Here is a 107,176-nt window from a genome sequence, read left to right as displayed (position 1 = left end):
CTTTAGAATAAATCTCTTGACATTCATTTATTTGGGTTGTCATGGCAGAAATATTAAACAATGCCTTTTATTAGAACATAAGCATTTAAATGCAGTAATTGTATTTGAATTAGTTAAATATGAGTGGGCAACTCTGACCATGATAAGACTGCATTTGCTCTAAAAAAATTAATAAAAAATTTTGACATATTGATGTCATTATTTTTACTCTTCAATTTTATGTGTTTTTTCTTTAAGATGGTATCAGAAGTTGCTCCTCCACCATGAAAAAAACCATCTGCATGTATTCTTTCACTACATCCACGATTCTCCTCTGTGGTCTTCCTCATTCATCCTGTTTGGAGCTTGATGTTCAACATCCTTTATCTATTAAAATTACAGAAGGAGAAGAAAATAATCATCAGAGCAGGAATCATGATAAATGATAAATAGATTACCAGTACATACAAACATAACACTTGCATAATTTCTCTGATAACGCTGCATTGGATGGGTTTATTAACGGTAGGCTGAAATTGTGCTACAGTCTGCTGGCGAGGAACTTTTTTGAGTGTTGAATAAAATGTCCTCCACAATCTGTATATGAATTGTCATTAAGACCATAGAGATTCTTACTTATAAAGGAAAGAAAAGTGGGACAATGCCCATCAACATATAGTGTATATTTTCTGAAACATTACAAAGATACAGGTAATTCTGGGTTCACCTGAATTACAGATTAGACTGGTGGACAAACAGAGATGTTGTGTACAACTGGTGACAGCATCAGTGACAACAAATTAATCATCAAGGCTGGCAGCAGAATTAGGAGGCGTCAGAGTCAGCGAGGGTCAGAGGTCAATGAACAAATTGACCACCTTCATGGATAATGCATCACCCTCAAAAGGATTCAAAAACTTGGCCATGAAGAACAGTTCAGGAAACCTATTTTATTGTTTCGTCTGTGAAACTGTATAAATGAAATGTAAATTATGTTAAAGGCAAACACATTTGTAAGCCATAAGAAACAAACATGCTTTGCATTATACCTTCAAACATCTGTATAGATTTGATACATTATTTATTAACTGAATTTGCTAACATGTCTTACATAGTGAGAGTATTTCTTTTACTGATGATATTTCAATGATATGTATTTTTTATGACTAAATAATGCTCTATTGAACCTACCTGGCAATAACAGCAGGTGTGGCAATTTTGTAATTTGTTGTTTAAATTTGATATTATTTTAGGCAGTATCTTTTCTTAGCCTTTGTCATACTCATGCTTAACCCTCTCAGGCTCAAATTAAGTTTTTGTTGCTAATGCACAAAAGAATACCTGCAGGTACTTCTGAGTAAAAAAACCTCATAAAATATGTATGTGGGGTAATCAGGTTGTTAGCTTTTAACTGTTGCAAATCTGCAACGCCTGCCTTGAGAGGGTTAACACAGCAGTCTCAGAAACTGTACAGTAATTTTGGGTGTGGATCACAGGGTGAAGAGTGGGGGTCACCCAGAGTCAGAATCCAGTGAGATATCAGTGTCACCTCGTACAGTTTTCCTGTAATCTGAGCTGAAAGATGAGGATATTAAAAGTACAGTACTGTATATTGGGTAAATTTTACTGTTAATTTTCTCTGAATTGTACAGTAATTTGGGCTGTGGATCACAGGGTGAAAAGTGGAGATGAACCAAAACTGGGAGTGGATTGTGAAGTAAAAGACTGCGTTTCTAAGCCAGTCGGCACCCGTACCGTAATATGCATAAGAATAGTGCAACAACATTTTAGGTGCAGCTGGCGGTGCGGCTAGCTTGACTGTCTTCGTAAGTGGTCAAATATGGTGCTGGAGAAACAAACTACAGAGAACTTCGTAAAGAGAGTATTGAGTGCTTTGGCGACGTAAATGGTAAATGGACTGGTTCTTATATTGTACTCATAGCACATTAAACAACTTGCCTCATTCAGGTGTACGCAAGCACTTTTCTCTGTAAGCACTTTCTGTGTAATGTTCACACACATTCGGAGAGCAACTCTGGGTTGGTATCTTGCCCAGGGATATTTGGCATGCAGACGGGGATTGAAGCACCTTCCTCTACTACCTGAGCAAAGCCACCCCATGTTCGTCTGTGCACAGATTTCTTTCAATACAGTATTATCACAATTGTGCAAAAATACAGGCATGAAAGCTTAAAGTGCGTGATCACAATAAAGGTGACGTTCAGAGACTGACTGAGTGATCTGAGAACATCACTGCCTTCATTTACTTGCTGCTATGGGTGCAGGAATAACACAGTTATGCAGTTACTTTCTCAGTCTGCTAGAGCCTCCACTTGAACGCAAGAACCTTCATTATCTTCTCAAACGGAATTCAAAATGTTTTTTACAAATTGAAGGATTAAGATATAAATCGTAGAAGCATCGATCCACACATTCAAAGAAGAACAACCCAACAAACTCTTCATAAAACTCCAAGAGATATGAAAATCTTTATTTCTGTCTATTCTGTGTTGTTAATAACATCACATCTTCACATAGTAGCAAAAACATATTAAAAAAACATTAATCTCAATATGCATACTGTACTTCAAGTTTCTCTCATGGAAAGGCCAGTGTTACTTTTATAGTATCCTTTCCATAAATATAAATATCTTTACCCATGTAGTGGAATCTTTATTTTATTTTTTCATTTTAGTTAAACGAGCACAAGTATAATGTGACCACATTCACTTTTTATCAGGACAAGCTGCACCACCCAGGTGGTTAGCATACAATAACACCGCCTTGTTCTCAAAGCTTCTTGCTAACTGTACTTTTTTCGCTTTAAGTAATGATACTGAAAGTGTAAGCAGTGGAATACGGTCACATCACGTGCTTAAGGTTGTGTTAGCACTGATAATTCCTTCACAGTTCTTTAAAGATGCTGAAGTCATCATATCAGCTGTAAATGCAGCGTTACACAGCACATGGAACACAGCTGCTGTCCTTACGCTATACTTTCAAGCATCACACTTTCTTACTGACCAGTTTATTTCCACTTTTTATGCTCTAGTATGGTGTGACTGAATGAAGTCAGCAAACCAAATTCTGGCCATCTGAGGATGAGAAAAAACTTGCATGAAATGGGAAGAATGAGATGAAGATGGCTCCTATGTTTTAGACGTGGCACTGTTTCTGCCGTTGTAAGTATGCTAAAGCTCGAAAGATTCATTAAAAGTCTGACACTTCACTCTTCAGCTGGAGCGTCCATCGAGTTTTACATTCCAGGTTTCCTCGTTGGGATTACGACTCTGACGATGATGTGAAAAATTAGTTATTACATTAAACCCATAAAATCAACACTGGCAAAAAAGCCGTGCACTTCACAGAACAGCTTTCTATGGCCGAGCAGCTCCTGCAGGTGTAAGGTGTAGGTGTCACAGCACTCCGGTCCAAATAGTTTATGTGCAGCATGCAGACAGAAAATGGCTTTACAGAATATGACTGAATGTTGAGGCACCAAAACACACTCAGTCATTTCTGTGCAGTGTCAGTCTGCCCCACTCAGTCTGATCAAGAAGAAAACCTGACTCAGCGCTTCATAACATCAGTACGATGATGTCCCGAGGCCATGTTCAGGTTATTCTCCCGTCCACACTGAGCGGGCAGATCAGTGGAGTCTGCATTAGCTTTAACAGAAAGGTCTGATTTAAGCAGGTAAGATGAATAGACAAGAAAAGCTAGAAAACTTTATCAACTATAACCCCAACGAGGACCTTGACAGGTGTCTTGTGTACAGGTGAAGGCTGGACAGTCAGCAGGATCCCTTCCTAACATTTGTCATTCCCAGCATTGAACCGTTTCCTGGCACAGCCTCGGTGAAACAGAGCATCGTTTCTACCCCACAGTTACAGACAGGCTGTGCTTTTCTTTGGTAACACCGTCCAAGGAGAAGCCCCGCCTCCTCTCTCAGTAGCTGCTTTCGTGTCCTGTCAGGATGTACAGGCTGCTCAGTGCTGACGGGTCATCAGTCGGTGTGCTCTGAAGGATGATGTCTCTGCACATTGTCAGCAAATGAGAAGGAGAGAAGTTGTAAAGCAGAACCAGAGAAAGGCAGTACTAACCTAAAGCCAGTGCCTCCACCTGCTGCTACTCCTCCCACCTCTAGTACTGACACTACTCTACTGATACTACAACCACTCTAGTTTGACTTTTAATGCTACGCACTGATACAGTACTGGTACACTTACTGGGTCTACTCTCGTGTTTTACTCCTTTTCCTGCTCATCACCACGCCTACTACTTTTTTAAACTTTATGATAAGTGTGAACATTTACACAACAGCATACAAACAAGTTTAAAGTAGAAAAAAGGAAGCAAAGAGCTGAGAAATACTTAAAACATAACACAGAAGCAAAAGAAACCTTTGCGAGGATTCCTTCTACACCCAGTTTGAGTAAAAATTAACTGAAACACAAGGAAAGAAGATAAGATCCACTAAATAAGGGTTGGCACAGTTGTACAATAATACTTAGTACTGGCAGCCACCAGCGCTAAGCCTCAGCCTCCCAGTAGACACACCTATGGTACCGATTTAAAATCCTACATGTCTTTGTTCTCAGGTTATCACGTTCACAAACGTTGGTGTCCACGCTATTTGCCTGCCAGGCTGACAATGATTTAGATCACAGAAATCCAACAACATGTTTAAGCTGTTATTCCTGGTTTCACAGTGGAAAACTCCGGGTAACTTCCATTATCTTTGCTCCTGTATAAGACTTTCCTGAATGCTAAGGTTTGGTCGTCCACGTGAAATTCAGTACTTTTGTTTCAGTTTCATTAATGATGCATTGATTTTGGACATCTATGTAACATATATGTGATGCACGACCGTCTTTGAGTCTGTCCTTCTCATATATAATCCCACCGTTTTTGCACTTCAGATGATTCCAGTAATGACTGATTTTAAAAAAAAAGGTGAAATATTTCTAATGAACTCACCACGATTCTTATTTCAAACTTCATTAAAAGCTACTGGATCAACAGGGCTGTCCTGGATTTTTTAGTAATATAATATAGTAATATATTATTATTAGTTTTAATTATTTAGTCAAAAATCAATTCCAGACTGCTCTGAAAGAAATCAAAAAGAAAAGGACATTTTCTGAAGACTGAGTTTTAATGCCAGATATCTATACAATCCAAATGTAAACACACACTTGTAGTTACTGGAATTATTCATTTTGGCAGGTTGTGTGTCAATTGTTTGAGAAAACCTGGTGTTAATGTCCCCTCCCCCCACAAAAATGATCAAAAGGAAGTGCTGAGGGTATTATCAGGATGTCCTAAAAGCTCTCAGTTAATCCAAAATGCTGCAGCGAGAGTCCTGACAGGGGCTAGAAACAGAACATTTATTGGCTCCCTGTTTTATCCAGAATGAAAGAGTCAAAATCCTCACACACAAGGTTTTTGAATAATCAGCCCCTGTCTTAACTTAATGACCTTATAGTACCATATCACCCCATTAGAGCACTTCGCTCTGAGTATTTAAAAGTAAAATGGGAGCCAGACCCTTCGGTTTCCAGGCCCCTCTTGGTAAATGGTAAACGGACCGGTTCTTATATAGTGCTTTTCTACTCTGAGCACTCAAAGCGCTTGCCTCATTCGCCCGTTCACACCCATTCATACTCTGACGGATGCACCGGAGAGCAACTTTCATGCAGGATATCTGGCATGCAGACGGGGAGTAGGTGACCTGCTCCCCCACCTGAGCTACAGCCACCACTTCTGTGGAACCAGCTTCCAGTTTGGGTTTGGGAGACAGACACCCTCTCTACTTTTAAGACTAGGATTAAAACTTTCCTTTCTTCCCTGAATCCTCCCTTAGTTAGCCTAAGTCTAGGCAGCTGGCGGGTTCCCGTGATGCACCAAGTGTTTATTCTTCAGTCACCCTTTTCACTCACTATCTGTTTATACACCTCTCTGCATTCAATCATTAGTTGAGAATATTCTCTGGCTCTCTTCCCCAATTGTCTTTGTCCCGTCTTCCTCCTCTCACCCCCCAACCGATCGCAGCAGATACCCGCCGCTCGCCGAGCCTGGTTCAAGTTTCCTCCTGCTAAAAGGGAGTTTTTCACCTTTGTGCACCATAATTACAGGGTCTTTACCTTACAATATACAGTGTGTTGAAGTGGCTATTGTTGTGATTTGGCACTAGCATAAAGAAAATTAGCACTAAGGAAAGTAGTTTTCTGTACAAAGTGTCAGGTAGACGGTAGTTGGTAACTTTAATGGCTGGGTTTTTTTTGGGAGGGCTGCATGCAAACACATAGGCTGCATTTCCTAAATCCTTGGATCTGAGTAACCAACAGAACAAACACTCTAGTGTGACTCCTGCTTTAATGCTACCATTAATGCTAGGAGTATTCATGCTTCTTCCACATGCTACTCTGAAAATCACTTCCAGGTCACTTAACAATAGTATCAAGAAAAATACTATCCTGATTACTTCTGCTGTACTAGGATTACTAGTTTCTCACAGTGATTGATAACTCTTGTCAGCATACTGTTAACATACCTGTTTGTTCCCAGAACTCTGAACACACGACTCTCATCTGTAATTTCTTGTGTTACCTGCACATAAAGTGAAAATTCACATGTGTAATGACTTAGAACAAATATGATAAGCACATGATACGAGCTCAGCCAACGTTGGGTGAATTTACTAGTTCATCACCTCATCTGAATGGAAACTCCTCCCTTTGAGGCCATGCTTCCAGAATGCCAGCACACTGTCCTGCAAGCAGACTGACAGAACAGGAGGTGTCACTCAGCTTTCAGGACAGACATCAGCTCTCATTCACTCTGTTTGTCACATCATTATTTCTACCTAGTGTTTCAATGGGGAAGTCAAAGACTATTTCTGCAGCCAGCTGCCTGGATGGAAGGCCTTGCAGGTTCACGATCTTTACAGTTCCTGTCCAAACGGTACACGGATTGAGAATGAGCACGAAAGACATTTGAAGGATTCACAATATGTGAGGGGACTTACTTTCCAAGGTGATGAGAACAGTGTCTCGGTCCAGCTGGGTTACCTGCACGGCTCTGAGTGCTCCACTATCTCCTGACGCACGGAAACAAGGAAGCTTGTTGAAACAAGTTGAAGGCTGAAGCTTCAGGAAGTTAGCAGAGAAACACAGAAACGGTCCTACCTGGCACTGGAACAGGAGCGCCGTTCAGCTCTATAATATCAAACCTGAGCTGTTGGCCGGTTGGTGGTTTATCATTACTACAGTCTCTCACTCCAACACACAGCTGAGGAAACTCATCTGTTGCCAACACCAGCAGTTCAAATATCGGAAGAGAATCTGGGAGCCTGATGGCGAGTTGCTGTGAAACAGTCATGAAGAAAAAACAAGAAACAAAACAAGAAAAACTAAATAAATTCTCATGGATGGTTAAGTGATGCTTGTTAAACCTGAACCTGTTCATACAACCTTCCAAAACAGCACAACAGAATTCTTGTATGATTAGTAAATCTTGAGATTAAAGATAAACCGATACCATCCATCCATCCATCCATCCATCCACCCATCCACCCCGTACGTCCATCCATTCATCCTTCTGTCCGTCCATTCATCCATCCATCCATCCATCCAACCATCCATCCATCCATCCACCCCGTACGTCCATCCACCCGTTCATCCATCCATCCATCCCGTCCATCCACCCATCCATCCACCCGTCCATCCATCCATCCACCCCGTTCGCCCATCCATCCATCCATCCATCTGTCTGTCATCCATCCGTCCGTCCGTCCATCCATCCATCCATGCATCTGTCCGTCCATCCACCCATCCATCCATCCACCCATCCACCCGTCCATCCATCCATCCATCCATCTGTCTGTCATCCATCCGTCCGTCCGTCCATCCATCCATCCATCCGTCCATCCACCCATCCATCCATCCACCCATCCACCCATCCATCCATCCATCATGCATCCATCCATACATCCGTCCGTCCGTCCGTCCGTCCATCCATGCATCCATGCATCCGTCCGTCCATCCATCCATCCATGCATCCGTCCGTCCATCCATCCATCCATGCATCCGTCCGTCCATCCATCCATCCATGCATCCGTCCGTCCATGCATCCGTCCATCCATGCATCCGTCCGTCCGTCCATCCATTTATCCATGCATCCGTCCGTCCGTCCATCCATTTATCCATGCATCCGTCCGTCCATCCATCCATCCATGCATCCATCCATCCATCCATCCATGCATCCGTCCGTCCATCCATCCATCCATGCATCCGTCCGTCCATCCATCCATGCATCCGTCCGTCCGTCCATCCATCCATCCATCCATCCGTCCGTCCATCCATCCATCCATGCATCCGTCCGTCCGTCCATCCATCCATCCATCCGTCCGACCATCCATCCATCCGTCCGTCCGTCCATCTACTTCCGCTTATCCTTTTTCAGGGTGGCAGGGGGCTGGAGCCTGTCCCTGCTGTCTTAGGGCGAGAGGCGGGGTGCACCCTGGACAGGTAGCCAGATTGTGGCAGGGCTAACACATAGACACAGACAACCATTCGCACACATTCACACCTATGGGCAATTTAGCGTTTCCAATAAACCTGTCCCCACTAACTGCACGTCTTTGGACTGATGCCACTTTGCCATAATGTTGTGACACAGGCGTGTTTCTCCTAGCAGCACTGTGTCAGGACTGCAGACAGGCTTACCACAGAGCTCTGTTCTCACAATACATACGTTGTCTTCATGAAATGTGCAAGACATGCACAAAAAACCTGTCAATTAGTCTGCTATGTGACCTAATGGTGCATGCTGGCATTGAACTGTGTGCTGATAACACTGTTCCTGTAGCCCAGAAAACACATGGTAACCATTCAGTTACACGAGCTTGGACCCAGAGAAGGTGCTGTTGGTGTTTTTGGACAGCGTTTATACAGCGTTTCTTTTATTTAGTCTCTAAAATCTTGTTGGGCTTGAATAAAAAGTATGCATATGTTATTAAAAAAAACAATGACATTCTTCAGCTTCAGATTCTGATATGCTGTCTGTCTGCTTTTATGTAATTCAGGTCTAATGACTGGTTTGCATTGTGGAAATAGGGTTAGAGTTAGAAAGGAAGACAGTTATTCAGGTGGCAAGTTCAACATATCTGTACAAACCTTTAGATGCATGAACTTCTGAAGAGGCTCGTACCACAAGAGTAAAACCAGGCCAGATGGGACGGCCCCGCACAGAAATGTGCTATCTGTGTATGGGTTTCTTGCTGAAACACAGAGAGCAGGACTAAGTGTCTGCAGTTGTTCTCCGTGAACAAACAGACTGACCAGAGTAACTCAGCATGCTTACCTACACTGCACCTCCTACAACCTTTAGTGTCAGGAATCTTTACAGATATGGCAAACTTTCTGTGGCCAACAGAGAATATCCAGGTCAGAACAAGCAGACAAATCCCACTATTTGGGTTTACAGTATCCTCCTTCCTCAAAATCAGGTGGTAGCATCATACATCACATAATTAATACTGCTGCACCTACAGCTCCTGTTTCCCTGCATCTGTGATGGCGTGTCGTACCTGAGACTCATCCGCTCCGTGAGGCGGTTGGTGCTGAGCGACAGGCTGCTGTGTTTCTTGTGCAGATGTCCTTTCTGTTCAAACAGAGCTGGCAGGCTGTGCGAGTAAAGCTGGGACGACTTCCCTGCAGGATGGAACCTTTTTAGAGCAGCATATTATCGAGTGGACACAATGTTCTCCGTTTGTGTCAAGCTGTTTGTTACCTGATACGGACATCAGCACGTTGTTCATAACATATAGCCATATACATCGCTGAGGGAGGAGCTGTGGGGAGAGGGAAAAGACAAGCAGTTCACTGACACTTCAAACATCCAGCTTCACTCATCAGACTGTTCCAGAAACACCATTTCCTGGTTTTCAGTGCTCCTCCTTTCATCAGGAGCTGCACTCCTTACTCAGATTTTTCAGGGTGATGCGATTAACGACTTGCACTTTTCTGTTATTACTTGCATTTTTATACAATGCTCTTCTACTCTGACTGACACTTTCAACTACCAGCTTAACCGCACATCACTCTATTCTACTTCACATTCACGTCCAGTTACACATGTCTGCATGAATTCTGCACGCACCTTTGCACTACAAACTGCACACAAACACGTGCACACACATGCGCACACTCTCGTGCACATATCCATGATTTACTCCAAACCTAACCTTCAGTGCTTTTTAACTTCCAACCCCTTCAGTGGAAGCATCGGGAGAACTTTGCCAGATTTAGGGTTTGCAGTGTTATTTGTTCACATGTTTGTGTTCTGGCTTGTTTCTAACATTACCACAGTTACTACTGTCACAAGTCAGCGAAGCATAGACTGGTTTTAAGGAGGGTCGCTCCTTACTGGGGGTATATTGTCATAGTAACTTATGCTGCAGACCTAACCTGCTCTGGACCGAGTTATTCCTCCTGCATGTCTGTGCACGGATAGTCGAGCATCTTATGAATCTAGCCACTTGACCTTTGACCCATTTCAGTATAAGATATTGTGACAGTATTAGTCTTAGCTGACTTTCCTTCGTGTTTCTAATGTTTGTGTGTTACTAGTAGCCCCGATGTTTCCCCTGTCTGACCTTCGTCTCGTCTATGTGTTGCTCAGTTTTCTGGTGTGTCGTGTTTTTGTCCGTCTTCCCTCCTTTTCCTCTCATCACCGTCATCTGTGTCCAATCATTTTAGCCCGTACCTTGATCCCCATCTGTTCATCTTTGTTCTAATCCCTGTTTTGTAGCATGTAGCGTGTCTTCCACACACAGCTCCTGCCTCTGTGCTCATTTTGGGATTCTGTTTTGTTGTTGGCTAATTTTGTGGACAGCTAAAGTTAAAGCCTTGGTTTTGCTTTGCTGCCTTTCCTTTGGTGCTTTGCAAATAAGTCGTCTTTCCAATAACTTGACCAGAATGGAGAACAATGAAACGTATTAAAATGTTACCAGTTATACTCATTAAACACAGGACATGTAATAAAGGATTAAGGCAGGTTAAGTGGAGTGGATGGCTGTAAAAGCATTAAACACATGTGAGAGAATTACGAACTTACCTTCTCTAATGTATCTTCATGAAGTTCATTAAGGTTCAGCGTGTAGATGCCTTCTTCTGCCCCAAGAATAAGATACTGATCTAAGTAGGAAAAGTGTTTATATAAAGAAATTTCCATCAGCACCAAACACAGACACCATTACCATCACACCAGGTTCAGAAACAGACACCAGACCTGCTTTCACTTTGGCTGATATCCCCATTAAGAGTGCCTCTTTGTGCTACAATGTCAGACAACAGCACGCACATGACCCATGGTGTGTGCCAGCACCTGGCCACAGTGTCACATCACATTTATTGTGACATATTGAAGGAGTTCAGTGCATGTGTCAAACGTGCACACGTAACTGGTAAGAAAGTGACTTTATTAAAGAGCATCTCTGCACAACAAGACCATCTTTAAAGAGAACACAGCCACATTTAAATCACTTACACTTTTCCTTTCAATAAGAAGTCTCTGTTTCATCGTACCTTGCATAAATGAACTGTCTCCTCACATTAATGTAAACCTGCAATAAACCTGCTGCTGTAAGATTTCTGAGAAAAAGCTCCCATTACTCCATTATGAAGTAAAAATAGAACCATAGACCAAACCACTGACCTCTTGTTTTGGGAAAAATCCAGGTGACGGCGCAGTTGATTTTTAGAGGGCAGCCATTGAAGACTTTAGAGAAGCAGGCTCCCATCTACAGAAGCAGCAGAGCAACTGAATCACGTACGGTCTGGCATGTTTAGACTGACTGAGTTCAGGTATGTTATCTTTCCAACAAAACCAAACTGTATTATGCTTTTATTCAAAGTTGCACAGGTTATTTTGTCTGTGAAGGTTCACAGTCATCCAGGTCATGGTAATCTAAGGAGCTTTGTCTCCCAATAGGGCTTAAAAATCTGGGACTCTCCATCAACTGCTCTTAGAACTGAAGAAGCTTCTCAGATAAGAGATGCAACATCACAACTCTTTGTTTTTCAAGCTCCTTAGATCACAAACCAGTTTGCACATGAGTTACTCTAAAAGTGAGGAAGTAGTGAGAAGGTGCAGAGGTTTGTGGAATCTGCTGGCAGGGCGCAGCCATTAAAACACACTGTTATATGTGAGGAAGCACATCACGTTAGTCATGAGAGCTTTGTTGAAGGGCATAAAATGTTAAACTTCACACTTACATGGACTTGAGGGGTGGGAGGAAGGCCATGACAATCAGCGCTCTAAAATGTCAAAGGTTACAAATAAAAAATGTTATTATTTTTTGTAAATGTCACAAATCAGCATTTTGACTGTTACACGGTGTGTAGTCTGACACCTTTAAAGGATCCGACCATTAGGAAGTTATAAGGTTAGCAAATCACACGGGCTGATATGCCGAGGGAGACGTTTGGCTTCCACTTACATCGTCCTTCGTCTTCCTCCTCAGTGTGCTCCACTCTGGTGATAGTGGAGTCTCTCGTTTGGGTGAGGAAGCAGTAGTCACCAACTCTGCTGTGACAGCGCCCTCCGCTGGCCGACACGTTTCACTGCAGCCCTTTGTGATGTCCTGAGTGGCCGAGCACCTGGCCAAGGCTAAAAAGAGAAAGAGATTTTTGTGGGACTCATTCTGAGCTCGGTCAGCTTAAAGTGGAACTATTACGGACGTTTCCAGTTCTATCTTATTTTACGGCGCCTTGATGTAGACCACTAAAAAAAAAACACCTGTTAGCTCTCGTCTCTTTGAGGTCCTCCTGTCTCCCCTACAGGAGAACAACAGTGCGTTTACTCATCTTATATTTGCGAACGTATTTAATAGTTGGATTCAACGTTTACTTGCATATTGAGGTCAGCATGTTCAGGACGTAGCGCACGCCATTCACTAATTGGAGGATTGATGGTTTGATCCCTGGCTGCTCCACTCTGATTGGGCAAGATACTAAACCCAAAGTTGCTCTCTGATGTGTTCATCAGAGTGTGAATGTTACACAGACAGCACAGGGTAGAGAAAACTGCTTGGATGAATGAGATGAAAGGGGTCCATTTACCATAGCTGAACTTAATTGTACATTTTGGAGGGTTTTAAATGTGAACAGTGTGATGACGTTTCCAGTGTTGGTGTGTAGCAACTACTGACTCTGTGCCCTATCAAACTGTCTGCAATAATAGCAATATTAAAGTTCCACATCACGACATCAGTGATATAGCAAAACCATGCATTTACATTCATTAGTGTACAAAACAACAAGAAAGCACAGTGTGCCAACCTGAAAAAGCAGATACTCTGACAAAGTACAGAGTTTACTAAAATACGTAAGAAAACTGCTCCTGCTAAAGGTGGAAACACCTTTAGCACCTTTAGCTCGAGTACAACCAGATTACGATGGCCCACAAGGAGCAGACACCAGCGGTTTGGAATCTGAGACGTAAACCAAACAAATGACTCAACCAAGCATCACTAGCTGCGCACCATGTGACGGAAAGGCAAACGATGGTGATACGATTACTTTGTGGTAAAGCAGGACTTTAAGATACAACATCCCAGGTAGAAAAAAACCTTTTTATTATGTGATGATATTGTGGAGTTAGAAGGTTGATTTACTTTTTTGTTAAAGTGTTATATGTTATGTTTTGAGTTTTCTTAGGATACTTTCGTCCTTAGATTTGTCTAATTCTGTGTTACTGCTTTGCAGTCTAACTCTGCTGATGCAGCCACATTGTAACAATTCAATTTAATTTGTATATCAACAAATCATCCCAACATTTGCCTCAAGGTGCTTAATAGTGTAAGGTAAAAAACCCTACAATAATACAGATAAAACAGAAAACCCCAACAATCAGATGACCCCCTATGAGCAAGCACTTTGGCAACAGTGGGAAGGAAAAACTCTCTTTTAACAGGAAGAAACCTCCGACAGAACCAGGCTCAGGGAGGGGCGGGGCCATCTGCTGCCACCGGTTGGGGAGAGAGAAGCCAACTTAAAAGGATAAATGTGGCGGCAAATAGTCTATATCCGGCAAAGCTGAGAATAAAACTGGATACCGGAGAGAAAACCTTTGCAACATTAACAGAGGCCGCACCGCCGCTGAAAGAGCTCGGAGTCAGAACAGGGCGTGGAGAAAGAGAGTGCATCGAAGAGGAGCTGAAGGAAGGCTGGAGAAGCAACAGGGAGGCAGCGTTGTCAGCATCAGATCCTCAGGGCCTTATGCAGGAAGAACTCTAAATTAACTAAATTCCAGAGTGACTTGAATATATGTTGATTGATATGTAGAAAGGGACAAAAGAAAGAAGAAATCGAGACAAAGAAGTAAGACGCACACAACATACAATGGATGTTTTGTTTCTGCCAAAACATCGATGTAGATACGTCTCAGATACTAAAATGTCCCATATTAACAAACGATATATTTCATAAAGTCCAGACGGAGGAGACGTTTAGGTTTAATATGAGTGGATTACACTCAACGAGACCTCTTTAACACAGCAGTGTGATACTGGTTACACAGGTCTGTACCCAAAAAACTGCATAGGATTTTTTGACTGTTTCTTATAGATTTTTACTCACTGAAACCGGAAAAATATTTTAAAATTCCATCATGTCAGGTTTTCTTGTACAATTTCCCTTTTTAAACTGAAATCTGGTCTCCTATACTTGAGTCAAAAACCATATCCAATAATGATTTTGTACATTTATTTAATATTTCTAAGCGTGAGACTCAAGAGAAATACAAACAGAAAATGCGAGAAATTGAGGGGTGTCAGTCGGGGGGTTTGGCGGTGGGAGGAGCTCAGATGGTCACGTGCCAACAGGTTTATTTTGTTCATAGTAAAAGGTAAGGACTCACTGGCTGCTATAAGCATGTTTTGACGTGTTTGCTGTGGCATTAGGAGTGAGTATAAACACTCTGCTATCAGATTTGTTCATGCATCTGTATCAGCCACACTCCTGTTTTAGTTCTGTTTTATGGCTCCAAGAGGTTGTGTCATTTCTCCAGACAACTTTGCTTTTATTTGTGCTGAATACACTGTTAAAAGTCAACAAAGGAACATAAGGGATTTTGTGAAGAAAGTTTATTTTGCTTACTTCAAGATAAAACTTTGGGAATGAGACAAACCACAGGCTCCTCACAAGGTGTGCAGAAGATGTGAGGAAGATCCTCGTTTGTGGTTTAAGGGTAAGAAAAACTATGATGTGTTGAGAACAGCAGAACCACACTACTGATTGGTAGATGTAAGAGGCTTTAACACTAAAAATAAATAGAACATATCTTACCCAAACCTTAGTTCAGCTATCCGTCCAGTGCCTCATACCTCAGAAATACCTGTTCCGCACCCAACTTCAAGTTTGGACGAATCTAGCTCAGATTTTTCTGTTGATGAGGGACCGCAAACATTTTCTCAGAGCGAGCTTAATGATCTAGTTTAGGTTTAGGCCTTTCTAAAGATGGAGCCGAATTGACAAGACTCCTGATGCTTTGCAAAAAAACTCTACGTGATGGAGGGAAATGGAGACCATTTTTGGATTCAGCACCCTAAAAAACAGAAAAATTTACCAAAAATATCCCACGCAGCTGAAATTATTATTTATTTTTGCAGACCTGTGTTATTTGTGGAATAAGTATTATCTGAAACAGAACATCATGTACCGCAAAAAGGGACCCCAGACCTGATTAAAGACATCTTCTCTCCCCTTAACTCTGTACGTGTCCTGTTCATATGAAGCCATTTTAGTAGTTTGTTCAGTCCATTCCTTAAAACAACACGAGTTAGATGATGCAGTATTATCCTGCAACCTGTCATAACAGCCAGACGCACCCAGAGCCTTCGTCTTCCAGAAAGATTAATGCTGTCAGGTAACAGACCCCGGACACACAAAGCTGGAGACTTAGAGAGATTAGGATGAAAAAGATCATTCAAAAGGTTAACATGCGTTTTCCACATGCATACAGCATATGAACTAAAGTCCTGGCTTCTTTCTGACATTTCCAGCAGCTGCTGGAATAACTCCTGGATACTCGATGGAGGGTCTGGGTTAGTGTTCAGATTAGATCAAGGTCCAGCTGATGAATTCCTGCCCTAGCCCACGCATCCCACTTGAACGCTTTCTTGCCAATTAATCATTTCTTGTTATACCAGATAGAGGCTCGAGAGGTAAGACAGGGATTAGTGTTGATGTACTGGTGAGCTCTAAACTAAGCCTCTTGTACAAAAGCCTAAACTGGATCTTTAAACGTTGCTGGTCTTCCCCTCTGAGTGAAAAAGGCCTCTAAAGGTCACTAGGCACTAAGCTTTCCTCAATCACCACCTATGATGACTTCCCCTCAGGAGAGTTATTCATCTTAACTAACAGAGAGAGAAAATTGATAATGGTACCAGTCCACCTTGAATAATGGTAACCCGCCACTATCTCTGACAGCATATACGTTGGACTGATTGAAGGACGGCCTTTTGCCTGCCCACATATAACCCTCCACACATGTATTATAAAGCTTTAGCAGGTTATGTGGGACCAATGAGCCTGTTATGTATGGACTACAAAGTTTTAACATCCATCTAAGCCAGAACTCAAAACTATATAAAGAAACTATTGAAACGTGACTAAATGGGATTCATTAACAGCCGTCAAGTTGCCAACAATATAAGGAAAGCTCTAATTTACAAATCACCTTTAATGTTTCTTAGCTTGGATGCTGAGAAAGGATTCGAGCGAGTGGGCTGGGTATTCCTGGAACAAACACTGATAACAATGGGATTTGGAGAAACATTTGCTACATGGATCAACACTCTCTATATAAAGATCCTAGGAGGTCAAAGGTCACAGTTAACGAATGCTACTCTGATTTCTTCAAAATAGAAAGGAGCATGAGGCAGGGGGATTCTTTATCACTCATCCTCTTTGCGATAAGTATAGAAGCCCTGGCCGAAGCCATACGCTGTAATAAACAAATCCAAAGAACAGAGGAGGAAGGAGGAATAACCAACTTCTTTCTATTCCAACACTTATGAAATCTACATATGTATGGTTCAGTCTCAGGATACAATGAATCAGAGGCAATGATGATATCTGGGGACTGGCCTATGCAAATGAATGAACGGGTTTCCTTCTGCTGGCCCAGACAAGGATTTAGGTATCTGGGAATTACACTCACAGCAAAATCCAAGCAATTATTTGAAGCCAATTACAATAAGCTCATTAGACAAATAAACAAAGATATAACACGATGGGATATTCTGCCCCTCTCTTTATTTAGAAGACTTGAAAGCTTGGAAACGATGGAGTCTCCAGCACAGTCTCCAGATTTAAACCCCATGTAACTGGTTTGGGATGAGCTGGTTTGGGAAAGCAAAGCAACCTACAAGGTCCACATTTATGGGACCTTCTGCAGCAGACATGGGAGAATATTTGATTTCTATTGTAGAAAGAATGCCACGGCTGTGTTCAGCTGTTATATCTGCCAAAGGGGGCGACTGATGAGTCAAAGTTTAGAACACATTTTGGTCTATTACTTTATTCCATGATTTCTTTTTTTAAGTCCAGTTGCTTATTTGTACTATGCTTTCATTTCAGAGTGTAATCAGACATTAAACTGCATAATTTTCAATGACAAACTGGAAGAACTGGGGTGTTCTCAAACTTTTGACTGGTAGTTTATGTCATTGATTGTGACCGTTCTGGAATCATTGACTGGATACTTTAACTACAGAGAGCTCTTTTACTTCGACATGTTGTATGACGTTCAACAACTGCACGGTGAAAAGTTAATATAGCAGTTAGTATAACTTTCCCCTCTGAAGGAGCTTTATTTAAAGCTGCGGACGTTTACAGAAGCCTAACAAGACGCACTACCCAGTATATAAAGACATCACCGGGATCACATATGTTTACCTCACTGTCTGAAATAGTCTGATACAAACATCTGAAACTGCAACATTATATGGGACAGAACAGAAGTTAGAAGAAAAAGTGTCTGTTTAAAGGCATAGCTGAGGTCTAATGTTGTGATGAGTACCTGTGGTGGAGTCAGCCGTGACAGCGCTGTCTGGGCCCAGTGTACAGGTCGGTCTCGGTGTAAGATCTTTGTCCTCTGTGTTGGGAGTCAATGAGCTGAAGGCTGGCAGTGAGGCTGTAGACGGACTGAACACACTGCTCTTTCTGCCTCCCTGAGAAACACCATCAAACATGTTACTAACTACAAATACACATTACTGTATGTGACAAGGCTGATGTGCTTGGGAATGTTGCTCCCAGGGTTTTATACTGAACACATTTCTGCATGTTCATCAGATGGAATAATGCCTCTGTTGCCAATAATTACAACCAAAACAAAAAGGTCTGTAATGAGTAATGGTGTTTCCCCCCTTCTCAATTGGCATTAGAGGTTGTTCCCAGGACCTTAGCTGTCAAGGGCATTTTACCGCTGCTAAAACTGGACCAGACGATAAGTGATTAAAAACCCTATGAGAGGTGCAGCCAATGCTAGGGAGGAGGGGGTAGTCAAGCCAAAGGGTTCAGTGGCAAGTGGATTGGGCAGTTGTCAACTCCTGGGGGGTGGGGAGGGGGTGGATATTTGGAGCCATCCTAGTTGATACAGCTGAGAAGGTGCCTCTGGATTGGGAGATTAGGGCACCCTAGGGTATGTTCAAAATTCAGGGGCCTCTGAGTCCCTAGCCTCCCTGTGAAGGTCTGTGCTAGGGTACTGGACTGGATCCTGCTGGACTGGAACTGAATTGAACCGTTGCTAGACAAGCAACAATACATTTGGACTCACACGTGGTTTGATCACTGAGAGACATTCCCAAGCATTTACAGATTCAGTACATGGGAGTAGGTTTAGTTGGTTGAGGGGGTAAGTAGCTGGCTAAGTAAGCCTTCTTTACTCTTTATCTCCTTTACATCTACGGCCAATTTAGAACTGCCAGTTAATCTAACGTGCATGTCTTTATGTTGGGAGGAAGCCAGTTACCCCAAGAGGCAGGAGGAGAGCGCACCAGTGCCACACAGAAAGACCCCAGGTGGGGTCTGAACAAGCATTACCCACTGTAAAACTACGCCACCTAGAGGCTGGTTGGAACAAATAACCTGCTTCTGTATGACTGTACTGAGGCAAACGTAGAATTTGAGGAAGGCTAATTTAATTTTAAAGTTAGTAGAACACACAGGCAGAAACTGATGGAAAGTCATATTTAAAGTTTACACTGTTTAGTTTAAATCGCACAATTTTCACCTTCCATTAAAACATTTATGCTACTTTGCATTTAGAGCATTTTTTGTAATCTTTAGGTGAACACATAGATAATCTAGTATAGAAGAGTAGAACCTGCATATACTATATTGCCAAAAGTATTTGCTCATCTGCCTTCACACACATATCGACTTCAGTGACATCCCATTTTTCATTCATTGAGTTTAATGTGATGTCAGCAGCTGAAACAGCTTCAATTATTCTGGGAAGTCTTTCCTCAGAGTTTAGGAGTGTTTGGGGGAAATTTTGACCGTTCTTCCATAAACACATCTGTGAGATCAGACCTGATGTTTGACGAGAAGGCCTGGCTTCTCTGCTCTCTGGGGTTGAGGCCAGGACGAGTTCATCCATGTCTTTTTGGACGTTGCTTTGTGCACTGGGGCTCAGTCATGTTCAGAGGTGGGAAGTAACGAAGTAGGAATACTTTGTTTAGGTAGAATTTTCAGGTATTTGTACTTGAGTAGTTTTTTTCCTGGTTTTTTAGTTTTACTCCCGACATTTTTACAGCGACAACTGATTTTAGGGTTCCCCCACCTGCTGAATCCTACTTTAACCCCTGACTGTGCTCGTTTTCCTGTTCACAGACAGTCACACTCTCTAATGTAGGCATAAGAAAATCAAGATTTTTTTATGGTCCTTCTTTTTCCTTCTAATCAGGAGCACTATTTGAATTAAAAATTAGACTAAAGTTAGTATTCCCATCTTAGAATATCATTGTATTATTAAATTAATATAGCACAAGGCTCTTAGCTTTGCACAAGAATAGCTGTTAGAAACAGAAACATCCTCCAAACAGGTACTTTTTACTTGTACTTGAGTAAATAAGCTGCACCAGTACTTGAACTTTTACTGAAGTATTTTTAACACTATCTGTACTTCTACTCAAGCACAGAATGTCTGTACTTTTGCCACGTCTGCTCATGCTGGAACAGGACGCCGTCATGCTCAAACCTCCCACAATGGTGGCAGCATGAAATGTCTCGGTATGCCAAAGCATTAAGAGTTCCTTTCACTGGAATCTCAGGGCCAAGCCCGGCTACGGGGCTGAAAAACAACCCCACACCACAATGCCGTCCTCCATCCAACGTTACACTCGTCACAGTCAGTCAGTTGAGTACCGTTCTCCTGTTAACCGCCAAAACAGCACTGCTCCATTGGATTGCCATCAGAGAATCATGATTTGTCACTCCAGAGGAAACTTCACGACTGGCAGTGTTGCACAGGTGTAAATATTAAATGGACTGGTTCTTATATAGCACTTTTCTACCTGAGTACTCAAAGCGCTGTATATAACACGCCACATTTACCCATTCACAAGCACTTGTGCTTTCTATCTAACATTGAGGCGGCTTAAGGCAATCGTTGTTGTGATTTGGTGCTTTATAAATAGAACTGAATTGAATTCACACTCCAATGGATGGGAGAGTAACTTGTCTTGCCCAAGGAGATTTGGCATGAAGACCAGACCCTCATCTTATTACGGCACCACACTGGCATTCACTGAGATCCTGAGAGTGATCCATCCTTTCACAGATGTTGGTAGAAGCACAACTAGGTGCTTGATTCTATACAAGTGATTGGAACAGCTGAATTTAATGATCTGGACAGGTGAGTGAATACCTTTGGCAATATATAAACTAGTATATAAAAGTTGAAGATACACACAGACAGTATATATGAACTACTAACTGCGACAGAGATTTTGTTTATGGTAGAATGATTCACACTCACATCAGCACATGGCGCTCTTTTGATGGTTAAACTCCTGAAAGACAAAGGAGCAATAATGGTCATGCTCTAAAAGGCTAAGACGTCTTATAATGAAATCCATATCAAGCATAACGGAAACAAGCCGGACATAAAGGCAGGTGCTGGAGATGCTGAGGGTTGGCTAAGAGCAGGACATGAACAAAAATCTGAAGGAAACATTACAACAAAGCAAGCAAACACCAGACTTTCACTGACGCGGTGCTGGTGTGGAAACATTTTAGAACCAAACATTATGTAGGTAACGTGCGGTTCCCTGTTAAACCCAATGACATCATGGTTCTGGAAGAAAAGAAGAAAGGAAAAACCCGCACTGTCTGAAATCTAGCACTAGTCAGTTTTCCACATAATGTGAGGGAATCAGCACAAGCACCACATCAGTGACAAGTAACACAAACCCAAAGAAGTTAACAAAACAAAACAAAACATGTACATTTGTGCTAAATCAAAAGTTGTCCCAAACTCCAGTTCATGGAGGTTGGGATTAGATAAGATTGAACACAAACCTGTTGATTAAACCCAACATACAGGCAATGGTTGATTTTCACATCAAGAATAATTCCATGGCAAGCAGCTTATTTCAGGTGAATTCAGGTGGGATGGGGAGACATTGGTGTTAGGAAAGGCTAGAGTTAATGGACGTGGCCTACCTCAGCTCGAGAGCTTGCTCCACACATTCCAACAGGCTCCTGCAACAGGAAGACCTGGTGTTTATCTGACTACAGGCCTGAATGGCCCAAGAAGGAATTAACCCAAGGTCCACTTACATCACCTTTTATGGCTTAGAGCACTCGTTTTTGTGCCAAGGGTTATTTCCAGTTTATCTACCATCAAACACAACTCACCCAGTTATATGCTTGAAGAGTTGCAGCAGGGATTATATACAGTTGTGGTCAAACGTTTACACGCGCCCATCTCTGCATGAATGCCTTTTAATGGACTTTTAATGATTTCTTTTCTTTAATGACTTAAAAAAACAAAAAACAAGATTTGGGCGTACAAGTTTGAATCTTTGGATTTTCGCAGATCCACACAGAGTCTGAGTTTATACACTACCAGGCAAAAGTTTGGACACATCTTCTCATCTGATGTTTTTCCTTTATTTTTACGACTTTCTACATTAAAGCAAGATATATGAAATTATGTTGCAAAGAAAAAATTGATAAAAAATTCTAAATACGTCTTATATTTTAGATTTCTGAAAGTAGCCACCCTGCTTTGTTGACAGTGCTGCAAACACTTGGCTTTCTCTCAATGAGCTTCATGATGTGGCCGCCTGAAACAAAGTGGTCTTGATGCATGCTCAATCATCCGGGTAAGGAAATCCCCAAAGTTTGATTCTGTTCATCTGGATGTTTTCAGTGGGAGAAACGTTTCGTCATCATCTTCAGTCTCAGCTGACTGCAGATTTCCCCAAACGTATAAACAGGACATTTGCACAATGACTGAAACCAGCAGCACTGAAGGAACAATGGGCTGGGAGGTCAGTTCCTTGATCAACAACCACTGATCAAAGACCATGAGTACCATTCACAGAGAGCCTGTGACCTGTGGTATGAGGTCTGGTCAGTAGCATTGTGTTGTTCTAACTGCTTCAAACAGTCTATCACCCTCTTCCTGTAGCCACTTCCTGGGTCTCGCTTCAGGGGCTTGTAAGTATTTTCGTCACTGAGCAGTGACAAAAATTTTCTCATGGTAGTCTTTCTGGTTTAGCAGAGCTATGCACCTACCCTTGTCTGCCAGAAGGATGACAATGTTGTTGTCATTACTAAGTGATGTGAGTGCCTTCCTCTCCTCCACGCTGATGTTGGATGCTGGTGGCTGAAACCAGTTCCTCTCCACGTCTGCAATGTTGTTGTTTCGAATTGCTGTTTCTGTGGCTGTGATCAGTTCCACTAGCGGGATTTGTTTCAGCATCACAGCAAAATTCAACCCTTCAAGGAATCTTCAAGCAAGAAGCTTCAAAATCAACACAAGCTTGAGGGAATTTGCAGCTGCACACATGAACAAGCCAAACGCCTTCTAGAGAAAGGTAGTTTGGTATGTTTGGAGGAGTAAAGTTGAGTCTTTCAAACCCGAGAATACTGTCAAGCGTAGTGGTGGTACCATCATGCTTTGGGGCTGTTTTGCTGCCAGTGCTAATGGTCTGCTACACAAAGCGGATGGAATAATGAACGAGGTAGACTATCCCCAAATTCTTCTACTTCACATCAAATCAACAGCAAGATGGTTGAAAATTAAAGACAGCAGGACAATGATCCCAAACACACATCAAAACTGGTTTTAGAATTAAAACAAACACAAGTTTATGAAATCACCTTTCCAAAGCTCTGACCTCAACCGAGGTCGGGTCCGCAACAGGAAACCAATCAATTTATCAATTTTTCCAAGAACAGTGGTTAGATAGAATTACACCAGAAGCTTGTTGATGGCGACCAAACGTGTCCAGTCACAACTTGTTAAGGAATATTTAAACAAAACTGTGTATGCAGCCAGCATATATACTTTGACTCTATGTGGATTAGTGAAAATCAAAAATTAATCCAAGTTTGTTTGTTTTTTAAGTCATTAAAGATGTTGTTGTGTTGTGTTGTACAATCTTTCAAAAGAACAAAGAAATCATTAAAAGCCCAAAGTGGACGTAAACGTCTGATCACAACTGTAAATGACTCCTATGTGCACATGTCAGCATTTTAAAAACCAATAAATTATGAAAAAGAAATTAAATAGATTATGCAACCATCTTTTTTTCATAAATATACATTTATTGGCCACTTTATTAGGTACACTCGTGGGTACACTCAATTTTCACCGGTCGTTGCTCATTAATTCAAACATCTGTTGGACTTGAAGTTCAAACTGAGCATCAGGAAGAGAAGTGACGTGTGAAACGAGTGCACCCATTTTTAGCTGCTTCAGCAGGATAACTGTCTTATAAATGACAGCGAGTTCACTGTGCTCCACTATCAAAGGTCTCAGTGCAATCATGGATGTGCAGCAGCAGTCCATGTAATGCTATCATGTCAGTATGAACCAAAGTCTCCGAGGAATGTTTTCAGCACCTTGTTGAATCTTTGGCATGAAGTCCAACACAGTACTACCAACGTGTACGTGATAAAGGGCCAATAGTATATTCTCCATTATTTTAACTGGCACCTGGAAGTATCCAGACATACGTAGCATTACTTCATTCCCACAATCTGTGAATAAACGCACAGTTAGATTGGATCAGCTGGAGGGCAGAGGCACAAACTAACTAAACAGAGTCTGCAGCTGATTTGTGTTTTGTTTGTTTGTTGGTGTAAATCGATTCATCCACTCTTACTGCAAAGAGTTAAATTTTTTAAAGTTATGCAGTTAGAATAAATCATACTAAATTTCTTTTTGTTTATTTGTTTTTACTACAGGTTACTCCTCATTACTCTGGGAGGATACTCCCAGATGTTCTCTTGGTAATTTTGGCCGTGGCTGAACCTGCAGGGATACTGTTTTCATACTGTATGGATACGCTGGCATTCTGACCACATAGGAACCACATGTATACTTTTATGAGTTTCCATTTATGGTGCTGCATCCTGGAAAAAATACCGACATGATTCCAGCTTTTACTTCTGTGAATTTGCTCCTTTTCTTTTTATGTAGAAAAATGTAGAGGTTTGGGCTGAACAAAGCAAACACCTGCTAAACAATTCATGCTTCATATCAAAGTTTTTTAAAAATTGCAATTCTGAAGTTTTGAAAGTTATACATGCTGCCCATCAGCTGCAAAAGATTTTGTAAAAAACCAAAAACAACCAAACAAAAACATAAAAATCCAGTCAAGTTAGCCTAGCTCAGTCTACAAATGACTGATTTGGCTACCACATGATCTTTTCCCATTCTTAATAGGATCATCAGCACCTGACAGAGTAACAATCAACCACAGCAGAACACAACTTCCACCCAGCTGATCCAATCTAGCAACTTTTTAAATGCATCTTGTTGTATTACAGTGTGCAGTGTGCCAATGTGACACCTCAACAGCAAAAAACAACGATATTTCATAAGAAACTGAAGAAAGATGATACAAAGGTCTTACGGTGAGGTTCCTTCATCTCCAGACAGACTCCAGTCATCATAACAGGCCTGCAGAAAGAAAAACCCAAACACAACCTTTGGTCAAATCCATGTGCTGTCATGGACTGTATGCCATCAGTATACCTGCAGGAAACATGCATTACCAAGTCAGGATAAGGCTCTGTCACTTTCCTCAGTGGAGGCCCAAACTTCACCTGGTCAACTGCAAAAAGAACACAACACTGGGCTTAGCACGCTAACAACAGCAGACCAACACATTTACACACAATCCTGGTACTTTCACAGTGTTTACACTGCACCGATCCCCATCAGTGTGCACTCTGGAGACCATCTGTGACATCAGCAGTGAACAAGGGCTGAGTGCAGTCTGCAGCCCTGACCCCACATCAGCTGAGCACAGATATCAGAGAATAACTACATTTTTACTCGATGACAAAGTGTCAATGAGAAGAGACGTCTGAGAACAACACCATAAACAAAGTACCATCAAAAACATCTGGAAGAGTCATAAGGTTTATAAGCTGATAAATCGTAGTTACTGGTTTTAAATGGGAGACAAGATAACAGCTAGTTTAGAAGCTCCCACAGTAAAGCTTTTAAAAATGACATTAGATGGCTTATTCTTCCTGTAGTATATCAGAGTATGACATTTGACATTAATGTTAAAGCCTGGAACACGCCTGTGTGTGGGGAGTGAAAGCTGACATGCATCACAGTACCGCTGGAAGAAGACACGCCTCCTTCAATTCAATAGAAGTATTTGTATTACCAAGTATGTGTGAGTCTTTATGCTCAGTCAAAGTGACATTTTTGATTGCAGGTCAGGTAAAGTAAAATATCGAATGAACATACATATGCTTGCTCTGTGATTACAGAATGTATCAAATGTACACTGATATTGAGTCAGGGCCCAAACAGGGATGGAGCCGGGTGCAAAAAACATTATCACCAGCCAAAGAAATTCAAAAATTAAACATCAAATTCAAAAATAGTAAAAATCACACTGAAATTATGATAAGAAATAGAAATGCGAGGTACAAAGAAAAGGGCAGTGGACTGAAGACAGAATGTTTTCACTGATGGTATTCAGTCAGTTTTAGGGTGTTTGCAATTTAAACTAAAAGTCCAAGATGATAGGAATACCAACAGCCAAGCCAACAGGTCAAAACATCAAGTAATGGCACGATATGCATAAAATCTCACCACTAGGTGTCATTAGATTGCAGTTAACTGAAATCTGTCTTTTTACATCTCCCAATTCAAGTGGAGAATCTCAGCTACTACTGCTGTACATGTGGTACGCAGTACTGTGATGACACCGATGTCTCATTACTGTACAGGATGGAACAAGTTGAAAACACTGGTTTCCATAGTAATCAGATAGTTAGTTAGCAGCGCTTTCTTTTAATATCCTTTTAAGCTAGTCATTAGTTTGTTTGTAAAGAAATTATAAATTGCACACATTTGGCAGTGTGCAAGGTCTGCGACTAGGATCTGCAGAACAGCTTTTATTAGCATCTTGCCTCAGTTTCTCTAATGACTTCACTGTGATGTGAAAGGAGGAAGCACAGCGATCACGTGATCATTTCGCTTTGAAGCAGAAGATGAGGAAATGACTCAACCAGAAAGCAGAAGCTGCTGATACGTTTCGGCTCAGTTACTTCATAAGGTGTTGCTGAACGCCTGCAAGTGAATTAGAATAAGAAGTCCAAAGTTTTTTCTGTTTAAAATAAGATCAAAGGAGAGGTCTAGAAAAATGCTCTCAACATTTCAAAAGTTCATCTTCTGACTCAAAGTGAATACTTTGGAAACAATTTTTCCACATACCTAACGGTCATGGTTAGTCATGTTACTGCATGAAGATCATCGTGCAGAAACATGCAGCAGAACACCAACACCTTACTGTTGCAGAGCAGGGCTTGGTGAAGGCTAATTACTGCATTACTGTATTTTCAACTCATTATTTGTATTGAGTTATGTAGCAGATTTCTCCAAGCTCAGCAAAGGACGGCAGCAACAAGAAGAGGATGAACAAAGTCGAGAAAATTGGTTTTCAGTTGTTACACTTTCTCTTAAAGTCCTTTCAGGCTCGTCAGTTGTAAATACATTAGAAACTGCACGCTTATCGACACAACTTACATTCAAATATGCAAAAGCCGGAGGGACACAGTGTAGCAGTAAGACTGAATGACCTTCCTATACTTCCCCAGACTCATGTACATGAACTAGCTGTACTAAATAAAACAGTAATCTTGTTTCTGATACTATTTAATCAATACTAAAAGCACAGAGGTGTAATACACAGACCATTCCACTAACAATATACATTGTATCAGTGTTGACAATGGCATATACAGTATATGATACATTGTAGCAGCAGTGTAAGCCTCTAAAACCATACTGGTCAAAGGGCAGTGCAGGTGTCTGTGGCTTACGGGGCTGCATCTAGCACACTAGACTACACTAGTAAGGGAAGTTGAGGTCAACACCAGACTGATTTATGATTTGGTGTGTGAACACAGTCTGTCACACCAGGAACACAAGCAGCCCTTTGGCATCTGAGCAGTATGAAGTCAGACAACAGGCATGTTCCCAGCGCCATCCTCTGACGAGGCCTCCGTCCCACACATGTGGATGGTTACAGAGCGAGAGCGGCCGTCAGCACGCTCACTGAGGGGCTTTTGTTTCTATTCATATTCTACAAGCTGCTTCGCTGAATACAATGAGACAATGAAACCACTCTCCCAGTACAACCAACATAGGCTATATGTACACACATGTACACACAGGCACACATTCAGCCATCGAGTGCACTGCACACTGTAGTACATCACAGACAAGCTGCACAGTTTTTATTTCCTTTGCTTCCATTCTAGCACAAAGCCGGTGACCTCACTGTAATGACGAGACGCCAGGAATCTCATCCTGCTATATGTAAGGAACCACCCACTGTGTGCCGTGTGTGTGGAAGGGGTGGGACTCACATTGTTGTTCAGACAGGGTCCTTTCCACAGACAGGTGTTTCCCTGCTGACTGGATCTTGTCAGGACCCATTACCCCAACCTGTCAAGACAGCAGAAACCGTACAGACACAAATCACTGTGGAAACAAGTCAATCCCAGCATTTTTGTAAGTTCACCTCTGTACATCATCACAGTGGAATCAAACAATCAAGATGTGATTAAAGTGCAGATTTTCGTGCACTGTCCAATTGGCCTCCCTGCTGCTGCGGAGCCTGGGGCGGTCTGCTTGCCTCCACCCCGGGGGAAAGGGTCACATCTCTTGGGTCTGGGTGCCGTTTCCCCCTCTGGGGGCGAGGGTACCTGGACCCGGGGCATAGAGTATGTTTGGGGAGTATGATTGTGTGTACATGTCTATGTATGTCTGTCCCTACGTTGGGTGAGTGCTGAGTGTTTGTATATGTGTGCATGAGGGTGGGAAAGCATGTTTATGTCTGTGTGTGCCTGTTTGTCTGTGTCTATATGTCAGGTCGGGTCTTAGACTCCACCTCCCTGGGTACTCCCAGGCCCTCCAAGTGTGGAGGCCTATCTCCCCTCACCACACTCCCTGCTGGTAGCTGATGCCCTCAGGGGTTGGTGCATTGGTGGTTCTTGGTGTCCGGGGCTGGGCGCTCAGGTATGCACCGGCTCACTCCCGGTGGCTACTTGGCGGGGCCTGGTGCCTGTCGCTCGGTCAGGCCTCTTCCGGGGCAAAGGGGGCCCTCGGGCCTCCGGCCTCGGGGCCTGCAACTCGGTTCACTCTGGCACAGCTGGCTGCCGGCAGAGCCGGCGGGCACGCCGGTGCAGCCCCTCTGGCTTCTGCTCTGTGGCTACTGGGTGACCCCCTCGTCTGGGGATCTCCTCAGCCCTTCCCAGGAGGGTGGCACGGATGCCCCTCCGGTGGTCCTCCTTGGGCTCTCACACTCTGGGGCCTCTGGATGTCTGGAGCCTGGATCTCCTCCATGCCTGCTTCATGCCCTGGGGGACGGGGCTATGGGCCTCCACACCCTCTAGCAGACCGTTACATGGGGAAACCTTTTGTATACAAGTGCGTTGATCCACACAGGTGTGCACACGGGTGTTCACTGTTCGTAGACAAACTACACCTTTCTTAGCTGCTACTTCAAAGCACATTGTGCGCTGTCTGTCCTGCGTGCTGCACAACAACTTTCAATATTTAGTATTTACTGCTGTTCACACTTAGCTAGATTAACGTGATGGTGTTGTGTTTAGTATGTTGCTTTGTTTTTGTTTGGGTTTTTTTGCTTGTCTTCTCTTCTTTTTCTCTCAACAGGTGATCCAGGAGATTTTTTTTTTCTCTTTCTCTTTGTAAGTGCCCTTTCTCACTGTCCCTTTTCCCTTCTGTTTTTCTTTTCCTTCCTCTTTCTTTCTCCCTTTCCTATCCCCCCGTCATGTCTGTCCCATCTGTAACAACTGAAAATAAAATAAATAATAACAACAAAGTTTGATCAAATGGACCAATACGGCAATGCCATGATGATCCATTTGGCAAAATAAATCCATTTGGTATCCTTGTTGGTCTTCAGACAACAATTCTGACGGCTTAAGAACCAAATGGGACAGACAAAAAAAAAAAAAAAAAAAAAAAAGTGCAGATTTTCAGTCCCCATCTTCAGAGGCCCACAGTGACTGTTTGGAATTCTTGGATGAAGTTGAAACTAAATGCAGGTTTCCTCCCTCCAATGCTCTGTCAGCCCTTTACTGCAGCCACATTCTGCTGCTGCTTTGCTGCTCACTCTCTACGTGTAGTTTTGTTTTCAGTCACTGACAAGCACGCTCTGTGGGGCTGATATCAGGTGACTGACTTGACCATTAGAAATCTTTCCTGTTTTTTTTTTTACTTCGAGAATTCTTGGGTTTAGCAGTTTGCTCGGTGTTATTATGTGCACTGTGAAGCTCTGTCTGGTTAGTTTTGCAGCGTGTGCACTTCTGAATTCATCCAGCAGTCACATCATCAATAAACTCAACTGCAACCGATCTCCTTCCCTATACTTTCATCTTCTCATTATTCTGGTACAAGTTCACCTTGGTTTCCAGACTGGACATGCTCCAAAGGTGTTTTCAGACAAAGTCTAATCTGGCCTTCATGTTCCTGAGTGTAACCAGTGGATTGCATCTTGTTGTAAACTCTGTATTTCCATTCGTGAAGGCTTCTCTTGAAAACAATGTTAAGACGACCTCTTCGATAGTGTTCTTGCAGAGGGTAGGTTTCCTTTTACCAAAGTACCAGATTGTTGATTTCCAGTGAAGGGAACCCAAATGCTCCATGTTGAAAACTCCAGATATTTAATCTGTTTAACTCATTGTGAAATAGTGTGGAAACACGTGTTCAATCACTTTTAAGCATCTGAACTGGAACACTATGTTTAAAAATGACACTAACCCTAAACAGGTAACATCTTGATAACATCTTGATTGTTTGGTTTCAAATCCACAGTGTACAAAATCAAATGTACTTATCCAGTGAGTTTAGCTACGCTGTGAGAACTGACCTCCAGCTCAATGTCATCCATGGTGTTTGTGTGGGGAGCGTGGAGCTCGGGGTTGTTGGCCATGTCCAGCAGCTCAATGATCAAGTTACGGGTCAACAGCTGTGTCACAAACGAATGCTAAAGAAAGAAGACACACACCTTAAACGGGAAATGATGGCGCTAATCCCAGGTCTCTCCTTCGCTTTGTTTTTGTCTTACAGTACAAAGAAAATAAAGTTTCGTATGTCTGATGTGCAGCAACAAGTGAAAGAGAGCAGCATTTTACAGAACACTGGCTCTGCCCTTTGACCACTGCAAACCTGCGGGCGACTTTTGATACATTTCAGAAATCTCTTGGCACACGTACACTTATTTGAAATTCTAATAAAGCCTGAAGCCCTAGAGTCCATATTCAAACTCTTCATGGCCGTAACATTGACACTGTTAATTGTTACAAATAGTTAAGATTGCTAGACTCACTGAGAAACACGTGGAAAATCAAAGACTAAGATTAAAGCCTAAGACATTATGTTTCTGTGTGCAAGTAATGTAACAATGTAACAAATGCAAACATGCAAATAATTGGGAAAATGGGAAATGGGAACATTTAAAAAATGAAATTTTCATAAATCTGTCCACATCTGTATTATTTCTAAACCTATGATGCAGTCCAATTAAAAAAGCAGGACGTATGCGACTGTGTATGAAAGAAATTAAAGACATAACACAAATGGTATGAGCATGTTTGCAGGTGAATGTTGTAAAAAGTACTTTGGTAACAGGTGACAGCAGCCAGTCTCATTGCAAAACATGCTACATAGAAAAACCTCAATTAGCTATAAATGTCATTTTGGGGTACTGTGGCCATACAGCAAGAAGGTCCTGGGCTCAGATCAGCTGGGCAGCTGTGGCCTTTCTGGCTCTGGGTACTCCAGCTTCCTTCCTGTAAGGGTGCAGCCCACCTCCCATTCCCCACAGCCCTTAACTGGATGGAGATGGACAGAACTATAACTGCACCAGCAGAGCAAGCAACCCACGTACTGAGGACTCGGATGTTTTTGATGGTACATTATTTGATATCTGTTTACGCTGATTTGAGAGCTCTGTAATATTTGTAGCAAAATGTGACATTTAGGTTTTGTGTAATATCGCATGTTCATCAGCATGTGAAATTTTACTGAATAGCTCCCAGTATAAACTGTACAAATGCAATGCAATCATTTCCAGTCGTTCTAACTTTTTTAGTGACAAACTAACCTGCAGCAGTGTCTCAGCTGAGGGCCGCTTACGAGTGCTTTTAATGAGAGCCATCTTCACAAAGCTATGGAAGCTAGCAGACCTGCAGACAGAGGAAGACAAAGATACACGTATCAGCAATGAAAAAGACACTGATCAGATCACAGGTGCTTATGCACTTTAATTTCAGACCATCAGCAGCACATTTACCACTTGGATTTATCCTTAAGTTTTGGAGGCTGGAAGCTGCTCTTGGACATCAGCATCAGTGCTCTGAAAAACATTATTAGAGACGTCACTGGACTGGAAAATGTCCAAGCAGCAACCACCCAGAGTCTGCCAAGTCTGTCTGTGTCCAACTGTTTGTCCAGTCCCCTTTGTTTGTGCTGACTCACCTCATTGGGTGCAGGTCAAACATGGGCGGCTGCAGCTCTGCCAGCTCGATGGCAGTGATGCCGACGGCCCAGATATCACACAGGTGATTATAGCCACCCTTCTTCTCCACCGCAGCAACCTCTGGAGCCATCCTGCTCAGAAAGGAAGAGATAGTTGGCCGTATTCACAAACAGGTCTATTCTGTTTTACATCCAATGATAAATCTGTGAAACATCAATATTTGAAGATGGCAGCTGACTGCGAGCGGTCTGTGGCTTTGTTAGAAACCTGATCTTTGAAGTGATCGGGTATCGTTGCAATAATTGTAGTCTCTTTAGTTTAGCAGTGCAGTTCTTCACCTAAAGATAAATATGTTTACCCATATAGAGAAAGACAGGTCGTGTGTTTTTTAATCACTTTATTGTAAATCGAACTAGAACAAATTTGTCCTTTGCACATTTTTTTTCATGGACTCTGGTTTAGTAGACTGACAGACATAGACATGCCATAAAAGTACGAGCTCATCCCAGCAGACACAGACGGGACTGATGCTCCGCCTCCATCCTGTGGCTGCTGATGCAAGCCCGCTCTTATGAGGATCGATTTGTCTGGTTAATTCTGATAACGTATGAGGTTAAAAACACTAACCTTAAATAGGCTGATATATTGAACTGAGGCTATAAAACAGACCTGAATTCAGCTGAAGTGAAAGCAGAACACTTGACTGATATTGTTACACAAAAGCACAACAGATGAACCTACAGCTGAGCATAAAGACAAAGAGCGCTGGCAGCATACAAGCTCACAGTGATAGCAGCACTGTAGAAAAACAGAGAGGTCTGTGTCACCATCGACAGACAGACACTGTTTGCTCAGGGTTTGGTAAGGTTTGGGTTAGTGGTGATGTATTCATCTTACCAGTAAGGAGTTCCAATAAAGGACTTCCTCTTGGCCACAGAGGCACTGATCTCTGCTGCGATCCCAAAATCAGCTGGACACAGAGGAGAGACGCAGGGTCACAGTGCAGCTAAAATCCAACATCGTGCTTACCTAAGCCTACATGAGTACTGCAAATCACCACTGACCCAGTTTCACATCTCCACGCTCGGTCAAAAGGATATTGGCTCCCTGCAAAGACAATACACACAGATCCAAGCTTGTTCACAAGATCCACAGTCTGAGCGTCACTATTAAACAGTAACAACTAAACAGCTGTACCTTTATGTCCCTGTGCATTTTGCCAGTTTCGTGCAAGTGATACAGGCCCTGGAAAAGATGGAAATCAGCTGATTACTGTGAGAATGTATTTAATTACTGCTTAAGTCATGGTTTACAACACTGAGCTGGGAAGAGGTGTAGCCAGGAAGATCTGTTAGAGAGAGAAAACATACAGCTGAACTGACTGACTAACATTAGTAATTTGTAACATAGGATCAGACTGACATTGAGGTATTGAACATTAATAAACTATGACACTGTGTAATTCTCTTCATCTAGTCTTGTATGAATCAGAAACAATATCTCTATGTTTCCTTAGTTTGATTTTTGTAACCTTTATGTGCTTTGAATGCAGACTAGTACACTGATCGTGAACAACACTGGTGAAAGTTTTGGCAGCACTTTTTCTGGTGTTTTTTGCTGTCAGTCTGCAAAGCTGATCATCCAACAAAAGCTTTGAGTGGGCAGAAGGTCACAGTCTACGAAAACACAGTGTGCCGTATGGCTGCTGTGGCTCAAGAGGTCAGATGGGTTTTCCAGCACCACCAGAATGTTGGCAGCTCCTCCCACCTGCGTATCCACTCGTCCCTGGTAAAGACACTGAACTGCATCCTATGCATTCATTGCGGTGTGCGTGTGTGTGTGTGATTGTTTAAAAGGAATTAAAGGGATAAAATGAATTGCACTGTGAGTACAACTGTATATAGGTGAAAGTGGCTTGTAGCAGAAAGCACTCAGTTAGTTAGAAAAGAGCTATATCAGGACCAGACCATTTATCATGTTCTACTGCAGAGGCAGCTTCAGAACATCTACAGTGCACTTAGTGGTCTGGCACGACTGAAGCTGCTCTGAAGCTGGGAAAAAACACATGACTCATTGTGTCAGCAGGGTGTCTGTAAAGACTTTGCAGTGCAACAGTAACAAGCTTCCTGGACTGAAAAGCCTTACCTGGAGAGTTTCCCTGCACACAAATGCTATCTGCTTCTCCTTCAGTGGGCCCGTCACTGTGGAAAAGAGTCTGATTAACAGCTGTGAGACATGAGAGTAAGAGTGGAACTGGCTGTCAGGGATCATTGTGCCTACTTCCACATCTGCTTTGCACCAACTATTCAAATGACTGAGCGTCAAAGTGGTAGTTACAGTTGGACATGCAGGGAAATACTTCAGCTGTCTCACTCAGACTCATCGGGTGGAAACAGTACTCATACAGTTATGTTTACACAGCTCCGCTATGGTCTTATTCATCCTTATTGGCTCATTTGGAAAGTGCAAAGACAGAAAGAAATGGAACATATAGCTTTAGTTTTTGATTTTAGATTTTTAGTTGTTTCTTGCTTTGCAGTGCCTAAAAATAATTCCTGGTCCTGGAAAGGAAACATTTCCTCTTATTCCTCTCTTTGAGTAGTTCACCACTTATATGTTAGGCTAGCAGTCTTTGTTTTTTTAATACATATTTCTTGGTTCACAGAAGGACAAACTAAAATCTAATTAAATAATTAGCAGTCATAAAGTTCCCTTAATGACAATCCTTTTTCGTATCCAGTCCAGGTGAGGTGCATACTGGAAAGTCACCCAGTCAATCACAGGCCCTCATTACTAACAATGGACGACACTAATTTAATCACATGCTTATTGTCATTACCAGTGTCATACACGTGAATTCGGCTGATCGAGGACAAACTGCTGACTTTACTTGTTAAGTGCAATAAAAACATGCACAAAAATGCTCGTTTGCACTGTGACTGCTCCCAGTCAAAGTTTTATGAGGACAGTAGATGCGTCGTGTTCTGACATGAATTTTAGATGTGTGTGATTTTACCATGGTAGATATCCTGCAGGGAGCCTCCACCGCAGTACTCCATGCAGATCCACAGCTTGGTGTTTCTAAAGAGAGACACTCAGCTTTTATTTGACATGTGTGACATGTGTGCTGCTCTTCTGTGGCTGAACAGCTTTGCAGGCATTGGTTAAGAACAAGTACTGCATTTAAGAAGGAAGCAGACAGGCCTTAATATAGTGAAGTCAATGCATTTACTCCCACAAGCACACAGTATCATGAACTGGTGGGCCAACAATGTAACTAAGCAGTAGAAGGAGTGGGAGAGGAATTCAGCAGCAGCGCGTGCAGGATAAAAGTCAAATTCCACATATTTCAGTCCACCAACAATCCGAGGAATTCCACACATCAGAAAACACCCAGCACCTGTGGTAGCTCCCAAAGTAGGCCACGATGTTTTTGTGCTTGCACTCCTTCATCATGGTAATCTCCTGCTGGATGGGGGTGATGTCATCACCTGAGCACACAGACAGCACAGCGAGGGTTTACTGACTCATGACAGCTAACTTCACACAGTTACAGAACAGCAAAGCTAGACAACTGGGAGAACTGGGAGCTTCTCCATGGAGCAAGGGATATAGCGAATCTGGGAAATTCTTTTAGTGGAAAAAAGAAAATACTGCACACCCACGTGGTGCTCAGTGTTATCAGCTGTGTTAGATACAATGAAATCAGTTCTGGTTTTTCCAACAACTCAAATGGCTGTATTAGTTACTTATTCAAGGATACACTTTTTCTATTTCTAAGCTAGAAAAGGACTCAGTCCGTTCCTTATATCATTCCAGTATAACCCGTATACTGGACAATATATACGGGACAAATCCAAAAGAAACTCTTTGTAGTGCAAAACATGTTCCTTTAAAAAGATTTCAATGAAAGCAAAGCGAGGACATAGATTCAGAAAACAGCTGAATATCTATAGGCTGTCAATATGAACAATGGCACTAACAAACACTTACACATCGCTCCATACAGCATTATCACTTTGACTCTTTCTATATATTAACAGTACACAGCAGGCTTCTAATAATCGTAGTTATCGGGCTTTGGGTCACGTTTTCACCCATAAATTCTGAAGTTGACCTTTGACTTTGGTGGATGTAAAAGAATTTGAATGGACTGTAAACATGACCCCACTCTCACTCACACTTCATCTATAATAAAGAAATAAATATTACTGATATTAGCATAGCGGTGATAGGAGGGCCCAGCCACGCCTCTGTGATCACGAGCAATAACATCACAGTTAGCAACAAGTTAGCAACATGTGTGACAAAGCAATTTATTAAGCTATTGCTTGGTTGCTTAATCCTATTGCTGCTGTGCTGTAAACTGTAAAACAGCTGATGTGACCTTGAGTAATATTATTTGCAAGTTTCACTGAAACTGACCAATACTGTGAGCTGTGGACAGCTAATGGACACCTTAGTGTGCACTTCCTGTGAGCACATGCTGTGTTTGGGCTTTTAACACACCTGAGTCGAGCTTGACAATCTTGATAGCTGCCAGTTCAGACGTCCGGATGTTGCGAGCCTGAAAGGAAAGCAAAATCGTCTTTATAATAAATAACATATAAGATAAAAGTACACGCAGGTAACTGTACCCAAAAGAAGCACGGTGGCCCATTTGGCCAAAAAGCTGGGCTGTAACACAAACTTGGAGTAATCTGGACGCTGCAGTAACAGACAGCACACTCATACACAGAGTCAAACACATCCTTCAGTGGGCTTCAGCAGAGATGGAACAATATCCAGAGTACATCTTTAAGTGGTTAACTGCTTCATTCTGCAGTGAAAAGACTGTTTCACATTCCTAAATGTGGGCAGTGATGAAGGCATATGGGATGCCTGATAGTTTTATTAGAATGGTTCAGTTTCTATATAAAATGTTCATGTTGCAAATAAAAGTAAACTGAGCGAATCTTTTAATATGTCCTGTGAAGGGAAGCAGAGATTTAAAAGCTGCCCTGTGTGTCCTCGCTATTAGTCCTTTGTGAAAAAAAAATCATTAATATCATAACTTAAAGGATATGATCTAAATGACTCATATAGAGTGACAGCCATGGCTTATGCCGATGACATCACAGTCATAATCAAGAATCAAAAAGAGGAAGAACTCAAACAATATGAGTTAGCATCAGGAGCTAAACTACAGACAAAACAGACAGTGTGTGGATCGGCCATGTCTGCAGTAAATATGCAGGTAAAGGACAAGAAGTCAAAGTCTTGGGAATTGGGATTAGTGGGAAGGCTGTTGGCTTCTGAACTGGTTCAAGAAGGAATGTGAAAACAAAGCAGTAGTTCTGAAATGGGAAAATGTAAAATCCAAATGACAAAGCATTTTTAAAATAGTTAAAATCCATATCAAGATGATTGTTTCCACTACAGCAGAAAGTCATGATGGTTCTTAATAAATTATGTGTAAAACTGATATGGGGGACAAACCGTGAGGTAACAAAAAGGTACTTAGTGTCCAAAAGCAAAGCGAATGGCAGCTTGGATGTGGCTGATCTTAGTATCACTTAAAATCCTTTTTATTCTCTTCAAATATTTTTATTGTGAAGCACAAATAACAATCACAAATTGCCCCATAGGATGACATTGCTTCCTTTTTATAGTTTTGTCATCAAGAAAAGGGGAAAAACAAACCAGAACAACAAAAACAAGAAAAAACAAAACAAAACCGAGACAGTGGAAAGTACCAAAAAGGGCGGTCAAAACAACAACAAAACAAACAAACAAACAAACAGAAACAACAACAACAACAACAAAAACCCCTCCTCCCTACACCCTTCCCTTATCCCAGAGTGCTGTCAGCTTATTTTAACCAATGGTGAAGTCCACATAGTAGCTCTTATTTGTTCATCGTTTCCAGGTGCTCAATGAGTGGCCTCCAAATCTGATCGAAGTCCTCCAGTTTGTCGTTTATAAAGTAGCGGATCCTTTCCAGATGAAGAGTATCTGTCAGTACTGAAATCCAGGCTTTCAAGGAGGGCACTTCTTTTCCCTTCCATAGCAGGAGAATCAGTGTCTTTGCACACATAAGGCCAGAGGACAGGAGGGAAATCTGTGTGCACTTAGGTTTTTTAGATTGTTCCGATAGTCCAATAAGAATCAAAATGGAGTCAGGGTCTAACTGCACATCAAAAAGTTTGGAAAAAAAAGAAAAAACTGAAGCCCAAAAACTTTGTAATTTAGTACACATTACAAAACTGAAGCAGATCAGCTTCTGCACATTGACATTTATCACAGATGGGTGACGTTTCAGGAAATATCGATGTAATCTTGTCTTCGAGTAGTGCAATCTGTGCAAAATTTTAAACTGAATTAACCTATGTCGGGCGTCGATAGAGCAGGAATTAACATAACGTAGCCCTTTAGTCTAGATATCATTAGGAATTTCTGACTCCAATTCCTTTTCCCAAGCTGATTTTATTTTACCTGTATCCTTCTGCAGAGTGACTGTAAAATCCTTTTTATTAAATGTGTTGGGAAACACTTTGGGTTAGGGGCAATGAGGCCGTTTGGTCCACATTGAAAGGAGAGGTCGGTCTGGTGTCCCCGATTATACACTCCATTTTAGAGATGTTACTGAGCTACTGGAAACACCTAACATAAACTGGAATCATGTATGCACAAAGCAAATTTATAGTATAATTAATGAAAACAATAATGGGGGTTGTAATGTCACGCTCACTCATCCAGGTAAGGAAATCCCCAAAGGCTGATTCTGGTCATCTGGAAGTTTTCAGTGGGAGAAACATTTCATCACTCATCCATCCAGACACAGAAGAGCCACCTCGTCAGGCCAGGACTCTGCAGTCTATTTACACCTACAGGCCAGTGGACCCGCTTTCAATGATGAGGATGTACACATCCTGGACAGGGAGGAACGCTGGTTTGAGGGCGGAGTCAAGGAGGCCATTTACGTGAAAAGGGAAAGACCATCTCTGAATCGAGGAGGGGGCCTAAGGGTACATCTGTCACCATCTTACAATGCTGTGATTGCAGCCATTCCCCAAACTCTCTGTGAATGGTACGGCTTTTGGTGTACAGCTCAGCCACCACCATTGATCAGTGGTTGTTGATCAATGGTTGATTGATTGATTGATTGATTGAATCTTTATTTTGAACATGTTAAAAAAGTACAACAACATAGAATTCAAAGAGACAAATAAACAAAGCAAAACAAAAGGAAAACGAGCAACCACAACTACAAATAACTTTCATGTTCAAAAAGGAGCAGGAAGAAGCATAAGCTTATTTAATCCCACCCCTTTTCCACTATGTAGTAATGAATAGACTACAGAAATACCTCCTTGCAATTACATTATATGTTATGTGTATTTTTTTTTTTATTAATTTATATATATATATATATATATATATATATATATATATATATATATATATATATATACATATATATCTATGTTTCTATCTATCCATACCTACGTATATACACATACACACATATACACATTTTCAATAACCCCAGTAACACCTCAAAGGATACACAACCTACAGATATATATACCCATACCAACATACCCGTGCACCCGCGCACACATGAAAATATTGGACAAGAACACCCTATCAACTCTCTACCTCCTCCCTGTACCCTGTAAAAACCATATCCTTAAACCGCTTTTTAAACTGCACCATGCTCGGACATTGCTTCATATCTTTACTTAGTCTGTTCCACAGCTTCACTCCACACACAGAGATGCAAAAACTTTTTAATGTTGTGCGGATATAAGGATGTTTTAAAATTAATTCCCCCCTCAAATTGTATCCCCGTTCCCTTTTAGAAAACAGTTTTAGAATATTGTCAGGAAGCAGGTTATTTATTGCTCTATACATAATTTGTGCAGTGAGAAAATGAACCAGATCTGTGAATTTTAGACTTTTTGATTTTAAGAATAGTGGATTTGTATGATCTCTGTAACCAGTTTTATGGATTATCCTTATGGCCCTTTTTTGTAATATAAAGATTGATGATAGCGAACATTTGTAAGTATTGCCCCAAACCTCTGCACAGTAATGCAAATACGGTGCAATCAGGGAACAATAGAGAATGTGGAGTGATTTGTGGTCCAGAATGTGTTTTACTTTACTCAAGATTGAAACACTTCTTGAAATTTTGTTATGTATATGATTTATATGAGACTTCCAGTTTAATTTATCATCTATAATCACACCAAGAAACTTATGTTCAAGTACTCTTTCAATTTCCACACCATCTATATGAATCTGCGCTTGTGCATTTCTAAGGGAATTCCCAAATAAGATTATTTTAGTTTTACTTAGATTTAGAGATAGTTTGTTCCTGTTAAACCATTTTTTAATTTTGCACATTTCTGAAGTAACTGTATCCAGCAGTTCCTTTAGATTCCCCCCAGAACAAAAAATATTTGTGTCATCTGCAAATAATACTAATTTTAATATATCAGATACCTTACAAATATCATTTATATAAATAATAAATAATTTTGGACCCAGTACAGAGCCTTGTGGAACACCACAAGCAATGTCCAAGCATGATGAGGAATGGACACCCAGCTTCACAAATTGTTTCCTATCACTTAAATAATTTTTCACCCAGTGCAGTACAACCCCCCTGATCCCGTACCGTTCTAGTTTATTAATTAATATGTCATGATTGATTGTGTCGAATGCTTTCTTGAGATCCAGAAATAGTCCAGCTGCATACTGTTTCTGATCTATAGCATTTGTAATCTCCTCAATTGATTCGATTAATGCCAGAGATGTTGATCTTTTTGATCTGAATCCATATTGACTGTCAGAGAGTAATTTATATTTATCTAAGAATTTGTCTAATCGTTTATTAAACAGGTTTTCTAGGATTTTGGAGAATTGTGGTAGTATAGAAACTGGCCTGTAATTTGTGAAGTGGTGTCTATCCCCAGTTTTATACAGCGGCACAACTTTAGCTATTTTCATTTTGTTTGGAACTTTTCCAGTCTGAAATGTTAAGTTGCAAATATATGTTAGAGGTCCTACAATTCCTTCAATGACCTTCTTGATGATTATCATGTCAATATCATTACAATCAGTAGATGTTTTATATTTACACATGTATACAGTGTCAATTATTTCTTTTTCCTCCACTGCTGTGAGGAACATTGAGTTAGGGTTCCTATCAATCAGGCTTTCACTACAGTCTACTGATGGCAGTGACTCAGGAATTTGTTCTGCCAGATTTGGTCCAATATTTACAAAATAATGATTAAAGCTGTTGACCACATCAGCACTGTTTTCCATAATATTGCCGTTGTCAATAAAATATTGAGGATAACTTTGTTGTCCAGAATTATTTTTAATGATACCGTTTAAAACATCCCATATTCCCTTCATATTATGTTTATTGTTGTTCAATGTTTTACTATAATACTCCTTTCTACATACACGAATAATATTGGTCAACTTATTTTTGTATTTTTTATATTTATTTTCAGCATCTTTTGTTCTTTGTTTTAGGAATTCCCTATAGAGTGTATTTTTCTTTTTACATGCATTTTGTAAACCCTTAGTGATCCATGGTCTATCTGAATATTTGTGCTTTCTGTTGTATTTTATTGTTGGACAGTTTTTATCGTACAATTCCATGAATATTTTTAAGAATATGCCATATGCAATATCAATATCAGTTTCTTTGTACACATTGTCCCAGTCCTGATTTAATAGATCGTTCTTAAGTGCATTCATAGTTTCTTCTGTCCTTACACGTCTGTATCTCAGTTGTTCCTCATGCTGATTTCTCTTATAATTAGTGTTATAAACTGCAAAAACTGGTAGGTGATCACTGATGTCATTAATTAATAATCCGCTCACAATGTTGTTTTCCATATTGTTAGTGAAAATATTGTCAAGTAAGGTGGCACAATGTGGTGTAATTCTGCTAGGCCTGGTTATTTTAGGATGTAAACTCAAACTGTACATAGTGTTTAGAAATTCGTTGGTCATTTTATGCTTTTTCGGATTCAACAGGTCAATATTAAAATCACCACAGATGAACATAACTTTTTGATTAGTTTTAGAGAATATTTCTTCTATGAAGTCATTAAATACTTGAATACTAGAGCCAGGTGTTCTATATATACAGCTAATTATTACATTTTTCTCTTTTTCCTTATAAATTTCAATTGTTATACATTCTAATAAATTATCAATCGCAGTTGTCATACTTTCCACCACCTTGTAATTTAGGTTTTTATCCACATACACAGCCACCCCCCCTCCACTTTTGTTCCTTCTATTTACAAAATTCACATCATATCCCTCCAGTCCAAAGTCCATTCCTTTCTCAGCATTGATCCATGTTTCAGAAATGGCAATGATTCCAAATGGATTTGTCAACTCATTTAGATATTCCTTTATATTGTTGAAGTTGGCATACAGACTTCTGCTATTAAAATGGATTATTGATAATTTATTTTCCGTGTTGATGGTGTGTTTAAACTGTTCATCAGTGAAGTAGCAGCAGTTATTGCTGATATTGTAGAAGAAATTATTTTCCAGGTCTATATCCTTTTCTAAGTCTAGAACATTATGGTCTGTGTATCAAAATGTTCTCAGTTCCAGATTATCATAAACAGAATTCCAATGAGTTATATTGATATTGTTGCCGGATGCAGATGAAGTTCTTTTAGACTGTGCCATGTGTTGTGTTGTGTGTCACGTCACGTGTGTATTCATACCTCCAGTGTAAGTTGAACCTCAGTATTTGTCCAGCTCCTCCATATTTCTGATGACCAACACTTTGGCTTGTTCCGGTGTTCCATTGAGTTTAATGAATACTTTACAGTTGGTGGTCCATGTATTTTGAATTTTTCCCTGTTTCTTCAAGTAACGTGCTTTCCTGGCAATGTCCGCATTTCTTTTTGTCAGATGTTCATTCATGAAGACATCGGATCCTTTCAGTTTCTTCCCTTGTTTTAACAGTGCTGTTTTGTGTTTTCTGTTAGCAAATCTCACAATGATGGCTGGTTTGTCACTGTCATTTTTTCGGGGTAGAGGATGGCAAGCCTCAATGTTGTTATAATCCACTTCCACACCTTTGGACCGTAGAAAGGTAACCACTTGAAGCTCCGTGGAGTTGACATCTTCCTCTCCTGGCCCTCCTACATTGTCAGCGGCGACCGCCCGGGCGTATGACCGGGGTTTGATGCGAAGCCCCGTGATGATGACATCGTTTATCCGGGTGTACTGCTCCAAATCCGCCACTCTGTTCTCCAGGTACGCCAGCCGCCGATCCTTCTCGGCGTTCTGGATGCGGAGAGCCTTAACTTCCTCGACCAGGTCCAGGATGGCTTTCATCTGCAGTTTGACAGCAGAAATCTCCTCTGTCATAAACTCCAGCGACTTCTTAATATCGTCGCCTTCCTCGGCTGACAGAACTTTTTTCGGGCCCATGCTGAGAGACGCTCTTGTAGCGTTGCCGTGACGACCCGCTAGCTAGTTTGACACTAGCGTCCTTCGTCTAAAATATTCCAGGAGCGATGATTTTAAATTAAGCAATGTTCACCGAGGTTTGTACTCATGTGCTACTCACTGGTTCTGGTCAATAACAATTTGTATATTAATGATGAAGGAACTGACCTCCCAGCCCATTGTTCCTTCAGTGGTGCTGGCTTCAGTCATTGTGCAAATGTGCTGTTTATAATGTTTGAAACCTGCAGTCAGCTGAGACTGAAGGAGTCACCTGGATGATGACGAAACGTTTCTCCCACTGAGATGAACAGAATCAACGTTTTGGGAATAACGGAGGTTTAATACAGTATAAATATAAATGTTTTAAATATATGAATGTTTTTCGATGGACTTTAATAAATGTTCTGTATGTGTTTTTATGTAAACTGACATCATTTTCTTCAATAAATGCTTTTTTTTAAAAGAAAGAAAAAGACGTGATGAAAATACGAGGTCTGTAACAGCTGTCAGACACACTCCTAGAGAAATACTTTGTTTTTGCTCTAAGTACATCGAAAGACAGCTAGAGTCAATCCTTTTTCCATTTTCATTAAGCTTTTTTAATACACCTGTCTGAGTTCTCTGGTGGCATTGTTCAACCTAGGCTGAGCATCAGGTTTGACAGACAGACATGAAAAGGGAATCTCAAATAACACAGACACGTGTCAGAGAGATTAACATCACAGATTTCAGTGTCACAGAGCGTCAGGACAGCAGACAGCACAAGATCCAGAGTGTGTCCACAGTTGTGTTTTGGGTCTATAAGATTTAAAAACTCATTAGTCAGCAGTGTATTAAAGGAGCAAATGTGAATATTAAATTCCCCTAGGATTAAAACACTGTCATATCTCGGCACAATTCCTGACAAGAATTGAGTCTCAAATAAAATCCTTATTGTATTTAAGTGGTCAATAAACCAGTCCATACAGCACAGGATGGACAGTTTGACAGATGCCATGAGAGCTGGATGCTGAGATGCTGAGCCACAGGTGTGGGCCACAGGTGAGTCGGTTCCAGGGGTCACCAAGAGATGAACACTTTAAGGTCCGTGGAAAGTTTGTTCAGAAGAATGTGGGGATCAGTCATCGGAGACGCAGCCATGCAGTTTGAACCCAGTCGGCACTGCTCTACAACAGTGGCTCTGATGCTTAGGACAGACTGGAAGTCTTAAACCAGGAGAGTGGAAACAATTTTTAAGAAAACAGATGTCAATAAAGCAATCACAAACAGAACTGGTAAGCCACACACACCGGCTCTCACCATCTCTCACCATCTCTCACCATCCAGCAGATATCAAGAAATCCTCACATTAGCTGGAATAAGCTGACTGATGATGGCTGTAGTGATAGATGTAGCTTTACTGAGTGATGAAGAAAGAACACGAGAACCTCGAGAAATACCAAGAGCTGAGAGAGAAATTCAAGAAGATGTGGAGGGTGAAGGCAACAATGGTCCCTGTGGTAATCAGAGCACTCGGGGCAAAGACCCCCAAGCTGAGCGAGTGCCTCCAGCAGATCCCAGAAACATCCCAGATCTCTGTCCACGCAGTCCTCAGACCAGCAAAGATACTGCGCAGGACACTCAAGCTCTCGGGCCTCTAGTAGAGGAAGTGCAGCCAATACTGATACTCCTACTATGTTATAATTACACTTAACCAACATAAAAATTTCCTTTTAACAGACCTTCAGCACAACCAAGCAAGAGATTAATAATAACTAATGATTAAATGCACAGTGGGGTATAAACACATAATTAGTAAAAAGGTGTGTGAGGAAAAAACAGAAGCCTAGATCTATTACAGTGAATTTAAGGGAGGATTCAGGGTTACCTGATCCAGCTCTCACTATATGCTTTATAAAAAACAAACATTTTAAGCCCAATATTGAACGTTTTGTGGTTTTGAAAGCCTGAGGTGGATTCTCACAGCCGGTGTCAAGCTGCTCCGAACACCAGACGAGGTGTCTGTTTGGCAAATCCAAACTAGGAGCTTATTCCACAGAAGAGGGACCTGAAAGCAACTCTCTGCCTTCCATTCTACTTTTAAATAAGAGGTCTATTGGAGTGATATGGTACTACGAGATATATATTGTAAGGTAGATCCTACAATAATACATACAGAGAAAAACCCAACAATCATATGACCCCCTATGAGCAAGCACTTTGGCGACAGTGGGAAGGACAAACTCCCTTTTAACAGGAAGAAACCTCCGGCAGAACCAGGCTCAGGGAGGGGCGGGGCCATCTGCTGTGATTGGTTGGGGTGAGAGAAGGAAGACAGGATAAAGACATGCTGTGGAAGAGAGACAGAGATTAATAACAGGTGTGATTCAGTGCAGATAGGTCTATTAACACATAGTGAGTGAAGAAGAAACACCCAATGCATCATGGGAATCCCCCAGCAGCCTACACCTATTGCAGCATAACTAAGGGAGGATTCAGGGTCACCTGGTCCAGCCCTAACTATATGCTTTAGCAAAAGGAAAGTTTTAAGCCTAATCTTGAAAGTAGAGATAGTGTCTGTCTCCTGAATCCAAACTGGAAGCTGGTTCCACAGAAGAGGGGCCTGAAAACTGAAGGCTCTGCCTCCCATTCTACTTTTAAATACTTTAAGAACAACAAGTAAGCCTGCAGTGCGAGAGCGAAGTGCTCTAATAGGGTGATATGGTACTACAAGGTCATTAAGATAAGATGGGGCCTGATTATTTAAGACCTTGTATGTGAGGAGCAGGATTTTGAATTCTGGATTTAACAGGAAGCCAATGAAGGGAAGCCAATACAGGAGAAATCTGCTCTCTCTTTCTAGTCCCTGTCAGGACTCTTGCTGCAGCATTTTGGATTAACTGAAGGCTTTTCAGGGAGTTTTTAGGACATCCTGATAATAATGAATTACAGTAGTCCAGCCTGGAAGTAATAAATGCATGAACTAGAATAGGTGAGAATAAGGAAGGGAACTTGTATGTTATAACTTTGTTTTTCTAAAACCAACAACGACACAAGCACGAGTGGCCCACAGACAAGCTGTGCCACATACTTTTGCACTGCCTCCGTTTGACCACATAGCTCTCTGCACCAGATGGGCAGTCCCTCGTCTGCCTGCAGACTACAAATATGCCATCTCTGCAGGACCACAAGTCAACTTTTCTCCTCTCTCTGCCCATTTGTCAAAGTCGGGCAGTATTTCACAAAAGACTCACACCTCTGCTCTTGTGACCCTCACTGTCCTACATGATGTGCCAGATAATGGGCACTCTTCAACAGATGCACCTCGTTCTCAAATGAAAAAAGTGTCAATGAGAGATTAACTTGAGAAGGAGATGTACATCTAGTGTCAACCCACAGAGCAGGCAGAAATATAGTAGCGTCGTATGCGTCATATGCGTACCAGCGCTGTGGCAGAAAGCGCTTTTGTGGTTTTGACAGCCTGGGTGAGATGCATTCAGCTGGCATAAAGCTGCTCTGTACACCAAACCAGACATACTGTGTTGTGCACAACAAAGATAAATGATCCCACGTTATTTAACACAGAACCAACAGAAGCCAAACTATTAAAAGTGGTTCACGGTTACGAAACTACTGAGGTCCCAGGTGGTGGTAGTCACAGCTTTATCACAATGATATATATTAACATTTTTATTTTATTTTATTATACATCTATTGCAACAAAATATGTCAATGTTATTATTTATGTGATGCATTCTGTATTTTGGATTCCTGGGTGCAAAACACTCAATACTCTTCTTTTTCTGCTCCATGACTATGCAAAGGTCCCACTTTGTGATGCTTGGAGGCACCAAGTATCACAACCTTAGTGAAGACACAGTGTATACACACACACACACACACACACACACACACACACACACACGGAAAAAATTCACCTTCTTAAAGTGTACTTTGAACGTAAACGGTCTCCATTTCTGGTTTGTGTCGGACTTTTTGATTCCATGAGCAGCACACATGCTAACTGCTGTTACTCATCCTGACTGGTTAAATCCTGATTCCCCACAAGCTCCTCAGGTTTTGGCGCAACCAAGCTGAGTATGCACATGAGTCAACACATAAGCACAGCTCAGAAAGGCATTAAAAATAACACCAGAGCACCAAAGCATCCACTCCGGGTTGAGAGAGCAGTACACCAAGAGCAGACTGACTAACCTGAGCAGCACCTGGACGACAACAAAGCCTCAAGTTTCAATTTATTTATACATCGACAAATCACAACAGCAGTTGTCAGTTAATGCAGCTCAATGCCCCACACATGGATGTGCTTGGCACTGTACAACGCTAATAACATACATTAGGAACTCAGTGAGACTGTTGAAGGGAGCACTGGAGGCGTGAACTGCAAGGCAATTCCACGTGTCACCATCAAGTGCAGAGTACACCAAGATGATGCACTGCCCCCACTGGATCTGACATATTCAGACTGTATAAGTGTGGCCAAATGGTGGGAAAGTGAGGTGGAGTGGCTAGAAGGCATGTTAGCATACATCCAGGACAGCTACACGTACCAGGGTATTCCACAGACCAACGGAAACCATGAGGATTCAAGAAGGTCAGCCACAGCCAAAACCTCCAGAAGGTGCTGAAAACCCATCTCAACTGTAGGAATAGAATCCAGGCTATCATTACCAGTAATGAGACACTCAGCTGGAATAACAAGCTGGCCACAGGAGTGCACAGATGCCACTGATGTCAAGACATGAAAACTCCTCACAGTCCACCCACAGTCCCGACGCTGTTCAAGCAACAGAAAGAGGGAAGGTGGGATTGGAGAGCGTCAGAGCTACAATCTAGAAGGAAACACAGTCTATCCACAAATATACACTAGAACCCAGAAACGTGACCTTTATTTATGACCAAAACTGCACCCACACTCTACAGAGAGGTGAAGGCTAAAGCTGAGGATAGTTTGATTACATCAGAAAGGGTTACATTAAACTGCAACGTGTGGACATCACAGGCTGTGGATTCATAAATCACAGTAAGAGCTCATTATCTCACAGAGGACTGGTCACCACTGTCTCACACCCAAAATGCCAGTAATAACAAAGTAGTCAACATACATTTGTTTTCAGTTAGATTGGAGTGAAAACAGTTCGGTTTGTCAGGTGCATGTTGCATTTATGACGCGTTTTAACGCCAGCTGGTCAGCATGTGTCGGTCTGCTTGACACCCTCATGTTGCAGCAATAAAAATGGTGCCAGTGAAAGGAATCGACTGAGACCTTCAGTTCAGTTACTGACCAAACAGATATACCTTTGGGGACATCATCTACTAGACTGTAATGACTGGGGGCGCTGTGGTTCAGGAGATGTTTACTAATCAGAACTTGGCTGGTTTGATCCCTGCACACCAAATGATACTTGGAAAGATACTGACCCCAGCCTGCCCCTGATTTATCTGTGCGAATGCTGAAAAACATTAAACGTCACACAGGGTTGTGTAATAATTAAATACAATATCAACAGAGAACCATGTTAAAGCAGAATAAACTAAAATACATAAAAATAAAATAAAAAAACATCAATAACAAAATGTCTGTGAAGGTTAGTGATAGTTCGTAGGTCACACGAGCCACACCTGCTTACACACCTTGGCTCATGTGATTAGGTAGAGGATCAATAGGGGGTCCACGACCCTTTTGGGGACACTCCCAAAGGGCTTAAATCTGGGACTCTCCACCCGTCGCTCTTAGAACTGAAGAAGCTTCTCGGATGAGACGTGAAACATCTTCAGGAAGTTCAGACGCTTTTCTTTCCAAGCTCATCAATAACACATGAATGTCAGCAGATCTGATTAAACAGAAAAGTGTCTTTTAAAAGACTCCACAGACTCGGTTAAACTTAGCAGGAGTGGTAAGCTGTTCCAGACCCTTGGTGTCTGGGAATTTTCCATCGGGATTCTGCGTTTTCCTGTATCCGCCCTCGTAGGTGGAGTTTCTGGTGTCTCACCTGAAATCCGTCGGTGGATAATAAGCAGAGGGATTCTTCAAACTACTCTCCTCCAGTTTGTCAGCTACATTCTGGTGGTAACCAGGCCTTCATGTTCCTCATGCCTCTAGTTCTCCACCACTTTTTCAAATCTACTGGATGCTGGTCACGCCTGCAAATATTGTGTTTGCAGGTATACATAGTGAACTGTTTTAAGAACCAGTTGGACCCTCAAACACGTACTGGCCCTTGGTCCATTTTAGTATGAACTGGCCGGAAAATGGACCCAACAGATCCAATGCAGACTGCAACTGCTAAACAAGGATCTGGACTCTTTCACTGCCTCATTGTAAGAATGGAGAAGTTCTTTAAGATATTGTATATGGACAATCAAACTCGCAGTCGACTGATAGGCTTTAATAAACATCAGCTCTCGATAAATGAAATATTCAAGTGCGTTGGCTGTCTCTCATAGTCCAAAGACATCCACACATTTTAGGTTATTCTAACTCACTCATAGTTGTGAAATAGATAAATTACTTAAAGGGTACAGAATTCTGCACTGTATAAACGTACATAAACATGTACAAAATAAATAAATGTATTTAAATTGTAGTCTAAAGTGCATTGAGTGGTCAGTAAGACAAGAAAACTGTTACATAAATGCTCATTCAGTCCATTTTCACTGATTTCCTTAATAAACTCCTGGTTGGAGCTCTGCCTCCTGCCTGCTCCACTGACCGACATACATACCTGGGCAAATATCCAACAGCTCAATATGTTATCTTGAAGTTGAATGGTTTCTAATGATTGCAAACTACACTCTACACTGAGTTTACTCACTTCTTTAACACTGTCCACAGGATAGACAAATATTCTCACAGACAGCTGCTAGTTAAAGTAGATTAGATATATATATATATATATATATATATATATATATATATATATATATATTCAGCTTCCTCATGTCTGCCTGAGTACATCAGTCATCACTAGCCACTCACTCCGATGATGTCACATGGACACAATTTCATTCTGGCCATCCACAACAAACAAGGTAGCGTTAATGGGATAAGCACTTTGGCTCAACACAACCTGTGGCCCGCCTCTATTCACTTCCTGTTTTCTTTCCTGTTCCACCGCAGAGCTTCCTGTGACTGCACTGATAGTAACATCTCTGGCAGGCTTTTCATGCAGCCAGGCATGAAATAACACCCAGTCTGGGTTACGTACAAACGGTGGTGGAAGAGGAAGCGTCACGGCACTTTGATCAGGCACCCACATGACCTGTGACGATGCTGTGTTTTGCTAAACTCTAGTATGTAGTGTGCCATTTCCCACTGAATGCAAATGTTAAAGTGGAGCATGTGTGGCCTGTCACACTAACATGTTTCACCAAACAATGAAACTGGAAACCTTTGAGTCAAGAAACCAGGTGAATTTGAGCTTAAATTTACTAAAAAGTGAGATATTAAAGTCAGATTTTTAGCTTTGCATTCTAACACGTTTGAACCGGGACTTAAAAGGCTCTGAAACTCACTTTGTGGAAATAGTTTCTCACAGTTTCAGCTTACAATTTGCAGATTGACGCGCTACCTCAGCTTTGCATTTTCACATTTCTGATCCTGGTGTAGCACGAACGAGCAGAAAGTGGAAAAAAGCAGCAGTTAAAACCCACACGCACTGATCTGATCACATGGCTGCTAACAGCGAGACAGCCAATCGGGTTTAAGACATTTAACTTGAACCTTGTATTTGTCACGTACAGAATTAGAGAGAAATGCTAAAAGCTAACTGACAGCTACTGACGGCACGCTGTATCAGTGATGGGTTCAGACCAACCTGTGATACTGTAACAACAGCTCAACACAAAACTGTAAGACAAGCACTTTAATAAAAATGAGATCATTTTGGTTCATGTAAATGATACAAGACTTTTCAGCAGTCTGACAGAAAAATGCTAAATTTAAACTTTGCGATCAAATTAATCTGAAACAAAAATTTTAAATGTATAAAAAAAGCATTTATGCTACAAATTCAGAAGCATTCTCCATCTGATTGGCTGTGCTCTGTTAGAGATGTACACTTTGAATAACAGTAATGTTCTGACACAGTCACATGTGCAGAGCCCTCGCCCTTGACTCACAGCTCCACCAATCCTGTAATAGTTGTGGGAGATGAAAACGGGCTATTGTCCAGTGTGTTGCTCACACAGGCTGCAAAATGTCCAAATGTTACTGTCAAATATGCTGCAGAATGTCAGCTTTGGTTTCAGATGAGATCAGCTGTCACTGACAGTGTTAGGCCCCTTTTGTTTTTACTGCTGCATTAAAAGAAAGTGGGAATAGCAAATATAAGAAATATGAAAGTATTGCATCCACGTAAACTTCTGCTCCACTAAAGAGGTACTGAGAATAAAATATCTTGTTCCGTCCTTTAATTCTGCTGTGATCTGAAAGTGCTGTAACTCAATTTAAGGACATATTTCCTCCACTGTTATCTTTTTTTAATGCCTGAGCAGCTACCTGAAGTCTGCTCCCACAGAAGTCGATGGTCTGTTAATAAATTTACATCGTCACTGCACACGACTCTGGATACTGTAACTCCTCTGAAAACTCAAGTCTTAAATCAGAAGTACTTGACACCCTGTTATAACTCTCACACGTGCACCTTAAAGCAGATAACCCGTAAGCTGACATCATCATCAGTGAGCACGGGAGAATAGTTTGCTGCTTTAAGAAAAAGCCCTACGTCTTACCACTCATCACTGAGCCAACCATCCCTTTAACGTTAACTAGTAATGACTTCATGAACTTTTTCACAAATAAAATTTTAATCATTAGAGAAAAAATTATTCAAAGCCATCCCATAGATGAAACATTCAGTATAACAACTTTAACACCTGGTGACATTTCCTATCAATCTTCTGTTTACTTCAATTATTTATTCCCCTAAACCATCAACGGGTCCTTTAGACCCTACTCCTACAAGACTGCTGAAAGACGTTACACCAAAAATTCTTGAAAGAGTAGCTGTCAAAAAGTTAACTGATCATTTGCAGAGGTTTATTTAAATGTCAGTTTCAGTCAGGATTCAGAATAGTGAAGGTTACAAATGATTTTCTTATGGCCTCTGACAGTGGACTCATCTCTGTTAGACCTCAGTGCAGTGTTCCATACTGCTGACCATAATATTTAACTTACTGCATGCTGTAGCTGGTTTGTATCATATCTATCTAAATGTTTATGTAAATGGAGAGTCCATAAACAATTAGAGGTTAATGATGGAGTTCCACAGGGTTTAGTGCTAGGACCAATTCTGTTTACATCATACATGCTTCCCTTAGGCAGTATCATCAGAAGGCATAGCATACATTTTCATTGCTATTCAGATGATATCTACTCCTATCAATCTATCAAGCCAGATAACAAACACCAATTAGTTAAACTGCATGAATGTCTTATAAACACAAAGATCTGGATCAGCTCTAATTTCCTGCTACTAAATTCAGATAAAGCTGAAGTTATTGGACTTGGCCCTAAAAGGCCCTAACAGTAACACAACGTGTCTTTCAGTGTGCATATAAAACAAATATGTAGGACTGCTTTCTGCCATTTGCACAGTGTCTCTAAAATTAGAAATATCCTGTCTCAGATTGATGCTGAAAAACTAGCTGATGCATCCGTTACTTCCAGGCTGGACTACTGTAATTCATTGTTATCAGGATGTCCTAAAAACTCCCTGAAAAGCCTTCAGTTGATCCAAAAACACCCAATCACCCATTTTTCCTTTGTTTAGTAATAATAGCAGAAAAACACCACAACAGTTACTTCAAGGCACTTAAGAAACTCCAACAATCAGATGACCCTCTATGAGCAAGCACTTCCCACAGCTGCTTGCTCATAGAGGGGCCCCGGTCGTAGTTACACTCCCATGGGGCTAGGCTGCTGGGGGCTTCCCATGATCCACTGCATAGTGTTGCTATTATATTCATCACTTTTCACTCACAGTGTGTTTATACACACCTCTGCATTTAATTTACAGTTATTGTCATATGTGGCTGACAAAATGCCACACGCTCAGACACGTGAGCTTGTTGTGCACACTAGGGAATGTAAACATCGCTGTATCACTAACACTGAGGCTGTGCTATCTCGCAATCAGCACCTACGCATATCCCAATAAGGAAGACACACACACACTTGGGGATGGCAATTTCAAGCAAACAATACTTCTAAATACGAATGGGGAACTATTCAACCACTCTTCATAACAAACAGAAACATCAGGGTGATTAATGCTGCTGTAGTGTCATAGTCGGGCTCTGGTTTGTTTGGAGTTCCTCTCATTCCTCCAATTGATTATCCCGAAGACTCTCTCCTTTCCTTTGGGTGGAGTTTGGGTTTCCCGCTCTTCAGCTGCACACACCTGACTGTCATCCGTTTCCTCAACTTCAGTATAAAAGGACCAGCTGGGCCATCCATACTCTGCCAGATAGTCTGCCTCCAACAAATGGTAAACACCTTGTTCCTTAGCAGTTTCCTATAATTCCTATTCTCACGTGCTTCTGTCTGTTCCCAGTGTTCCTCCCACCAGCTGAATAGCTTTCTGTCTCCGTCATCTGCCATCAGATGAGCAAGTTGGGTCATTCACCATACCCACCTGGATCACTCTGCACTACTCTTCCATCTGCCTGGTCACCCACCTACGGCAACACTTACCTGAACTCAAACCAGCGCCCTGTCCCTTACTTTTTGGAAAGCCTCCTTCTTCCCCCAGACCCGGAGGAAGCCCCTGTGCTATTCCCATGGCCCCTCAGTACTTACCTCAATGTTTTCATATGTACAGTAAATAAAGACTGTAAGACTTTAATAGTTGTGTCTGTTGGCTCTGCTTTGGGGTCTACATGGTTGTTACAAGAGTAGGAAGCAAAGTTCTTCACTACAAGCTGATTCATCTCTGCTGTTAGTATCTGTAGAAATTAGGCTTTGGTTGTTTTACTCAACATCCCTAGTTGAATCTTTTCTCTTTAAAGTTAATTATGATTCTCTAAAATAAATGGCAAACAGAAAGGCGGCCTCTTCAGTAACCAGGGCCCTATACTACAAAGCTTGTTTAACGTGTCAAGGGTATCGTTCCATTATCTGGGTTCACTTATCCCAGCATTATCAAACACAAAGCTGGTCATCAACTCTAGTTAACCCAGGATTTCCTCTACGCGTTCACATTAAAGTCAGCATCTGACAGTCACAGAGGGGGTGGATTCAGAGATCGTATGACTCTTCTTCCATGGAAAACTATCCCTATGAGAGCCACCTACTCCAAAGAACGTATTAAATTGTCATGAACCACAAGTGGTTCCCCTCAGCCTCCTAGCAGACACACCTATGGCATCAATTTCAAAATCTGACGTCACCTTGTTCTTGAGTTATCACATTCACAAACTTGGGTGTCTAAGCTGTCCGCCTACCAGCTGGGTGACAACAATAACCATCAGCCTTTTAAATCTGAGGGGTAAAAAAGGATGAGATCAATTCTGGAGAAAATTCTTCTGTTAAGTTGCTGGTTTAGCACACAAACATTTAATCCATCACTGTATGAACTCTCTCTGATTATTTCTAAGGTGATGGCTGCACATTAGAGCTCTGAAACTTTAAAGTGGATCCACTTAAACATGAATGCTTACTGTCCCACAGCCTGATGAGGGAGACATGGAAACTGCTTCAACTTGATGCCGATCAAAGGGAAAAATAACAGTGATTGAACAGGTATCCCTGGTCTGTGTACATTTTTAAATCATCATATTAATACACGGACATTCCCGTGACAAGGTGACGCACAGTTTGCGCTTCCTTCAGTGGTGTTAGTAAAGGTACAGCTTAACAAACTGCACATATAAAACACATTCCCCCAGTTTTAATGCTTACAGAACAATGAAACTGCTGTAACACTGTTTTTATAAATGCTCATTAGGGAAAAACAAAGACATTACACAGAATTAAACTTCAGAACTTCCTCAGCTGTACCTGAAGATAACATAACAGTCCCAGTGTGAACATCTCAGCCATGCTGGGGCTGTTGACACTTACACTCAGACAGGCAGGACAAAACACTGCAGCTGTACTCGTTCAACATTCAGCCCACAGTGTCATGTACACAGATTGTCAGGCCTGCCGTGTGTTAACCGCTGAAAACAAACCAAAAACACAGCACTCCTGTTGCCATATTTCTGATGTCGTGGGAAAAACTGCTGTAAACGATAAAATGTGGATTGAGAGAGTGTTCAGCAAACTGTGCATTTTCTCTTTTTTGAGGACGGTTTCACAAAGAGCTACAGTGATTTAGTCTTTGATGAGATTTCTGAGGTTTCACTGTGGAAAGTTATTCACTGTGACCCATTTTTAAAGAACAAAAAGAGAGTCAACGTCCTGTTTCTGTCAGTTAATGTCCTTTTCTATTGATTTTTTTTTTTTGGGGGGGGGGTTACTAGGACATCAGTGTTAGTACTGAAACTCTGCTCTGTCATTGCTGTTTAGTCCTCTTTGTCCTGCTCATGCATTCTGACCAAGCAGACTAGCTAGTTTGTGAAATGTATTGCTGAAAGTTATTAAAAAATATATATAAATTATATAAAAACATTATTGGGTATCAATCCCAATTTTTCTATCTAAAATTTAAATCTAACCTAAAAACCGAGATATTTTTTTTGTTTCATACAGTTTACCACAACATTGTCATAGAAGTAAAAGGTTAATTATTGCTTATTTTATTGCTTATATTTATTGTGATCCCTAAAAGTTTAACATGGAAGAACAAGAAAGTGCTACATATCCAGTATGACACACAACTGCTATATGTCAGAGCTCCATCTGTTACAGATAACCTGACTTAGAGCTGAGGGTGGATGCCTGGCAGTTTAAGACTTTAGTCTTTTTATTCCTTGAACATTAGACTCACGTGGTACTTTGGCTGCACGCTGCTAAAATAAACGTGTTTGTTTTCCATAAAGGCAACACGGTTGCTGTCCATGCTGTCAAATACAAACTTTGATGATGCACAAGCCACCAGGGTGTGTTAACTGCACGGGATGTTTGCACCCCGATGTTCCAGTCAGGGGTTAATATTTCGATTAGATGACACGGTTTATTTCAAAATCCTGCCACCTATGTGAAACGACAGATATGACACCATGAGGAATGTATTTGTTGCACGTCCGACAACATCAGTCTTTCTTACTCGCTTGTTTCGTCTACATGCTGTTGATTCTGTCACTTCTTTAGTGCCAACAGTGAAAACGGGAGATTTCTCCGCACACCTCCATGAAATCATTACGAACCTGTGGCCCCGCGCACGCAGCACGCTAGTACCGCAGCGCTCCGCAGGAAACCTGTTCACTTCAGGAGCTTTGTTGGAGGCACACAGTCTAACATACTAATCATGTGTCAGTAAACAAAATGCAACTCGGACTTTTTCTGATACTGTGGCTCGGTAGGGACTGCTGTGTCACATCAGGCTCTGTACTTGTCCAAAAAGACGAAGTTTCACCTTGATGACAGGAAGTGACATCCCCAGCGCTCTTCGAACCGCCGCGTCCTGATGGAGGCTTTCTTTCTGTCAGCGCGGTGCAAACAGGTTCTCACTCACCTTGAAAACATCTCCGTAGGTGCCGCACCCAATCCTGTGGATTAGCTCGTAGTCATCCAGCGGGTCCAGGAATGACACTCCTATCCGGTCCATGTCTGGAGACACCTCTTGCTGCTGCGGGGAGCCTGGCTGGCTTTTTACTCACACATACCCGCTGCTGATATCGGCGGAGAGAACGGAAGCACGGGCAGATGAACTCTGTGAAATGGCCCGAGGACGACCGATCGGAACCGGCTAATTATACAGTTTAGGCAGGCAGAGAGGCAGCGCGGTGACACAACCGAGAGCCGCTCGAGTCAGAGCACGCGTGAGCGAGCACGGTCCCCTCAGTAAGCCTCCCACCTCTGCGCGCTCCTGTGCCCTCAGATGAACATCCTTTTCAAACGTGGCAAAATCACGTCTGAAATAAACCCTTGGCATGAACACGCTTAAAGGCATGATTTGCCAGCTCTACGAGAAAAGCCCGACAGGCTTGTTTTAAAGTTTGACTTGGATTAGTTTCAGTTTAGAGTTCTTCATAAGTGTGACTTTCTCTCACTGACGATGTAACTGTTCAGATGCTAAGTTCAAAAGTAGCGCATGCTCAATAATGAGTGAACATTTTTGGCTCCTCAGTGTTTTCTGTTTAACTGTAACACTGACTTCATGCATGTGTGGCTTTCTTACATGAATATCCTCCATCACATGGTGAAGTAGGAGGCTTTCAGCAGACTTTCAAACATGAAGAATAATTTTATTCCTTCTGATGTATGAAAACACATAACTGTAAATCATTACTTAACTCAGCATTTTACAAGGTCTGACTGGCCTGTTGCAGATATTAGCTTAGCATTTTATGAACTTGAGTTTTTTGAAAAATATTTAGTATACGCATTTTATAGTGACACTACTACTTCCTAGTAGTGAGGCCATGCATTCCTTGCCTTTTCTGTTTCGATTGGACATGACTGGATATTAGTCCACGCTTGTCAGCTGACATCACTGCCGTCACTCTGCCTGGTCTCCAACTGAGTCAAAAAGTTGGACTTTTGCTCAAGCAGACCTTGTGTCGTCTCTGGAAGATCATCGTGAGGAAGGCGAGCCACTAACGTCCTGCATGATGTACCAGAAGATGGCAGAGCCTGTTTAAAGTTGATATTACTTTGTGAGGGAGCACTGACAGCCACTTACAGCCTTCATATATCTGTAATAAACATCATTGGACCACATGTCATTCCTTTTTCATCAGAGCTTTATTATTGCAGATAGAAAAACAAGAACACAAACCACAAGTCAATCAAATTAGATGGAGCAGTGCCATCTAATGTGGCTCTGTCTCAACAGTGCATGGTCTTACTGCTCTCTTCTCATTGTTAGAAATCAGTCTAACTCAGCTATTCTCAAAACTAAAGGCCACCTACTTTAAAAAAGAAGAAAGGCAAAGTAAGGCAACATAGAGCTGATAAGAAAGAAGCTGTCAGTAGAGCAGAGTGGACAATGTTACACAGTAACTATCCTAAATTTAATCACTTCTGAGGCTTCAGTCATGAACAGGTTAGTTCATGTTGGTATTTTACACATCTGAAAATCATGTTCTGGTCCTCATCACTTTGGCTTTAAACATCCAGACAGCATGTAATGGATACCTAACAGGCAGCGTGTCCCACTGGCTGCCAATCAAAACGCAAACTGACGATCAAACCAGGCACGTCTCCAGAAACCATTTCTTAAATAAAAACTCAATTAAATGTTCCAACCTGATAAGTGACGCTTAACTCAAGATCATCTGTGCATGTCAGACATATTGCTCGAACTAGGAGGATATTGACTGAGAGGGCTTTCTGGGTGAAAACACTGGTAAAAATGTTGACAAGCAGGATCGAGGTTAATCGGTGTCCCCGTCTCTGTTCACAGTATGTCCTACAGTCTCTTCCTGCAACAATCAGGATGTCTACAGTGACTTGCGCTGGCGCTTCAGGAATGACATGGAGTAATCCCCCGCCGGAGTGCTCTTCTGCCTCTTCATCTGGACCTGTGACTGTGCGGTGAGCTGCAGCTTGATGGCGCTGGAGTTCACCTTGGCAGCGCACAGGAGCTCCTTCATCCCCTTCATCTTCTCACTCTGAAAGGTGATTACAGTGCCAGCTGGCGAGGGGGGCGCCTGCTCCGGGGAGAAAGGAGAAGATGCGGAGTCTGGGAGACTGGGGGACTTGGGTTTTCCTTCAATGTCTCCAGCACGTAGTCCCTGGGAGGAGCGCCGGCGGAGCCCTCCTTCTCCCACCTTCTTGGGCTGAGCTGCCACTGCGGCCGGCTGGCTGCACGGGGAGGTAGGAGCAGCAGAAAGAGGAGAGCTCTGGTCCTCCAGCTTGGACTCCCTCCTGGGGCCACGCCTGCGTCCTTCCCTGAAGTCCTCGCTCGACTGGTCATCGTCGTCCTGGGGATCTGGCTCTTTGGTGATGATTGTCACTTTCTGACGCACCTTTGGAATCGGAGCACAAATGTGTGTTTAGCTAGAAAGCACCAACGTGCCTGTGCCTCCCCTCCAGTCACGGGCTACTCACCTGAGCATCAAAGCGACTCAGAGACTGGACAAGGTATGTGGCCCAGCCCACATGAAGGACCGGCGTGGGACTCCCCTCCTCCCACTTGCAGATGCCGTCATAAAAACGCAGCAGATGGGCAAAGCACTCGGGGTCCTGCAGTGCAGAGACAGCTGCTGCCTGCTTGGGCTGATCCTGCAAGAGAGCAGAGGTGCAAGGCCGAGGCCACATCTGTCAGTGATTAATATTCATGATCTAAATTCAGGTGGAGGTGCGCTCTGTTGGTGTCTGTTAATGTTATTGAGTTTCTACATGTTCTGCATCCTTTATCAGAGAGAAGCTGACTTTGGAAGTCATCTGATAAGGAGCAAAAGAAAGAACATCTTCTGTCGGGTTTGGGTTGAGGTGGAAGTGTGATTGTTACTGAGGAGAGGTGAGAATTAGAGCTTTGCATTATTACAGAACAGCTGCTAGTGGAGCCATTCTCCATAAACGGCCTGTGTCTGTGGGTGTATGTGCTCTGGAGAAACCTTCACCTTGTCCCCTCCTTCTGTCCCCTCTCCTCCCTCCCCAGGACTCTCTGCTGCTGTAGCTGTTTCCTTCAGCAAGGTAGGGATAACATCATTTGCAATGTCAAAGAACTCCTTGTAGATCTCCTCATCCTCGCGGAAATAGTTATAGCTGCAGGAAAGTAGAGAAGGAGCTTTAATACAGACACATGTATGAGAGGATCTAACGTGCTTTTCTCCTGTCACAGCATGAAGTCCAGCTCAAAAAAAGTATAAGAGTAAAAACAGGATGCTGTGACATGTGGGAGACATGACAACAAGTGAGGAACAAGTGGACAGGTTCAAAAAACAAAACAAAGCACAGGCACATATTTCTCTGTGAGGCAGCAGAGGGTGGGCTGAAGCTGAAGAACAATGGGGAGCAGGAAACGGAAGCTGATGGATGTGGAGAGAATGTGTGTGGCGGGTCAGAGCTGCTATTTATAACTGCAGATCGTGAACAGTGTTTAGAGGGAGGAGAGCGCATGAGGATGCAGAGCTGGATACTTCCTGGACTGAGCACCACACCTTTCCAGGCCAAGTGTGACTGAGCCCTTAGTGGTGGCTGGGTTTTTGACAACGAAGCAACAAAGCACCACAAGGGCAGGAAACACAGCTGTTGGTTTAGTGTCATCTTGTGTTCATCTGGTGAAATAGCATTCACATACAAACATCATCTGGGACAAGCTAAAAGAAGAAAAAGGTGTCTAGTGCCTAAATAACACTAGTTAAAAGAATTCTTGACAAAGTGAGATCAATATAATTTTGTTTTGTTCTATTTGTCACTTTATCCAAACACTTTATTCAGAATCATCAGCACGCCGGGGGAGGAGCTGTGAGGATGCAGAGATACTGGACGTTTCCTGGATCAGGAGTCTAATTAGTGTGAACTTACTCCTGCATGACCTGGGCGGCCTCTGCCCAGGACCTCAGGGCCTCCCGCACACTCCTGTGCCTGTAGTGGAAACCAGCCAGGTACATGTAGGGGTAGATGTGCTCGTTGTTATAGTGCTTCTGCGCAGAACTGACGGCCTGAGAGACAAAGACAGATCAAAGACTTAGGAAGTTTAAAAAAATGATACTGAACTCAGAATGAAGAGGGTTCAGTATCAGCAACAGGTCATGGTGGAGATATTTATTCAGTTTGAGTTTGATGATGAGCAGCAAACCAAAAGCCAGAACTCCAGTGATCTCAACAAGCACTTGGACCCAAGCATCAAACAAAACGGAGCCCAGGAGAAGAGAGGAGGTGTTAACCAGAGAGATCCAGCAGGTGTGCAACTTCCTGCATGCTTTCACCACCAGTACCGTCACAGTACTGCTTTTCTGTGGAATCGGCTTCCAGTTTGGATTCGGGAGACTGACTCTAGGCTGCTGGGGGATTCCCATGATGCACTCAGTGTTTCTTCTTCAGTCACCTTTTTCACTCTCTTTGTATTTATATCTTGGTCCTCTTGGCTCCAGCTGAGCATCAGGTACCTCTGTGTTATTTTTGATTCTGCCATGTCCCTAGAGCAACACTCTGGACAGTTAATTAGGAACAGCCTTCTTCAGCTGAGAAACATCTCCAAACTATGAACCTTGTTGTCTAAATCTGAGTCAGAAATGCTTTTATTTCATCTCTCTTAGATTATTGTTAAAGTCTTTTTCTTTGTTTGAGCAAAAAGAATCTTAACTGTCTCCAATCAGTCCAGAAGGCTGCTGCAAGCCTCTTAACAAAGGCACAAACACAGCACTGGTTTTACTCTCAGTACACTGGCTCCCAGTACATTTTAGAATTCATTTCAAAATCTTAGTACTGACTTTAAAGCTCTGAGTGGTGATGCTCCTGCCTACATCTCTGATCTTTTACAACCCCACGCTCCCTCTCACAGCCTGAGATCCAATGAAAGGTTGTTGGTGGCCCCACCAACACGTTTTAAGACCAGAGGAGATGGATCTGTTAGAGCGGAGGCCCCCAGGATATGGAACACTTTGCCTCCATCGTAATGTTGCCTTGATTGTATTTATGTATTTAAGACTCATTTATTTAGACTGGCACAAACAGAGTTGTGCTGTATGATCCATTCTGTTGTTTCATGTTATTGTAAGAGACTCTGTGGTTCTTATCCTGTGAAGAGTGCTACAGAAGTAAAGTTATTATTATTATTTTTTATACACCACTCTGCATTTAAATACTAAAGTCCTTAGTAGAACCAAAAGTCCAAGAGGAATTTGAGCTGTTACCACCAGTGTATGTGCTCTGCACAGTCTGTCCACTAGAGGGTGCTGGAACATTACAGTATATTCTAAGTACACATGACTTCATAAAAAGCATCATAGCTTAGCCAGCCTGGGCCAGCAGAGCACTCAGCATCTAAGTGTGAGTTCTCTCACACAGCCAATGGCAGAGTGAGGCTGTTATTTATCTATGCAACAGTCAGCTGGACACTTGTAAACAAACAGCCTGTCACTTTCAGTGTTGTTAGCATCCCTTCCTTGATTTTGGACCCGTCTGAACAGTAATGCTTACTCCAGGTCTTTTTCCACACTCCTTTTTGATAGTGACCAGCAGCTGATTCCCAGTAGCTTGTATTGTATAGACAAAGATAAAATACTGCTGTCTCATCTTCAGCCCCACTGTGCCCTGTAACCACATTTCTGGTGAAAACTCGTCACTAACTAATGTAGAAGATCTATATGAAAAGTTTAACATGTTCTGTAAATATTAAAGCCTGTAAAAGTCTTCCCTGCTCACCGCTCTGTGACCTGGGAAACTGGTTGATGTCTTACCTTCAGGTGAATTTTCAGGGGGTTCTCTTTTCCTGGAATTGGTTCCTGGTCTTCAAGGTCTGCCAGAGTGCCCATGGCCATGGGATATCTGGTGTGTAACCCGAGACAGAAGCACAATGTCAACTTCAAGGAGTTACGTAAGCCTTTTTTAAATACAGCATATGTAACATTTCTGTTTTCTCCAATTATGGATGCCTTAATGACCCTGCATAATATAGAACACCGTGACACACAATATTCACGAAGTCGGGTTCTAGATGTGATCGTCGAGCTGGACCTTCTAAATGACAGCTCACAGCTATGTGAGCAAATCTGACCTGTCGCCGACCCAGGCTTCATCACAGGAAAGAGTTCACTGTAAAACCGTATTTTATTAACTGTGTAATAAGATATGTAAATATTACAGCAAAGTGAATGAGGGAGCACTCACACACACACAGTATTCTAGTGTTCACCTTAGCCAACTAAAATTACATAAACTGTCTTTTTAACTCTGTGGGTTTATGAAATATGTTCAGGCTTTAAGGCTTTGGTCTCTGCCCCCTCCTATTACTGTGGTTTCAGTCACTCTCTAAAAGCACTGTGTCTGTCAGTGGGTGGAAACTAAAGATGGAAGTAAGAGAAGCAACATTATTATGACACACTGTCCTAATCTCAGGTCAGCCTACGTTGTGTCATGCTGACAGACGTACATCAATGTACCATTAAATGTTACGGCAAAGTGAGCAAGCTTGCTGCTCAGATGGTGTCAGGACAAATCTGAAAGAGTCTTTAATGAACTCTCAGCAGTGCACTGATACACACTCACCTGTCCAGGTCGCCTCGTTCATACAATAGCCAGAGGAGTTTCTGGTAAAGCAACGGGAAAAAGAAAGGTGAGGAAATGATGTGCAAGACAGATTGTAACGCATTTCCTTCATGTCTGCCTGGATGGACTTTCACAATCAGTACAATGTTTTTCCAGTTTCCAACTGCAGGTTTTTGTCCTGCTGAAAACGAGACCTGATGATGGTGTGGACGTTAATCAATATCAACAATAATTCACTGCCCAACCTAAAATCCCTCAGGTCAGAGTTTTACTGGTCCATGTCTAGAAAAGCTTTTATTTTTGTGTTTTTAAATATTAACACAAATTAATTGAGCCACTATTTTCTATTATTTCACTTTTAATCAGAAAAATGTTATGAAAACCTTTAAATAAAGATAGTCTAGTACACACCGCGCCCCCCTTTAGACTCAACCCTGTTTGCTTCATGTAAAATAGGACGGCTGCCGTCAGCCCTCAGTGAGCTGTATATATTAAACGTGGCAGCGGACTAAGTCAACAGTTCATCTGCATATTTTAAAACAACCTCTGGAGACTTAATGCAGATTTTTTGCTGTGTAAAACAAACATTCATCTTTACCCTGTAGGTGCAGGCCTCACCTGTTGCAGCAGGAGAAGCTCGGAGCTGTCTGTGTGGAGGTCCAGTGATGGGTTGATGGCACAAACCATGAAGGCCACCTCCATGTTTCTGTCACACTTCATGTAGGAACCCTTCAGATACAGCCAGCTCTGAGGGACAGACAAAGAATCACAGCTACACTCAAAGTGCTTTATACAACATGCCTAATTCACCCATTCATACAAGCGCTTATCTATGCCTGAGTGCTTTCTATCCAACATTCACAGTCCGATGGATGCATCAGAAAGAAACTTGGAGTCAGTATCTTGCCCAAAGATATCTTGATGCATGCTCACTCATCCAGGTAAGGAAATCCCCAAAGGTTGATTCTGTTCATCTGAATGTTTTCAGTGGGAGAAACGTTTCGTCATCATCTTCAGTCTCAGCTGACTGCAGGTTTCCAATCTTATAAACAGCACATTTGCACAATGACTGAAACTAGCACCACTGAATGCTGGGAGGTCAGTTCCTTGATCATTAATATGCAAATTCTCATGACCACTGATCAACAACCACTGATCAATGGCCATGAGTATCATTCACAGAGAGTTGGGGAATGGCTGCAATCACAGCATTGTAAGATGGTGACAGATGTACCCTTAGGCCCCCTCCTCGATTCAGAGATGGTCTTTCCCTTTTCACGTAAATGGCCTCCTTGACTCCGCGCTCAAACCAGCGTTCCTCCCTGTCCAGGATGTGTACATCCTCATCATTGAAAGAGTGTCCACTGGCCTGTAGGTGTAAATAGACTGCAGAGTCCTGGCCTGACGAGGTAGCTCTTCTGTGTTGTGCCATCCACTTTGCCAGAGGTTGTTTGGTTTCCCCGACGTATAAATCCTGGGAATCCTCCTGGCACTGAACAGCGTACACTATGTTACTCTGTTTGTGCCTGGAAGCCCGATTCAAAGCTGCCTACCAACGACGATCGACGATCAAAGCCAGAAACTTTGAAATGTTAAAGGTGACTGAATCGATCATAAGGACAGTTGGTCTTAAAGGTGCACCCTGTTTCTGAATCTTCGGTAAACCCTACAGACTTGGTGTAAATTCCCCTCGGTAATCCCTGTGGTATGAGGTCCGGCCAATAGCATTGTCTCATTCTAATTGCTTCAGAGAATCTATCACCCTACAGTAACCACTTCCTGGGTCTCGTTTTATGATAGCCTTTCTGGTTTAGCAGAACCATCCAACTGCCCTTGTCTGCTGCAAGGATGATAATGTTGTTGTCATTACTAAGTGATGTGAGTGCATTCCCCTCCTCCATGCTGATGTTAGATCCTCGGGCCTTTGCATTGCTGAGACAGGCTGAAACCAGTTGCTCTGCTTCCACGTCTGCAATGTTGTTGTTTCGAATTGCTGTTTCTGTGGCTGTGATCAGTTCCACTAGTGGGATTTGTCTCAGCGTCACAGCCCATTGTTCACTCAGTGGGCTAGTTTCAGCCACTGTGCAAAGATAATGTTTATAAGGCTGGGGAAACATGCAGTCAGCTGAAACTGAAGAATGAGTGGTGAAACGTTTCTTCCATTGAAAACGCTACGTCCAGACAGACAGAATCAACTTTATGGGATTGCCCACTGGACCAGCCAGCCAGGGATCAATCAGTAGATCACCTGCTCTGGCTCCGGAGCTACAGCCACCCCGAGTTCCAAGATCTGACTAAAGCTGTGTACACCATGGAAGCACTTCACGCCAAAATGATGATCAGGAACTATAGAAAGTAAATGCTGGTGATGCTGATGCAATAAAGCTGAAGTACAGAAAGTAACTTTTGAGGTTTAATAGTAAAAAAACCTCATAAATATACACTGATTGGTATGTAAGTGCATTTTCCAACAAACTAAAGCATTTTCAGAAAGCTAATATTGTACCAGCTAATGTTGGTCTGCCCTAAAAATCACACTTTCCTTCTGATAAACAGTTTGATTACATTCTCAAATCTTACGAGAGTTTATTATCAGTGTCAAACAATGTTAGGATCCACTTCAAAGACCACTTCACTAAAGCTGGCTACCAGCTGCTAACAGCGACAAAACCAGCAGCGCTTACCAACAGAAAAGGTTGGAACATCCACAACTCGCCTCAGTATCACTCTCAGCACACAGAAGTGAGCTTCACTGACCTGTAAACTCATATTTGACCTTACACAAAGTTTTGAATGAACAGAGATGACACGACTGACTTCCTCAAGAGCTTTGATGTGTATTAGATATATGTGAGGTCTGAAATGTGCAAAAGGAACCAGCTGGCAGCCTCAAAGCGATGTGTGACGACCAAATCACTCCCAGTGTGTACACAGCTTAAGATTATTTTTTTAGCACTACATACAGCTTGACTTCATCTTCTAAATCTCTGCAAATGTAACCAATTCAACATTTATTGATCATTTTCTGAGCAAAAATATCTTCCACAATAGAAACCCCATTCGTACTCTCTTTGTACAAAACACCTTTAGATCGGGGTCATGATTCATGTGTGTATAGAAGTTTGAAATTTCTTTCTGTCTGCATGAACAACACATTTGTTTTCCCACTTGAGGTAAAAGCAAAGACATGGAGTACAACCAGGCTACAAAGGAGGAGATACCATCAGCTGCTGATATGTAACCCAAATGTAAATAAATGTCACTGGCTGAATGCTATAGGACAGGAAGAGCAAACGGAGGATGGAAATTACTGACGTACATAATGGAAAAACAGCGCTGCTTAAAAAAAACACAACCCAAGATACAACACGCCAGCTAGAAAATGATTTTCAGGTTTATGATGAGGCGATGCTGTCCAGCTCCTGCACTGTTACAAGTTAAGTTACTTTAGTTAAACTGAAACTGAAGAGAGAAGCAGTCATGTTGTTTTCCAGGGAAAACACCATGTAGGCTTATTTGGTGCTAACATATGACCCATGCAGTCTCACTCCTATTACAGCACACTGCTGCTGTCGCTGGGATGGAAAATGTCCTTCTTTTACTTACATTGCTCACTATATTGTCAGAATATCAACCTAACCTAACATAATGTCGCTCTAACTCTAATTCCAACCACATGATTGGTTTAGCTCCACACTCATGGAATTAGTATTATCGACTGTATATTGACCATCTCTCACATTTCTATGCAGGAAAGACTTTTCATGATGATTTTCTTTTTTTAAATCACGATATCACCCAGCGGTACTCTGGACTTTTAAAGAGCTTAATGATTTCTAAAAGTTAAAATACATGAAGGAAATAGGGTTGACTGTGGTGTCTAAAATGTGTCAGACATTTATTGGCTACACTGAGCATAGTGATAGAACTTAGAAGCAGCTGGTTCATTCTGTTGACAGATGGGCCTCACCTTCTCATTGACTCCTGCTGTGACTGTTTGTCCTCGCCGGTCCTCGTTACCCTTCCCATGCCAGGTGACTTCTGCTGTCTCCTCACCATTTTTACCAAATATCACCCAGGCATGGTCCTCAGATAGTGCCAGGTGTACATCATTTAGACCCAAGACCTGACAGGCAGCCACTACTGCAAAGGCCACTCCTGAACTATCCAGTTTGGTACCTGGTTCAAATTCAACAATTAATCAATAAATGTTGGACTCACGTAACAAGCATCATGAGAAAAACCATGTTACCTGTGATGAGGCTGAATAGGGACTGGATGTGGGCTCGATCCTTGAAGTAAGAACGACTGAGACTGTTCCAGATCACATCCGATACCTTCTTCACCAGCTCTCGGCTGGATCCCGCAGCAGTTCTCCGATACTGCGACAGATCCACAGCCCCACGGATCTGTGCTGTGAACCGCTCGTACAAAGCAGAAATCATGCCCAGCTCCACTGTGGGGAAGCAAGACGTGGGACAATCCGGCTCCAGCGGCTCAAAACGGACCCCTGGAACATTTATGGGGATGACTCGGTTCACAGCCAGGAAGTGCTCAACAAAACCCAAGACCAGTGAAAGAAGAGCCAAGTCCGGCTCGGGTTTCCGGAGCTCTGCATCAAACAACTGAACGACTCCATCGATTCCCCGCAGAGGAAAGTGCTTCTTCTGGGCTGAGTGCAAACCCATGATGCCTGCTGTCAGTCACAACTTTGATGTATGCGTACCTCCTCACCTGCAGTACTGAACGGGGAGAGCAGTCAGTTCATCTCTAACTCCAAATCACACACTAAACTGCGGAAAGCAGGCAAATTCAAAAGCTGGCCCATTAAAAATAATTACTTCCAGAAAACATTTCTTTACTACTTACTGGCTCATCGCCAAGAACTCTGGTTTCCCAATGAAGATGAAAACATTAAAAACAAAAAGGTTCACAACTATAAAAGCAGACTTATTTCTTTCATCTTTAAATAAAAGTCAGTAAGTTCATAAATTATAGTTACTGTAAGTTTTAAATTACCTAATTCATACACAAGGAAACATTTGTTGCGGTCGCTTTTCTCTGGTCTGGTGAATGCGTGTGACAAACCACTTCAGCACAGACGAATACGACACTTATTAAAACTGGTTTATTTTTAACATTTCATATACGAACGTAAGATAGCAATTCTGTAACACTGAATTGCTAACAGAAGTTACACCGCACACAACACAGCATAACATGTGTCACGTTTGGTTTACAGTCTCGGGTATGAATCATTTATTGGTTATTAATGAAGGTTAATAATGCCAGCAGTAAGTATTAAGTGCTGAACAGACTAAGACATAAACACTGACATAACACTGGACCGTAGCCGAGTGGCTTGACTTGTTGCGTAATGCCGGTTACATATATGCTGCTAACACCGGCTATATGGCGCTTCGGTGGGCGGGGCAGATTCACTGCTACCTGCGTACATTCAATGCAGGGCTGCAAACAGCCGCTCTTTTAGAGTTTCATGACAACGACCACTGTGCTGAAACGTATCCGGAACACCACTAGGGCGAACACTCTGTCATTCTAAAACGAAATACTCCGTTAGGTCCATTTATATGGTAGAATAATATGTGACGTAAGCTAACTAGCTAACTTTACTAAATTAAGTTAGCTACTCATTTCGCCTTTCAAGCCGTGCTAATTTGCTGAATTAGTCCTGCTTTGTTTAAATAAGTCGGACGACATGCAGACACAAACCAAACCCGAAAATGAGTCACACGCTGAGGGGAATACGTTATCTGCCTGAATGAGCAGCTATTAAGCTAACAAGCTAACAAGCGGCTATCAGCTAAAGTCACCACTATTGGAGCTTTTGGGAAATATATCGCACCAGCTATACAACAACACCAACTCACCCTCAGCTCTAAATCAGCCAACAATCTGACCAATGTTTAAGTGATCTCATACCCGTTTTCTCACAGCTCGCGCCACATGTTTTTGTTTGTGTCCCCTTTCTTTTGCCGCGCAGCTCAATCTGCCCGAAAGTCAGTAGGCATATCTCGACGTTTGCGTCTCGAAGCAGATCTCACAACAACAAGCACGCTTCTCTCGAGCGCAAATGTGCACGCTTAGGCCCATCCCTATGCTTCGAGATCGTAAGTCCTGCGCAGTGGGGTTTTCCTCGTGTATGCTGGGAAATGCAGTTCATTTTAGGGTATTCCCCTACACCCCCAGTAGAGGTCACCACGATGCCTTTATGAGATACGTGCTTTAAAATGGAACAACAGTAAATGTTACATAACGGAAAACGGGGCACGTATGGAGCATAAAACATTTAGGATAACATAAGAATGTTGTAGGAGCCATATGAGTTGCTCTTTTTGTCTAAGTGGGTTGGTTTAAATGGACTCACTGTATTGGTGCACGGGTGTGGGGCGTGTCTCATGGGTGTGGTAGAGGATAAATGTGGTTGCACTCACCTGTTCACGGCACCTGATGTTGATGAGCAGAAGGTAGGGTGAGCATGAGGCAAAACTTTCTGTTGACCGCAGCTTGAGCGCAGCTTGAATGAATTTGAAATAGTTTGACTGTTACTTGATGGTTTTGTGTATATTCATGAACTAATTGATGCCATAGAAAAGTTGTAGTTTGGCATAGTAGTTAGCTAGAGCCATTTTAGTTAGTGCAGTCATTTGTTTGTGCAGTCTGTGCGCTTGCATTGGTGTAATTGTTAATCCCATGTGCTGATTTGTATATTAGACGGTGCATGTGGAATAAAGGAGCAAATGTTACAGAAGTGTATTTTATGCGTTTATTGTTGCGCGTCATCTGTGTCCTCATGTTTAGCCTGCCGCGGCCGTAGGTTGGAGGAGCCGCAATAATTTGTCAACAGAAAACGTTTTGTAGGTTTTATTGGATTATTTATATATAGATGAGTTTTATTGGTGAGAGTTTTGTAGTTTGCTGTTGCCTTTGTCCATGCGCTTTTAGATCAAGCCTTTGGCTACACAAAACAGATTTCTTTCAGGAGTCTTATTCCCCTGTTAGGTTTCAGCGGTACAGCTGCACTAGGCGTTGTACTGATTTACTTTCTAGTTATTGTGCATCAGGCGGCTGAAGCCATTGGCTTGGGAGTACCGCCGCAGTTTGTGTTTAAGACAGTTTGTCTTCCTCACAGCTGACGGTATGGAGGTACATAAATACCCACCGCTAGTATGTACCGAAGACTAGGTTGAGTTAGTTAGCTTTAATAGGCAGATAGTGGGGGATATTGCTCCTGTTAATTGTGTGTCCAAGGTTTTATGAAGTGAATGTCATCAAGTTGATGTGTTGGAACAAAGCTGTGTGGCATAGGTGCAGTACAGTATTTGGATTTTGTAATGCTTTGAAGAAAAATGGAGACACACCAATTAATACCATGTGTTGATGAGGTTGGAAAGAAAAGACAGCCGAAACCAACTGCTAAGGCTTTGGAGAATCAGATTGAAAGGCTTCAAACAGAACGTCACACTAAAGTTAATAAAATTAAAAAGGTCATAAAGGTGATTAAGGAATTAAAGCAATCTGAAGATAATGTTTCCACTGTTCATGCTCAGTTAGAGAATTTGTCTGTGTTGCTTAGTGAGGCAACTTGTGTGCATGAAACCTTGCTTCCTTTGCTTCCTCAAGAAGAGCAAGAAAAACAAACTGCTTGGTTTATAAGTGTGCGAGCACATAATACTGAGTTTATGGAAGGGATAAAGAAATGGCTTCATGATACAAAGGGAAACTCTCAGAGTAAAAATCAGGTGTCTGAGCTTGATTTGCCTCAGTTGAATCCAGCTGATGTTAAATCTTCTGATGTATTACCTGCTGGAAATGGTTCTGGTGCTTCTAGGCACGCCGGGAATGTTGGTGAAGGTGCTGTGATAGATGTTAATCCAAGTGATAGCATCTCTAATGCTGGAAACAGAAGTTGTAGAAAAAGCAAATCATCACTCAGTGGCTCTACGGTTTCATCTGCCTTGTCAGCACGCATAACAGCAGAGGCTGACATGGCTGCCCTTCTTGTTCGACAGAGGTTGTTGAAAGAAAAGCATGCTTTGGAGGAACAAGAAATACAGCTTAAGAAAAGAAAGGAGCTGCTTGACTTAGAAACTGAAATAGCAGCCTCAGCAGCAAAGGTGAATGTTTTAAAAGCTTCTGAAATGTCCCGAGTCTCAAGTGCCGTTAATGGTAAATCTGATGGAATGAATTCGTATTTAGAACGAGAGCAGGGGCGTTTAGGTGTTTTAAATCCTAATGCTCCGATGTTCAAACCTGTGTTACCAGAGCGACCCTATCAGGGTGTTGATGCAAGTGATCATCAAGCGCAGGTATTGGATGTAAGGCCCAAGGTTAAAAATACTTTTCAGCCCAAGGTCATTTCATTGGAACAGTCAGAGATGAAGCCACAAGTATTTCCAGGTGCAGTTTCGACTAATCAGATGATGTCGCAGTCTCACGTACAATCAAAACATTTTACACATACAGAGCAAGGTAGTGAGGGTCATGATCATCTAGTCACCGTTTTGCAAAAACAAAATGAAATTACAACTTTGTTGGCTGAGCAGCAGTCTCTGTTTTTGCTACCACGGCGTGACATTCAGTTCTTTGATGGCGATCCTTTGCAATATCAAACATTTATGAGAGCTTTTGAGCACATGGTAGAGAGTCAAGCTCACAGTGCTAAGGATTGTTTATATTTTCTCGAGCAATACACTAGAGGCCATCCAAGAGAAATGGTCAGAAGCTGTCAGTATATGCCTGCTGAGTATGGATATGCTAAAGCTAAATCTTTGCTCCAGGAGAACTTTGGCAATTCGCTGAAAATTGCTGCTGCCTACATTGAAAGGGTCAGTAAATGGCCACTTATAAAATCTGATGATGTGAAGGCTTTGCAGGAATATGGGTTCTTATTAAGGCAATGTTGCAATGCAATGGGAGACGTTGAGTCCTTGCATGAGTTGGATGTCTCTGCTAACATGCAAGCAGTTATAAAAAAATTGCCTTATAAGCTCAGGGATAAATGGAGGAATGTTGCCTGCGATCTGCAGGAGAGGTTCCAACGTAAAGTGGGTTTTAGCGATGTTGTTGAGTTTGTTGAAAAGCAAGTTAAGATCGCAAGTGACCCATTGTTTGGAGACATAAAGGATCCTCCACCAGCCATCAGAAAAGAGGCGAGGAATGTTAAGTCTCAGTTTTACCCTAAGGCTAAGAAGAGTAGTTTTGCTACTACAGTGGCCAAGGTGGAAGGGAAGATTGAGCCGGCGTTGAGGCGAGAGAGTGGTTCAGTTGTGACCAAGGTTTGCTTGTTTTGTGGAGCAAGGCATATGTTGGATTTGTGTCCTTCATTTGAAAGAAAGTTGCACTGTGAAAGATTATCTTTTTTGAAAGAGAATGGTGTGTGTTTTGGTTGTCTGCGCATTGGGCACAGAAGCAAGGACTGCAAGAAACGTCTCTTGTGTAAAGTCTGTAATCAGAAACACCCCACACTCTTACATATCCACTCCAAGCAGAGGGAAAGTGTTTCAGTGCAAACTATAGGAGGGGGAGAACCACCAGATGAAGGTCCTTCATGTGCTGTGCAAAGCAGTGGTGTTACTGGGGCCGGTGAGCAAAATAGTGCTCTAGCCATAATACCAGTTAGAGTGAAGTCCAAGAAAGGTAATCAGTCACTGATAACATATGCTTTCCTAGATCCTGGGAGCTCAGCTTCATTTTGTACTGAAGGGCTCATGAATAGGCTGAATCTTTCAGGAAGGAAAACTGGCATTCTGTTGCGGACAATGGGTCAGGAGAAAATGGTCAGTAGCTATGTAGTTTCAGATTTGGAAGTAGCTGGTTTAGATTTAGATCACTACTGTGAGTTGCCTGACTTATTTACTCAGAAAAGCATGCCTGTTCATCAATGCAATATTCCCCGACAGGAAGATCTGGACAGATGGCCACATTTGCGCCATATTAACATACTGGAGATAAATTCCGGGGTAGACCTGTTGATCGGGACCAATGTGCCCAAGGCTTTAGAGCCATGGGAGGTTGTTAGAAGTCAGTATGGAGGTCCCTATGCAGTGAAAACTGTGCTGGGTTGGACAGTGAATGGTCCTCTCAGAGAGGATCGTAAGACTGACATTTTTGATGTGAGCGTCAATAGGATTTCCGTGGCAAGATTGGATGAGCTGTGGGAACGTCAAATGAAGGCTGATTTTCCAGAATGTAGTCAGGATGAGCAGTTTGCATTGTCTAGAGAAGATCAGCAGTTTATGAAGTCAGTGATGGACTCGGCTAAGTTGGTTGATGGTCATTATACCATTGGTTTACCTTTTAGGTGCAATCAGGTAAAAATGCCAAACAATAAGAAGGCTGTGGAACAGCGAACCATGAGCCTTAAACGGAAGTTTATTAGGGATGGTTCATTTCATGTCGATTACACCAGTTTTATGACTGAAATCATTTCCAAAGGGTATGCAGAGAAGGTGCCTGCTGAAGAATTAGATCGCTGTGATGGAGGATTGTGGTACATTCCACATCATGGGGTGCATCACCCACAGAAAAAGAAGTTGCGAGTTGTCTTTGATTGTGGTGCTTCGTTTCAGGGAGTGTCTCTGAATGGACAACTTCTGCAAGGTCCAGTTCTCACTAGTTCGCTAGTTGGGGTCATAACTAGGTTCCGAAAGGAACCTGTGGTGCTCATGGCAGACATTGAGTCCATGTTTTATCAGGTCAGAGTACAAAGAGATGACTCAGATCTGTTAAGGTTTCTGTGGTGGCCAGACGGAGATCCTAGTCAGGAGCTGGTGGAATATAGAATGAAAGTACATCTCTTCGGAGCCACCTCATCCCCAAGTTGTGCAAATTTTGCCTTGAGGAAGTGTGCAGAAGATAACGGAGATCAGTTCAGACCAGACGTTGTCAACAATGTTTTACATAATTTTTATGTGGATGATTGCCTTATCTCTGTTGGGTCTGAAGAGGAGGCAGTGCTGATCTATCAAGAACTTGTTGCTCTTTGTGCTAAAGGAGGCTTTAAGCTCACCAAATGGGTTAGCAACAGAAGAGCAGTACTTGCTGTCATACCTCAGCAGGAACGATCCAAGGAGGTTAAGGATTTGGATTTGGATAGTGATGTTTTGCCAGTAGAGAGAGCACTGGGTGTACAGTGGTGTATCCAATCAGATACATTCAAGTTTAAGATCACACTTAAAAACAAACCTCCCACAAGGAGAGGGATACTGTCCCTTATGAGCTCGATCTATGACCCATTGGGGTTTTTAGCACCTGTGGTACTGTCTGCTAAGTTGATCCTTCAGAAACTGTGCAGAAATCATTGGGGTTGGGATGATGTGTTGCCAGTTACTGTTGAACAAGAATGGACAGTTTGGCTAAATGATCTTTGCCTTCTTGCAGATTTTAAGGTTGACCGGTGCCTTAAACCTTCTAATTTTGGAGGTGTTGCTTCTGCTCAGTTACATCACTTCGCAGATGCAAGCGAGGAGGGTTATGGCACAGTCACTTACCTGTTGTTGCGCAGCACCCAGAATCAAGTGCATTGTGCGTTTATAATGGGTAAAGCAAGAGTGGCTCCATTAAAACAGACTTCCATTCCTCGCATGGAGTTGACAGCTGCCTTAGTTGCGAGTAGAATGGATAAGATGTGGAGAAAAGAGCTGCAAATGCATTTGCAGGAGTCAGTATTTTGGACTGATAGTACCTCGGTGTTAAAGTATATCAGAAATGAAACCTCAAGGTTTAAAGTATTTGTAGCAAACCGTGTGACCGAGATACTTAAAGTGTCCAAACCTTCTCAGTGGAGATATGTTAATACATCATGCAATCCTGCTGATCTGGCTTCTAGGGGAGTTAAGGTGCAATCCTTTTTGAAGGATGATTCCTGGTTTACCGGGCCAAAGTTTCTTGTTGAACCAGAAATTAATTGGCCAGTGAAACTTGATTTTGGAAAGATCTCTTCAATTGATCCAGAGATTAAAACGGTCGTTTTGGTTAATGCTGTTGATGCAAATGAAGACAACAATGGTGCGATGAAGTTCATTACTTATTTTTCTTCCTGGACTCGTCTGAAAAGGATGGTTGCATGGATTCTTAGATTCAGAAGTTTGCTGCAGGAACTTAGTAAAAGGAGGAAACAGTTGAAAGAGAGCTTTGCATCTAGCGCGACTAAAGAAAATCTTGAGGGAAAGCTTGAAAGAGAGTTACAAACTGTCAAGGACCATGCTGCTAAAGGATTTCTCTCGGTAGAAGAACTCGACAAGGCAGAGGATGCAGTTCTTTGCTTTTGTCAAAGAAGGAGATATTCAGATGAGATCAGTAGGTTGCAGAGGGGTGAAAAGGTGAAGAAGAGTAGCGAGCTCTATCGGCTTAATCCTAAGCTTGAGAATGGTGTGTTGAGAGTGGGAGGTAGGCTTAGTAGAGCAGCTATGCCTGAAGATGCAAGGCATCCCGCTATTATAGCTAGGGATCTTCATATTTCTGACCTTGTGCTTCAACATGTACATCAGAAAATAGGGCATGGTGGACGTAACCACATGCTGTCCGAATTGCAGCAAAGGTATTGGATTCCAGGTGCAAGCATTGCCATAAGAAAGATTTTGGCTAAATGCATTGTGTGTCGTAGACTACATGCAGCACCGGGATATCAGATGATGGCAGACCTTCCACAAGATCGCATCTCACCAGATGAACCTCCATTCTCTCGGGTTGGAGTAGATTGTTTCGGACCTTTTCATGTTAAGCGTGGAAGATGCGAAATAAAGAGATATGGAATTATCTTTACATGCCTGGCAGTGAGAGCTGTGCATTTAGAGGTGTTGTCATCTTTGAGCACAGACTCTTTTATTAATGCGCTCCGTCGATTTATATCAAGGCGAGGTCAGGTATTGGAGATACGATCAGATAATGGTACAAACTTTGTGGGTGGTGAACGTGAGTTGAAAGAGGCAGTGAAAGGATGGAATCAGGCACAGATTCATGAGATGCTGCTGCAAAAGGGCATAAAGTGGGTTTTTAATCCTCCTGCTGGTTCCCATCAGGGCGGTGTTTGGGAACGTCTCATAAGGTCTGTCAGGAAGGTGTTAAATTCTGTTTTGAGAATGCAGAACTTGGATGATGAAGGCCTTTGTACAGTTCTTTGTGAGGCAGAGGCTATTGTAAACAGTAGGCCAATAACCAAAGCCTCCACTGATCCTAATGATTTGGAGGCCTTGACTCCTAACCATCTGTTACTGCTTAAGACCAAGCCATTGATGCCACCAGGAGTGTTCCAGAAGGGGGACGTGTATGGACGACGTCGATGGAGGCAAGTACAGTACATGTCTGACCTGTTCTGGAAGCGCTGGGTTAAGGAGTACCTGCCCCAGCTTCAAGAGCGTCATAAGTGGCAGAGAATCGGACGGAACTTCATTCCTGGGGATGTGGTTATCGTTGTCGATGATTCTGCGCCTCGTAACTCTTGGGTGACTGGTAGAGTTGTGGAAGCAATTTCTGACGGTAAAGGACTTGTACGTCGGATTCGTGTTAAAACAAAGACTGGTTGTTTGGACAGGCCAATCACTAAAGTGCGTCTTCTACAGGAAGCAGAAGAGTGATGAAGATTGACTTTTTCAAGTGTCTATTTGTATTAATGTGTGTTTGCTTATTTTGAATTGAAGTTGTATTTTTTGAACGTTTGATAAAGGATTGATCATGTTTATCAATATGTCTCCTACATGGTAAGTATGATGTAATTATTGCTCTAAAATAATTAGGGGCCGGTATGTAGGAGCCATATGAGTTGCTCTTTTTGTCTAAGTGGGTTGGTTTAAATGGACTCACTGTATTGGTGCACGGGTGTGGGGCGTGTCTCATGGGTGTGGTAGAGGATAAATGTGGTTGCACTCACCTGTTCACGGCACCTGATGTTGATGAGCAGAAGGTAGGGTGAGCATGAGGCAAAACTTTCTGTTGACCGCAGCTTGAGCGCAGCTTGAATGAATTTGAAATAGTTTGACTGTTACTTGATGGTTTTGTGTATATTCATGAACTAATTGATGCCATAGAAAAGTTGTAGTTTGGCATAGTAGTTAGCTAGAGCCATTTTAGTTAGTGCAGTCATTTGTTTGTGCAGTCTGTGCGCTTGCATTGGTGTAATTGTTAATCCCATGTGCTGATTTGTATATTAGACGGTGCATGTGGAATAAAGGAGCAAATGTTACAGAAGTGTATTTTATGCGTTTATTGTTGCGCGTCATCTGTGTCCTCATGTTTAGCCTGCCGCGGCCGTAGGTTGGAGGAGCCGCAATAAATGTACCGCAGAGTTGAACTCACGGCATTTTCATCTTTAATTAAAACAGTATGTCTTTGGCTATGACACAAGCTCAGACATATTTCTGTCTACAGAACAGAACAGAATAACCTGTTATTGTCATTGTACATGTTGATCGAAATTGTGGATTTGCATTCATCACCTAATATTTCGATTAAACGTATTTCAGATTCAGTCTCCCAGTAAATTAATAGCTAATTTCCGAAGTACAGAAGGTATGTTGTCCATGGTGTCCTGTGCTAAGGAATAGTTGTTTTAATGCTGTTGTCTGTTTTTTATGTGCTGCTCGGGAATTCAGTGACACTGCACTGTTGTAGTTTATAGAATTTTTTTAAATGGTAGAAGCGAGATGGACAGATCAGCCAATGGTGATAAATGATAATGTAAGGCTTTTTTTTTGCTGGTGTTGTTGAACGCTGACACGTCCTACTGGAAGCGTAAGCCGTGAACGTCTCATACGCAGACACATTTTTGCCCCTCCTCCACATTCTGCCTCGTTTCCCTCCGTCTCCGCTCCGCTCTCAGTGCTCGGACATAGGCTGAAGGCGCAGAGCCGAGTCCCGCTTTTGAGGGAAATTCGAGGAAAGTCAGACGTCATAGACACCCTGATAGACCATTAAAAGAGAACCCCATCCGAGACGACAGACGTTTCGCCGCTTCTGTGCAGTTGTGTTGTAATTTATATAAAATGGATCCAGTGACTCAGTCCGCCCAGATATCGTCGTCGCAAGGCTTTGCCGATGGACAAAATTCTGCTCCCAAAGAATCAAAGCTGTCTGGTAAGAAGTAACCAAAGGTAGCTAGCTAAATGTAGAGCTTGGTGCGGTGTTTTATTCGTACCTTACGTTAAGCTGTATGTGTTGAGCTTTTATTTACACGCATGAATATCGGTTAACGGGCAGTTTATAACGCAGTAACGTTATGACTACAGCCATTGTAATGCAGAACGCCCTCACCGTGTCTCCTGCTGCCTGGATGAGGAGCTGATTTCAGCTGTGATGGGAGACACCTGTGGTCGTGGATATTTCCTGACACACGGCTGCCAGTCACGCTCGGTGCAGCTGTGGCCTGCCTGCTGTCTGGGCTCGTTTTAGGCGAAACAACACGCAAACACAGTTTTTGAATCCCTCTTTTTATTTGGCCTTACTGACAAACAGGAGCACAGCAAGTAGGCGGCCTGCAGAACCAGGGATTATTGATAGACTGTAACCAGCCTGCTGCTGAACGGCGTAATACTGTTGAAAAGGCCTCGTTTAAAACAAAGGGAACACCTCTGATTAAAGTACGTGTGCGTGGGACGTTTGATGTCAGCTAGATGGAAATGTAAATCCTGCTGTCCGATTAGACCTACTTTATGTTTCGTATTCTTATAAGTGCAGAAACATTACATGACGGGTTTTTCTTCTGAACGTTGTCGAAATGTTGCGTTTCCCTGCACTGCAGAGGCGTTGTCACTGTGCAGTTACCACAGAGAGGCACCTCTTAAAGGCATATTGGCCTTTTGCTGGCACAGCCTGGATTATGGGAGCCAGAAGAACATCAGCACGCCCGACGAGCTGCGGCACGCTCATTTACTACTTCGTTTATAGCTGTCGTCAGCTCCACTTCCACATGGAGCCCGTTTTCAAACAAAAACTCACAACCTGGATCTACAGGTTCACCATCACGCCCTCTCTATATCCGCGTATGAGGCTGACATGGTTTGAACTCCCTAGTTGTGCCACTTGGATCCTACAAAGCTGAAGCCGTGACTCATAAGATTGCAGACTTTCAAGAAATGCAGCAGGTGTGGTGATGCCAGCAGCTGGATCCTACAGGGTGTGGCACATTCTTCCTGCTGAAGTAGATAACTGTAGTTTGGCACGTCTGCAGAAATTTCCATGCATCACATGATAAATAATTAAGGATAATATATTTAACAATAAATGTTAAAATTCAGCATTCGTATAATCGGATTATTCAACAGTTACAGATGGTGCCAGTAAGTTGAGTTGTCTGTGCTTATATGAATCCTGGAAAAACATTGTCAAGTTAGTGTGAGGTGCAACTGGTTTGTTTTTTGTGAATGAAGCATTGAACTAACTTGCCTGGTGTTTGGCCTCTTATCACATCAGCAGCCTGTCTGCAGAGGTGCCCCCCTACAAGGAATTAACTTTGTCATCCTTTACAACTTTTTTCATCGTATGCTGTTAGTGTGTAATATGTGTTTAGGGATATCACAGTACTATAATAATTTCTTAATTGATATTAATATCAATAAGTTTGCAACAGTATGTCTGTGAAGGTTCTCAGTCATCCAGGTCATCGTAGTCAAAGGAGTTTGCAAAGAAAAGTGTCTGGACTTCTTTAAGTTGCTTGAAGACATTTCACCTCTCATCCGAGAAGCTTCTTCAGTTCTAAGGTCAAATGGCCGAGAGTCCCAGATTTAAACCCAGTGGGAGTGTCCCTCCTTGGGGGGACTGTCGGCCATTTGACCTTAGAGCTGAAGAAGCTTCTCGGATGAGAGGTGAAACGTCTTCAAGCAACTTAAAGAAGTCCAGACGCTTTTCTTTGCAAACTCCTTTGACTTTGCAACAGTATCAACACTAGCAGAATAAAAAAAAAAAATTAGCAAAGAACACTTAAGTCTCTTTTGCACTAGTACCTACTCGGCTTGACTCGACTCAGTTTTTATGGTTTTCCATTAGCTGGTAGTCCCTTTTCTTTTAGTACCTACTCGGGTTCCAACCAAGCAGAGTTGAGCTAAAAATGTGACAGACAACAGACTTCTTGCCACTGATTGGCCAGGAAATGACTTCACTAGATGAGTCATTGGAGTGACTCCTTCACTAGATTTTAAACCCGACAACAAGGTCTAACTCTCTCGTGTTTGAGTCTGTGGAGGAAAAAAAACCCACAGACCGAGCAGCAGGTGTACCATCGCCTCAACACTTTGTGTTATGTTTGTGTCGGTGATAAGCTATGATGACCCCACCCACACTGAGGTGGTACTCGCTTGTAATGGAAGACTGAAACTGAGTAGAGTTGAGCTGGATCGAGCCGAGTAGGTGTTATTGAAAACAGAAAGGTTTTAATCTCTTAATTTAAACATGTTTGACTGCTCTTTGTGTCATTTAAACCGATTGTCTTATCTAATGAAACTACGTGTGTCGTTTGTCATCACTAACGGATTAATTTCTGGGCACTATCCCACAAATGCTGCAGAATCTTTTAGTTATTTATTTATTTTTGTATTGCATGTCTAATATGCAAGGTGGTAAGAACAGGGTAAATTTGTGTGCACAGAACTTAAGACCAATATTGGCCTCATTTCCACATTAGTAAATGAGGCCAATATTTTTAGGTTGTCAGAGATTGTGCTGTGCTTTTGCTGTCAAATAGAGCTGGTGAGGAAGACTACCACTGTTGCTCGTAGACTTTTCTTAGCTTTAATCTCGAAACCTAACAATACCATAATTGTGTCATTGTCTTAAATTAACACCACTTTGACATTACAGACAGGCAGAACTTATGTTTGCTCCCTAGTTCCTACATTAATGTTATTTTTTTTATTATTGACCTTAGCCACTACCTTAATGTTAACTAGGGATGGGAGTCCCAGTAGTCTAATTCCTTAGATCGATCCCGCTTATCCATTCTTGCACTCCTGCTACGATCAGCTGATTTCAGGTCGTGTGTCGGAGGAGAATAATAGTGGGGCAGTCTACAGCATGGATATGGACATTACTTTTATTTTTATTGCACAAAAGGATGAGAGCTCGACGGTGAAGTGAAACTGCAAACAACTGCATTGTACTGTTAACACAACTTTGGCTCTTTGCAAACACCTACACAGACAGCAGGCTAATGCTAAGCTAGCCAAGAACCCAGAGTGATGTTAAAGCTGAGTGAATGCTGACCCCAGACCAGCACTGTGATAAAGTGAGCCATCATTTGCAGTGAAGCCAGCCGCTGCTGAACTTCAACAGGTAACAAACTGATGAGCAGTCAGGCTGCAGCCTCAGTTTCTACCTGCTCATGTTTCTACAATCACTTTAAACTCTCTGCGCTGATTCTCATCTTGGCTTTGTGTTCATACCTAAATACTCAGAGTAAGATATGTGTGTCCTCATTAGGATAGGGATTTATGTTGGTGTATGCTGTTAATAGGTAATTATGAGACAGTGTGTTTCAGATAATTTTACAGAGTAACATGAAAGTAACTTAACAAGTAGTATAACGAATGTCTTTCTCCTGGGAGTCATTACGTAACGGACTGCATTACATTTGAGAAAAGTGTTCTGTGTAATATGTGGAATCATTTCTTTGGAGTAATGACCTCAGCAGTGATCACAACAAAGAGGGGAAATACCCACAGCATGCAAGAATGACCACTCAGCGTGTAATTAATTTGCATGAATGTCATGTCTTTGATATGTTGCTTAGAGATGGTGGTGACTTTCAAAGTGGAGCCAATGAGAATCAATAATGGAATTGCTAACTTCTTATCAGTTCCCATCGCTGTGTGGGGGATTTCGCCCAACCAAATGTGTTTTAAAACTTGGAGGAGACATTCAACAGCATTCCTTTAGGGGATCCTGTGGGAGGTGCTACTTGAGTATTGGGTATCTGGCCCGTTGCTATGAGCCATTCAGTCCCTGTATAACCACAGCAAGAGCTCGGTCCACGTTGTCAGCAATGAGTCAAACTCGTCATTGATTCTGTTCATAATTCACAGAATTTCTAAGTGTAGGTAAGTGTCTGAGGCCTCTACTTTAGTGGCCTCAGGGTCCTGTGCCTGCTTTTTGCTGATGATGTGGTGCTTTTGGTGTCAAAGATTAGATTTTGAGACGAGGATTAGTCCATGAACTTGACTTATTCCTGAATAATGTTGGAAAATTTTCCCATGATTCTGCGCTACTTCAAAACAGCATCAGCACACTGCATCTTTTCCCTGTGCTTAAAGCCCAGTTATTACATGCGTTATGCTAGAGTTGTATTGACAAGAGAAAATTATTATTGTAGTTTGGGGTTTTTTCTTTTCTTTTCAGGATCTCATTTCTTTGCTTCTTAGAGAATTGTTGGGCCTAACTTGGCAGCATTTTTCCTGGTAATTGTCTCAGGATTTTGAGTCTGTGGATGTCAGAGCTAGCAGATGGCCTGGCCTGCCCAGCTTCTATCTGTTGCTCAGCCATTTACACTTGAGTTGCACAATGGTGATTGGCAGTAGTCACAAAGGAAGTTGCACACTTTGAAATGTGGACCTCATTTCTCAAACTATATTGCATCATATTTACAGGGCGAGTTGGCTTTGGAATTAAATCAGAGTATCTCTGCAGCTTGTGGTGACTTTATGCAGCACTCATCGTAATCATCAGCTCATAATTTGATGGTTAAAATCCTCTACTGTGTGCATTCTTCATATTGCCTCATGTGAGCAAACAAACATTCGTTACTAGTGAATGTTTAACCCCCATTAGTCTGTTTTCCCTTCTCTGCTTTGCTCTAATGCAGACTGCAGCTACTGCAGTTGACAGTATCCAGAAGTTAGTGATGCACTACCTACAGCCAGAACCTTTTATATGACTTTGTTTATGATTTCTTGTGAGAACAGTTCACCACCGAGCAGTTAAAAGTGAAGCACACAATCGAAGCTTGAAAGAACAGTGAGCTCTTTCAGCCCCCATCCCCCTCGCTGGCTCTCTTCTTGCTTTGCCAAGCTGACCCTCCTCTCTCAGTCCCTGCTCAGGGTCACAGAGGCGATCAGATAGCCCTCAGGGGTGGACGGTACAAGATAGCTCGAGCAGGAATTGCAGGCATGGCAGTAGAGCCTCCCTTCACTTCCATTCAGGCACTAAACTAAGAAGCTTGAGTCCATTTTTTCCCATGCCGGTCTGTGGTATCTGGATGCTTATTGTGATTGCATGGAGCCTCGTCTTATAGGCACTCTGTTCCAGATCCATGATTTCTGCAATAAGACATTGGTTAAAGCTGCACTAATGACTACTTTCTATTTTAAGGAGTCATTTGTGGCTACAGATCCACAGAGAATTATCTCTAACTCTGGAGTTCACCTTAGCTCTGTTGAGCTGTATGGCCTCCTTTAGCTCGTAGTTTGTTTTTCACCTTTTAACTGGATTTCCCAGCTAAGGTTTATGCAGGGGGATAAAAGCAGTAAACAAGCAGCTGTTTTAGCTAAAAGGCTACACTGTGTCTCTTGTTTCTGCCATCCTCTTTCATATGTAAAGTATTGTTTCTTGTTGTATTTCCACACTTAAAAAAAAAATACTCATTTTTACGCATCTCACAATTTGTGACCTGATGTATGTGCAGATTTGTAGGTGTTGATTTGTTGTACGCAAGCGGATATGAATGAAGCTATTGAAAAACATAAACTTGCATCAGTGGTTCATATGGATTTAGCTTGACTTGGAGTGCCTGCAGCACTTAAGGTTGGTGGTTCGATCTCTGGCTGTTCCCAGTCTGCATGCAAATATCCTTGGGCAACATACTAACCCCAGGATCCTCTCCTGTCAATGCGGCCATTGGTATCAATGCTTGAGTATTAGAAAAGGCCTGTTGCTTTGAGTGCTCAGGTAGAGTAGAAAAGCACTATGTAAGAGCCAGTCCACTTACCATTTAGTTCTTGGAGTCTCGTTAAAGACCAAAGGTGTGGTGTTTTGAGCGGTTAACAGCAGTATGAATCTGAGAGAAGGAATGTTGCACCACTAGACCACACCAACCCTAACCTGCCCCACCTGTCAACCTTCAGTTGAGCTGAAACAAAAGCAAACGCCACACCTCATCTTTACGCAGCGAAAGTTCTTTTCCCGTCGTCGTCCCAATTTTGACTGATGACAAGGAAGAGTGAAGCATGAGCTCCTATTGGCTCCCACTTTACCCTGAAAGGCAGCATTCACAGTGGAAGATATGAAGTTGGGGTTGACTAAGAGCGTGTGGACCCCAGCATTTTTACTTTAGGTAGATTCTGTAAGCTGGTTGGTGGCATTTAGTCACATGCAAAGCTTAGTGCAGGCCTGCTTTACATTCTGGTCTTGTTGGAGGGTGGTGCAGACGGAGCGCTGTCCAAGCCAGTCTAGTTTTTGCACACTTGATTGGAAATCTTTGTGAGATATGTGGAGCTCCCTTTGTGTACCAGGGGTACGAATAATCCAATTGTTCTATCGTACCGTGCAGCGTCACCAATGACTGATAGCATCGTCCATCCACAGTACAGTATGTGGCCTAAATGCAACAAAAAGTGAATTCACACCATAAAGACCAGTTTCTGTTTTAGCTGATGTGACCGATGGACCATCTACAGCTCAGAAGATGAGCTCCCACAGCATTGGTCATGTTACCTTTGTTTGTATCGGTGATATAGAAATAGAACGTGTGCTGTTTAAGTTTTCGCCCAAACCAAGCTGCAGTCCAACGTGTGTGGAGATGGGTACTGGACAGAGCTGTGGAGCAATGACTGTGTAAATTAAATGTTTGTGTGTGAAGCTTCTGTCTCTTCGAGTGCTTTTGTCTGCTTGTTAAGTACATCATCTTGATTTTTGCCTGCGTAGCAAATATAAGTGCATGTGTTAAAGGTTTTGTAAGTTTGTTGAATGAAACGATGGACACCTGTAAGCACTGGTTTGTTCTGGTCTTTGTGTGAAGTAGTACATGTGTAGAGTTGTTAAGGCTGGATAAGTTAACATTGGTTTCTTTTTCTTTTGAATGAGGACAGTGGATGGAGTTGTTTGTCTTCTTCTACGATGATTATTCTTCTGTCCTCTTTATTTTTTCAGATTCCTTTCTTTCCTCTTCGCCTGTATCTCTCATTCAGTCTCCTCAAGGCAAGTGTATGGTTCTCTTCGATTGCTCGCCTGCTCTCTCTCCCTCTGCCCTGTACCTTCTTGCTGCCCTGCTGCTGTGCAGTTCTGCCTCATGCCTCTTTCTAGTGCCCCTCTCCTGCCAAATAAGAGCCCAGTAAAAACAGCTCGCCTGCAAAGGAACAGCATAGGTGACTGTGGCCCTAACCTGCTCTTAACCTGCCCCTCCTCCTGCAGACCTCAGTCTGTTTTCAGCATTCCTTTAGACTGCTGCAGTAATTCTAAGCTGACAGTCAGCAGAGCTCCCCTTGTTTTTAAGGACTTTTGACTGATTGATTGCTTTTCTTTTCAGGCTCCTTAGACGTACCTATCCATTGCAATAATCTGAGCGGCAACAGCTCTTGTTCACATAGTCATACTGTAGAGTTAAAATAACGTCTCTTACCACGAGTCACCATCTCTCTCAAAGCCTTTCTTGGGCCATGTGAGAACTCACTGCTGCTGCTTCTTGCCCAGAATTGTACAGTAAGAGTGTTGCTCATAAAACCCTCTGTCTGCAGCTGCTAGCAGTGTGATCCATTTCAGTCTTTGCTGCCTGCTAGCAGGCATTATTTAGGTCAGCATCGCTCACCGTAGGTTCAAGATAATCCCGAGATTGCCACCTTATTTTAGGAAGGCAGAGAAGTTCAAGTTCACATTGTGCATAAAGGACCAGAAATCTAAAAATGGATGAGGTTGGTGTCTCAGGGGAATGATTCTACCTTCCTGCTGCCCTAGTATCTGAATTCCCCTTCCCAGTTTCAGTCCTAGAAGCTATTGTGTACTGGAGGATGAGTGGCACTGGAGATATCATCGACCGCCCAGTGGCCTGGGTCTGCCATTGCCTGTAGCTCATTCACCCTCCATCCCACTACCTACTTATGGCTCTATAGGCTTTGTGCATGTCTCACATCATTGCTTATGCAAAAAAAAGTAGGTACATTTTTCCTTAACCCCCCCCCAATTTAGCTTCTTCGCTTCTGATTCTTTTTGAACTGTTGTTTCTATCACCGCTAGCATTCTTCACTTGTTTGTTAAACAAGCCTAGATAAGGGGTAGAGTAGATGATAACATGAGCTGCACCAATGCAACACACAAGCAGCCGCCCTGAGGTTTGACCGAATATGACCACACCCTGTGGAATTTGCACTCGGACTCACTGGCTTCTCAGCAAAGATGCCTGACCCGACTTTATGTCCAACGTGAATTATCCATAAATCGATGTTTGGCATTAACGTGCAAAATGCTGTCGTTGTTGAGACCTGCTGTGTTCGTAACAAACAACTTTACAAAATTGAGAAATGATTAACCAATTGTTTTTAGATTGTATATCCATTGGTATTCACAACTTTTATGCAAACTGCTACAAACTTTACACTACTTGGTTGTTTTTGCAGAATTTTAATCAATTTTGATTAAAATTTAATCAAGTAAAAGTTCAGTAAGTGTAAACAGGAGTTAAACTCAGTCTTGGGTCTTTTTGCTGTTTCATCAGCTGCCACAAATAACAGCTGAGTCCTGGAAGACTATTTATGTGGCACCTCTGTTGTTGTAAATGGCAACATGTATTTGAGGGATCAGTGAGAATGTGGTTGAATAAGAGCGTGTCAAGTAGGTGAAAGACATTTAGAAAACCAGGTTTTTCATATCGTCTCTAATAAGGCAAATCTAATGAAAAATGAGGAGGAACAAATGTAAATCATTTATACTGTAGTGAGCTCATACACAGAATATAATGATGCTAACACAGACCATCAGACTGCTGTGATGCATTTTTATGGGTCAGCCAACTTAAAGAAACACCTGTGAGTGAAAGCACAGGTGCACTAGCACACAGGTGTGGGGTCACCCACTGGAGCTCACAGATATTCAGACACATCGCTGCAACCAAATGAAAATATGGAGTTACTATTGGCCAGTTTATGGTCTCCATGGTTTTCCATTGTGTGGCTACACAACAGCTCCACTCAACTCTCCATTAGTGTAACAGCAGAGTGCATGAATCGGTCACGGAAGGCTACTAATTCCCCATTTGTAAGATGCCACACGATGGCACATGGGGATTATTGATATGCAAATATGGTGGCAGTTGCAACTAAACAAGTTCTTAAAGCTACCTGTGAATCGAAGCCTGAAGGTCCTAACAAGGGAACTCCAGCGCTAATATGTGTTTTGGAATTTGTTTACAAGTCCAAAAGCTTCCATAACGTTGTTGGAAAGATGGAAAGTGCATTCATGTGGCCTCGTTTGAACAAGGCATTGTATTGTGGTGCAGGGGAGGTGGCGGCTCTATCAAAGACAAAGTGGAGCAGTCAGCTGAGCTGGAAAACTCAGTCTTACACAGAGAGCAGGGAGGGGTAGGTGCTGACAGCCCCCCAAAAAGTAGAAAAAAATGTAAGTTTGTAGTAAATTGAAAAGACTGATCAATATCAAATTACAAAGTAAAGCCTTGGTCATGAGAATTTGGATGTTGCTGTGCACTGGTTATACTGGGCAGCTGATGTTCATTTCTTAAAATATGTGCCAGGTACTTGTCACCATGGGGACTGAAAGTGAGTCATGTTTGGAAGTCTGTAGCCTCGAGGATTGCCGAGGGCACAGGGTTACTGCAGCCAGAGTGAGAAAGCCTTCAACACTCTGAGGCAAAGAGAAAGTGCTTCAGTGCTCAAGGGCAACATTATTATCTAACTCTTCACATATTTGTATAAGCACGTTACATAATTGTGAGCTAACGATGAGCCAGTGGTAATTATGTAGAAAGTAACTCTACAACTAAAATGCAATTATGACTCAGGTTGGGTTTTTTTGTGGGTTTTTTTTAAATGAAAATTTTTTTATGTTGGTAAAAGTTGTGATAAAGGGTTGAATTTATTATGTCTGTTTTGAACTTTAGTGACGAGTATTAGTAATTGGGCTACCAGTTTAAAGTTTTTCTGTTGCTGGCCTGCACTTTATGTCCCAGCCATAGGAGTCACACATACAGGACGTCTTTCATGGTTCACAGTTGGTTCTGTACTCAGAGCCTGGGTTAGGGGATGTAACCAGTGTTTACTGGTAGTGTTTGTTTGTTTGGGGTTCCTCTTCTTCTTCTCTTGACTTGAGCCACCTGTACCTCTGTCAGAGAATTAATTTTTAATATTTAGCCAATTGTTTAACAGTGTTCATCCCCAGCTGAACAAATCAGAATGAATTTTAAACCAGCTGTGCCTCATTTAAAAGTTTGGGGGTTTTTTGCCTCCAATTACTATGCAAATATTGGTGCTGCCACGTTCCTGAGCTTCCATAGTGGGCAAAAAATGGCTTTTGAGTATTGGTAGGATTGCTTAAGCACTTCCAGTACTTGAATGTTTAAGGTGAACTCACTTGTTGTTTTTGAAAGGTAAGTGCTATATAACTTGTTAGGGAGGCGTACTGTTGTACTGGGTTTGGAAGTGCAAAGAAAAGGTGATCTGTTGAAGTCAAACACTGCGCCGTCAGGTTGTGCTCATCTCAGGATTTAGCTTTTTAATTCTGTTCTCTAAGTAAAGCTAAAGTTGGTCACCGTTGTGTCGTATGAAGTCGCTATTATTGTGTGTGTGTGTGTGTGTGTGTGTGTGTGTAATCAGAGTGGGGGTTTAGTTGTAAATGGCGGGACAGTGTAGAAGTCTCTTGTATACACTTGGACACAACCACAGATTAATTGAGATGAAATCAGGGGTCGAGTTTGGAAATAGCAGCAATGAATATCTTTAGCAGAGGACACACAAGCAAATGTATATTGTTCAAAAAGAAATTGTGCTAAAGTCTGCAAGTGTGAAACAAGTCACATTTGTTACACACACTGCAATGAACATGCATCATCACCATGTCCACACATGGTGATTTATACGATGTACTGGTAACATTTTTATTTTCTTCTGGGACTTTATTTGATCATGCTGATAATTCCATTTCCATACTAAGTGCTAGTTAAACGTATGAGCAGCATGGAAAAGCTTGGATATCATCCATAGTATCAATATGCCATACATTTCCATGATGCAGTGCATGAATGCTTGGGCTGTCACATTAAGGCCTTGCTGAACGATATTAAAGTGCACGTGTGTTTAGTGTGTGACTTTTATGACCTCACCTCCTTTTTCCCTCTTGGCTGTCATTCCCCATACATGACATTCCAGACAAAAGAGTGGTTTTGGGATCTGACAAGTCCTGCGAAGGTGTAGCGACATCTCTTCGCTTTCCTTCCAAACCTGGTTCATTTTCCCTCGGTAATTATGGAAGTGAAGCAGGACCACCGGATTCACCACCGGATTCACCAATAAAGACATCCCCTGTTTCTGAGCGAATCAAGGCCCTGGAGGCTCTCGCTGCCAAGAAGCAGCAATCTGATTTTAGAAGCGATGGAGGTTTCTCTCTTTTCAGGGACCGCCACCATGAGAAGCCTCCTACTGACAGCTCAAAATCCCCTATTGAGAATCAGATGTCTCCAAATGAAAAAATTACACCAACTATTCAGAAAATGGGAGGTTCTTCTGAGCAGGAATCACCAGGATCCCCCTTTGAAGTTCTTGGAGATTTGAGACAAGTAAATGAGTTTGAAGAAACAGAAGAGTGGATGAAGGCTCATCTGCCACCTGTACCAGACTTAACTTCTGTAGATTTAACTGAAGGCACCAACAGTGTTGAATCAAAGGACAAGGGGACTCGGGTTGTTATACCTACTTCCTTTACCAGTGTCCCTGATGCTTTTATGGATTCTCCTGTGGAAGCTCCCTCAGTGAAAGATGACTTTAGTAATGCAAGGAAGCAACCAAACGTTGAGGAAGAGTTTGATTTTAACTTTTTGCCAACAGCATACATGTGGGATCAGCAGGACAAATCGGATGACCAGCCTCCTTCAAATCTTGATTCAGTGATTGCATCACCTCCTGCAGGCTTTGGCCCTTCATGTCCAGAGGCAAAGCAGAATGCTTCAGATGAAGAGAAGGCCTCCCTGACACGAGATCCAGAGCCAAGTGAAGCAGACAGCTCAGGAGAGTCTGATGACACTGTTATTGAAGACGAGGCGGGTGCTCCTACTTCTGCCCCCCATCCATCTTTTGAGCCACAACTTTCGAAAGATCCCACCGCTACACCTGCACCTTCGAATGTTCCTCCTGCAGAAAAGGAGACGCCTCCACCAAAGTCTGAGAGGAAATTAATGCAGGTTCCAACAATCAATGTTATTGAGACGGATGAACCAAATTACAGTGAGGAGGAGATGGAAATGGAACCTGAAGCAGAAGATGTGGATTATGAAATTGAAAATCCCCCAGCCAGCCAGAGCCCAGAAACCTCACAATCACCTGAAGACACTAAAACCGAACTACCCAAAACGCGTCCCCTGGAAACTGAGTTCATGGAAGGCTACTCGCCTCCATCCTCACCTGTGGATTCTGATGCCGAGTACTCTCCCAAACGCAACGTCGTTGCATCTTTTCCAGAAATAGACAATCAGGAATCTGCAGCACAGTCGGAGACCCTACCCACACCTGCTCCAAAGGACACTGCATCGGGCGTCTCCCAAGCACAAGCTGATAAATCACAGACTACTCCCAAAAAAATGAATGAAGAACCTTCCCAATTCACACTCACAAATGCAGAAGTGGACTTTCCAGACAATGATGATGAGTGGTCAGACGAAGCTCAGGAGCACACACAGCCCAAATTGTATGACAAGAGTAATATGCCCACAAAAGAAACTTTCATGCAGACTGTTCCTCTTTCTAAAACCACCTTTATGCAGGATGATATATATGACAGACAGTCATTTGATTATGATTATGATGCATCTTCTCCCATGGACGACATTGACCATAAAGAGCTGAGCAATGCTAAGGAGCGGTTTCTTTCTGATCCTTCCCCAACTGACCCTGAAACGCTGAATGCATGCTCTGCACAAACTGACGTTACAGAGAACAGGCAAAGTTTGGGTGATATCGCTTCACTGAAAGATGAATCTTCCCCAGAGCAAGCTGATCAGCCATCTCTACGAGAATATCCCCCAAATCCTTACTCCTCTTTCCAAAGCGAGGCACAAAGCAGCTTCAATGAGCAAGAATCCGATCAGAAAATGAGCAATGACGTTGTTGCAGATGGTGCACAGAATGAGAGCTCCATTTCCGAACCTACAGACAGTTTTGTGGAATTCATGCGGGAATGCCTCAAATCGAGGCAAGATGAAGAAGATCCCGACAGCGTGCATCAAGATGTTCATGGAAAGAGCGAGCTCAACAAAACCAGTTTGCATCCTTCCCAGTTACCTCCAACCGTGGTGATGGACCTTGAACAAGAACAACTTACTATCAGTGCTCTCAAAGAGCTTTGCAGCAGTCAGGAGGAGGCGGCTTCAGACCGAGACCAAACTGACCTCAGCGCTGCATCTCTACAGCAGTCTTCCTTAGCATCAGTAACTAATCCTCCCTGTTCCCAGCACAACCGTGCTTATGACAGCAAATATTCCAAAGAGGTAGAAGCTATCGATGAATTGGTGGCCGAGGCCTATCATCTTGCTGAGCATGTCTTGACAGCAATACTAACCCACTTATCAGGTAACATCTCTTTCTTCTGGGCAGCAAGCCTGCTAACCTCACGCACCCTCCATAGCTGGAGCATCTTATAACTGCCTGTGTCTTTAGCAAAAGGATTCCTGTTGTTGCTTTTTTGGTTTTAAAACATGTCGTCAGCTTTTTGGCTCTCTCAGCCTTTTTGTCTTAGACTGTGCAATGTGTCATGTCCTGTGACACGTAGCTGAAACTTATCACCCAGAAGCAAAGATTTATATTAAGAGAACATAAATGACTCTGAATGCATCAAATGGCGAAAACAGATCAGACTCTTACTTCTCACTAACAGCGAGGAGAAAAAGAATAACTATGATCTAAGTTATTTATGCTCTCTTGATTCTGGGTGATAAGTGTCAGCTACATGTCACAGGAAATGACACGTTGCACAGTCTAAGATAAAAAGGCTGAGATTATTATTTTTATTTTTTTAAGTGAAAAACCTCAAAAGCAATACAGACAGCGTTGGGAGGTTTTAAACTTAGCAAGCCACTGATATCATCTTCAACATAACAGTGGATTTTGCAGCTGCCTGAAGTTTGTGTCTATGATTGTGCTTGGAGTAAAAAGGAGTAGTTGGTGTTTAAAACCAAGCCATCCTTTACTTGAGCTGAGTTGGTTGTCAGAGATTAGTGGCATCTAAGAATTATTGAGAAGTAAGAGATGTTCAGTTCAATTCAAATTAGTTTTATTTATACAGCCTCAAATCACAACAACAGTCGCCTCAAGGCGCTTTGTATTGTAAGGTAGACCCTACATTAGTACTTACACAGAAAAACCAAACAATCACATGACCCCCTATGAGCAAGGAAAAACTCCCTTTTAACAGGAAGAAACCTCTGGCAGAACCAGGCTCAGGGAGGGGCGGGGCCATCTGCTGCGACTGGTTGGGGAGTGTTAGTTGTGTGCTAACGCTGCTAAAAACTGCAGACATGTGTTGCCTCAACTTGAAGTAAAATAGTAGATGCATATCTGATTGTTAGCACAGATTGTCCAGGCACTCGTTAATACTCGACACCCATCAATAGTCGGACGATACAAATGTAATACTCTGCCAATCCATACTGAGTACAAGCATGTTCGTCTATTATCTTCTTTTTGTACTAACAAACCTTCATCAGAAAAAAATCATTTTTTAAGTATTTAGCTGTATTTTTGTTTTTGTGGGGTTTTTTTGGGGGGGGGTGTTGTTTTGTTTTGTTGTTGTTGTTCCAAACCACTTACAGGCTTGAGCTCTGTTGTAGAATTCAGTTTGTTTACAGAGCCACTTGAGTTTGAGCTACTTAAAATATGGTGGCCATGCTTTGGCTTCAGTCTTGCAGTACAGTCAGTCCCTAGTGTCACATCGATAAAGACTGTGGTGTGATGGGGATGCATGGTGTACATAGTCAGTGTAATGTAAAGGTTACCTTATGGTTTTGGTGTTTCCTGATTGGGTTTCTACAGTATCCCATTGAAGGAATCTGGGTAACTGTCTGCGCTCCTCAAAACAGAGAGCTGTTTTAAAACGGCCTTACTCTAAATTCTGATAGTCTCTGTACTGTTCACGTTGGGAAGATATTATATGTCCAGAGTTGTACAAGCTTGCTGTGCAGTCCTCTACACCCCACCCCCCCCCCCCACCCCCACCCACCCACACACACACACACACACACACACACACACACACACACATATTCACTGCTGTGTCTGCATGTGATGCATACTTGAAGCTGAAGCTGGCTCTACACGGTGCCGTGTGCTGGTGTCCTTGAAACTAGAAACCAAGTGTGCAGCAAGACACGTAAAGAAACTTGAGTTTGACTTTAAAGCTACTATGAGCCTCGTTCTCTGAGCCGTGCTTTCAGGGGACATTTTTGTAAAATGTTTGCTAACTGTATTATTAATGAGCTTTGAAAATGAAGCTCTGTTTCGCCGCCCCCTCCCCCCACCAGCTTGTGCTATTTTAGTGCTGCTCTGCAAGGTTATTAAGTGGGATATTCTTGGCTGCGTGAGTTTGTGTCAGTGTGTGTATCTGATGTCATGCTGATGGGAATTTTGGAAACTAATTAGCAGACCTCTATTTTTTCTCTTTTAAATATTTATTATTGCTCATTAATAAGACGAGTATTTCTTATCAGATTACTTGATTAATCGATTCAATAATTAATCGATTAATCCATTACTAAAATAATCAATAGCTGCTGTCCTGATCCTCATACAAACCCAAAATATCTTATGTATAGATAGATAGGCACATTAAAAAGGATCTCTAACATTAATGGTACATAAAAAAGATTAGCATAAATGGTTTAGTTTCAAGCAGATGGAAATGAACCCATTTCACTTCGTTTCCTCTCAAATTGAACAGAATTGAGTGAATGCTGACTGACCACTTGAAATGGATTCATCTGTTCCAGCAAAACATTACAACAGTCCTGAAATTTGGAGCTTGTGTCTGAATGTTGCTGAGGAGTAGAGCAAAGGTGTTCTTCGCTTTTTGCTAACTCAACTTATTTAGAATGAAAATTAAGTGTTAAATGCCAAAAAGGAACGTGTGTGTATGAACCAGCATGTGCTTGAACTCATGTGGATGTTATTAAAGATGCATTTGAGGTAGAGGTGCTTAAATCAGTAAGAGTAATATAATCGCTGACGCCCAGCATCGTCATTGTCCTGATGTGCTGAAGGTGAATCCACTCCATGAATTATACAGTGTCAGATGAACATCTTTGTTATGATGGGACACCTTGTATGAGTGTTGGTTTGCTGTGTTCTACACTCTGAGCAGTTGTTAATAATTGTGCTGGTGTGTCAATGGGCGATGAGACTGGTGATGGCTCGTTAGCTGAGGCAGGTTTTTCCGCTCATTTTCCCATTGAAACATTGAATTAATATTACAAGATTCACATTGAACTAGTGTGACATGACGTCACACCTCTGCATATAACAGCAACAACCTAGCTGCAACACAGACAGGTCGGACAGTTCATGGGCTAATGGAAGACAATGTGACTGTATTTGGAGAAACTTATCTATATATATCTACTTATCCTGTCTTTTTTTCCGCGTTGTGTCTCTTTGTTGGTGCGAAAAACTCCTGTGAGTGAGGGCAGGGCTGAAGAGACGGGGCAGATTTCTCTGCAAAAAGAGAAGCTGGTCTACATGTTGTGGGTTCAGGCAGTTCTTAGTAACAATGTCACCAGTAGCAAAAAAAAATGGTTCAGAATTAAACTGGTCCCAGAGATTAGGGCTGTGCAATATGACCAAAATCTCATATCCCGATAGAAGACATTTATCGTCCCGACAACGATATATATCACAAAAATTTACATTTTCTGTAAATTATGTGAATCTCTTATTTTGAAAAATCTCAACAGGATCTTCAGCTTTATTGTGAAAGGTTTATGTGGAAAATAAGCAGATGGCGGAGCCACACGCTGGGTTTACCATCGTTGTTGCTAACGACAACACATAAAAACAGTGGCTTGTCTGTCGGTAGCGTGGTTATTTTAAATATAAGAGAAAGAGAGAACTTTAAGAAATTAAAGGACACTACAGTGACCGTCAGAACGATGAAAAAATATTGCCGTAAACAGTTTAGTTTGAGACACCATGAAACAAACGATAGCGTAAAATGAAACGATAGACGTTTCCATATCCGATATATATCGTTATATCGATCAGCCCTACCAGGATGCAAAGATGCTGCTTTGTCAAAGGAGGAGACTCCCTGCATGCTCGCTCCTACAGATCAGTGGAACAGCCTTAACTTGGCTGTAACTGTTCACTTCTTCCTTTGCCTGCTGAGTTGGCGTTTCCTGTGTTGCTGTGGGTTGTGGTGAGAAGGCTGGCCCAAGGAGAACCATTAATGCAGAGTCATTTGACCTCTTAATTGGAGAAGCATCATCCATTTCATCAGGACCAAGGGACAGGCACAGTTTCCTCAGCTCTGTCACCATCAGACTCTTGCTGTTGAAAGATGAAAAATCCTATTTAAGATGCATTTATTTACAAATAATATCAAACTCACCAGAGAAGTTAACATATTTATATTCAAATGCTGCAGTGCAAAGCCGCTGGCTGCCTGCAGTGGCTTCAGAGCTTTTGCTGTATCTTCTCTAAGAGCATAGAGATCACTTCTCCTCACTTCAGGTGAAAGCAGAGCTGCAGAGATCGCTGCTTGTTGCTCCAACAAGTGTCCCAGCATCTCAGCGTGCTGTTCCATCTCCACTCCAGTCTATTGTTGATATAGTGTGAGGTGATGGCTCCTGCTCTGGATGTCAGCTGTCACAGGTTATAGCGACTCACTCTGCTGACTTTAGTGAGGCTGTGATGTTGTTTCCCTTCTGCATGAGTTCTAGATACTGTTTGTCTGCTGTAGACGGACCAATCACATAATATCAGTAATAAAACTCTATATCGAGGTATTCGGTCTTGATATAGAGTCTCGCCTATTCGGTCTCACCTATTAAAGTCTCACTTGGCCAGAAAAGTTCAAATGACCGATGTGAAGAATTTTCAACTCAGGCAAAATATTTTTTTAAATGAATCGCGTGAAAGGCTGATGGTGTTTCATCATCACCCTGGCAGGCAGGCGGCACGGACACCCAAGTTTGTGAACGCGATAACAAAGCGATCCAGGAGCTTCAAATAGGTGCATCTACTAAAAGTCTCTGACATCTTTGGGTCTCATTGGCCTCGACTTGAACATCAGAGGTCAAGTTTTCTGAAACTGTGAACTCAAGAGCAAGGTGACGTAGGATTTTAAAAGATATTCCCTGGGCGAGTCTGCTAGGAGGCTGAGGGTAACGTTGCTGTTGCAAGTATCTTTGGTGTCCTGTTTAAAACAAAATGATGTGTAGCTGCTTTTGATTGCTTGTGTGAGCGAGTGAGAGAGTCCTATATAACGGTTGCTCCAATTAAAGCTGCTGGAGCACTGAGGCTTGAACTGTCCCCGTGGCATAAGCCCATGTGGTTTCTCCACCGCAGAAGGCTTTTTTAACTGCCCCCTTTTTGCCAATACACTGTGAGGAAGTCAGTTTCCAGTGTGCCAACCCATCCCGTCGTTATGTAACTGCCTCGCCGAGTGGCTGTTACGTCTGCACATGCATACAAACATGAAACGTGCGTCTGAAGTTATTCAGCCTGAGGAGATTCATGGTGAACACAGTTTTTATCACAGAATGTTGAAGGAAAATTCATTTTTCTCTGAAATCAGCCAGTCACAACTAATGTGCTGCGAATGGCTGAAAATGACCATCTCTTTGTAGAGAACTGACTCGTCTACAAGGAGAACCAGAGCAGGTCTGACTTAATGTCTGAATAATCTGACCTGTGTTTACGAGACCAGCCTCCTGTTGTTTCTCTGTGGAAGCTGGGATGTTTTTATGTTTCGGCTAATATGATTGTCCTGTAACAGAGAGGCCGTGTTACCATTGGTCCCTGAAACAACACTCCGACAGCTATAAATGGAACAATACTTTTTACCCCTCAGCTGTAAAAACTGCAGCGGTCGGGCGGTGTGGACACCCACGTTTGTGAATGCGATAACTCGAAAATGAGGCAGCGTGGGAGTTTCACATTGATCCTGTGGGTCCCTTGTCAGTGCTTTTATTTTGTTCTCCCTGAACAGCCTTCAGCAAAAATCAGTTTTACAGTGTGAAACTGTTTCAGGCTGAAACTTCTGCAGATGTGTTGGTATCAGACTCATTTTTATGAACTCCAGCAAAAATGAAAATGGATATTATTGAGCACAATTTGCAAAAAAACAGTTTATGCATGAAAATCAACTATTTCCAACAGTGCAGTTTAAGTTCCAAGTGTCCCAGGAACGATACAGAAAGTCAAACATGACTTCCAGTAGCACCAGTGAAAGGCCCTGCAGGAGGGAAAAATGGTTTTTCGCAGATAATGGCGGACATGCCATAGCTCCTGCTGACGATGCGATGACATTTATTCCAACATGGGAAGCACCATGAACAGCTGATCAGATCAGCAAAGCATGTTTCTGGATTAAGTTTTTGTTGTTTCACATTTTACGCGATTTTTGCAAAGGCATTAGTGGAAGGAAGCCACCACCTGGTTGATTTGAGGATATGTAAGTGTAACTCCATTTTCACATGCAAAGAACAAAAATGTTGCTCTCGCTTATTTGGTTGCAAATCTACCAGGATTAAAACGTAGACATGCGAATGGGACTGTGGAGACTCCTGTAGGCTTAGAAGGGTTAAAGTTGGATTAAAGCTGTAGTATTTTAGTAGTTTGCAGGAGTTTAGGGCTGGAGTCAAATGTATGTTTGCAAATGTTCACATTAGTCCTGTCTTCTCTCTGCAGCTAAGGATCTGATTCACTGGCGAGACCCCAAGAAGTCGGGCGTGGCGTTCGGCCTGTCCTTGCTGATGCTGCTGTCGCTCGCAGCCTTCAGCATCATCAGCGTGGTCTCCTACCTGCTGCTGGCTCTGCTCTGCGTCACCATCACCTTCCGCATCTACAAGTCTGTGGTCCAGGCTGTGCAGAAGTCCAACGAGGGACACCCGTTCAAGTAAGACGGCCGCAGATGTGAGATTTTTCTGTTTGTCACAGTTAATTGCGGTATTATCAGAAATGGCGCACAGTTGCCACCATGACCCAGTCAGACAGTCTGACGACAGCCTATACCTTTCTGAGGAACTTCGGCCTTATATTCCCTCGCCGGTCCTTCGATCAGCCGACCAGCTGCTTCTGATTGTCCCACAAACTAGACTGAAACTTGGAGGAGAACCAGCTTTTTCAGTTGTGGCTCCCAAACTTTGGAATATGTTGCATTTAAATATTAGACAGGCTTGTTTTTTTTATTTGTCTTTGTTTTATTTTATGTGAGTGTTTTAATGCGACTGGTTTTCTCTTGTTTTCGCTGCGTTTTGTGCTCAGCCTCTTTTCCTCCATCCCTCCACAGAGCACTGATAGATAAGGATGTCAGCATCGCTCCAGAGACTTTCCGCAAACACGTGGATGCAAGTCTGACCTACATCAACCGAGCTCTGAAGCAGATGAGCCACCTTTTCTTGGTTGAAGACCTTGTGGACTCCCTAAAGGTGAGCAGCTGTGAGCTTGTGTCAGTCGTGACGGTTTCCTCTTCCTGTCACGCAGCACCAGCCCCGATCTCTCCCTGCTCACCTGCTGCAGCCTTTGCTTTGTTGGTGCAATGTTAACTTCAAACCAGGTCACGGTTGGATCGTATCTCCATCCTGAGAATAACCCCCAGGATTTATGACCGTGTTAGTTGATCACACTGTGACCCACATGAGCTCCTTATCCAGCTGCAGTGAAGCGCAGACAGCTCTGCCTCTAGATCCATCCGGTCCTCTGATTTCCTGACTGGGAATTCCTAAAAATGTTTTACTAACAGCTGTGATGAGATTGTTTTATTGATCAGAGCACAGTCACGAGATGAACTTAAATTATTTGTAGGGCAGATGGGATTTTAAATCTGCATAAAGGCATGTTGGTTAGTTTGGAGGAGACTCTGACTGAGAGATAACGTGGTGGCGATTCTGAACTCAGGACTGAATGAAAATTGTCAGATGAGACGTGAGACGTCTTCAAGAAGCTCAAAGAAGTCCAGTCGCCTTTTTCCAAGCTCCTTAAATGTTTGAAATGCAATATTATATCAAGCCAGAATGCTGTTAACCCAACACAGAGAAGCAGCTGTCTGCATCAAACTAAGAGTGCTTGTTTGGACTAGGGCTGGGTATTGTCACTGATTTTTAGAATCGATTTGAATCGGGGAAATTTTGCCTCAGACAGTCAGAAATATTATAATTCTGATCACTTATCAGTACATATCCATATTTTTATATCTATAAAAAGAAAGCTGACACTTGTGAGACTTCGTCAGAGGTGTGAGCATCACAGTGAGCATCATTGTGTCAAAGTAACTGAGGATAAAACACAGAAACACGAGGGAGATTTTCCTGTTCTGGCTTTTTATAGCAGATAACCTTAAAAATATTCTGCAGTCGATCAAAAACAGAAGCAAACCATGAATCAACATGTGAACATGAGCTGATGCTGCTGAAGTGAAGCAGAGCAAAGTTACAGAGGTTTGATTACAGACACAGCTGAGAGTTTTACAATTGGGCATCATTTTAAAAAGTTTACATTTCTTCAGTATTGAACAGCAGAAATGAGGCTTTGCTGTCGGAAGTCATTAAAAAAAAAAGCGTCAAACAGTGTTGTAAACAACGGCAGACTGGTGTGTAAATAAGCAAGCGAATAATGCAGGAAACAGATTTTTAGATGGGAAACTGTTCCTGATAGAGAGAGAGAGAGAGAGCTGTGCAGGAAGTGTGATTTTTATCATGGTTGAAGCAAAACAGCCAAAGATGATGTTTATGTGAAGCGTGGTTTGGAGCTCCTTTTGCTGCTGGTTCAGTCAGTTTTAGTTGGAGAGTGATGAAACCTGCAGCAGCAGAATCGGCGCAAAAAAAGACGTAAACACAAAGAGTGGACCCGCCGACGCATCAGAGTCTGCGAGCTGTCGACTCAGCCGTGTACCTGCTCTCATTTACTGTCTCAGCTGTTTGGTAGATGTTGAAATAGTTTTGTGAGCTTTAACCTGAGATTCTGGCGTTTCTGGCAAAATACATTTATATTTAAAAATCGATTCAGGATTTTAATGATATCATGTTATTCAAGCTAAAATCGATTTTAATCGGAAAATCGCTAATCAAAACCCACCCCTGGTTTGGACCACTGACAGCCAACGCTGTGCTCTTTAGGGAGGAAACAGGATCTGCTCGTTTGTGTTAGGACTGCACAATTAATTAGCTTTTAATCTCGGCCATGATTTTGGTTTTTCCAATGTTAAATGAACACAATTAAACAGTTTGAAAATGAACGCTCAGCCAGGAGAACGCAAATCAAGCGGGAGGATAAGTGCCGTCACACTGAGCAGATGTCATTCATGTGTAAACGCTGCTTATTGTTGAACTTGAGCTCTCTGAGTTGCTCTTTGTTTTTCTCCCAGCTGGCTGTGGTCATGTGGCTGCTGACCTACGTAGGAGCCGTCTTTAATGGAATCACCATCCTCATCCTAGGTAAGCTCACTGGAATGCTCACAATCACAGGGAACAACCTTTGTTGATCTGTGGGTGTTTATGCACGCCGTGCTGCGTCCTCATGTCGGTCAGGTGGTTGTGTTGCTCTGGGGTCACAGAGCGACTCCAAGCTTTGAACTTGCACTGCAGGATTTGCTGTCAGCTAACGTGTTTCTCTCTGTCCTCCAGCCGACATCCTGCTCTTCACGGTGCCCCCCATCTACGAGAAGAACAAGGTGAGTCTCAGGCTTTGTTTCAGCAGTTTGTAAACATGGCCGTCAGCAGTGAGTGCAGTCTCCACCAGACACTGAAGGCTTTATGTGGCCCTGACAACATGAAGTCATTGGCTCACTGAGGGGATTGTAGTCACGGACTGCCAGGAATGGCAGGCACCATCATCTGTACTGGTCCCAGTTTTTGGCTCACAATAGTTTAAATTTAACCAGTGTGGTTGCTGTCAGTCACACGGTCCCTGAATGTCTTTGTCATTCAGTGTTCTTTCCTGAAATGACTATTATGTGTAAAAGGGAGAGCCCAGTAGGGTCGGGCGATGCGTAACAATTTTCCATCGACGATGGGCGATATAGTTGCACATGCGCAGACTTTTTGACGGGCGGAGCAATGTAATCATGCATGGACTGATTTCCACGTTTACAACATTGGGGCTGTCAGCGTTAACGCGGTCAGAACGATTAACATCCATCCATCTTCATCCGCTTTATCCGAGGCCGGGTCGCGGGGGCAGCAGCCTAAGCAGAGAAGCCCAGACCTCCCTCTCCCCAGCCACCTCCGCCAGCTTATCCGGGGAACACCAAGGCGTTCCCAGGCCAGCCGAGAGATATAATCTCTCCAGCGTGTCCTGGGTCTGCCCGGGGCCTCCTCCCGGTGGACATGCCCGGAACACCTCACCCAGGAGGCGCCCAGGAGGCATCCTTGTCAGATGCCCGAACCACCTCAACTGGCTCCTTTCGATGTGGAGGAGCAGCGGCTCTACTCTGAGCCCCTCCCGGATGGCCGAACTTCTCCCCCTATCTCTAAGGGAGAGGCCAGCCACCCTTCGGAGGAAGCTCATTTCTGCCGCTTGTATCCGCGATCTCGTTCTTTCGGTCACTACCCACAGCTCGTGGCCATAGGTGAGGGTCGGGACGTAGATCGACCGGTAAATTGAGAGCTTCACTTTTACACTCAGCTCCCTCTTCACCACGACGGACCGGTGCAGCGTCCGCATCACTGCAGCCGCAGCACCAATCCGTCTGTCGATCTCCGGCTCCCTTCTCCCATCACTCGCGAACAAGACCCCGAGATACTTGAACTCCTCCACTTGGGGCAGGAACTCATCCCCGACCTGGGGATTTTTAACTTGATTAAAAATTTTAACGCGTTCACCTCATCTGGAGTGCAGAATGAACAAACTTTAGACAAACTGCCAGAGATGCATTGACAGTCTCATTTCAGGGATTTAGACTCAGTCTGCGCTGCAGATGGGTTAATTGTTAATCGCATTAGTCATGATGACGGCGCGTTAACGCTGACAGCACTAAAAAAATATAAAGTCGCCAATTTGGGATCAAAGAGATAAATCTGAGGATGTAACCAAAGCGGTGTGTCGCTTGTGCAGACGTATAGTGTGAGCAAAGTACTCAAACACCAACTAACTTGCATGAGCATGTACGTGTCCACCATCCAGCTGAGTATGCGAGGCTATCAGCAGCTTCTGCAGCTCCATCGACGAGCATTTGGGCGCACTCTGAGGGGCACGTGCTCACATTATTTTTTCTGTTGACTGCTTCTATTAGCTCCATCATTATTAGCAAACTTACTCAGGGGCAAATAAAGAAATCGCCCTTGTAAAAACGATCGGCGATGGGCTCAGCCTATCGTCGATATATTCGTCCAATCGCCCGACCCTAGACTCCATCCATTCTTTATCCTTTTTTTCAGGGTTGCAGGGGGGCTGGAGCCCACCTATCATAGGGCGAGACGCAGGCACACCCTGGACAGGTCGCCAGTCTGTCGCAGGGCTAACGCACAGAGACAAACCAATTTAGAATGACCCGCCTAACAGGAGACTAACTGACTGCACTGTAGCTTGCAGCAGCTACACTGGGTGACAGCCGCAGGTTATTTGATGTAATGATTAGATTCAGTTTTGTTTTTAGTGAAGAGTTTTGGAAAACGTTGTGTAGAACCGGGATGACGACTGCGCAGAAAGAAGCGACGCGTTCCAAACGATTTTCCTTTCTTCCTCTGAAGTGGTAACATCTGCTCTCATTTGTTTTTTCCAGACTCAGATTGATCAGTATATCGACCTGGCACGTACTCAAGTCAACAATACTATCGCCAAGTAAGTGTTGCAGAAACTTGTCTTTATTCTTCATTCAGCGTCCAGGTTGTTGGATTTCACTCCTGTGGTGCTTTCTCTCCTGCAGGCTACAAGAGAAACTCCCAGGAGCTATGAAGCGCAGCAAAACTGAATGATCTCCCCAAACCAAGCACCACGTCCCATCATCTTCATGTTCATCACCATATCTTCCCTCCCTATCCCAGTCTCCGGTTATTCCGACTCCCTGGTCTAACTCCTCCCCACACCGTCCACCATCAGCACCCTACTACACTGAAAATTTCTAGATAGAAAATCTCTGAGCTACTCAATAATCAACTACTGTGCAGCTTAACTTGCAAGCATTAGAAAAGAACTGTGCCTGTGCAGACAGGAAGCACATAGCAAGCGAGGAAGTGGCGTAACGGCACGACGTACCCCGCCTGGCTGTGGACATGCCGCAGGGGAACGGAGACGGGATCGAGTGAACTAGACTGAATCTATGACCTGGTTTTGTCTCGTGCAGCAGCAGAGGGTGTACGATGGCAGCTGATGTCACAAAATAGCAAATGTCTGTACTCAACCCGCATGTTTGCCTGAAGGTAAATGGCAACATTGTCTCCAAGTAAAAAATCAGCATCCTTTTGGGTGGTAACAAGTTTCCATTCACCGTACAGACACTTGTCTATGTAAGTAGTTTCTGAAATGCACTGAACTTTATTTTTTCATGAGCAGGTTGAAATAAAAAGGATGGGAACTTTGAGCCAGCTGTGATAATTTGGTCTAGTTCACCTTCTTTTGATCAGATGTAGGTTTGTGTGTACACCTTAGAGCACGTCCGCACTGACGGAGCACGTTAGCCTCACGTTTTAAAGGAACGTTCCCGTACTCCCTTTCAAGCCACCAAGTGTTGAGTTCTCACATTCACTTGTAAATTTTGATTCTTCTTATCACTATTATTACTGCTATTGGTATTAATTACACATTAGCTGCTTGAACCTGCTTACTAGCTTGACAGTAGCATTGTAAGAGTTATGTTAAGTGTTTTTGAGCTTCATAAGTTTAGCGTGGAGGTCTGTCAGAAGCCTCTCGAGACATGGATTCCTGATTATGAACTAGGTTAAGCAGCATACACTCGGAGCTGTGCCACAACCCTTAAATCTAACGTCCCCGTCTAACTTTGCAGACGATTGTTTTGTTGAGTTTCAAAGTGTCAAATGTTTGAATCTTCCAGCATTGTTATGTGTTTTAGTTTGTAACTCGACTTTATTAAATGTAATGTCTATTAAACAGTTGCTTTAGCTTTGGTGCATTTGAAAAATGTCTTATTAATATTGTTTGGAAAATCTCACTCGTGCGAGCGTTGTTTAGAGCGTAGGTGTGGGTTTGTACAAACAGGCGAGTGCGTTTTGAATGTAGTGTTGCTGGAGGAGATGGGGCGGGTCATTACAGAGCTCTGTGTGACTGCCGTGAAGCGCAGGTGTAAGCTGGAGTCTTTCTATAGGCTGTATCATATTCTTGATCCTGACTTTGGTTTAATATGAATACTTGTGATTGTTATTATGGTGTTTTTGATCTCCTGTGTCGGCACTACTGCTTAATCTCCGTATTAATTTAAGGGATAATATGTGGATGGAAATGAAATGAGACATAGTGTGTGTTAGTGTTGCTTCGTCGTGCCAGTCTGCTCATCTCCTGAACGTACCGAATGGCCGGCGGCGAGAGGCGGTCCTGCGTGACCGCTGCTGTTCCCGCCCCTGCTCCCATGCATGTCCTCTGTGTGTTGACTCCTTGTGCATGCGCCGGTGTCTTGTTCGCACTCTGGGCGAGCGAGACATCCACACGTGTAACTTCCTGTTAGCCCGTCGGCCCGGGTCAGCTGCCCTCGTGCTGCTGAGCTGTGCCGACCAGCCTGTGTCCAGCTGCTCCGGGTGCAGAGGGCACGGCATGTGTTTGAGCTAATCACACTTTAGATCTCACATAGATACTGTTGTTATGCACCCTCTTTATTTGAATGTGAAGAAGTTGCATATTGAAGCTTATTTTAAAGTTGTCTTGTCATTCAGATTAGATTTATTAGATGTTAGATTTCTGCATTAAAAAGAAATGTTTTAGTTCTATTTCACATCTGCTTATTAATGAAAATGAAGCATTTGCTACTTTTTAAGGAAACATTTGTAACTTTTATTTTGTCAGTATCTTTGATTCCCCCATTTTTATTTAGCTTTTCTGGATAGCTCATCCTGACCCTTTAATATTCATCCAGCTGACCTCAGGCTGTCAGTCATCCCACGAGTATTGCTATGAAACAAGGAGAACTAGCTTCCAGATGCACAACACCTTTTGAGTGTTACGTACGACTCACGATCTGACCAGAGTGTGTCTGACTTTGATGTTTTGGTTTCTTGTCAATGGCTTTCTGCTTTACTGATATCTAGGTGTTGTTCACTAACATCAGCTGTTCTGTATTGGCTGACTTTGGTTCCAGTTTTTGAAGCTTTGGGAAGGCTGGTGTGGAGGGAAGGACAAAAAGCATATGTGTCTCTGTACTGATGTCAAAGTGAAATGAATAAAAACACCTGAAAGGTCTGTGGCTTTTTGGAGGTCTGTTCACTTTTCTCTGGCTTAAAAGCACCTAACGATTTTCCCAGCAGCCCCCATTGTGGGAGTGAGGAGGACTAACATTTATCCTGGTAAAATGTCTAAATCAGGGGTCTCAAACTCGCGGCCCACGTCACCCCTACTTCTACATGGACGTGAAGAAATCTAATGCAATTTGTCCCTCGAAGTGACTTTTCTGTTAGGGAGGATTTGTTTGTTGTTGAGTTCAATGTTCAGATAAGTTCTTTAAAAAGCCAAAAATGATTTAATATGAAGGCGACATGAGCAGAGAGCACAAACGTGCTGAGGCTGTGTTAGTTCAGTGACAGAGTCACAAACTAATGTACACTAAAGTGGCCCAGAGCTCGTTTAATGTGAGGCCCCTGCTCTAAAGTTATAAGACTGGACATGAGGTGTCTGTTATGGTGTTTGGGTGAGGAG

At 42.5% G+C, this 107,176-nt stretch overlaps 4 protein-coding genes across 13 annotated transcripts; 2 read left to right on the top strand and 2 right to left on the bottom strand.

Moving 5' to 3' along the window:
- Positions 1-2,443: 2,443 nt before the first annotated feature.
- Positions 2,444-57,928, bottom strand: map4k2 (mitogen-activated protein kinase kinase kinase kinase 2). 4 transcript variants are annotated; one of them, XM_019350132.2, is made up of 32 exons: positions 57,376-57,928; positions 36,779-36,836; positions 35,670-35,760; positions 35,286-35,350; positions 34,415-34,470; positions 33,467-33,514; positions 33,334-33,376; positions 33,167-33,239; positions 32,269-32,400; positions 32,084-32,146; positions 31,895-31,976; positions 30,659-30,775; positions 28,131-28,209; positions 25,290-25,348; positions 25,148-25,194; positions 21,720-21,758; positions 21,028-21,067; positions 18,070-18,220; positions 12,485-12,654; positions 12,261-12,302; positions 11,701-11,785; positions 11,101-11,180; positions 9,775-9,835; positions 9,572-9,695; positions 9,346-9,404; positions 9,159-9,262; positions 7,170-7,347; positions 7,010-7,081; positions 6,848-6,934; positions 6,695-6,765; positions 6,536-6,591; positions 2,444-4,015 (listed from the first exon to the last, which is right to left on the bottom strand). In XM_019350132.2, exons 1-32 carry the CDS (start codon positions 57,466-57,468, stop codon positions 3,928-3,930), a joined length of 2,613 nt encoding a protein of 870 aa, XP_019205677.1. In that variant the 5' UTR covers positions 57,469-57,928; the 3' UTR covers positions 2,444-3,927. The 4 variants fall into 4 exon arrangements, with proteins under 4 accessions (XP_019205677.1, XP_005463443.1, XP_019205680.1 ...); XM_005463386.4 differs by having other exon boundaries at positions 21,034-21,067; positions 57,376-57,927; XM_019350135.2 differs by lacking the exon at positions 21,720-21,758.
- A 660-nt stretch (positions 57,929-58,588) lies between these two features.
- On the bottom strand, positions 58,589-70,168 carry men1 (multiple endocrine neoplasia I). Of its 5 annotated transcripts, XM_013266243.3 has the most exons (12): positions 69,966-70,168; positions 69,042-69,112; positions 68,892-68,910; positions 68,275-68,764; positions 67,993-68,201; positions 64,641-64,769; positions 64,023-64,063; positions 63,215-63,302; positions 61,338-61,474; positions 60,431-60,575; positions 59,916-60,089; positions 58,589-59,833 (listed from the first exon to the last, which is right to left on the bottom strand). In XM_013266243.3, the coding sequence occupies exons 4-12, from the start codon at positions 68,708-68,710 to the stop codon at positions 59,306-59,308; spliced, it is 1,887 nt and encodes a 628-aa protein (XP_013121697.1). In that variant the 5' UTR covers positions 68,711-68,764; positions 68,892-68,910; positions 69,042-69,112; positions 69,966-70,168; the 3' UTR covers positions 58,589-59,305. The 5 variants fall into 5 exon arrangements, with proteins under 5 accessions (XP_013121697.1, XP_019205725.1, XP_013121699.1 ...); XM_019350180.2 differs by lacking the exon at positions 69,042-69,112 and having other exon boundaries at positions 69,914-70,168; XM_013266245.3 differs by lacking the exon at positions 69,042-69,112.
- Positions 70,169-70,359: 191 nt separating this feature from the next.
- Positions 70,360-78,058, top strand: LOC112842565 (uncharacterized). Its single transcript, XM_025899325.1, has 2 exons — positions 70,360-74,481; positions 75,062-78,058. Exons 1-2 carry the CDS (start codon positions 71,393-71,395, stop codon positions 75,156-75,158), a joined length of 3,186 nt encoding a protein of 1,061 aa, XP_025755110.1. The 5' UTR covers positions 70,360-71,392; the 3' UTR covers positions 75,159-78,058.
- Positions 78,059-78,778: 720 nt separating this feature from the next.
- On the top strand, positions 78,779-106,723 carry rtn3 (reticulon 3). Of its 3 annotated transcripts, XM_019349045.2 has the most exons (9): positions 78,779-79,115; positions 86,112-86,159; positions 90,332-92,743; positions 99,071-99,278; positions 99,672-99,810; positions 101,745-101,814; positions 102,004-102,050; positions 104,100-104,158; positions 104,244-106,723. In XM_019349045.2, the coding sequence occupies exons 1-9, from the start codon at positions 79,025-79,027 to the stop codon at positions 104,290-104,292; spliced, it is 3,123 nt and encodes a 1,040-aa protein (XP_019204590.1). In that variant the 5' UTR covers positions 78,779-79,024; the 3' UTR covers positions 104,293-106,723. The 3 variants fall into 3 exon arrangements, with proteins under 3 accessions (XP_019204590.1, XP_013121694.1, XP_013121695.1); XM_013266240.3 differs by lacking the exon at positions 90,332-92,743 and having other exon boundaries at positions 78,811-79,115; XM_013266241.3 differs by lacking the exons at positions 86,112-86,159; positions 90,332-92,743 and having other exon boundaries at positions 78,814-79,115.
- The last annotated feature ends 453 nt before the right edge of the window (positions 106,724-107,176 follow it).

The sequence above is a fragment of the Oreochromis niloticus genome, linkage group LG3 (genome assembly GCF_001858045.2).
Source record: "Oreochromis niloticus isolate F11D_XX linkage group LG3, O_niloticus_UMD_NMBU, whole genome shotgun sequence".
Classification (NCBI taxonomy): domain Eukaryota; kingdom Metazoa; phylum Chordata; class Actinopteri; order Cichliformes; family Cichlidae; genus Oreochromis; species Oreochromis niloticus.
The sequence above is the reverse complement of the archived record's forward strand: the minus strand, read 5'-3'. Positions and strand labels throughout refer to the sequence as shown.

Bases quoted from the DNA above. Each gene is read 5' to 3' on its own strand.
- map4k2 (XM_019350132.2), bottom strand. From the start codon at position 57,468: ATGGACCGGATAGGAGTGTCATTCCTGGACCCGCTGGATGACTACGAG. The intron at 33,240-33,333 runs GTCAGTGGTGAT...CTCTGTGTCCAG, and splicing joins GCGTGGAGATGTGAAACTGG to CTGATTTTGGGATCGCAGCA. The intron at 9,405-9,571 runs GTACGACACGCC...TGTTGGCCACAG, and splicing joins ACGGAGCGGATGAGTCTCAG to AAAGTTTGCCATATCTGTAA.
- men1 (XM_019350180.2), bottom strand. From the start codon at position 68,710: ATGGGTTTGCACTCAGCCCAGAAGAAGCACTTTCCTCTGCGGGGAATC. The intron at 60,576-61,337 runs GTAAGTTCACAC...ACTTTCCTGCAG, and splicing joins GCCGCCCAGGTCATGCAGGA to CTATAACTATTTCCGCGAGG. The intron at 59,834-59,915 runs GTGAGTAGCCCG...CCGATTCCAAAG, and splicing joins TGAGTCGCTTTGATGCTCAG to GTGCGTCAGAAAGTGACAAT.
- LOC112842565 (XM_025899325.1), top strand. From the start codon at position 71,393: ATGGAGACACACCAATTAATACCATGTGTTGATGAGGTTGGAAAGAAA. The intron at 74,482-75,061 runs GTATGCAGAGAA...CTCACCAAATGG, and splicing joins ACTGAAATCATTTCCAAAGG to GTTAGCAACAGAAGAGCAGT.
- rtn3 (XM_019349045.2), top strand. From the start codon at position 79,025: ATGGATCCAGTGACTCAGTCCGCCCAGATATCGTCGTCGCAAGGCTTT. The intron at 101,815-102,003 runs GTAAGCTCACTG...TCTGTCCTCCAG, and splicing joins AATCACCATCCTCATCCTAG to CCGACATCCTGCTCTTCACG. The intron at 104,159-104,243 runs GTAAGTGTTGCA...TCTCTCCTGCAG, and splicing joins GTCAACAATACTATCGCCAA to GCTACAAGAGAAACTCCCAG.